Genomic DNA, 103,797 nt, shown 5'->3' with positions numbered 1-103,797 from the left:
TCAGACTAATCACCCGCACCTGCCACACCTTCACAGCAGCAGAGGAGCCTGGGGGGGGGGACACAAAACAGCACACCAACACACAGGGCATGTAACATTGGGTTATGGGGGCATTTTATACATTCATCAGATGCAACTCTTATGGCCTTGGGCACGATTCATCACTCTGTTTTTTAAGATGCATTACATGACAATTAGAGGATTCATCACTGTGAGATGTATACTAAGGCTGGATGGCCCAGGGTGTGACAGCCAGGCCCTGGGTTTTGTTTATTTATAAGATTTATTTTTCCACTACCGTATTAATGTGTTTTAATGTCGATCCCCACCACACACACTCAAATGACTGGATTATGCTGCAGGCACTGGCTGTTTTGTTTTTAATGTGGTTGCAAAATCCCATTTTACTCACTGTGTTTCTGCAACCTGCAGAACAACCTAATGTTGGATTAAATTTCAGTCCGTTTTTTAATTTGATCCCACTTAACTTCCAGCTGTTCTTGTTTTAGTTTATTCATTTGTGTGTAAAGCGGTAATGCTGTAAGTAATGTTTTTTATTGTTTTACTAACTTTGCCTTTCAATATAAAAAAACAAACAAATTTCAGTTCAATCTGCTCTGAGTTTAAATAGAGTACTGACTGGCTGAATGAATGAATGAATGAATGAATGAATGAATGAATGAAATCGACACTCATATAAAATAAAGAATGAAAGTTCCCTTAGTGTACAGTAATGATTAAATTAATCGGGCTTTGTTGTGGTACAGCCTCCTGTCTCTCGGGGGTCACCTCCCCTGCTGGGACACACGTTTGCGGGGTTTGATGGTGGGACTGGAGGGTCCTCAGCTACGTTCCTCGCAAACTCCGCCCAACCGCCACGTCAAACACCGACCGGGAGTCCATAAACAAGCGCACCCCGTGACCACACTGACTGTCGGTGAATGAGATAAACAAAGAGCCGGCGACTTTTCAGGACAACAGTCAACGCTCCTCAAGCTCCTCGGGAACATGGAAACTGGTAAGTAGAGCGGCTCTCCGTCTCGTTTCAGCCACGCTGCTTCGTGTCTCCGGCAGCCTGAGTTCGGCAGATACAGAATGACAGCTGAGGGAGCTAACAGGCTAAGCTAGCAGTCATTGCGTTAGCACGCCAGCCTGCTAGCATGACTTCGCCGCGGTTTTCTTCACTAGGTTGACAGTTCGTGCCGACAGACCGTCAGCATGGAACCAACATCCAAACAGCACATACAGGCAGCTAACACAGCTTTAATTGTTGGTTGAAAACTGCTGCCAGCTACAGGAACTGGGCATGTTAGCTTGTGCAGCTAGCTAGTCTGGAATGGACTTGGAAAAGCGAGAACCTGTCAAACTATTTAAAGTGGCTATGGTTTTCGCTAGGAAGCGAGGTATTTTACCGGAAAAGAGAACAGTTTCATAACTCTTTTAATAGGTTAAAGTTGGCTTTTTGCCAGCTAACCCAGTTGAGTAAGATTGCTTCCTACCACTGGTTTTTATAACTCTTTCATAGTGGAAGGCAAAGGTGCGGGTTTTGGTCGTATATGTAAGTTCTGTTTTAACTGACTGTTCCGCATTTAGACAGCAAAGGTCCTTCCTACATTTGAAACTTTTAGTTACAACAAGGACCTTCGTAGAGTCGTAATATGCTGACCTTTGTCCTGCGATTTTGCCAGCTGCAATAGGAGTCTGCCAATCCTCCACTTTTAGGCTTCATTCCAGCTATAGTTCAGCCCTTTGCACATGAAGCAATGATGGGCGAGATAAAGTGCTTGAATGAAGCACTTTATCTCGTATATCTAATATAAACCCAGCTGTATAACCCCCGATGTGTAAATATGCAAGTCACCCTAGCTGCCTGTGCTTGGCCCCTCTCCATAGAAAGCCACCCCTCACCATTCATACCCCCACTTGTTGAATAACAACCTGACCAGCCAAGTAAGTGGCCCTTTAGTTCACCTTTGTAGTGTGCACTTTGCAGCACACACCCTTCCCTGTGTTGTGTTTGAATGAGGTGCTGTCAATGTTAAGCTGTCGGCTAATTCCCTGTAACAGACCAAACCTTTGTCACTTGCTATTTTCCCTTCACTGTCTATCCACGCCCATCAGTGTCAAAGAAATTCTGCTGTTGCGCCATAAGGAAAACACTGTATGTTGACACAGGACCCCATGCAGGCCAGCTCTCAAAATATTCTCTGCCTTAGGCCTTAGGCTTGCTTCTGCTTTTTTCCCCCCGATAACAAGAGCATGACACTTAATGAAGTTTGACACTGTCCTAATCTGCGGCGGTCAGTGCGTTTCGGTCCTGCGCCGATGGAAAATAACAGTACGCAGCTGAGAGAGGGGTCGAACTCCAGGCAGCATGCATGACTAGGCAATGTCCCTCTCGATGTTTAATTGCTCTGCACTATTATTTGACGGAATCGCAAACCACACACCAGTGCCAGTTTGATTCTGTCAAAGTGCACCCCTCCTTCTCCCATCCAGAGGGACTAGACAAGCTTTCCAGTGTGTTCCTCTCACAGATGGAGCCAGATGAGTGATACCAGCCAGCTCTGATCAGCCCTCGGCTCCCTCAGGCCTCTTATAATACTACTAGAAAGCATTCTCGATTTTTGCCCTTGTTTACTGCTACTGCCTCTCCGTTTTCCCAGTATGTTCGCCATTCTTTATCAAAGCTCTAATCATAATTGTATTTAACATCCTTGATAGGCTATTCTCTGCTGTAATCTCTGTGTAGCTGGTGTAAAAAGGGAAGCGCCAGACGGTTGTAGCTTTCAATAAAGGATGTGCTGTTGGTTTATGACTATTGATCTGGTGTTTACAGGCATTATTGTGACATCTGAGTGTGTGAGTGCTTGTAAGTCAAATCCTAAGTGGGATGCGTCTATGCTTTAAGTGCAAGGAAGAGTCAAGCGAATTGGGACTGTAGGAAATTCCTCCTCTTAGATTTCAACATCTTTCTGCTGTGAAAGACTTCCTTTTCCAAGTCAACTTTGTTTGTGCTTGTGTTTCCTTCTTAATTTATTTTGCAATTCATTTCTGTTTTGCCTTTTTATTCTTCCCTTCTGTAGGTTTGAGTCAGGAGAAGGTAGCCGCCTTTCTCAAGCGGCTGAGGGCCGAGCCACGTTACCTGTTGGCCCAGAATGTGTCAACCTGCATCGACCCGCTGGAGGTTTGTCTGCACCGACAGACTGTCCAGGATACTGTGCACATCTTCCAGCACTCTATCCCCACAGAGGGCAAACCCGTCACCAACCAGAAAAACTCAGGTGAGGCTAAATGTAGCGCAGGTGCATTCGCGATTACACACGGACTGGTTCCACTGGTTACACAAGGGCGATAAAATAAAGGAAAACCCGAATCAATACGTTGTTAAACACAACAATAGCAGATGCTTCCCTACAGGTGCACTGCATTATACCAAGAAGCTAATAGCATCTTGATACAGATTCTGTATCAAGATGGGAAGAGGAAAAGATCTGTTTGACTTTGAAAGATTGTTTGTTGTTGGGGCACAGATAACAGGAGCTTTAGTCACAAAGACAGCTTAACTCGCTAGTGGAGGAAGTGAATAATTTTGACTTCTGCATTCAGATTTGACGTGGGTACACAGGGCTGGAAATTGTAGTTGACTGTGCAGATTTGATGACTGTGATTCTTCTTCTGTGGGGTGATATGTAAGAAAAAGAGAAGTGCAACTCTTCCTCAGGTGACTGTGTCAGTGCAGGATCATGTGTTCACCCTGCAAGGAAGAACAGGCTATATACATACATATATATATATATATATATATATATATATATATATATATTTATACAGGTGGGGAAATCAAGAAAGGACAGCTGCAGTACATAAACCCCTTAATGCAAAGATGAATGCACATTTGAACATTCAGTGGTGCAGAAACCACAGGCACCGGTCTGCAAAGATGTGGAAACAGTACGATGAGTCATCCTTCATCATGTTACCCACAAGCAGGTGGATGATTTGTGGTGTTTACCAGTAGAACGGTACAGGCCTGAATGCTTGACCCCTACAGTGAGGGGACTCAGTGGTACCGTTATGCTGTGGGGAGAATTTTTATGGCAGGTTTGGGCCTACTTGTAACCCTACAGGGGGAGTGACTGCAGATCAGTACTAAGTTATTCTTAATCATCACTCTTATCCTATTCTGATGAGAGTGGTCTCTTTTAGGATGACATTGCCCCCATCCATAGGGCACAAGGAGTCACTGAATGCTTTGATTAGTATGAAAGTAATCAGATGCTATGGCGTTCACAGTCACCAGATCTTGTCTTAAGTGGACACCTGTGGGTAATAATGGACTGATGGATTACACTGCCATCATCAAAACACTAAATGAGTGAATATCTTTTGGAAGAATGATGTTCCATCACACAGAGTTGGGAAATTATTGCCATTATACACGTCTGAACCTGTTCTGGCAACATTTGGTGACCCAACACAACACTTTATGTTGCCTTTTTCTTTCATTTGTCACCCTCCTGTATATAGACAGTATCATTGCCCTTGGTTCTACACACATGTATAGATTTCCAGACAGATGACGTCTGTAGATATCATCAGTATCAATAAATATCACAATTTCAGTTTTCATTCTCTGTATTGTTCTCCACAATGTCAAGAGAATGTATCATATATGTTATTTGTGTTTTGCTGCCACACTTTAGGTCTTTCATAATACTAATATTTAGTTGCTGCAGTAAATGCAAACTATATAGACCTTATTTTTTCACATCTTATGCCATTGTTTAGGATTTTTGGGTTTTTAGTTTTTACAATGTGTTCTGATGAAGTTATCGTGACATTTTTTCTAAATCAGATGATTGATATCAATTAGTAGAAAGATTACTAGCTTCTCAATTAAATCACAATTAGCCATTCTTTCATTCCCTCTGTGCTAAACTCTGGGTGTAACGGCGCTAGCTTTGCTGTTCTAAGGACATGGATTTCAGTGCCTCCCAACAAGCTAGAGCAGCTGGAATAACTTATGTGTTGGTGGATATAGTGTGGGCCACAGAAGTCAGTCTTGTTTCAAAAATAGATTAAATGTCTCCAACAAATCTAGAGATGGTTGCACTTCAAGCATCTTGAAGACAGACCATGCCTACCACATTCTACAGCAGACTGTAGATGGGAAGCTGATAAATGCATTTATCCTCCCCCTCAGACAGCCATTGCCCAGTTATTTCAGCATGTTATGAAAAAGGCTCCAGAGGCATGAAGCCCTTTTTTCAAATGGGTCCATCCAATTCCCACATTAAGCTAATACATCCACATGCATTTGTTGGCCTGGTCATAGTGTCTATACAGTGATTGTTTTCTAATATTCATTTAAGGGATCTAATGAGCCTACCAGCTTGAGGAGTGCTAATGAGTATGTAAGCATGCCTGCATGCTGCGTGTTGCTTATACAGTCCTGTATTTAGCTGTTATTTACATCAAAATCTGTCTTCTTTTTACCATTAGGGAGATGTTGGATCTTCTCGTGCCTCAACGTCATGCGACTTCCCTTCATGAAGAAGTTTAACATAGAGGAGTTTGAGTTTAGTCAGTCCTATCTCTTTTTCTGGGATAAGGTAAGAAATCCAGTAAAACCACAAACTCCATTTATTTTGGACTCTTTTTTTTTTTTTTTTTTTTTTTTTTTTTAAATTGTTGGTACAATAAACTTCAAAAGTTTGGGGTCACTCAGACAATTTCATGTTTTCAATGAAAATTCCTACTTTTATTCATGTGCTAACATAATTACACAACGGTCAATCACCAGTGAGCCTTTCAACACCATTAGCTAACACAATGTAGCATTAGAACACAGGAGTGATGGTTGCTGGAAGTGTTCCTCTGCACCCCTATGGAGATACTCCATTAAAAATCAACCATTTCCAGCTAGAATAGTCATTTACTACATTCGCAGTGTTTAGACCGTATTTCTGATTAATTTAATGTCATCTTCATTGGAAAAAAATGCTTTTATTTTAAAAAAAAAAAGGACATTTCTAAGTGACCTCAACCTTTTGAACAGTAGTGTATTTGCTTTTCTTACATTTTTTAAGTCAGGAGTTTTGTCACATTCTGACAAAATGGATGTTTTTGTTGTTTTGCAGTCAGGATGCTATGCTTGTGTGTGCGCCCATGTGTTATTATGCAGCACTCTACTACTGTAAGGTCATTGTCCACCTAAAACCCTCTTTTGTGTGTAGGGGTCAGTGCTCTTCCAGGGCCGACGTCACAGTGACACCCCTCTAAATGTTTTTATGTCTCTTTCTCTCTCTAGCATTCCCAGTGAAGATTTTTTTTTTCTGTTAAAAGGACATTTTAAAAGTGAAAATTGTCATCAGTGAAAAGAGGTTCAAAATTGATTATTTTTTTTCTTTCCACAGGCTATTTTAAGATATTGATTGAACATTTAAACTCTGTTTCACAGGGATTTGCAACAGTGAACATTTTTATTCTCTAATGTGCAAATAATAGCCTGCTTTATTCGGTAGGTTTTTTAACCTACTGAACAAAAATAGATTTTGCAAGAAAAAAACAATAGCAGTGGCAGGAATCATTGTCACAACCTTGATGTTAACTTGAATCCTAAGCTTCCAAGTGAAACTGGGCCTGCAGACTAGAACACAGGGTGATGTTGCTGATACTGGAAGGGCAGGTTGTGCCTTTAGATGCGTTAAGACTATAACCTCTAAGCACTCATGCATTCGTGTTACAGCACTTAATGGTTGTTCTTTTTACAGTAATGTATTCAATGTTCCAGAAGCATTTTGTTGGCGGCATAGAGCCTACATAGATCCATATTGATAATGTCTTCAAGGACACATTGATTACATTAAAATGATGTCTTTGCATAGATCATCTCTCACCTGCAAAGACAGTGTGAGTTTGGAGTTATACCTTTAAGCTAAATGTTGCCTCTTCTTCAACCTGCAAGTGGACAAGTTATCACAATCATGAATGTGCTCCAACAAATTAATTCTTGAAGACATGCTGATCTTGAAACTGCATTTTAGCTCCTTTTAAAGACATGTAAGCATTCAGACATTACCCAGCGAGAAATCGAGGCTAAAATCCTGGCTGGTGCTCACTGGGTTGTCTTTTTCTTTCATATGTTTTGACAGATAATGGTTCTGCCATGAATACACCTTTTCTTTGTGACAACTGGAAGAAGTTGGGACGTTCACTGTGTACAATATTAGTTCCAAACACAGAAAAAGGAAATGTTGCGCCCCAGGAATATCCTGTCCCTGCAGAGCCAGCTGGTTGTTACATTATATCAGAGGTGTAGCGTTGCATGTCAACTCTTAAGGTTGCCCAAAGGTTTGACCCCAGAGCTCAAGTCACACCGTGAACAAATTACAAGGCCTCTGAACGTTGCTGACCATTTAATAAATGACCACATTTTTCTTTCAAAACTGTGATAGTAATGTTCTGTTACATAGCTGCAAATTTTAAAAAAAGGAGTAAGTCTATTAATTGGTGGCTGCATGAGATCTGTCTGGCATAGTCTTATTTAGTCTTTCTAGTTTGTTGCAGTTATAAACTAGATACTTAAAGGTTTTTGTTTTCAGATCTCACGTAAAGGGGAGTTTTGTTTTTTTAGAGTGCTTTTATTTGCTCATTTTTGTGCCACAAGTCTAACTCCCATGTACCAGTCTGCATTACACGTTAGGTTTCCTTACCATGTCTCTCTGTTGTGTTTTTATTTTCTACAGATTGAGCGTTGCTACTACTTCCTCCAGGCCTGTGTGGAGACGGCACAGAGGAAGGAGCCAGTGGACGGGCGCCTAGTCCAGTTCCTCCTCTCCAATCCAACCAACGACGGAGGACAGTGGGACATGCTGGTCAACCTCATTGGTTAGTTCTCATCATGGCACACAGTCATAGTAACACAAAGTTCAAGATGAGTGACTGAGTAACCCGTGTAACTATAAAGTGTTTGGTTAATACGTATTCTCTTAAAATGAAGATGATCTGACTAAACATGTGCACCTTCTGTAACACCAGTGTGACCGGTCGTCTGTCAGTGGGTCCACTCAATACACACACAACGGCAGATTGTCAGGGTAACACGGTTTATTTTACACCCCACTCCCTCAACCACTCAGTCTCTCTCTCTCGGCGCCTCACCAGACCTCGTCCGGTGAATACTCTCTGCCTCCGTCAGTTCCCCAGAAGCTTGCCGGCAGCCAGTGCTCGTCGCCTCTCGCGCCACAGCAGCTCCCCGATAAGCAGCGCTCTTCGTCTCTCACTTCCCAGCAGCTCACCGATAAGCAGCCTCCGCCGTCTCTCACTCCACAGCAGCTCTTGTTCTGTCTCAGCTCCTCCTCTCGTCCGTCTCCTCTTCTTCTCTGTCCACCCGTCTTTTAAGCTCCGCTCCAGACTGCTACTGTGGAGGTAATCAGGTCAGCCAATTGTTACCACCTGTACCAATTACCATGACGCTGCTTCCACACACTCCTCCGCACCTCTCTCCCCTGCAGCTGAGCTCTCCCACGCCTGTCGCCACAACCAGAAAACACTGTTTGAGACATTATTCTTATTAAAAATATTGTTTTCAAATGTCCTTTCTCCAGAAAAGTATGGCGTCATTCCAAAGAAATGCTTTCCAGAGTCACACAGCTCAGAGGCCTCACGCAGAATGAATGACATCCTCAACCATAAGGTCCATTTACACATTTCTTTCAGTTCAGACTATTTTAGTCAAGCTCATGTAAGCCTCTCATCAATAAGTCACGTGATTCAGGCTGTGCTGACTTTTGTTTTTTCCTTATAGCTGAGAGAATACTGCCTAAGACTGAGGAACATGGTGGCCAGTGACGCCACTAAAGCTGAACTTTCTGATGCTGTGGACTCCATGATAGAGGAGGTGAGACTGAAAGAGCACATACAGCTGCTTTTGGTTCATGTGGGTCATTCTCAAACACCATAGACTTTTTGTGGAATATAATTTATGTTTGACTGTAGAAACTGTGTGCAAAATTTTGTACCTAATGGTAAGCCATTTGAACATATAGTAGTTACTATAGATATGCGTCGCTAAACATCTGTAGTTTATTTCTCACTTGTGAGGTTGCGTCTCTGTTACAATTCATCTAAGTGCGGTTTCTCATTACACTACAGTTAATCTGCAGATATCCACAATTCACAAAATCTGAATAATGACAAATTTTAATTCCATTATCAGATATTCCAGTTCAGCTTCGACTAGTTGTAATTGTAGTTCAAGCTAAGTTTATTTCCCCTCAACTGGAGAACACGACATTGTCTTCTTTTAGATTCAGTCACAATAGATCTAACTTTAATGTCACTGAACAGAGTGCAAGTGCTAAGACGACACAATAAAATATGGATAGATGACAGCGTGATCGGTGGATATGAGATAAGAGGTATGAAACGTGCTGTGTAGTCTCCACAAAGTGAACATGCATGGGGGTGGGGTGGTACAGTATTGGTGGACTAGGGGTTCTCACTGTGGACTCCTGTGAGGTGACAGCTGAGGGCAAACAGTTGGCTGCAATCTTATATCCATACTAGTATACTATACCACAAAAGGATTTTGCATGTCCCTTGTGCAATATGTCAAATCTGTTTTTCCAAAAATACCGGGATGTCCTATTACATCAAGTCAGATTTTGAAGTATGCAAGACAGCAAGCTTTACTGGTCATTCTGACACACCCACACATACATTGTGAGGTTAAAGTTTGAGGTGCATTATTATGATGAAGTAGTATGTACCAATTATGTATACTGCTTTCAACAGTACATACATGGGAGGGCAGCTGTTGTATGTATTTTGGGTAAAAAAAAAGTGTATGTGATTCAGACCACAGCAGCTGCTCCTGACCCTGCTGGTTGTGACTAGTCAAAGTGATGTTGTGTATTCTCCCTGGTCAAAAAGTAATTAGATATCTTCAGTTAGAGACACTGCAGCTATAGTTACATCAAAAGCCATTTACTGCCATGTCAGAGCAACATAAAGCCACATTCATGTAAGCCAAAGAAAAGTAAGTCTGTTATGAACAAAACCTCTTGTTTAAACTCCTTGCTCAGAATGTTCACATTTTTTATTACAACATGTTTGCATTACAGCCAACATTGCTCTAATGCTTTGCTATGCTAATATCTCATAAGAAGCCTTGCATGAACAGCATTGTTTGCAACAATGAGACTAGTCATAATGACATTTGATGTGTCTAACAACTATAGCTTGCCATAGTTTCTCTAGAATAGTTGCAGGTGCCAAAATGTTCCTGTTCAGAGTGTAGTACTTTCCAAAAGTTCAGGAACTGTCAGGGCAGAGCTGAATGTTCAGGCCTTTTGCCAAGTGGAGACCTTTGGGGTCAATGCATTTTCAAATAAAAATAATTAATTTGTTGACAAATATTGCATCCACTGCAGTATAAAATGGGATGTGTGTAGAACTAGTTAAAGTACTAAGGACAGTTTTCATTGACCACTGCTGTGTATAGATTACAGCTGTGGAGATTCCAGACTGAAGAATCGCTCTCAGCCAAAGCTGCAAATAGTAGATTTACTGAGGGTGCAGCAGCTGTTTGTTTATAGCCCTTTCTCCTTGTCATCCAGATGATTTCCTATACTATTTGTATTTAGTTTAATGCCCTATTTTAATGTGTTTGTTGGCCCTTTATTATTAGTTGTTATGTTATAGTGAAATGGCAGTGTCGACAGTATTTCAATTATTTCTCATTTTCATTGTTGTCAGTCAGTGAGTATTTTTTCTGGCTACTAGACAGTGAATGATGCTGATTAATCACAGACACACAGCTGCTACAACTACACAGTCATTTACAAATTAAGGAAGCACTGACTTATTTTGTCAATCATAGGATCAGAGACTGACCTTTTCTTACAGTGTTTGCAACATGCATGTAGCCAGATGCCTTACTGGACTACTAGAAATAAAGCTTTATACATTAATTCTTTTCTTAATGGTAATGCACTGAAGCAAAGCAAATGCATGTAAAACACCTAATAGGTTTACATATGAGTGTTGGAAGAAGGATGGAGCTTCCAGTAAGGCTGCCAGCAGTGTTTCATCCATAATTGCTTAAATTTACAACAAGACTTTTTCAATGATGGCAGCCGTGCAAACAGAAGTGTGGGAATGAGACGTTTCTAGTTCACTTCCTGTTTCGTTCCTGTGCTTCTATGGTTTTTGTCAGCTCACACGACAGTTTCTTTCCATGAAGTATACACACAATCACTAACACAATGCACATGTAAGTCTTTCCCAGATGTTCTCATACATACTTCATCATAATGGTATTACAAACGTACATACAGAACATGTTTGCTGAATTCAAATCTCATTTGGCAGCATGCTGGTCCGGGTTAAGCAGCACAATAGACTGATGAATGTAGAGGTCTTCAGCCGATACGTTAAAGTGAGGGACTCACAGATGGAAAGTTTAAGAGAAGCATGCTCTTGTTGTGAGCTGTGGGAAGAGAGTGTCAGAGAGGCCAGCAATAATCCTTGAAGTGTGAAAACAATATGGATGTTGACTTGAAAGAAGTAGGCACACAAAGGAAGTAAACACATGCTACATATTGTTACAAATAACATTTATATGAGGACTACAAGACACCCTGCATCACTGCAATATATGCTGCAATGTGTGCTCCTTACGAAATGTAAGGATGATTATTTTAGGACACACTGCTGACATGACAAATGTTGGTTTTACTTTTTACCATTGTTCCATTTTTACCAGAAGAGGGAGCTGTCAAATAATATATAACTTGGATGAGCAACGTCTAAAAGCCGCCTGCATGTATCATCTTTTAGTTCAGGTTTAATCATAGAGTAATTTTTTTTAAAAGATATGCTGATAAAGCTAAAGTTAAGACTGACATTGTTAAGACATTCTGAAGAAATGGTAATGTAAGTGTGTGTTGAAATTCCAACTTACAAATTGGAGGGGTCAATTTCAAGCATTTTTTAAAAATCATTAAATGTTTTAAAAATTCTATAGTCAAATAATTAAACTTGTCATTTTATACCTGCATCATTTAAGATTTAATATCACAGTGAGTAATTCAATATACGACTGCTTTCCCTGCACAAGTGGCTCCAGTGCACCAGCATGCCAGCTACCTATATTTCAAGCCATTCATTGTTGGCATATGTGGCACAGAGAGGAAACCGTGTAGTAAAATAAGCATTTGTTTAACCTCGGTGCATGTTCGGGTAACAGTGTCTTGCATGGAAGGCTTAAACAATTAAGAAGTCTGCAACGGAACCTGCAAAATGCCTTTCTGCGCCTGAAAATACATGATAGCATTTGTTTTAAGCAATCTTTCATTAAGTTTTTTGTAATTATTTTTCCGTCCCTTTTTTTTTTTTTTTTTTTTGAAGGCAGCAAGCTTATCTTCTGTTTTGATTCTTTTCATGTTGCATGTCCAGCATACAAGTATGTGCGGACGTCATTTCTGGGCTATGGTCTTTAAGCAACAAATGAAAACAATCACCTGCACATGTCACACTGTTAAAGATAGCCATCTTGTTTATGGAACAGTCTGGCATGTGATGTTGGATAGTGAAGACATATTCACTTCTAAAACAAAAATACAAGGTATTCCACTTTAATGGAAAGGACCATATGTACAGTGCCCTCCATAATTATTGCCACCCCTGGTTAAGATGTGTTCTTTAGCTTCTAATAAATTCATTTTTTTCCTCAATAATATAGGGCCACAATGGGAAAAAGAGTGGAAAATCCAATCTTTAATTCAAGTGCATTTATTCAGTGGGGAAAAAAAATCACACATGAAGAAATAATTCTTTTACATCAAATCATGTGTGCCACAAGTATTGGCACCACTGATGTTAATACATTGTACAACCCCCTTTTGCCAACAAAACAGCACCTAATCTTCTCCTATAATACACTTTTCAACAATTTTCAGTGTGAGTTTTCAACACATCTTAACCAGAGGTGCCAGTAATTATGGAGGCCGCTGTACATGTTAACAAACACATGCACAACGTGTATAACGTGCATGTATTCTGCCGATGAAATACATCAATGTGCCCCATGGTGTGTGTACTTCTAGGTTATGCAGGTTCCGCTTTGTAGATGTGAAGCTTTTTTTCAGGCTTCCTGTGTGTGTGTGTGAGGGGCCAGTCAATCAATCTCCCATTCAGACGACTGCACACAGCACAGGGTCTGGTTAGGCACCCTTTGTTGTTAGCTATTAGGTCGTAGTGTGCTCCTCGCTGGTTGCTTGTTTAAAGAGTCGCTCGTGTCTCAGTGCGCCTCCATGGACGCCCGGCCACTGCCACACACACGTGACTTGTACATACGCAAACATATGTTGAGCAACAGTGGTGGCTGCTCCCGCCACACTGCACGGCTGTGTTTGTTTGTCCACCTGGAAGTGGTTTGTTTTGCGGAGCACCTTTCTGTCACGGCCAGTGGTGACGGAGCGTTGGGTCATGTCAAAAGAACGAGCAACATAAAGAGAGCCACGTTGTTTGAAGATGTTGTTGCAAATATATCTGGCCAATCAGTCATTGTGGTACACACAGCAATGCAAAAATGATGAATTCTTGATGTGTATGTTTGTTTGTTTTTTTCAATTATCGAAATCATTAATTATACCGCTTCCATGTTTTTGATGCAGTAGTAAGAGATGCCGAATTTTGCTATACGTATGGGTTGAACTATGATCCTTTAGCTATGACAGAAGATTGATTAAGCCCATTTATTATTTAGAATATTTCAACTGAATATGTCAGTCAGCTTATATATATTTGAAAAATAATAACTTGGAGTCAAGATTATCATTAAATATTATCTATAAGGAGTTTGTGTGGGAAGCATAAAGCTTGTCTGACTTATGCAGACTCCACATGTTACACTGTGAGAAATTGGAAAAATAAATGTTAGCATTATCAGTGGAAATTACCACAGCAGTTGTTGCATGATGTCTGTAAAAATGTTAATATTGTGTCTAAATGATTATTCCCTTAAGTTGATCAAGAGCAATGAAAGTATAGAGTAGAGTTATGTTGGTAGCCGCTTCTTTAACTTGAGGATCTGCATGCTGAATGTCTGGATAGCTAAATAACAATTCCACATAATGTTATAACGATGAACAAATGACCAATTAAACAGCTGAGGATGAAAATATTTTCATCCTCAGATGTCCCAGAACTCCTTTTAAGTCATGCCATCAGATTAATCTAAATCATCATTTGAAAAACCTGTTTAACATCATAAGTGAAAACACATTAGTGCTGGATTTGTTGTGAAATTACTTGATATTTTTATTTGACTCTGGTCCACTGGCTGTAAGCTGTGTGGTCCCAAACCATCAAGATGACAAGTCGCTCTGCTCTGAAGTTTGACTCGCCTCCAGCTCCAACAGCAGTGTTGGCATATTAGCTCTGTAAATTGTGATTGATGTGACACACTTCAGATGGCTGACTTCTTATTAACGACGCAAACATCTAATGACTGTCATTAGCTCATGGAGAGCAGGCAGAGTTCGTCAGTCAAGTGATGTATTTGCATGACATTCTGTACTAGCATTGTAGCATTGCTTTGTTTTTGTTGTAGCCGAGCACTTTTGGGAACTGTTTGCGCAGATCGGGTTTACAAATAAATTGGTGATTTCACAGATCATGAACCGCATGTCCAACGCTGTGTTTGTGGATACGAGCGCCTTGTGTATTTGTAGGCTTACGTATGTTGGTTTTCTTGGACTCTTGCAAACGGGAAGCGAGTGTTTCCTCTACATGTTCACATGCGTTTGCATCTATGCGTGCACGTGTTTCTCAGGATCAAAGTGGCCGTGTCAGCTCGACTTTGGCGTGTGTGGAAGCGATCCTGTCCACCCTCCCTACGTGGAGGCTGTGGTTGTGCCCTGGTCTTCATCATGCCAGCCCCACGCACGCTCCCATGACAGGCAACCAGGTCAACGTCTCTGCTTCCACTTACTGTACCCCGGGTGCACTTGATTTAAATGAATCGCTTTGCGTGTCAAGAATCTATTGTTTTTGTTAACACTGGTCAGGCAAATTCGCTCAAATCAAGCGGATAACATTTATCTAACAACCCTAGCGAAAGAAGCTAAACCCACTTTAACCTGCACCTGCAGTAACAGTAGGCAAACCGCTGTCATGCGCTACCACTGTTAGTCTTTAGAAATTGTTAGAAAGACAGTATCCATACGCTGCACAGAGACGATTAGTTTAACTTTCAAAGCCAGGCTTTCTCTTTCATGCCGTATTGACTGTGCACCGGTGCTCTCTTCTATCACTTGTATGGACAAGTAGACGCCACTCATACGCACACAAAAAAAAGGCACAACCACTGGAAACTGTACATACACATGCGCTACTTCACACACATGAAACATACACAGATGGTATCCCTCACGATTGTAGCCTTTCCATGCTCCATTGCGTCATGGAATCAGAAACACCATGTGCGGCTCTGGTCTTGGCTCTGAACTCAGAGTGATTCTTCAGACAAGTCTAATTTATGAGACGGCCATCGGCTCACAGAAGAAGCTTCTCGCTGTAGCTCACAGGCCCGTTGCTGCAGGGTCTTGGCTCGGCTGATTTGTTGCTCAATGTGGGTGGGTTCCTGCATGTGTGTCATTGTTAAGGGGCCGCGGGAATGGCCAGCACAGAGCGGTCCACTTACATTTCTTGAATTTCTCTGCACAATTGGTAGAATTTAACAATGAGCACATGTGTTGCATGTTTACTAAACATGGAAGTTTAATCAAAACCTCACTCATTTTTATCCAAACTGTTTGCATGGTGTCATTTGCTTACACTCACAAGTCCAGCTTCTAGACAAAAGTTATAAATTTACTTCAGAGTAGCAGCGAGGCGCATGTTTTGCCTCAAATTGGCATAAGTTGAGTGAGAGCCAGTTTCAGCCCCATAATTGTGCGCTTTGAATGTCTGAGCCACATGTTTAATTTGTACATCAGTGCCATGATTTTAAAAAGTCTTAAATGATTTGTATGAAAAGCTAAAATTAGCTTAAGTATTTTCAAACCAAAACATGATTCTCTGATCTTATTTTGACTTATATATACAAAAAAATGTAGAAAATACAAAGAATGTTTACTCCACTCATCAGGTTAAATTCAGTATTCCGTTTCTGCCATTAAGTGTTTATTAATGTAATAAAATAATCAGGCCGTGATGTGTATGCAAATTGTTCCAAGTGGGTGGTACATTCTTCACAAATATAACGAATAATAAATGCAAATGAAGTTGCTTTTTTAGTTTTTTTCACAAACTAAATCGGCTAAGAGCTTACAGAAAACACCCTTTGTAAGTTTGAGTTGGGCAGCTGAGCAGGTTTGGAAGATTTTGGTAACTTTATACATTCCAGTAAATCAGTTTCAGGATTTCAGTGGACTTGAAGTTATTTATAGAGCATATTTTATACAACAGACAGTAACTCAAAATGCTTTAAATTACAGAAATAAGATTAATATTACAATTTCCAACAACTGTACAGCATCTGACTTAACTCTTTTTTGCTTTACTGTTGGTGTAAACTGCCTGTAATGCATTTTGCAGTGCTATAATGCATTCAGTCAAAGTGCAATAAACATGTTTTTCTCCATGTATTGCTTTTTGTGGAACATGTCGACAGCATAGAGCAGAAGAGGAAGGCTGGAGTCTTGCCTTGCTCAAAGATGCATATATTTTCTTTTTCCATACTGTATTTTGTAATGTTTTGCCTCCTTATTGTATGCGTTAGTCTCTCCGGGGGATTTGTTTGTTTGGGTCACATAGAACAAATAAATGTGCAGCGGAATGGCAGCCCATCAACACTGGAGCGCATGTGCTATCAAACATTAGCCACAGTTAGCCTGAATAGCGTGCAGCAAGTCGGCTCATTGTTTACAGCAAGACATGCAAACTGGCCTGTCACAGAACCGAGACAGACACGAGGTGGACCCTCCTCTAGAGCCGGATGAGTCGAAGACAAAGCCGCATGTTCACCGCCTCCATCATCATCCTTTACAACAGCTGGATCCTGAAACATATTAGCAGTTGAGATGTTTAGAGTATTAAGGCATGGATGACATGGCTGTTGAAGTTAGAATCCAAGCATGAGTCAAGCCCTGCAGGCTTTAGGAATAACGCATGTTGGGTTAATGAAGGAGTTGAGGTTTAGTCTTGAGGTCTTAGGCTTAGATTATTGTAAATTCTAACTTGAAAATGCAACATCATGTATTTGCTGTCTCAAAATATTTTCCAGCAAATTAAATGCCAACTTAGACTGGCAAATACACATTGTGAACTTGTCAAATCAGACACATTACATTGAGATATGCTTCACAAATGCATCCGAAGACAATAAAATTTGTCTGTGGTGTTATTATTACTGTTTTATTGACCCCCCTGTGTCTCCTTCACTCTTTCTGTCACTCATGTCTGTCTGTCACTGAGGCGACAGGTGTTTCAATATTGATCCTGCTCTGATGTCACCGGCTCTGTTTATTCTCTGACTGAGGTCTCTTTCTGTCGGCCCTGCTCTTTCCTCACACCTACTTTAATTGCCTTGCCCGCCGTGATGAGTGGGCCCAAGGCTGACCCGGCATTAAGGCTTACAGTATGTGTCGCGGCATCTGAAAGAAAAACTGTAAAGTGAGTGGAAAGGTTTAAAGTAACCAGGAAGAGCAGAGTTGTTATTGGAAGAAGGAGACGAGAGCACGGTCAAGAGGTAGTAGAGGCGTCTTGTAAAGGTACTGAGGGGCATCTGGTCAAACACAGATGAGACAAGGGGATGGACACCTCGGTATGTCATCCCGCCCGCAAGGCAGTCTAAACAAAGTAGTTGAACAAGGTAGCTTGGAGATGAGGGTGAAAGGGGTCGAACAGATGCCTTTGTTGACTCAGCTCATGTGTGTATTTTTGTGTATGTCTGCTCTTTTGTGACTGTACGCTTTTCTGTAATGAAGAAGGAGGTTGTTTGTTTGACTAAGTCAGGCCTGAATTTATGCATTTTTTTGTGTGTTTGTCTCTGTGCGAGCATTACAGTGGCGAGAATAGAACGTGTAGTGAGCTCAATGTCTCCTTAACCGAAAGCAAGAATGTCATCTTTATGTAGGGGGAATTTAATATGTGTTGACTAAGCATGAGAAACTGCTGCCACGGCTGCTATATTTCTCCGGGCCTGGCCAAAAATAATCCCCCCTTCAGCTCTGTATTCAGCGAGACAGAAGGTTAATTTCTCTGGATATCAGCAGAAGTAGTCAATAAAAATTCAGCGTGAAAGTCTATTGGAAATTTGTCCTTTTTCACATCCATAGTCGAAGCGGTGCGAATGATGTGTTACCATTCATGGGTGCAATCAGAGCAGAGTTCACTATGCTGTCGATCCATTGTGCATGTGCGTCTGCTTTTTGTTAAACCAATATATCACTGTCTAGTCGCTCTTCTTTTATCTACCACCAACAATAATCTGCGCTGCATTTAAAATTCTCAGTCCCTTCTTGTTTGATAGGAAAAGCATGTGCAGAGTCCCGGGAGAGGAGGGCTGAGGATGGGAGAAGTGAAAAGCAAAAAGGGGGGAAATTCCAGAGATAACTATATCAGAGGTTTGAAAGGCCAGATTGACAGACAGCCCAGTCCAAACAACCCGATTTAGCCCACAGGAACTCAGTCTGAACTTCTGCGCTGCAGGAAGACACACATGGCGGAGGGAGGGAAAGGGTGTGCGGCACAAATGGTGGGATGAGGAAAGATGGAGGGGAGGGAAGCACTGTAGAGGGGGAAAATATATGGAAAATTGATGAACGAGTGTATGCAAGGACAGATATGGAAGTGGAGGGGTTAGATAAGTGCATATCAAGAAAATAGAAGAATAACAACAAGGAAGTTCAAATATTAACCAGAACTAGTAGGATTTCTGTTGAGTTTTTGACTGCCAGCGAGCACTAAATATGAATTTAACATGAGTTGTGCACCTTTTAGAGCCAGATTTTTAATGTTTGGGTGCAATTTTTTAAAGACCTTGACCGTCTTTTTGCTCTGCAGGTGTTCCGGGTGGCCAATGTTTGTCTAGGCAGCCCTCCTGAAACCATCTGTTGGGAGTACAGGGACAAGGACAAGAACTTCCATCGCATGGGACCTGTCACCCCCCAGGAGTTCTACAGGGAGCACGTCAAACCCCTATACAACATTCAGGACAAAGTAAGTGCCCTCTTAGACACCGTAACTAAGCCGTAACGTCTACTACCAACTTGCCGAACAGTCTCTGAGCTCGTATGGTAACTTCTGCTCCTTAGATCTGCCTTGTAAATGACCCACGACCCCAGAACCCTTATGGGAAGCTGTACAGTGTGGAGTTCCTGGGTAACATGGTTGGAGGTCGCAGCACTCTATACAACAACCAGCCCATACAGCTGCTTAAAAAGGCCGCGGCTGAGTCCATCAAGGAGGGAGAGGTAGGTCGGGACAAACAGGCATGACTGTGGACAGAAGTGGGTGTGTTCGCTTTAGCCTCGTTTGAATGTGTGAAATCGATAAACGTGAGGATGACTAATGTTCTCTCTCCGCCCCTCTTAGGCAGTGTGGTTTGGCTGTGATGTTGGGAAGCATTTCCACGGCAAGCTGGGCATTAACGACATGAATGTGTGAGTATATTTCCGTGGGCTGTAAGTAACCGAAATGAGGGAATTATGTGCTTCAGAGGCTACAATTTTTTTGTTATTTTTGTGGAGCTGTGCATTAACTGAAGATGGAGTACAGTTTTGGACAACAAGAGGACTGTGTATTTTGTCCTCCATGACTTCCATTATAAGTGCATTAGGAATGATTACAGCAAGCCAAACTTGTGTTAATGTACATATGGGTAACTGAGTGTTGAAAAAATCTAATTTATCTCTGCCAAATTTTCGTATGAGCAGCTTTTTATCAGGTGTCAGTCTCTCCATGGAGGAAAAGTAACTTGTCTTTTTGCAGCATCTGTGTCTGAGTTTCTGGCGCCAGGCTTAAATTTGCCCACTGAACCAAACCAACATGGTGCCGAATGTCTGGTATCATCTCTGCTGAAACTCATCTTTCAGACAGATTGTTTCTTGTGTCAGTAGATTAGAACTGGAATGAGGCTGGGGCTTAATGTAGCCTCATTTCTGCAGCCATGCTCAAGATAGAAATGAAAAGGTGAACTGTCTTTTACCCCTAGCAAAACCTGACTTATCAAGGCAGTTCATTTGGCTTTTTATGGCCATCACATCTCTTCTCCTGCCTCTACTAAAAATAGATTGCTGTAATATAACGCAGACATTTCTCTTTACATGAGTGTAAAGGTGGAATCAGGGGTGGGTTTTCATCTTCTTTTATCCGCAGAGGAGGACATGTAAAGTTTTTATGATTGACTTATTTTTTTTGTCTGATTCTGTCTGTGGACATGCAGGTTCAACCATGAGCTCGTGTTCGGAGTTTCAGTGAAAAACCTTTCAAAGGCAGAGAGGCTGATATATGGTGACTCCCTCATGACCCACGCTATGATCCTCACCGCTGTCACAGACAAGGTACGCTCACACAAACATGCACCGCAGGTATATAACTGTTTAGTAAGCTCATGTATACATGCAGCGCGTATACAAACTGACCAGCAGAGATACACACATCCAGAGTTTCCCAGGGTTTTTTGCATGAAAGTCTTGCCGTGTGTTTACACTGCTTTAATCCGCTGCAGTTTTTCATAGTGCTGTCAGTTTCCCCCTTTGTAAGTAACCCCAGCTGTCAGGACACTTTCTTTCCTCTCGCCTCCGATTCTCACTCTTATCTCCCCGTCGTCTGTCTCTCGTTCTCCCGCTCAGGATGGGAAAGAAGGCTACGAGAAGTGGAGGGTGGAAAACTCCTGGGGTGATGACCGTGGGAACAAAGGTAACACAAAACACCACTCGTACTTTCAGTCCTTATCTTGAGCATGTTATTTTTTTTTTCCCCTTTCTATTTAACCTGCAATGAAGCACCAGAAACTGTGTTTAAGCAGTTGCCTAGTCACTGTAAAATAGGCTGATTTGTTGAATATGTTACTGATTGTTCGCTGGTAACCTCTAAAATAGCTGCTTTCACCTGGATGTGGTCTTGAATTCATTTACAAATGCTATCCTTCCAACAAAGCCATCTGGTCTGGTTATAAACCATCATTTTCATGTTTGTATCAATTGAATTGAGAACAGGATTCCACAAGGAGGTTCCCCTGTGTTTCTGCTTTATGAACTTGTAATTGGCTGTGTCCTGTTTCATAAAGACTCGGGGACACACACAGGCACAGCGGACCTTCTGGTGTTCTTTTTGTTCTTTCAGTGCCTCTGGGTACAGTCGCAGTTACTGAATGAACTCATCCTTCAGACAAAAAAGTAGCTGCAGATCACACATATTACTCTCCAAAAATGTCTTTCTACCATCATATTTTCTCTCAAAGCTGTCTGCAAACAATTGCTCTTTTGTGTTGCGGTTTCTGCAATTTTGGCAGAGGAGGTAAATAAAATTGGATGGAGCAACACAGCGAAAATGCGACTGTAGCATCTTTCATTTTTGACTCAGTAATGTGAAGACTGTTCTGCTGTGCAGATTCATGGGGCACATGTGAACAGTTAATCATGATGGGGAAAATTTGCACGTTAGCTCCAATAATAAAAATAGTACTCCTTACGGCACCTGTCTAAAACTGAGTTAGAATGTGTTACACAAAGCAGACATTAAAATGCGGGATATAAAACCAAGCAAATCGAAAACACCAAGCATATAAAAGAAATACAGCACAAAGTACAATCAAACCAGTTTAGAAGGAAAAGGCAATGTGATAAATGACAGTGTCTAGTATAGTTGTAAAAGAATGCCAGGATATTTTCAGTCTGAGATCCTCTGGGAGGGAATTCTGTAGCTTCAGGGTACTTTGCTTCTGCAAGTATATCCTCTAATTACAACAGCTCTATTAGAAGCTCTGAAACATCTTTGTTTTTGTTCTTCTGTGTCTGGGTTTTTGTAGATTATAACGATATGTCGCAACACCTACGGTTACAAATGTCTTATGTTGGAGAGCATATTTTATACAAAAGTGATTCAGAAGTTTTTGAAAATGACAACAACAACAAAAACACTGAAATGCTAATTAATAGAATAGAGACATAAAAGTAAAAAGTTAAGAACAGAGACGTAAATACAGGAACTTGAAAGGTCGAGAGGTTTCATTGGGTAAAATCCAGTCAGATGTATTTTGGTCCTAAGCTGTTGAGAGATTCCACAACAGCTTTAAACTCTCTAACACACTGACGCCCTTTGGAGAGCAGGAACTTTTGAACCTGACAGTTACTTTTTAGTGGTCACTTGTTGTTTTTTTTTTCTTTTTTTTTTTTTTTTAAACCACAAATTCAAAATGATTTTAACAACCTAAGTCACTCTTGCGTGAACTACCAGTAAGACATTTTGATGCGTTAGGGGAAAAAATGTAAAATGTTTGTCATTAAGTCAGTAAGGTTGCCCCTCACAACACAGCAGGTTCTCTGCACCACTGAACCAGACTGCTGTTGTTATTCCCCTCTATCCTTTCATCATTGTTTCTCATCTTCCCTGACCCTCGCTGCCTCTCCTCTCCATCTCTGAGCTCGACATTCCACTGCAAATTATAGGAGAGTATTTCAGGTCAGTCATGCATCGTCTGGCAACTCGCGCACACACGTACAATGCAAGATATACACACGAGAGGAACACACATACTCACAATATTTGCTTGAACCCACAAACCTTAATGACTGTTGGGAAAACATGTGAAAACCCCTCAGTCAAATCAAATGTATTTCACGCATATCTTATTCCATAAACACCAGCAGATGGGGGAGGGGAGGCCAGGGCCCCCAGACCTGTCCGCAGCCAAATTAATAAAGTTTTTGAGAACAAAAGTTTGAGAAGTGGAGTTCACTTGGGAATCCGGCAGCTTTGTTTGTTTGACAAAAGCTGAAGGGAGGAAAAAAATGAAGCAGAAGCAGTGAAAAGGAGAGGAGAGCAAGCAGGAGAGAGATGAAGCTCAAATGAAGATGTGCCACAGGTAGAATGAGTTAGAAAGAAGTAAAAATAAAGATGAGTATCTGTAGAGATGATTTTGGAAAATTGACAAAAAAGAAGCTGAAGATTAGTGGTTCAAAGAATGGAGCGAAGAGAGAAAGTAAAGTGTGTTTATAAGGTTTGTGAAGACTTAATGGCTCCCTTTAGGCCCTTTAAGTTTTTTTCCTAACCTTGAAGAGTTTCTCATGAGAGGTTTAACTTTCTGTTTCCCCCATCTTTAAGCCCTCTCAGAGGTGCTGTTATGGCTGTGCTCACTCCACAACTCATACTTTTACGCATTTTAAGACAAGCATTTGGCAACACTCTCTGAGGTTTTTATTTTCAATTTGAGAGGACATTAGCCTGAAGAGGACTCCTTAACATTTGTCATGATTTGTGTTGGAGACCTTCAATTGTTTGGCAAGGGGAGATTGTGACTTAATATTTCCTTCCAGTGCGAAGCTATTGTTAAGTAAATGTAAAATGATGCTATGTAAGGACTTTGGAAGAGATCCTTCAGTAGCTTTTAAATGTGCTTTAAATCCATCACCATTATTTTCACCCAAACTGTAATCAAATTCTTTACCTCCTTTAAAGGTGCCCTTTGATTTCCTGTGAAGTAGGGTGTGAAGTGTCAAAATTATTTCACAGATGCCTCTAATCATAAACGCAGTCAACCTCCTCTTGATTAAGTCTGAATTATATGCAGAACTTCAAAGTCTGGACCCAGCTTCTTATCTTTTCATGTGGAAATACATCAAAGCACAAAAATTGACCACAATCATAAAACCATTTTTTATACTGTTAATTAAAGCTGCAGAAACCAGAGGAAAACTGAATTTAAAAACCTGAAGCTCCTCCGTCTCCTGTCTCCATTTTAAGTGCCTCCCACTAGACCACATACATCCCATATACGCAAGATAATCGAGCTAAAAGTCAACATTCATTCATGGCTTCACTCAGGACTCAAACCTCACTTTCCCAAACAAAAGTTCCACATCTCACCCATTGTGCCACCACATCTAGGTCTTACTCCAGACTTTGTTGGTATTTATACTATCTGCTGTGTTTAAAAATACCTGTGATTGGCCAAAATGTCCCATCATGGGTTGGATGTTCTACAGCCTGAGAACAGAGCCAGGATGAGGTGCAGAGATTTGCTGAAAATGTAGTCAGGAATTTTGGCCTGTTGATGACAAAAAAATATTTCTTATCCCGTACTGCTTTAATTTTCATCGTCTTGTGTTGTCACCTTTATGCCAAACTTTGCATAGTGTACCATTAGATCAAAACCTAAATTCATGACCATCTACTAGTAAAACTATAAAGATTTCAATTAGCGTTACCAGCAGTTGGTGTTTATTGCTTTTTAGCAAATAATGGCATGGTAGAATGCTAAAATAAGATGGGAACCATTGTAAAAAAATAAATCTATTTTAAATTGGCGTGCTATCAATGTTAGCTTGTTAGCATGCTGATGTTAGCATTTAGTTCAAAACACCACTTTACCTGACAGATCAACAAACATACCCATTCCATTGGTCTTGTGCTGCATTTCAAAATTGAATATTTTGTTCTTTTACTTTAGGTGTGTACTATTGTTGCCTTTACAAAGTATGTGCTGTTTCATGAACTGTACATACAGTTGTGACCTTCTGCTTCTTCATGTTGCGTTTTCCACAAACACTACCGTTCAAAAGTTTGGAGTCACCCAGACAATTTCATGCTTTCCATGAAAACTCACACTTTTATTCATTTGCTAACATAGTTTCACAATGGTTTTCTAATCATCAGTGAGCCTTTCAACACCATTAGCTAACACGATGTAGCATTAGAACACAGGAGTGATGATTGCTGGAAATGTTCCTCTGTTCCCCTATGGAGATATTCCATCAACAATGTCTAGACTGCATTTCTGATTAATTTATTGTTATCTTCATTGATACTTTTGAACAGTAATGTATATCCGTCACAATCTGTAGTGCAAAATGAGCTTCTGTCTGTTTGTGCACTCTCAGCAGCTCAACTTGTACTCATGCAAGATACCATGACGTATGTTGTTTACCTGCACAGAGGATTGTGGGTCAGAATGGTGAGAAAAGCAGGCTGGCTTGCAAACTGCAAAATCTGAGTGGTTGTGGTCAGACATTTTGTATTTTTGGCAGACCAGTTGGATATTGGAACGCACCGCTAGTCTTGTTGTCATTCATTTAACTGCTGCATTCAGTTTGAATTTGGAGAGTGACAAAAAGGTTTGTTGGTACGTCCAAATCACTCTCTTAATCACTGTCTTCTTTAGTCTCTCTAGTAAATGTGTCTTTGTGCATTTGTCTGATCTTCATTTTTCTTGACAGCCATTCATCCGATCCAATCCACTCTTACCACTAGTGTGGAGTTGGACGTCATTCTCCTGAGCGGTTCTCGTATTTTGACTGGACATTTTCTGTTAGGCTTTCACAACACTCAGTGGGCCTTTGACTGCGTGTTTTGACAAAATTTATATGAAAAGCATGTTCTGACTTGGCGAGTGATAGTCCTGTGTCGTCGTGGATTGCGGCTTTAGGTTTAAATGCAAGATGGCAGCTTTGTTATTTTTTTGGCTTACACTGCATCGGTCTATTCCGAGACAGGACAGTCAGCCTATCCCAAAAACCAAATAACACCCAACACTCTCACACACACAAACACACAATGCCACCCAACACGCAGGTTCCAGGAAGCTCACATCAACACACACATGGATACCACAGTGAGAGCCAGGCAACATGCCATCTAAGATTTGCGTACTTGGAAGAACACAGATACGCAACACACACGCCATCCCAATACATTGTTTTGAACTGTGGCACGTTCTTGCGGTTATCCTGACGTCTTTGATAAGTCAACTTGACAGTGGGAGTGAAGCCCTCGTTGGCTCAGCTCTGAACACACAAGAAGGAGGAAAGAAGAGTTGGAGCCGAAGGTGCTATTATGGAAAAAGAAGAAAATTTCATGAATTTAATGCAAGTTTCCAGTTCTAATTGAGCTTCCCATGTGGGTCGGTTCAGTGCTAGGTTTGAGTTGCTCTGGTTTCATATAGTTTTTAGTCGTTATTTATATGGAACACACACGCCCAGACATCTTTCATTTTAATTAATTATTTCAGGATGGGGCTGGGTTCCCATCCAAAAAGGGATCATGCTATCCCAACATCCCCTTCCGTCAATCTAAGTTCAAGGTGATTTCATAACTCCTAAAGATTTGGCCTTGTGTGACTACAGAGGAAAAAAGAAACCGACATTGTTTAGTTCTATCAGGACGGGCGTGCAGAGCCGATGGCACGAGTGTTGAATGCAAACCGCACTGAAGGGTGAGGCAGAGTGGGGGGGAAAATAGTTTAGTCGTATAGAGAACTTAAAAGCAATGAAACGTGTGACAAAGTGTGTACTTTCCCTCTGCTCCTTCCTTTCAATAGAAGAGGAGAAGCAATCATCTGTCATTAATTAAAATAATTAATGACATTATGTGTTCCCAAATTAAATCCAAGGAGGCATTTGTAATGGAAATGTTGTGTAATGTTCTATAAAACATCCATGCCAAAAGACCTAATTCAGGAAATGCTTTTTTTTTTTTTTTTTTAACCCACATTAATGTGTCTGTATGGTGCTTTATATTTGTGAGAAGACATCATGAGGAAAATAAGCCATTATCGCCGTAACTGAGTATTTCCATTTTTAAACAACAGTGTACCACGGTGGCTTAACTACTCCAATATTACAGCGTGCTATTGTGTAGGTGTGATAGAGCTAGATTTTAATACGAAGAACTTTAGCCACCTTATGTTGTGTTCATATTTAGTAGTTTGGCAAGAAGATTTTCCATCACCCACAGAATTTATATTTTCACACTCTGAAGCAATCGGTAATCCAGGAATTTGCCTTTAATTTTACCATTTGTTGTAATTTTTGTCTGACATGTCAGATTTATCCAAAATCAGTCATAAAAGCTTCTCATCACCCAGCATTAAACTGTTTCATTGAAATTAAACACTCAAACTACCAAATCTGTCTACTGCTTGACATTAATTTGAATGACATTTGTTTGTTTACAGAACCCAAATGTTCTGTTGCACTGCCATAACATTGGGAATTTTGTTCTTTCAGATTTTAGCAGCTGAATGTTTTTGTTTTGTTTTTTTTTGTCTCTATAGGTTACCTCATCATGACGGATGACTGGTTCTCTGAGTACGTGTACGAGGTGGTGGTAGACAAGAGGTTCCTTGCCCCTGATGTCCTGGAGGTGATGCAACAGGAGCCCATTGTACTTCCTGCCTGGGACCCGATGGGATCCTTGGCATAACTACAGAAATCCAGGTTTTAGCCCCAGCCTCTGGTCTATTTGACTCCGCCCTATTCTTCGGCTGCTTTTACCTCTCCAATATCTCCCTGACACCTCCTTCCAAAACAGCCTGTTCTTCTAGAAAAATAAAGATTTTGTTTTTTTACTGGACTGCCAGTGTCTTTTGTCTATCTTTATTTCTCTCTTAGTTAGATTCGAGGTTTACAGTGGTGGAAAAAAGTTTTAGAACACTCCATGCATTTGCGAAATATTGCATTAAGGATCATTAGGTCTTCGAGTGCAATTTCATTTAGTACAGTCACAGCCAAAATACTAAACAAATCCTAAGAAAAAGGCCATTAAAACTTAAAATTGATTCATTCCATAAAAATACGGGAGAAGTTTTAAGTATTGGGTCATTTTGGTACCAGTGATCACCTAATGAAGCTCATGCTTTTTATTAAAAGACACAATTTTCGTTGCTATGCTTTGTGTCTATATAAAGATGACGAAAACACGGAACCTAACACAGGAAAATGCCTGGAGATACAGATTCTCAGCCAGGAAGGGTGCAGCTACCACCAGATAGCCAGGAAGTTCAGATACAATCCTTAAGCAGATACACTGCAGAAATACAGATGAACCAGTGGCTTGGAAGATAAACCAAGGTCTGGACGTCCAAGAGTTTCTTCTGTAAGAAATGACCGCATCCTGATCTGCATGTGCAGGAAAACCACCAAATAACATCACAGGAGCTTAAGCAGCAGTGGTCAAACCAAACTGATGTCCAGTGTTCACCTACACTGTATGTAGCTGACTTTTAGATCATGGCTAAAGGTCCTACAAGGCTGTCAAGAAGCCCCTGATCAATGAGAGACCGATGTTAGCCCGGCGTCATTGGGCCCAAGAACACAAGAACTGGACAGACAGGAATTGGAAGAAGATTCTGTGGTCAGATGAGTCCAGTTTCCAGCTTTATCTTCCTCCTGCTAATGTGAGGGTACAGAGAAGATTCGAATCATTATCTCTAACTTGTACAGTGTCTACTGTCAAGCATGGGGGAGGCAGTATCATGGTTTGGGGAGGCATGAGTGCCGCTGGTGTTGGTCATCTCACTGTCTATGATAACACATTGAACTCTGCCAGGTATTGTCCCATTCTCCAAACCCACATGCTCCTTTCTGTACGTGCACTGTTCAGTCGAGGTCAAAACTGGATGTTTCAACGAGATAATGCTCCTTGAACACATCCAGGACCAGTAGAACTTTTTTGTTCAGTTTTGAACCCATTTTCTGTTATTTGTTGACTTTGATACCGACAATGTTGAGAACTGACATATTAAAACTGTCAAGAATTTAGCTTTGTCAGTTTTTCTTATAAACAAGAATATCCATCCATCCATTCTCTATACACCGCTTTATCCTCACTAGGGTCGCGGGGGGTGCTGGAGCCTATCTCAGCTGACTCGGGTGAAGGCAGGGGACACCCTGGACAGGTCGCCAGTCTGTTGCAGGGCTGCATATACAGAAAAACAATCACATTCACACCTACGGGCAATTTAGAGTTATCAATTAACCTCAGCATATTTTTGGACTGTGGGAGGAAGGCGGAGTGCCCGGAGAAAACCCACGCATGCACAGGGAGAACATGCAAACTCCATGCAGAAAGATCCCAGGCCCAGCCCGGGATTTGAACCAGGGATCTTCTTGCTGCAAGGCAAAAGTGCTAACCACTACGTCACTGTGCAGCCCTAAACAAGAATGTATCATTTGAATTTGTTTGTCTGTCTAATGCAGCCACACCTTCTGAACACAAAAAAGATTTTTCCACAAATTAACATTTTCAGGGTGTCCATAAACTTTTTTCCACCGCTGTACTCTGTGACACAAGCTCTTGGGTAAATTCTGTGAAAAATCAATCACTGCCTCCCATGTGTCTCCCTCAGATTCAGTCAATGTTTTATGTACCATACCTTTAGTGTATTCAATGAGACAACGCAAAATTTTACTTTCATACCACGAAGATTTTCTGACTTGCAGGTCTTCAAAGTGCAAAAAGGTGGGGTCGACATTTTTTTTCAAAATTTGTTCAATTTTGTATGCAGTGACATGATTGCACACAGAAAATGTAAGAGTTTAAGTGCAGTTTTAGTTGTGAATGTGGTTTATATACTAACAAATATTATACAACTGGGTCAATACTACTCTTTATTATTTTTAGATTAGATTAAAGTTTGTGTTTTTATTTCACTAGAATAACATCTTGTACATGAATAACACTGCAGTGAATTAGTCTTAGAATAACACTTACCAGTAACACACAATCTTCTCATGACTTCCTCCTTCAGTACAATATAAACCACAAAAGTAGCATAGGTCTGCATGCATCTATGTATTTGTTTTTATATCTTCAGTCTGTATCCTCTCTGATTGGGTATTGAGGAATGTTAAAAGCAGGAAAAGGTTGTACTTGCCCATTTCTGCACAGGACAGCTACGTTGCTGTGCCAGGTGAAAGTCCAAGGGCTTCCTGCGCAGGCTCTGCAATCATTCCTCATTGACGTTTCTGCTCTTCCTGCTTTAAAACACTCCTGTCAAGGTAAGGAGGACCTCTGACCTCCCAGCAGCTGATCTGTTCGGTGAGTTATTGCTGCAGTGTAGCTGCTCAAGCAGAAAATGCCCAATCAGCATCGCACATTGGCTGAATGTGAATAGGAGGCCCGTGGTATGACGGTTTTATTGTGACAGGACTGTTTGGTTTTGGTGATGAAGACTTATTCCACTGCAGTTGCAATAACTTCTAGTCTTTGTGATGTCTGTATTTTCCCCTGTCACATTTACTGTGCGCTGGAGACAAATTAGCATTAGAATAATCCTAGAAATGTGCATAAAAAGATATGGAGTTTAAGCCTACTGCGTTAACTTCTACATCCTCTTACATGTCAACCGTTTTTCAACTCATTTTTTCATCTTCTCCTCCCCTTATTACCTCCTCTGCCCTGCCCTGTGCCTGGCATTTTGTTTGTCTTTATCTGCAGCTTACCTTCTCCTTTTGAAATATACTCCTCCTTTACTTTCCCACTGATTCCTTCCATCTGTTTCATCCATATCTTCTAGACGGTTGCACACTCTGTGGATTCATATGTTGCATTATGTGAATTATAACAGCAGTGAAGTAGTTTTGAAATATTCTTGCCTCAGAATCTCCATAGACAGTGTGGGATTTAACTGTTGGTGGATTGGTAACATGCCCAGCAATTTCTTTCCAAGAACTCTTCCCTCAGGGGAATGGTATTTTCTTTTATCTGGGTTTCATTTAGAGAGGTGTGTAAGTCTTAGCTGCCAAATCGCCTGGTTTCACAATATGTTCGAGAGCAAATGGGAAATAATTTCCTACTGTGGTCTTTCATGTTTACTTTTCTATATTTACATAAAGTGCCATGTAGGTCTAAAGGTTAAGACTTATTAGTGTATTTTTAAAGTTAACTTAAAAAGAGTAATCACCAGCACAACAGTTAACTGTGCAAACACCAGGAGTGCTGAATAAACAGAACGGGTGAAGCAATCGTGCAAATATGAAACCAGAGTGGCAATAAAATTGTATGTGGTGTGAGATAAAGGGCATGGAGGGTAACCTGTAGTTTATTTACCCTGTATTCAGATGATTGGCAGTTTGTGTGATTGCAAGAGGCCATTAGTCTGCTTTGATTGACATCTATAAACAACTTTGGCGTTCAAGGTTAAAAAAAAGTGTATTTTTTTCTATGTCTTAAATTAACTTGAATTATCTCCTAAACTAGTCATTTATGTGGTTGTATGTAAATTTTTGCAGCAGCAGATTTAGTCAGATTTCCAGAAGGCTGATAATAAATCTGCTGCATCTGGCCAGTAACTGTGTTTTTGTCAGTAATAATTAAAGCTATTTTTCATCCATTTTCCTAATAGCAGTATCAAATGTGGGTCTATCAGACATCCAATCTGCACTGGGGAGGTTCATGATATCACAGATCATTTTCCACGGCAGTTAATCACATTAATGAGCAGAGCCTTCACCGAGGTAATAATGAACACCTGTGTTTGCCCACTATTTCTTCCCAAAATAGATGCTGTGAAAAAAGCTAATTTCTGTATCTCAAGAAAAATCTCTCTTCCACAACGGTAATTTAAGGCACAGCAAAGGAGTTCAATGCTCAACACGCAATTTCCTGAAGAAATATTAAGGTTTGTGAAATACTCTTCCAAAAAAGTTGATGTGTAATAGTTTGCTATCACCAAAATGGCTAACGTTTATTAGCTTACCTATGCTAACTAGCCAGCTACTGTGAAGTTACTCTGTAAATTAGCTTAGCTATGCCAAAATATTAAACACTGTGCTGTTTTATTTTAAACAAACGACTAATTTAATATAAAAAAAAGTGAACAATATTTGTGAATTTATCTTATGTTGTGGCTTGGCATGAAATATTGTAACTATAACTCAAAAGTAAATGTTTATCTTCATAAGTAAAAAAGTGACCTTCACTTGGCAGATAGTGGTCACCAGGTAATATCTTAGCCGCAGTGAAATTTCCTTTTGGTTTTCCTAAAGGTGTAATCTGTGCCTAACATATTTAACCCTCCTGTTGTCCTCATTTACAGGCATCAAAAAAATTATTTCCTCGTCTGAAAAAAATCCAAAAATTCAGCAAAAAATTCCCCAAATTTCTGAAATTGCAAAACCTTCAGGAAGAAAATTCCAGTAATTCCTTAAAAATTTCCACTAAAAATTTTCTTGAAAAAAAAAATCTCCCAAGTATGGCAAGAAAATTCTTGCAAATATTTTCAAAAATGACTGAAAATCTGCCAAAAAATCCTAAAAAATATCTAAAATGATCACATATATATCAGTAAAACTTCTAATATTTTCTTTAAGAACATTCACATAAAAATCAACCAAAATCCAGTGAATTTTGCTGGATTTTGGTAGATTTTTTTTGTGTGAATGTTCTTAAGAAACATTTTTAACATTTCTTTTTTTTCCACCAAAAAATGTTCAAAGATTTCCCAAAAATGTGGGAAATGTGGAAATCAGAAGTTTCACTGTGAAATCCCCCCCCCCCCAACACACAAACACACAAACACACACACACACACACACATTCAAAAACTTTAAAACGGGTCAATTTTGACCCACAGAGCGACATGAGGGTTAAACAGCACAGGCTTCAAACAGTTTCAAACGCCTAAATTATGTCCCTAAATGTTGCCTCTCCTGCTGCCAGACTGTGAAGGCTTATTGTAATGTTTTCAGGTGTGAGGCAGAACAAAGCAGGATTATGAACTCATGAACTTGTCTACCCTGGCTTACGTCTAATTCCTGACGTCAAAAATTAGTCTTATGACCGTTTCCATGTACCAGCCATTTGTGTCTGACAGGAGGAATTAACCCATCATTGAACCATACAGGAGTGGGCATCACGCAGTCGGTCTCATTACTGCCTTCCGCTTTTTTCCTTCTTCTTCTTCTCCTCCTTTTCAGTTGTGTGTATGTGTGTGAGACTGTGTGGTTTGTGTGTGTTGCAATGAGGATTAACCTAGTACTTCGGCTGATGCTGATTGGAATGACGTTCAACACTCGCACACAGTCTGGCTGTAAACAAGGAGGAGACTGGACGCTTTGTGAGGGTGAGGCAGAAAGAAGGGGCACGCAGCGATTATAATCTAATGTCAACATGAGTGTTATTGTTGTTTCTGTCTCAATGAGTGATGCCTCCTTTTACCTCTTGCGTGTCTCATCCTTGCTTTTCACACACACACACACACACACACAATGGAGGCAAAGCTGACTGAGTGTACTACTGTACCTGGCGTGGTGCCCTTTGGCATGATAGCTCACAGGTGGCTGTAAATGGGTTAACCATACCAGGGCACAGATTGCCCGGGACTTAAATGATCTATCCTACACCCACTCAATGTTTGTTTTTTATCGTGCTGATTTTTCACATTTTGCAACTGAAATTATGCATATGTGTCCCTCTCTTACTCCTCTTTGGCCCTCTTATAAATATGCATCAAGGAGTCTTGGATTAGGAGCAAGGATCCTTTTTTAAAGCTCAGCGTGTGTGTGTGCGTGTGTGTGAGAGGCTGCATGCATGCTTGAGTGTGTATGTTTGTGTCTTAAGCCAGGCAGATCAGAATACGGCCCGCTGTAAGCCCAGGCATGTGTGATTTGTGTGATTGGGTTTAGTCGGCGTTGATAGGCGACGTCTTGCGCTGTAGATGGTCAGATGCTCCATGAACAACATAGACTGTCCAGCTAAAAATGTCAAGGTAAGACCACGCTGCCTGAACTTCTTACCAGCAGGTTCATCATGTGCAAATGCTGTTTGCTCCAATCAGCTCTCAGCTATAGATTTCTACTCATGGACATATGTACTGTGGCGAGAATCTGATATCTGTACGTACTGTAGTGCAAATGTGGAAGGAATCAGGAATACAAGGAGTGATTTACTAGATAAGGGGTGTTGTGTCTGTAGTTTTGTGTAAGCCTTGATGTGAATAGTTCAGTTTCTTTTTGATATGTGATTAGACTTGATCTTTTGAATCTGTCAGACTTGTGACAAACTTTAAAACTTTTCAAACTTTGGATTAGTTATTTGATTAACTGTATTTCATGTTTTAATATAAATGAGTGAAATGCACACATTTAAGCCTAATTCAAATGTAATTTATTACCATATTAAATGAAAATAGAAGTGGTACTGTGAGTTTAAGTAACTCCTGCATTCTTTCTGTGTTCTCAATCCATCGGCTATTTTGGTAACCCCGAATGAAGGAGTGTGTGTTATAACTTCTCAAATGCTATTATCTGGCGCTGTTTAACGGGTCAGCTCCTGCTGTTCACTTGAGCGCACAAAGCCGTTCAGTTTTGAGGAAATCCCAGATAATTAACACAACACAGCCATAACAGTCAATCACCCCTGGAATCTTAGTTTTGTAGTTTAAAGTTTTCGGCTTAGAAAAATCTGTGGGGATGGAAATTCTTAATTGCATTCAGTGAGATTTGAATATTCCATTAGAGCTTTAACAGCTGATCTGTCTCCTGTGCATAGTCTATTATAATCATTTCTCAACAAATATTGAGGTGCTTTTGTTTTCAGGGTCAGATCATGACTACAGACACATTCACTGTGGCATCATGTAAGAAAATGTATTTCAAAATAAGCTGGTGCAAAAAAAACAACATTAATCTACTTTCCTCTTGTCTTCTGATGGACTCGTTCCATTGTCGTTGCTTGTCTTTATGCCTCATATTTTCTTTTAAAACGTCTTAGTTTTTTGAGTATTTTAATGTCTTGCATAAAGATGCTCTCTGATAGTGGGATAAATGAGTTTATTTGATGTTTAAGAAGAATTAGAAACGCCCTGTGGTTCAACTTTTAACCTTGTTTACATGTCCATATGGTGTTTTTATATGGTGGAAGATAGGTTATGAGCGAATTCAGCTGTCAAAGCCGCGGCTGAACATTATCACTTCAAACTGCAGTGTGCTGAAAACATAAGTTCTGACTTTCAGTGTTTCATACTTAACAAATCAAAGGAGCCAATCCTGTTAGCTTGTAAGGTGGTTCCCATGTTGTAGCTCAAACATGTCTGGCTGAATTGCTCTAGTATTACAACTTGTCATTGTTCAACATAGTTTTACAGCATTTGAGCAGAGGTGTAGGTGAGCTAGTGAGCTGCCTTGAGTGGGGAGGGCTGAGTGAAGAGAGGTAGGGTCTGTGTAGATCTGTGCACTATAGAGGAAGCAATGGCAAAGAGTTATATCTAAGTCATTTTAAGGTAGGAGCGAATTGTTTTCATTAAAAAAAACTGATAAACATGCAACCTTGACACACACAGATACGTTTCTAAGACTTAAACAGTGAAAACTGACTTTAAATCGAGTAGCATCGTGTAATTAGCGCTGTCTGTAGCTTTTTACATTTTAGACTCCTGTTTTTATGTGATTCTATGCATTCTAACTGTGCGTGCTACCCATAATTATGCTAATGAATCTGCCATCATCCCACCCAGGTCAGCACCACTCTGTAATCTCTCCTTGGATGGCCTGAAGGCTGTTTGTAGTTTTAGTAGCTGCACGTCACTGTTGTTAATTTGGAGGCAGCTGGTCATTCCAGGGAGACTTTGTGACAGTAAATGAGGTGTAAGTGCGAGATCAAGCCCTTAAGTTGTGCTGGCACTGCACTTTTTGGCAGGTAGTGGTGACAGTTTAGCAGTCTATAGTGATACATAGAAGCTTTTTTTTTCATTTCTGGTGCCATTTGTTTTGACAGTAAATGGTGAGAAAAAGACAGAGAGGGACCCCATTCAACAGCATTTAAATACCTTCGTGGGTCATCTTAGAGTCAATGTACCTACTTATCTAATCTCCACTTTGGGTAAAGGAAGTATGTTTGGAATGCCTCTGTCACGGTCTATTAACCATGACAAATGCAGGATATGTTTTTATCTTTTCATATGAATGAAATATCACATTATATAATATGTGATATTTCAAAAAGGCATGCAAATAAATTTGGCAAGATATAAAGTGAAGTAAGCAGCATCTCCACTGTGTTCGGCCTGATCATTATCAACACTGCTCTATATGCACATTGTATGCAGATTCTCAGTAATTCCATGATCATCACTAAACCTGAGTTCTACAAGTCAAGATTCAGAAATTCAGTTTAGACAGTTTGGCGCATTTGTATGTTTTGTAAACTGGATTTCTACATTCATCCACCACATTATTAGAGATATTAAAGGGAACATTCAAGGTGACCATTTCCCTGTGATTAGTGATGCTGATTTTCATTCAGCTCTTCACTTTGATTGTTTTTAAAATCATATTAGAGATCTTGAGGTTTAACGACATGTAAGTAGGCGATTACTTTTGCATCAAAGCCAGTAGTGAAGAAGATTCATTAACTGTCATTTTCTTATTTAAATGTCAGTAATGCATCTTTTATTTTATACCATGTGATTGTATCACTGGCGTTCTGCAGATACCAACAGGATTTCAACAAAATCCAAATAGTCAAATAAATAATTAAAATTACTCAGTAGATTTACACGTCTTCATTGTGCTTGTGGGTGATGTGTTCTGCTTAATGCATCATCTCTTCGCTCCCAGATTACTACTTGTAGCTTGATTGGATGATTTTGGATTGCAATTTCATATGTAAGCTTGAACACAGAAGAGGTTAGAGGTGCTTACAGGGACGAGAAAATGTGTCCCTGCAATGCAAGTTGTAGGGAAATTAATGAAAAATTATGACATGAAGCTGAGAGAAATCAAGGCAGGGCGTGGTGAATAAGGAACTGTGAGGTTCCTTTCTGCAGGAGTACATGAAAGTGAAGTAAACCGTAGTTTACGTCACACAGCAGTCATGAAACAAGCACCGCACAAGCAGAGCATGCTGTAGGAAGGCTGCTCATTACATGTTGGAGCCTGTCTATGACAACAAGATGACCTCCCGACAATGATGATTTTTTTTTGTGCCTGTCAAAGTTGTCTTGCTTGCATAATTACACAAACACATTTTTCACAGTCATGGTGAAAGTCGGCGATCGTTATCTAATACTAGCCACGTTAACATTTCCCAACTTCTCACCACTACACACCCAACGAAAGCAGATCTCTACTTCAGGGCAGGCTGCCTGGTATGTCGTTTGCCTCCTTATCAGGCTGCTCCTTCAGTCTAGAAGGTAAAGGTGTTTTTCTTTTCTCCTCGGAGTAGTTTCCTCTTAAAGTTCCACCGCCTAGTTAAGTGTTATTTGTGCAGATGTGGTGGAAGTGTGGACTTTCAGGCTAATAACTAATGCACCAAGCGGTCCCCCCATGTCTGCCTGGTCTGTTTTTCAATTAGCACTAGTTGGTTTAATGTCAGGTGGACTCAAGAAACTATAGAGCGCAACTGTGAAGTGCAGCAGAGTAATACAGAGTTTGTTAGGACTCAAGTTATAGGTTGATGTCTTTGTGTGTGCATTCTCCAAGTACAAAATGGCAGTGATGAAAGTTTTGCCGTTCTTGACAACGGAGTCCACTCCTATATTTTGAGCAAGAAATTTTAGTTTTTCTTGGCATCTGTGCATGTTTTAGAAACTATCGTGCTCTGAGTGAGTGCACATAACTGCTAAAAAATGCATGAAACTGTTGGGGGGGTGAATTTACTCTTATGTTATCTCTGCATGAGGTTATTTTAAAAAGCTTTCTGTTGATGTGTTAAACATACTGTACAGAGAGGAGCTTGTACCAAATGTACACTACTGACAGACAGATAATATAGACCTGCGAGCAGATTGGCAAATAAGCTGATCTTAGCTTATAAGAGATCCATATGGGCATAAATGTCAGACAGTAAGTAACAAAAATTGCAGAACAAAATGTCCAATATAGTTCAAGGTAATTTGGCACTCTTCTGTCCACCAGAAAGTTCTCATCATTTCTAATACATGTACAAATTGTACCAAAAAGATAAAAATAAAGCACACATTAGTCAGATACATAGACCGCATGGTTCATTGGTAGATTGAACTTTTTTTTGGTCTTGATGTTTTTAATTCGTCAGTGTTTATTCTTCTGTTAGGTTTTTTTTTATTATAGAGATTCAAATCTAACAGAAAAGGAAAGTTGTCTACTAGTGCCGAAAGTCTGCAACTGTTAAGAGTCCACAATTATTCAGGAAACCCCCAGAGGGCTGCCAAAGCAGACTCCGATAAGCACATTATTTTTACTCAACCATTCCTGACGGCTATTGCCTGCACTATACAGTGTAAGTCTGTGTTTGAAAATGCAGAGATTACTAAAGCTGGCACACAGCCCAAAGCTTTAAGAGTTGTTTTAGGGTAAAAGCTAGACTGAGCAGGCACCCTTCGCCATCTCTTTGGGATTTCAGGAAAACATGCTCATGACGAGGGGAGAATTTTGAACTCCATCATGAAATGTGGTTTCGTCAGTTAACATTTATAGTTGACAACAAAATTGTTCTAACTCAGCTGAACAATTGCAAATACAGTTTAGAAACAAGAGTCTGTGTGAGAAAGTGTTTGCTTGGGTCTGTCTGGACTGCCTGTGACCATCTGAGCTGTGGGAAACAATTAAATGTGTTTAGTCAATTATTGGATTTAAGTACAGTTTTCATATACTTTTCAGTATAATTGTTACTTTTTTGTCACTTTTTAAATTTACTTTGTTACTGTCTAGATAGAAATATTGCACTTTATAACTCCATTTATTTAAATTAAAGTTTAGCTTTGCTAGAAAAGCATGAAATATATTTTATTGTTAAAGATGAAACTCTTTTGTTCTTGTCTGCCCTTTTTAAAGGAGAGTCTTTTTGGGGCCCCTTGTAATAATTTAGCTGACTATGAATTTTTAGCTGCCAAAGGAATGATCCTCCTCTAATCTTCTCAGATAGTTTTGTTTCAATAAATGAATCCCAATGGGGTAAAATACTTCTTTTTTTCTTTCTTCTTTCATTCTTTTCTTTTTTCTTTCTTTCTTTTTAATTTTTTTTTTTAAATAGCAAAAATAGATTCAATAAATGTCTATCATAACTTTGTTTTTTCTTCTTTTCTCCCTCATTCTCACAATCCCTTATATTTATGTTGTCACCTCTAGGCTGGAAACTAAAATACCCCCAAGCAGCTGCTCATGCTCAAAGCTACACACTTAAGTAACAGAATGAACAATCTGGTAATATTATGTCTTATCTATCCCTCATGAGGGCCAGTTGATGAATTATTACTTTTCCTTTTGATACTTGGTATACGTTTTACTCTTACTTTAGTTGTTTTTATTTAAGGAAGATTTTCAAACTCTACATTAATTTACAGAATATGATAGATCATGATGCAGCACAGACAACATGTGATCTAACAAAGTTAGTTTTAGTGTCTGGAAAACTGAATATTGATCACGACTAACTTTTTATTCAGCAATGTAACAATTTGTTGCAGCCTTATCTTGCAAAGTTACATTTTTGAACTGTTGCTCAAGTAGGCAAAATGCTTAAATTGCAGCAAAAACCTGGAGGAGTACGGTATAGTCACAGAAGAGAGGTTGGCTATTTGTAGGCAGTCCTCCCACAGCCTTGCACCAAGCACAGTGAGCAAAATGATTCAGGGACTGAGAAGTTACCATTGCAGCAACAATCTCATTTGTCTAAGGTTGCATGAAGAGTTCAGTCAGTGAGGAGATCTTGCTTTTCATTCCAAAGCTTTGTCACACAGACTAACGTGTATTGGTTAAGTAATGATTTTGCAAAAGAGTCCATGTTTTGACAATTACATTTTTCCTTGATACAACTGAAGGCATGTGTAGCTGAACTACTGGTAAAAAATATATAGAATAGGAGTCAAAAGATATGGGCAGCAGGGGTCAAAGCAGCAACAGCCTGATCTCTCCAGAGCAGGTGTGCATGAAGAACTTGAAGTAGACAAGAAAAATGCGAGAAGGGGTCTAAGATTGACAGTTGAGAGTGATGAAGAAAAGAGAAATGGGGGAAAAAAAAGTGGGAGTGTGAGGACTTTAGCACAGCAGGGCTTTAGCGGTGTTTGACTGTGTGTGTGTGCCCGCAAGACAGTAGCGAGTAGCACCCTGACACAGAGCCCCACATTGTAAAAACAACTACTCGAGGGTAGGACTTCCCCTGTCTGCAGTGTGTGTACTTTAATGAGAGTTCTGCCATGACCATAGTGTGTCAAAGCCATGCTGCAGTTCATCATTTCAACTTGTATTATTACAGCATCCTGCCAAACTTGATAGTGTAATGTGCAGGTCTGTGCCTGTCTAATGTTTCTTCATTACCTTCTGTCTAAGTACATGCATCCATGCATCCATCTGTGCATATGTCTGCACGGCTGTGCGTCTCTGAGCGCAGGATGTGTGTCTGTGTGTGCGGTTGCAAGTCAGAGAGGGACAACAAGGGAGGGAGAGAGAGAGAGAAATGAGAGAGGTTTGAGAGCTCAATGGGCAAACACAGTGTCCTGATGTGCTAGTGCACGCTGTTTCTCTGGCAAGTTTTTGCCACCCAACAGGATTCTTTAAGTTTTGGGTAGGAGTTGTCGTTGCTGCTCTTTGCATGTATGTTTCAGGTGCCACAGGTTCTTGTCCTCTTTTACCACCTCCAAAGGTAATGTATGCATGTGACTTAATAAGTTACTGTTGGTGTTTGCAACTTAGTATCTGCTGTTTGTTTCAGGAATTATTTGTTGAAGTTTAAGCGGGAATATGAAATACCGGAGTGTCTCTATTTTATATTTAGGCTCTTTTATAACGTCTCATTGGTATTTTTCTCAGACCTCATGATCTTTCAGTCTATCGTTGCTGAAATCTTGATGTTATCATCTTGTGTCTCTTTCTTTATTAAAGATCACTTAGTGGAAAGTTAAACGATTAAATAGATCTAAAGATACATATGACTTCTCCATTGAAAGTTAATGCCACACTGTTATTCTGTAATGTTCATTTTTCATTAGTGAAGGAAAAGGGATAAAAAATAATGATTTCAAGCTTTATTCAAATTTGAACTTTCTGTGTGTTTTTCTTGGCTTCCGACTAGGTGTCAAATGTAATATTTCAGTCATTTAGTGTTGTTTTTCTTGACTTTCTCTTGCGAGACAGTGTGTCAGCTGATAACGTTGTTTGCCTTATGGATAACTGTAAGTGAAGTTTAGCTAAGAAGATAACATTTTTATTTTTATTTTTTTTAAGATTAGAAATATTACACATTTCACTTTGTCCTCATATTTTAAATTTACTCCCATTCCAAAAGAAATAGTTACATTTTCCTCAAGTTCCTAACAGAGTCTTAAATGTCTAATGAGAAGAAGCACAAAGTCAGACTTTGAGGATTCAAATGGAAATTGTTATGATGAGAAATTGGGGTTAGTTTCAATAGAAAATGCAAGTGTGGTTTGTATGAAGAAAAAACTGTTCAGTGGAAGGTTCGCTGGTGTTCTGTTCTGCGCTGAAGTCCAGCTACTTGACCGGGTCTTGGTTGTGTGGCAGTCAGACGTTACTGTGGAGTAAATGTCGTGCCGAGTAAAACTGTTGAACGCTCGTTCTTCATTAAGAGAATGGCATTCCATGTAAATTGAGCCTTCCTACATTCTTGAATCCATTACGAATTGAGCTAACACTATGTACAATGCAATCCACTTTTAAATGAATCTGTTAGTTTGACCTACTACTCGTGTGACAGAATATTGGATTGTATGGTAAATATTTTCTGTTGAATACTGAATGTCCACATTGTGAATGTAATTTGTTAATGAAAAAAATATTCATCTATTGTGACTTTCTACCTCAAATTTAAGTGCCATGTTATGCATCTGTAGGACAATTTGTACAGTGAGTTTAAATAACATTAAGCTTGAAACACACTTTATGTGTCCTATGTTTGCTCTTGCACTTGAAAAATGTGTATATCAAGTAATTTAAATTAAGAATCTAAAAACCAAAATGTACTGCATTCTCTCAGTACTCTGTTCTGTCTTTACTTTCACTTTAGGTTGTCCGTTCATTATTTTTTCCCCCCCTTAAGCTGTTGTGCGTACATCGCTGCCAAAACAACCAAGACACAACCTGTTGAACGCACAGAACTTGGCTGATGTCGAATATTTTGCCCAGTGCTTGTGATGACCATCAAAACTTTCTTTTAGGAAATGTCCACAGATGCAGTTTTTTCTTTTCCTTTGAGGTTTTCTCTTGTGTTTCCTGCCTTGATAAATGCTGCCTGTGCATGTATATATCATCTAATTTATCCCCATCATACAGCTTTGATCAGATAAGCAGCAAAACAGGCTATGCAACTGATGGCAGAAAATGAGAAACACAAGGAAAAGGCTACAGTGTGTAAATAGACATGTCCCAGCACAATCAACTCAATCTGTCCTCTTCCTAGGATTTAGCAGCTTATTGATTTTACAAAAAAGTTGTACATGTTAGACAGGGACTGATCCTGTGGTTCACTACTTTGTCATTATTTTAATTTTGATATGTAGAAAGACTGATGCAAGTTTACCGAAAAGTAATTAAAAACAGATCAGCTCTTTTTCTGTGACCTATCTGTGTATTTTTGCTCTGTGTTGCAGTTTTCTCCATCACTGAGTGTCTCAGAGGACGCGCTGTTTGTGGAGAAGATCCAAGATTCTTGTAACTTTTCTGCTAGCCACATCCTGTTCAAACACATCTCTCCTCTCCTCCTGTATACCCTCCTCTGTCTGTCCTAGCTGCCTGCTCTTATTCCCTGTTGCTCAACAGACTTTTACACACCTCCCCTCATTCTGGCCCCATTTTCTTCTTTTAGCTCTGCTCTCCTGTTCCCCGTCTCCTTCACCTGTGCAAGAAGGACAATCTTGGTTTTTCCCAGATTTCTCCTACGCTCCTGCTGCACCATTCCCCCACTCTCCTAACCCCTCTGTTCCCCTCATGGGCACCATATCAGACAGCAGCGCCACATTCCCTTTGTCACTGAGAACCTCTCTCCACCCCTAACTGCCTTGCCAACACCAACATCAACACGACTCAATGGAGACAAAAGATATGATGATGAGCATGCTGACAATGGACAAGGGGGAGAACGAGGGAGAGAGGGACAAAGGGAGACAGGATGCGGGGGGAGAAGAGGAGGGGACACAGCAGGAAAATGGTAGACTGATGCTGGCTGACGGTCTCGCAGAAAGAGGACCCAAGAGCCTGACCTCCGGCTCTGGCCAGCAGGTGTCCAACGGCTTCACGACATCCACCCCTCAGAGCCCCAAGGAAGGTCCAGGAACCGCAGCTTGCGCTGTGGGTACAACCACCGGTCCTGGAGGTGGTACTGGGTCCTCAGTTCCTCTGGGAGGCCTACGGACGCTGGTGGTCCAACAAACCAGCTTGGACAGGCCCAGAGAAACCTGGAGCAAGAAGATGGACTTCTTGCTGTCTGTGATCGGCTATGCTGTGGACCTGGGAAACGTCTGGCGCTTTCCATACATCTGCTACCAAAATGGAGGAGGTGAGGAAGCAAAAGATGTTTGGGGGAGAGACTGGTGTTAAAGGGAGACAGGGAATTAAAGAGTGAGGTGGAACATGAGAACCCATGCTGAAGCAAACAGGAGAAGAAAAGGTTCTTCTGTGGTTTGAGTTGCCTTCCAGTATTTACTGTAATTCACAATATATTCAGCAGCTGAATGAAGAAACTTTATCCATTTTTGTTATCTTTTATCTAATACCCATTTGTAGTACAACATAATTTCTGGAAAGACCTCTAAGGAATGCCACAGTTAGCAAAGTTGTTTATTGATAACGCTTTTGCTTTTACTCATTTCTTGCACAATCTGAGGTACGACAAGGTACATGTATGTCTCTGTGTGGTCTGCTGTGCTCTCTTTCTCCACAATCCTCACATAGCGGCAAACAGGGCCTCCCTTTTTATTGAATTTGCAATAATAAAATCTTTGCAATTTCCTGTGTTCTGTGTGTGTGTCTCACAGAGCGAGGTAGAGATGGAGACTGGGAGACACTTGATAGAGGCAACAGTATTAATTGTGGTTCTTATGAGAGCGCCTTCAGTCTCTTTCTCCTTGCTTAATAACCTGTCTCCAGGCAGCTGCTCAATCAACCCTTATCTATGCTTTCATGTCACAAAGAGGCACAAGCACGCATGTATACACACTATCCTGTCCACATACACAAATGCACACAGTCACATTAAATAAGTTTATAATCAGATAGCAGGGAAGAAGGAAAGAGATGTGTTATCAAACTCTGCTCTTTAAGCTGGAGAGTTCAAATGTTTGGCCGCCATCAAGCTGTTCTTTTGTTTGGCCTTTTTCTTATTTTATTTTATACTGTCCTTTCTTTGCAAAAACAGAGCCAGCGTCAAAGCAGATATAATTTATTACAGAATTTGAACAAAATGACTCTTTCTTCAGTCCCACAGATCACATTAAACAGAGTGATATGAAACTGGGGAAAACATGCCTTGTTGTTTTTGAATAGACTGAGGTTATGTAAATTATAAGGCTATTACAATATTTAATGATTTTTACAGAGCCCTCTTAAACAGTCCTCTGTTGATTGTGAGTTATTGAGGGGACTACTTAGATTACAGATGGTGTGAGAAAGAGTAGCATTTCTCAGGAGTGTATTTGGCTTTCTACTATTCGTCCATAACTCTCTTTCTTTCTCTCCCCACTTTCATTTGTACTTTTCTTAACCTCTCTCCTTATTTGTCTCTTTCATTCCCCCTGCTGTTCTGTCATTCTTCTTCTCACCTTCCCAAACTTTCCCACCGTCTCTGTCCAGGTGCCTTTTTGCTGCCCTACCTGTTGATGGCGGTGTTTGGAGGCGTGCCTCTGTTCTACATGGAGCTGGCTCTAGGCCAGTTTCACCGCAGTGGCTGCATCTCCATCTGGAAGCACATCTGCCCCATCTTCAAAGGTAACAGGAGAGGAGAGTGAAGAGACGAGCGTGAGAAAGTCAATAGCAATATCTTGGACAAAATAAGGAAGAGAACCGGAGAAGAGAGAACAGGAAACTTGAAGTAAGAGTCCAAAAAAAGACGAGGAGGAATGGTGTCAAAACATCAAAGTCTGAGAGACAGCTCATTCAACCTCTTTGCACTCCTCAGTACAGTTCCGCTGAAGAGAATTCCTAGTTTCTTGTATATCTAGAGAGATGTGCTGACTCTCTGTTATGGAAATTGTCACATTTCTATGCCAAATGCCAGATGCTCAGACATTTGATAGTATGTAAATTGTTGTTTGAAAATGTCATCCATTTACTGAGGAGGAACTTGAATTAGCTTGAAAACACCACTGATGTCTCTGAGCAGTGACTGACTGATGCCACCCACTGCAGACTTTAAAAACAAAAGAAGAAAATTAATCATTAAACAAGATGACATTTTAAAATTTCTGAATGCATATTCTTCAGCTAACAATCATTTTTCCAACTCATGCAGGGATCGGCTTTGCTATCTGCATCATAGCCCTCTACATAGCCTTCTATTACAACACGATCATGGCCTGGGCCTTGTACTACCTAATATCGTCGTTTCACCCCACCCTGCCCTGGACCACCTGCACCAACAGCTGGAACACAGCCAACTGTAATCGCTACATGTCCTCCGACCACAACGTGTCGTGGTCCAACTCCTCTACATCTCCTGCCGAGGAGTTCTATACGTAAGTGCATGTAAGTCGGATGTAGAGGCGTAGGGGGAGCGCTACACAGTAGAGAGACGTCAAATGAAGGAGCGAGGATGAGTTCTAGAGAGCAATTACTGGGATGTATCTAGTGTTTAAGTGCCCTGACATTTTTAACGTTATCTCTTTCTCCCTGAAATCCACATGCATCACTGGGAGCCACTGCAGAAAGAAATTATGAGCATTTAAGGATTAGAGTCACAGATCGGACATAGTTAAAAATACAGGCGGGATACAGAAATGATAAACCAATCACACCAATGAAACACACACACAAAGGTTTGAATTACTTTTAGATGTGGAGCTGTTTAAGGGTCAGAAAAATCACTCAACACGTGTGTATGTGTAAGAAATTTAAGTGTTTAAAATAAATCCATTTTTAGATTGCTGGAAACAGAACTGAGTCTCCTTGTAATTAAATCTTGAATCATTCATATTCTAAATTAACTGCAGATTTCTTTCAGAACAATGTCTTTATTATTCTTGACCGCTTTGGGCCCCGACAGTCTACTGGCTCAGTCTTATCAGCTGTTAGTTACACTGTGTCCTTCCGCCAAGACAGATTCAAGGTTTATCCGTAGTTGACTTTTCCTAATACAGGTTTAAAGTAACAAATTCCTCAACTGAGTCCGGCGCCAGAATTTCCTGTTCTCAGCATAAATCACGTCTGTTTTATCATCCGAGCTCTGTGTGCTTAACCTGTGACCAGAAGTCAAGCTTACTGTTCATTTCAGACTCCTTTTTTTCATTGTAATGTTTTGTTTTGTTGTTTTTTTTTTTACTTAGGCTTGTTGGAATTGAATTGCTTTATAAGGCAGTCAAGGCCCTCTTATGTATTTTTTTTTATGTCTGTTTCAACTTAGGTCAACTTTCCATTGTTACTTATTTATTCTGTGCATGTTTATCTGTCACTCTCCTATTTGTTAAAGAGTTTATATTCTACAATTTTTGTTTACTTATTTTGCAGTTAGTACTGTCTTCTCTGATGCCCTGTGTACTTTTATTTTTCTCTCCTTATTGCACCTTTTCCCACCTGATAGTGTTTTTTTCTTGCTGTTACTTTCTAGAATGTTTCTATGCATGTTCTCTATAATCTCTTGCTGTATTAACCGATCTACTCCATCATTATTTATTATTCGCCATGCTCTTCTCTTTCCTTTTACTCTCCTCTTCCATTTCCTACTCTTTCACCTTTGCTTGATCCCCGTCACTCTCTCTGTGCCCCGTCCTCTCCTTGTATGATCTCCTTAAGTTTGTTTTAATGCACTTTGCTAATCAGCATTCTGTTCATTGTCTCCTCGTGTTGCATCTCTTTCGACCTGAACTCTTAACCCAAACACCCCCGTTTTCCTGTCTCCTCTCTCCAGTCGCCAGGTGTTGCAGGTCCACCTCTCTCCAGGTCTGCACCAGCTGGGCTCTGTCAGCTGGCAACTGGCCCTCTGTCTGCTCTTCATCTTCACCATCGTCTACTTCAGTATCTGGAAAGGAGTCAAGACGTCTGGAAAGGTAACTGAAGGGGCGCCTGCATGGCTGATGGGGGTGTCGGTTAGAGTGGATGGATGGATACAGAGAGGCTGAGAGAAGAGCAGCGCTTTTCCTGTCATCTCTGTAGCCTCATCATCATTCATCATCAAGCGCAGAAAAATTGGTTAGAACGTCTGCCGTAAAGTTAAACAGCTTATGGTTCAAGCCTTAACGATTAAAGTATTGACATCGGAAACTACCTACACAATAAGAAAGAACCAGTTTTTGAATGTACAGTTGTCTTCTTAAAAGTTGAAAAATAATCAGATGAAGAATGAGCAATAAAAAAAGCACACACTGATATTTCACTCTAAAGTAATTTTACTGCTGTTAAGATATGATAGCCTTTTTTGTGGTATGTTTACATGGAAATTTGTCTTGTACCACATGCTCCAGCAATCACCAGATGTACATAATACAACATTAAAGGAACATCTATGATGGTTGACACATGAAGAACCAACAACAAATGACTGGATAGATATAACCATGGGAATTAATAGGATGGAAAGAATAACCTTTACTGTAAACCTGAAGATGGATTCCTTTGTGCAACACTGGGAGGGATGGGGGAGATATGTGAGGTCTTTGAGACCTGACTTTGGTGGGATCACTGCATGAATATGGACTTAAAATCATTTTTACTGGAGGTGTTTTTGTGTTTTATGTATCGATCTATTCATTAATTCTTAAAAAAAAAGGCAGTTTTAAACCCCTATTGTCAAGATGCTCTCTCCCAGAAAAATAGTAAGAAATATGAGAAACAATAGGTTTCATGTTTTCAGCACGATAAAGTATTTTCAATGGTTATTGAGCATGAACAGATAACTGTCCATATGACAGAACTGACTAGAACAAAAGTAAATGATTTTTTTTTTTTTTTAATTCCCTCTCTGTATCAGGTAGTTTGGGTGACTGCGACCTTCCCCTACCTGGTCCTGGTGGTCTTGCTGATCCGTGGGGCCACTCTGCCAGGGGCCTGGAGGGGCGTTGTCTTCTATCTCAAACCTGACTGGGAGAAACTGCTTAGCACTACAGTAAGCCAGTCGGTGCAATATAGCAAGTCAATCTTTAAACTCCAGCTGATGTTCATATTGTGATGTTCATGCAGAGTTTTTTATGCATTCTTACCAAACATAACCACCTCAGATCAGACTCTCTCTGTCTTTTGCCTCAGTGCTCTCTAAATCCACATGTCTTTCGGTCTTCATTATTCACCATTATTGATCTTTCAAACTCTCAAAGGTGTGGATTGATGCAGCAGCTCAGATTTTCTTCTCTCTGGGTCCGGGATTCGGTGTGCTTCTTGCCTTTGCCAGCTACAACCCATTTCACAACAACTGCTACAAGTAAGAAACACATTTGAGCTTTGAGATTCCTTGTATAGATGGGACCATCAGCGAACCTAACAAGTCTAAATACTTTGCAGAGGCTCATAGATTTATATTCTTCCACACTATCTCCCTAACTTTGTCATCTTCCTGCCACCCAAACGTTTTCCTCCCAGAGATGCGTTGGTCACCAGCTCTGTGAACTGCCTGACTAGCTTTCTGTCTGGCTTCGTCATCTTCACCGTGCTGGGTTACATGGCTGAGATGAGGCAGCAGAGTGTGGATGCTGTGGCCAAGGATGCAGGTGAAACACCACGCCATCACAGTCCTCAACAAGTGGAAACTTACTTTGTTGGAAATATATTCAACCCAGATTTCACCCAAGATGTATGTTTCCTAGGCAGGACAGAGATAATTCAATCTGTCAGTGGAAGCTTTCACATCATATAAGCACCACAGTTCAGGTCACAGAAGGTTGAATGAAGCACCTGCTCTATAGTTCTGGTCTTGATTCCTGTTTGAGGTTTACAAAAAATAATACACCTCTAAGGATAAACTCAGTAAGACTTTAATTTCACTTTAAATTAAAAGAAAAGACTCTTTAAACCTGTGTCTTTTTTACTTTCAGGTCCCAGTCTGTTGTTCATCATTTATGCAGAAGCCATAGCAAACATGCCTGCTGCCACTTTCTTTGCCATCATCTTCTTCCTTATGATCATAATGTTGGGTCTGGATAGCACGGTTAGTTCTGATTACTCGTTATGTCTTCATGGTTCCCCTCTCCTTTCTATAATGTCTCTAATTCTGTTGTTGCACAGTTTCCCAACTTTTTTGCGCTCTCTCAAACCGAGAAACAAAGGTTCCGTATTTGTTCTCCTTGTTAGACAGGCACATGCCTTGTTTTCTTTGATTTGTATTTGCCTGTTTCTCCATTAAAGCGTCTGGTATTATTTGTCCTCCCTGTTCCGTTTTGAATAACAGTCAACGAAAACAGTGTGATAGGAGTTTCATATCGCTGTTGTGTGGTGATCTTGTCTCCGTAAGCCTTTGTTTATGTGCTTTGAGGCAGCCAGCTGGAGCGACCTGTAAGGCTGTTATCACATACTGATTATCATTGTAGAATCAGCATCGGGGTTGCTATGCTGCTCCATTTTATGACTGAGGATATTACTACAAAACATGTCAGTGTGGCTTAACATTTTATATCAAAGGACGCACAGCTTTGGAGCTTTTTTTCATTAGTGGTTGTATGGATTTCTGAAAATGTCATACTAGTCATGGATTTATTTGATCAAGCACTTGGCTGTGAGTTCTTAGTATGTTGATGAGAAATTTTCGATACAGTATATGTAATCAAGATTGGTTCCTCTCCTTCAGCTGCCAGTTAAGTTTCCTTTGCTGCTCCAACTTGTCCTTTACTTATCTTTTACATCTTTATTTTCCTTGTGAAACCTCTGATCCTCTTCTTGTCAGTTTTGTCTTCACACCCTTGATATCCTTATCTCTCCAGTTTGCAGGGTTGGAGGGAGTGATCACAGCTATGTTAGATGAGTTCCCTCATGTCCTCGCTAAGAGACGAGAGTGGTTCGTCTTCGGCCTTGTGTGTGTCTGCTACCTGGGTGCTCTGTCCACGCTTACATATGTAAGTTCAATAACCACAATGCATCAAGGTTATTATCAAAAAGATCATAACTGATGAAACGGGTGGTTGGTAGTATCTTCTACTATAGTTTGGATGTTCAACAATTCAATCTGTGAAATATTATTTTGTTATTTAGGTTCCAAAATGTGCACTCAAGTGAATTTTGAACAGCTTTTCATTTCATTTTCATAAATTGGGATTCATAAGAGGGGGCTGCACAGTGGAGGAGTGGTTAGCACTTTCGCCTTACAGCATGAAGGTCCCTGGTTTGCATCCCGGCTTTCCTGGGATCTTTCTGATTGGAGTTTGAGTGTTCTCCCTGTGCATGCGTGGGTTTTCTCTGGGTTCTCCGGCTTCCTCCCACAGTCCAAAAATATGCTGAGGTTAATTGATGACTCTAAATTGCCCGTAGGTGTGAATGTGAGTGTGATTGTTTGTCTGTATATATAGCCCTGTGACAGACTGGCGACCTGTCCAGGGTGTCCCCTGCCTTCGCCCGAGTCAGCTGGGATAGGCTCCAGCATCCCCGCGACCCTAATGAGGATAAAGCGGTGTGTAGAGGATGGATGGATGGTATTCATGAGAACAATAAATTTGAAGCATTACAGTTTTATCATTCATTTTAATCAAAGTCAGATCATATATATTTAAAGTCAATAAAAACGGCTGTAATAGTGCTGCTGTGTTTTAGTTGGTGTAATTTGCCGCAGTTAACAATCAGCTTAAATCAGATTAGAGCAGCCTCAGTAATCCGGTTATCTCCAACTTTCATTACAGTAAGGTGGTGAGCAGTATGTGTGTCTGCTCCCTTAAACAGTCATTGTCTTAAACTTGGCTAAGAAACTTGTTTCATAAGAGTAATTAAAAATAGCTTTTCAGAAAGAATTCCCTCCACATGTGTGTGTTGTGACTCAGGGAGGAGCGTTTGTGGTGAAGCTCTTTGAGGAGTATGCTACAGGCCCTGCAGTCATCACCGTGGTGCTGCTCGAAGTCATCGCTGTTTCCTGGTTCTACGGTGAGTGATGCTTATTATAATGAAAATATGTGACTATAGTATGATCATCAAAGAATATGAACTGTGATGTGATAGAAGAAGAACCTCCTCAGCTCTTTGTCAGTTTCCTCTGTGTTGTTTTAGTCATGGACATGAGTGAAATCAGATGAGGATGCACTCCTGATATTTGACCTGTAGTGTTTGTGTGTTTCTGTTTGTTCTAGGTACCAACCGTTTCTGTAATGACGTCCAGGTAATGCTCGGTTTCGCCCCAGGTTGTTTTTGGAGGGTCTGCTGGGTCGCCATCTGCCCCTGCTTTCTGCTGGTCAGTCCCATGTGCAGTATTTACACACAAACACTTAGAAGGGCGCTAAGTTGTTTCAAGATTTCTGGACAGCTTGTCGTGTTTATTATGATGTTTGGTTCTTGTCATAGCTGACCTCTTCTTTGTTTCCATTCCCACACTCAGTTCATCATCATCAGTTTCCTGGCCTTCCCTCCAGAGGTCAGGTTGTTCCACTACCAGTACCCACCATGGACCACTGTCCTGGGCTACTGCATTGGGGTGTCCTCATTCATCTGTGTGCCTGCTTACATGATCTACCACCTGCTTAATGCTAAGGGTACATTCAAACAGGTACAGAATATCCTTCCTTTTCTCTGTCTCTTGTCCATCTTCTAAATGCTTTCCCTTCAAATCTTTTTACTGTCCTTCTCCTCTCCTCGATCATCTCCTGACCTTTGTTCTCTAACTGACATGTGTCCAACAACAGGGATTGCCTTTAGTCCTTTCCTTTCCATCCGCTGTCAGAGTCTACCCTCTCCTGTGACTGCAGATCAGGATCAAAGGAGTGAGAAGGAAGCACAGGCCAGAGATTAACGAGGGGAAAAAAAGCCATGACAACAGAACAGACACATGAACCAGTACTCATACAAATGCGCACATTCACATTCTGCACTGGATGTGTAGACTGTGACTATTTGTGTTTTAGTATCAGAAACAACCTGTTTGACAAACTCCCCCAACCTAAATTATCATCGCTGATAAAAAAAAACTGCCTTCAAAATAGCATTCATGACACACATGTATTTTTAATTCCCGCTAGTAATGTCTCTTTGTCGTATACCATCCTGTAATTTAACTAATGAATCCAAACACAAAAGTCTGCAGTCATTATCATCACTTTTATTCTGGTGTTGTTCTACCCTGTGTGAGAGTTGACAGAAGGGTGGAGAACATCAAAGAGGCTGATAGACAGACTTCCTTTGGCTGGTGTCCAGTATTGACACTGCTGCCAGGGCACACAATGACAGCAACACAAGTCAACAAATGGAGTGAGTGTGAAAGGAGACGGCAACCATGAAACTCAGGAGGACAGATGAGGTTCAAGACCAAGCAGATTCATAATGTGTCTTTGTCATCTGTAACATTTGTTGACTCTTTATAGGTTTGAACACCATTCTTAATCATACAACAGATAATGTTTGGATTGGGACTATTTGATATTAGTTTGAATGATTAGTTTCCTAAGAAAACAAAGGAATCTGCTGCAGTTTTGATAATTGTTTAAGTAATGATTTTCAGCAGAAATGCCAAAAAGTAGTTGATGTCATCTTCCTAAGAATATTTTCTGGCTTTCTTAGTATGTTCGTTTATTTCAGGTGAAACAAAACATTATGTCATCTTAAAGCTCTGAACAATGTCACTATTTCATAGAGAGAAAATGGATTGAGTTCTCAAAATAATTATTATAATGATAATTAATTGCAGAATTTTTTGACCCACAATCCAAATAGCTGATATGTTTGGACCTTATGTGGTTGCATAATAAAGCAAAACATACTGAAGGAAATCTTCATGAGTTAAACACACTTGTCTGCATCAGTCATCAATCCTTGAATGTTTGACTTCAGTTCACAGATGGTTCCACCTTGGCCAAATACCGTCATCAGTACTAGCGTTGATGGCACAGAAATGTTTTGAAGGTTGAATTCTTATCACCATTAGAAAAGGTATACTTTTTTAATCATTGTGATTCACTGTTTTTCTTTCTGCTTTTTCCTCTTCTGTCTGTCTCTGTCTTTGAATTCACAGCGTCTGTTAAAAAGCATCACTCCAGAGCCCAGCAGTGACAACCACAGAGACTTCATTGTCACCAATGCAGTCTGACCAAACCCTGACCTATAGAAGGGGCCACTCTAACTAGCTGGAGCGCCCTCTTCTGGGCATACTGCAACACTACAGGACAAGGGGGCTACCTTTCACCGACTTTGCCTCTTCTCATACACCTCCTACACTCATTCTTCTCTAACCCACTAAGATCTAGAAATTGGGGATGGACTTAGGTAGAGCCAGGCTGCAGTATTTTATTTTTTTTATTATTTTTATTTTTTAGCTTGGTTTGATCTGGTTTCTTATGCTGGTTGAGTTTTGAAGGATTTCTGTGATGCTATCTGCAAACTCAGAGTTTGATTTCAGTATTTTTAGCACAGTCTTCATGTTCATTCAGTGACCAACCTTGTATTCAGGTTTTATACACTTGTATAAAGTACCTACAGTACAATCTGTGATCCTTTTGGTTTTTTAATCTACTAATACACGTCTCAGTGTTAGTATCCTGGCGTGCGCTGGAATTTGGATTTTCTCTTTTTTTTTTTTGATTTACTGTGGTTTACCCTGTACCAGGAGAAAAGCACCGCTGTGCAAGGCAGATTTTTGGTTTTCTTTATGACACAGTCCGTGTTCACGCAGACAAAACATGCACTCAAACATGAGACACTGCACAATGAACTCAGTCAGAGAAGGCCAGGTAACTACATTTCAGTCCACTCTTGCTGTCTGTGGTTGTATTTCCATGTTATGCTGTTAGAAGTTATGCATTCTAATATGTAGCAAAATTCAGGTATCTTTTACATCTGTTACTGAAGCCAAATATATCTGTTCTGTTCCTGTTTCTAAAGATGTTTCAACATTATAGCTGTTGTTCTGTTGTGTTGACTGTCAGCCTGCGTTGATTTGGTGGCATCTTAGACGAACGACAGATTTGCAATGAGGTCCTACACTGTGAAGCTCTGTCTGGTAGTAAAACGAGTGTGTGCGATTGTGTGTGCATGTGAAAGAAAGACTGTTATGATATCCAGCGGTAACCGAATCGCAGGCGGAACTAACCATGTGTATTCATTCTATAACTGCAATATAAGATCTGTATTTATTTTATAACGTGTAAGTGCTGTCACTTTGTCTTTCTTCACACTTCAACCATTACAAGACGTAGTGCCGATGGTCTTCGTTAATCACAGTAATAGAAGCCAAATATGGATCAGAGCTAATAACATTATCAGTATCACAGTCTGAAAATTGGCGTTACTGCTCTTTACTTTCTACCAAAAAACTTGTGCGTGTGTGTTTCAGAGAGTATCTGTGTGTGTGTGTGTCAGAGCAGGAGTTAAAATATGGCGAGTACTGTACATCTACATGTGTATTTGCTAGTCAGTCTGGTATCGGTGTAATCTATCCTGTGAATACCTGTCTCCTTCCTCCATGGATGTGTGAATGTGTGTTTAGTACTTGTGTGAATGTCACTGTGTGTGTGTGAGTGTGTGTGTGCGGTGTGTGGTTTAGAGGTGTTCAGCCCCTTTATGTGTGCATGCCGTGGTGTGTGTGTGTACACTGTACTTCAATTGTGTGTGTGTGTGTGTGTGTGTCTGTGGTGTGATCTCCTGTTGTCTTGTTAAATGCCAAAATATCTTACAAGGAAACTAAACTCCTTCTCGCCTCTCTCTCTCGTACCTCTCGAGCTCATGTATGATCTATGTATGTCAATAAAAGACTGTATTGAGAAATACACTTGTATAGAATAAAGATATATAAATATATGGGAAATAACATAATAAAGATATATGGAAATAAGTAACCCGAGTCATTAGATTCTTCAGTGCATGTGTCAGTCCAGTGCTCATTTGATTATGAAATGGTCATCATACTTGCATGTTTGAACACGACTAAGGTGCATAGTGAAAAAGCTATTTAACTGTCAGCTCCAAAATGGAACAGTAAGAAAGATGTTGAATATAAAATATAGAACCAAACTGAAAAGAAGAAATACAGTTTGGACAGACTTCATCTGTGTTACATCCGTAGCCCCAAGTAGCATACAACTTCTGACAAGAGCTGTTTTAACTTAAAGAAAATGCAAAGGGACGCCTACTAAAGCCTGCATCATAAAAGGGTACATACTATTGTACACATACATCATTGGGAATTATCTACAGAGCAACCAGCAGATGTGTTTGCACAAACATAAACTGAAAAGGTTCTGACTACTTTGTGAAGTGACTGTTTTTGATACAACTCTACCCCAAAAAAAACAAAAACTTAGCGGTGGTTTTCCACGTTATTTGCCTTGTTTGTTTCAGTTATTCTAGAGATGGGTCTGAACCCCAATTATAGTCCACATGTGGCAAATTTTATTGATTTGGATGGAATTTAGAAAGTGAAGAACCTGGTTATATAAAGGTTCCACACTAGTTGTCAGGACTCAAGTCTCAGGAACTCTCTGTAGACCTCTGTGATAAATCTGTGGCAGAGATGTAAATAAGGCAATGGTATCATTCTAATTTCTACAATTCTGAGTGTTTTCAAGAACACAGTGGCCTCAATAACTATGAAGTTGGGCAAACAGGGCCTTGGTCAGGGTGGTGACCATGAACCTACAGTAACTCTAACAGAGCTGCAGAGGTCTTCTGCAGAGATGGGAGAACCTACCAAAAAAATACTACTATCTCACCAATTCTCCAGTTTAGGCCTTTATGATAAAACATCCAGACTGAAGCTATTCTGAGTAAAAGGAATGTGACAGCCTGTTTGGAGTTTGTCAAGTGACATTCAAAGATTTTTTTAAAAATTCTATTTGGGTAGAACACTGGGCACTGCTTATCATCTCATCAACACCATCACCATAGTGTAGCACGGTGGTGGCAGCATCATGCTTTGGGGATATATTTCAACACCAGGGAAGAGATGAAGGAATTCAGCCAAATACAGAGAAGTCCTGAAAGAAAATTTAGATGACCTGAGACTGGAACAATGACATTCTTTTCAGAACAACACTGGACCAAAGCATATCTAAGACAGCACTGAAGCAGTTGCAGGAAAAATCTCTAATCATCTCTCAGTGGCGTTGACAAAACCCAGACTTAAATTTATAACATCTGCAGAGAGACCTGAAAATGGCAGTTCAGACACTTCCCATCCAAGCTTAAAAAAAAAAACCTTGAGAGGATCTGTAAAGAAGAACAGCCCAACTCCATGTGTGCAATGTCATAGACTCACAGCTGTAATGGCTACAAAGGAGGCTTCCACTAAGTATTGAATTGAATTAAAGGTGTGAATACTTTTTAAGGAGCTGAAAACAGGTTGAATAGGGAATGTACATAAATATGGGGAAATGGCATTTTTATTCATTTTAAGCACGTCTGGAAGACAATAAAGTACAAAAGTGAGGGAGTCTGAGTACTTTCTGAAACAGCTGTACATTCAAGGTGGAGAAATGAACCAACCAAAAGGTCTGATCAGGAAACAAATGCTCAACAGCGCAGGGTTTAACTGCACGCTACTGGTCAAAAGTTTTAGAACACCCCAATTATCCATGTTAATGTCTCATTGTGCTCTGAAATGAAAGCATAACAAATGCAGTTATGAAACCAAACTGTATTCTAAACTTTTGATTCATCAAAGTAGCCCCCTCTGGCAGATATAACAGCGGAACACACGTTTTCTTTTACCTCTGATAGTTCACCATTTACCTTGCACCTTTTCAAGGTATCCGTTGGAGTTGAACTACTTGAATTTCAATAAAAAATCAAAAGTATTGACCGGTAGTGTACGTCAGTCTCAGCCCTAGGGCTTGATCGGTGTGAGACCTTCCACAGACATATGATACTGTATGCTCAAATATGTTACAAGACAAGATGGAAGGCGTGAATGTCGGACAAGAAATGAAACCAATATTTCATACATCACAGCATTTCTGCACCGACAGCTTTAGGTACTTTTTAGATTAGCTATACTAAACAGGCCCACATTGTGTGAGCTTCATATTTCAAAACCTCAGAAAAAGAAACTCTCCGCATAGCTCGATACCTCAGCTGCTAAATCAGCCCTTGAAAATCCCTTCCTTTTATATACATTGCTCTCAGCAAAATCTTTTGGATGATCTGCACTGAAGCGTATCACAATGTCCTGGAGTGAATACTTTTTAAAGAGGTGGTGATATTAAAATGCTAAACCTCAAGGCTCCCAGATCAAAATTACAAGAAGCAGGAACCAAAGCATAGATGAGGTTCTCATCCATGTCGTGGCAATGTGGCAAGAGAGGCTCCTTGTGAAGTTGTTTTGTGTGTTTCTGTTTGCTGTTGCTATACTTTAAATGAGTACCGATCTCCATTAGCCATTCCTAGTGACAATAAAGCAATTACTCACATAGTCCGCATAACTCAAGTCTTTTGCATAAAAGTAGACAGTCTCATCATGATCAAAGGCCTCAGCAGGGCTAAAATCATCTGTTGTGTCAAGCCTCTGTTAACCTTCGTGTTGTCCTGTGGGTCAAAATTGACCCGGTTTAAAACGTGAAAATATGGAAATAAATAAATAAATTCACAGTGAAATTTCTGATGTCCACAGTTTCAAAACTTTTGGGAAATCTTTCAACATTTTTTGGTGGAAAAAGAAAAATGTTAAATAAAAACACGTTTCTTAAGAACCTTCACAAAGAAGGTTGATTTCTTTGTGATCGTTCTTAAAGAAAATATTAGAAGTTGTACTGACGTATATGTAATCATTTTAGATATTTTTAGGATATTTTGGGATGATTTTTGCTCATTTTTTGAATATATTTACAAACATTTTCTTGCCAAATTTAGGGGATGTTTTTAAAAGAAAACTTTTAAGGAATTACTGGAATTTTCTTCCTGAAGGTTTTGCAAATTTTCAGAAATTTGGGGAATTTTTTTGCTGAATATTTGGATTTTTTTCAGTCAAGGAAACACTATTTTTTTGGTGCTCGCAAATGAAGACAACATGAGGGTTAACGCTGGCAGCCTCAACCTGTTAGAACAGCGGTGCTTGTTTTCTGTCAACCTGTGTGTCTCTTCATGCACAGCGCTGTACAACACGATGCTTCCTTGTCATCACTGATTAATCCTGTAACTGAAATCTGCAATCAGCAGCTCCAGCAAACACATGCTAGAGAAAGGAGGAAAGAGAGCGTGGATGTAGAAGACGAGCCTCGGTTCACCCGTCTGAGCCGTAAGCTAATGAACAACAGATGAGCAGCTGTGCTTTGTGCAGCCAGTTGAGTGCAGTAGATCCTGAGATGGGGAGGAGAAACTTTTAGACATGTCGTTATTTCATTGTATTCTACTTTCTCCCCCATGAGCTGTTCTGTCTGCCAGGTTTGAAAAGAACCTCAGATCATCATGTGTGCATCCACACTCTGAGCCGTGTGCCAGGGCCTCCTCTATATGTGTGTGTGCTTTATTGTGGCAATTTCCTCTGAACCCCTTTCCCCTGACTGATGGACGCTTCCTGTGTTCTCTGCCTCGCCTTATCGCTGCAGATCTATATTAAACAGCGCCGCGCAGCCAGCGTATCCCTCCACCTCTGCTGTACCTGTCATCTCAGCATCTGCCTGGCTGCATTTCTGCCAGCCTCCCTCACTATCAGGTGTCTATCAAGACCCCCAGCTCATTTCATCTCGTTTCCAGCTCTCGTATCTTCCTATTTTCCTCTTTCTTATATTAATTCCAGCAGGCCAAGCTGGACTCTGTGCTTGTGTGTCCATCTTATATACCTGGACTTTCTCTCAGCTACGCCTAAGGTTGCTGTCAATTAAAAAAAAAAAATCACATTTGCATCATGATAACCTGAATACTTCATCCCAGCAGTTCACTTTGACTTTCCACTTCTCAGAGAGCAGCTGAGTTTGACATATCTTTCAACCCTCTTTCTGTCTGCCTCCCCTCAGTTCTCGATGAGTTTTCTTTGACAGCGATCCAGGGGGGTCACTCGTTTTTTGCCTGACAGAAAATCCTGGCATTTACATCTCTAACTTGCTCCGTCTGTCCTGTCCCCGTCGCTCCATTTTCTTTCCCCTCTCCTCTCCCCCAGCCTCCCCGCTGATCCCCTGATACTGCCGCCTCCTCTGAAGAACAGGAAATGAAACTCTTTTTTCCCTCCAGCCTGTCGCTCCCACCCTTTATCACACAGAAACCTCCATTCCGTGCAATGACTGTCTCTCACTCCCCTAATGAACTCATTTTGCACGAAGGGAGAATACCATCTTATCTCTGCACAGGAGGCCCTCTTCCCTCCCTGACACTCTCTCTCTCTTTTCTCCATTGCTCGCTTCTCCTGTCTTCTTAGTTCATATAATTGTTGCCAAGATACACTGAGAGGTCCTCGATCTGTTGTCTCCTCATTATAGGTGAGGAGATGACTAAGATGAGCAGTGAGGCTTGAAATGCACCGGCTCCATTATTGGGGTATTAGAAAAGCATATGCACAATGTGAAGTGTGCGTGACAAGTCAGATGACTACCTGAAAGGCAAAAGAACGAACACTGAGTTTGATGTCAAGCAAGTGAGAATTTAAGGAGACATGAAACAACGGTTTATACAAGAATGGATTTGTATTTCCAGATAACATGGCAGTAAGCAGATGAGTTTGTGATACAATCTGATGTGATGTAACATGCATCATAAGCCTAAAGAAGCTAAAACCATTTCATAATAGTCATATTTAGTGTCCTGGTTTGAAGATGTATTATAATGGGCCTTTACCCTGCATGGACAAGGCATGGGCGATGCTAAATGGAGAGACTTTTGAGCTGCAGAATATTGTTATATGCAATAAATCTAGATATAATCTAATGTACAGTGGCCACAGCTACACTGTACTTCACTTTAAGTTAATCCAGTTTAGAAATGTGAATCCTTCTGCTGCTTTAAAATGTGACTTAGCTGCACTTTGTTTAACTGATAAAGTCATTTTATAAGTTATAGCTGAGTTGTGTTCACTGAACTTAAGAAAACAAGTTCAATAAACAAACTTGAATTCACCCACAGTCTATGATGGTTACAGACAGGCTTGCTTTACTTTTACATAATCAAAATTTAAGTGTTTTTCTCCTGAATTTAGCATTTAGATTATATTAGTCTACAGGTGAAGGGACAGAATTCAGTGCCAACTCTCTTTATGATTATAACTGTAGTGATTATTACGAAAACAAACAACCGTAACTAAACTTAACATGTGATAAAAAAACACACAACAAGGTTTCACCCTGTCTATTTTCTCAATCCACATTAAAGAGTGTCTGAGGAATCTCTCCAGTTCTAACAGTGCATCCTGGGAATTCTGCTTATGTGCCAGTTTTGCGTCGTATAAATTGATTCCATTGAATTGAGTGACTGCGCAGCTGTTCATTCATTTAGTGAAAATACCTCAAGTACAAAGAAAACGTGTTATCCAGAATGGATAAGTAGTAATCCAGAATGGATAAGTAGATTTAATTATTTTCCTTTATGATACTTTACAGTGTAGAAAACGTCTTCTCACTACAAATATATAAAAATACATATGTGATAGATCCGATGAAGGTGTGGGCGAATTTATCCGTAAACTGAGGGAAAATGCAGTTACTGTTAGTGACAATGTAGCCATCAACCAGGACAATCAACTCTCATCACGCCAACATATTTAACACAAGGACTACTGACTGGAGGTACCTGGCATCCATGGGGAAAAAATATTGTAAGAACCCAAAATCATAGCAAAATCTTAGTTAATTTCTTCTCGACATCTTACAAATACCTTCTGAAATCTCAGCTTATGCAAATTACTGCCATGTGAAAAAAGATTGCTATTATTTTAGAAAAGCTGCACTTAATATGAGTGTTGTGTGAAAAAAGATACTTTTTAAATTCAAGTTGCCTCTTTTATTCCCAGTACGATCTACATGAGTACTTTAACTTCTGGTATTATTATAGTTTTATTGATAAAATCTCAGTCGCACTACATATGGCCAATCTTCATCTCCTTGTATTTGTTACCTAAAAACCAACACTGATGTCATCCAAAACTATATTATTGAAATATATAGGTTTATTACAACCAGACACATCTATAGTCAAGTATTTTACATCCAAAGTTACCACATATAGTCCAGGCCGACCATAGACATCATAACTTGTAAATCAGGGGTGTATGAAATAAAATGATTCCCAAATTATTTGGTTCAGTTGTTCCATTTTAACGGAGGATATGTTTAATTGTCAAAACAGGAAAATCACCATAAATAATAAAAACAATGTTAACGGTAGCTCCTTTCCATTGGGTGTGAAGCAGTAAATTGTGCATGCTGACTCACTGACATATGGAGAAGAGCTGTCGTTAACAATATTACTTACGCTTGTGCTTTTCCTGCTTCGACCGCAAAATACTGATTGTTTGCTATGGAAAGGTCCACAGTCTTGTTGAAACTGTCTCTCTGGGGCTGTTACAGGATGAAAACACTTCCATGTTGCAAATATCTGCTGTCATATTAGCTAAAAAATGAGCTCCTAATAAGCATGCAGATCCAATAAAACCTCATGGGACAGTTTTATTAAATGTTTGTATTTGTGGACTATTATTAAATTTATGGTTCATTAACTTAGTTTTTTTTACTCTTCAGTTTTGCAAACAGACCAGCATAACATCCTAATCAACTTCCCTTATAATACTGATAAACATCTGTACTGCAATGCCTTTCAGGCATAGTGAAAATCTTTGCAAAACTGTAGTCACTCTTGACTGGATCAGAGATGGTTGAACACACAGTATCTGTGATGTGAGGTTTGGTTGTTGCCATTGGGGCATTACCTGACTCCTCTTAACTCCTGGTCAGCCAGAAAATGATATGAAGCGTGAGTGGACCTAACGCAGGTAAGGAGGTCATGCAAACATCTCTGGGCTCTTGATTGGCTAGAATAGTACCCACCTATCACTTAAAGCTGCCATCCTTCTAATCTGCTGAACTTTAAGCCTTAACACAATTCAAAAAAGTGAATTACACTACTGTTCAAAAGTTCGGGGTCACTTAGAAATGTCCTTATTTTTGAAAGAAAAGCATTTTTTTCAATGAAGATAACATTAAATTAGATCTGATTAAATTATTAAATTATTATCTATTATTATTATTATTATGATTATTATTCAAGTAATGTCTATAAAATAAAATGAAACAAATATTTAGGCATCATTAAAACAATTCATGCCAGGAAAAGTAAATCGGCGAACCCACACGCGTATCGGCCGATGCCGATACAAGTAAAAAACTCAAATATCGGCCATATATATCGGCCGGCTGATGTATCAGTCTATCCTTACTGCACACCTCCAAGCTGTTACTTTTGAATGTTCCCCGGATTCAAATAGACTTTGTCTGAACAGTGTTCTCCCATCATGCACCATGATTATGGAATAATCTTCAAAATACTCTTAAACTAGAAACATTCATGTCCATGAATGAGTTTAAGAATATCATAAAGAATATGGTGAAGGAGGAATGGCAACTTTTTTCTTAAGAGGTCACTGTCCTTGAACAATTCTTTATTGTTTATTGTTTATCATGTATCTGTTTTATCTAACTTTTAAATTTCGTATGGCTGCTACACTGGCCAGGTCTCTATTGTAAAATAGATCTCTAATCTCAATGGGACTTCCTGGTTAAGTAAAGGTAAATATAAAATAAAATACTTTGGCCAGTATGACTGTATGTCCCAAACATTTAACGTACACAGATATGTGCCAGTCAATCACATGCTAGGGCACGTATGTACATTCAATTGCTCTTAGTTCTTAGTTTAACTTCGTAAAATGACATTTTGCATGAATTAACATTGAAATCTTACACCTTTTCTTTAACTGCAGATCTTATATTATATATTTGGATACTGTGGTGAAATACATGAGCAGAAAGTCAGAGGTTACCTGCAAAATGTACAAGACATTCATTATGGTGGTCCATTGGTAAGTGCCTTCAGTATATTGCCTTGCTCTGCTCACATAAGTTGACAACCCTTTCTTCTGGGCACTGTATATGTTTTCATGTTCAAATGTCTGCCTAATCCATAAGGGTACTTAAAGTCCATGCAAGTGAGGAATCAAGAAAAAAATAAAACACAATATCTTAGAAAATAACCCTTTTGCATGTTGTTTTTTGAGAGCCTCTTAAATCTTACAGCGGTATTTCTTATTCAAATCTCCACTCTCCACTGTAACTCCACTGGTTTTTAATGGGGTCATATCCCCCCCTGTTGGTTTTAAAAAGTATCATGACATGAGAATCAGAGCTGCTCTGACGAGAGCTGGCCACAGGGGGTGGGAGGGGCACTGTAGCTCCATGGAGAGAAGCGAGCCAAGGAGATCAGGGTGTGGGTTCAAGATTCAAGAGGAAATAGTCAGTGTCATAGCACTGAATTACATTTGTCTAGTATTCTTTGATGAAAGAAACTGTCCCTTATCAATTATGTTTTTATATATCTTTTACTATTCACGCAAGCTACCATATATACCACTGTTACACACACACACACACACACACACACACACACACACACACTGGTCTGCGATCCAATCTCTTGTAGAGGCAGAACTTTAATTATAAAGAAGATTGCCTTTAGTCCCATTGTCTCTATCTTGACACTAAGTCCCTGAAGTAGAATCATCCTCTACTCTAATCCCTAATCTTGTTTTCTCTCACACACTCACTTTCTCAGGCTCCCTGCTCGCTGTGGTTACGTGTCTGCACAGGATCTATGTTTTCTGCACTCTCTGTGACTCTGGCTTTAGCTGCTCTTTTCTCATCCACCTTGTTGTCACAGGCTTGATCATTGCATTATCAGCTAAGAAGAAAAGCATTTGACTTATAGTTAAAATGTTACAAATTGAAATGTAGATGCAGTTTGTTTCCACTTTTAGTAAAACTCAGATTTTAGACTGCAGTGAAGAAACAAATAAAAGGTAGATGCATGTGCACAGCTGCTCGCTCTTACACATGCACACACGGTGCAGAAGGCCTAATGGGCTGCACCCAAACTGCAGGGCTGGATATGGAAGGGGGAGGATGTGGGAAGGACAAGTCATCAATCATCCTGTCGCTCCTTTATTTGCAATCATTTCTATCATGTGCTTTCTCTATTTTTATCTCTCCTCTCCATTTTCTCGGCCTCGCACCACTCCATCTTCCACTCGTTTCCTTTTATGTTCTTCAAGTGCGAAACAGTCGGAGCTTTTTCTCACTAAGTGGCTCCCAAACTGTTTGATTTTGTCACATTTTGTTTCACTTTCTCTTGCTCTTCCTCATCTCTTGTGCTTTTAACACCAAGGCTTATTGGATGATCAATGAGAAGGAAAGGAGGAGAAAAGAGATGGAGGAGGGGAGGGAACAGGAGGACAGGGAGGAGAGGAGGAGGAGGAGGCAATGACCCAGATAATGCAATGAAGTGGATCAAAATGAGCCTCCAGTCCCAGTGTAGACCTCAGCTTCACACCCATCCAGGCCCATCCGTGAACATCTGCTGTGAGCGGGTAAAATGTTTTTTTTTTTCATAAAATGATGTGACTATGGTAAACATCGGAGGGGCCGAGTGTCGTTCTGAGTTGACACTTTATGTCAAGGTTTTCAAGGCTTTTTGAGATATGGTGTCGTGTTAGACTATATATCTTCTCACACCTTTCACCTCCTTTCAGCTTCATGACCCTCTTCTGATTTCCTTTTCACCATCATTCATCACACAAACACACACATACACACACACATCTGCTCCTGCATTCACACCCCCAAACCCAGCAACAGAACCCAACTCCCAGAAGAGGTAAAAAAAAAAATGGAGATGCAAAGTCTGGTCTTGTTTAGCAGCAGGTCCCATGTAGGAACAGGGAGTAACATTATTCTTAAAGCTAAATGCCACCTACACCTGTCTGTGTGTGTGTGTGTGTGTGTGTGTGTGTGTGTGTGTGTGTGTGTGTGTGTGTGTGTGTGTGTGTAGAAATATATTCATCTTTCTTCACACACAAACACACACACAGACACACAGACACACACACACACACACTGTAGCTACAGCTGACAGCCTTCACTTACAGTATCGACCCTTTTTAATTTCAGACTAATTGATCGATTGGTAGTGACCTTAAGCATTCACCAAGCAGCCACCAACTCATCTGACAGCTGGTTGCCATGGCGCATGCGCTTGATACCGGCAAGGCAGTGTATTACGTCAAGTTAACTGGAACTAGAGAAGCCAATACAGGAAGTTCTTAGATTTACCCAGGAACTAAAAGCACTGAATTGTCCGCTCTGAAAAGATAGTATAATTTGTTGTCTCAAAGAGTTTTCAAGCTGACAGAATTTTCAAAAAATTAGAATTAAAAGATTTTATGAATGCGCTGTGAAATCTTGGCTTCATAATAGACTGAATGATAGTGTTTTTGTGTCGTTGATATCGGGCCTCCTGAATATAACATTTATTTTGAAAAAAGTATAGACAGGATGTGTTTAGTGATTCTGTGTAACTTGATACGAGCGGGGCAACTAGGCAACCACCAGAGAAGTAACCTCAGGAGCTTGGTGTACGGTAGTTTCTGCCCAAAATAATGCCTGGTATCCCGGCGTTTCTTTCTCCGAGGTGACCGAGGTCTGAGCAACAGCATCCGGGATGGCGCTGGTCACCGTCCAGCGGTCGCCGACACCGAGCACTACCTCCAGCCCCTGTGTGTCCGTAAGTATCCGTGAACTGCTTTGACATTTTGGGTCTTGTCACAGCGAGACTGCCGTTAGCCCGGTTCAACTGCTTAGGCTGCATGTACATGGGTGGCTAACTTAAGTAGCAGCTAGCATCATATCCAAAGTGTCCTCTCACCGTCCCGTTCAGGGATACGGGTTTGCCTTCTAAGTTGCTTAGCTTTGAGCAGTTTACCGACTCAGTTTCGTTTTAAATATTTAAGCTCTTTAATAATAACTTCAACTTTGCCCGGTATTGTTAGCAGGTAGAGCTCACGTTTGCTAACTCACTTCCTCCTCGAGAACACAAAGTCGTCTCAGAGCAGTCTGACTAACCGAGCAGTCATCACTGGTTATGTCTGTATATAAGCTCCTTTCTGTGTCCAGATCGTAAGTCTGGACAGCACCACTACTATAAATGGACCTCCGGTTAGTGGAGTGACAGTGGAGGGAGAGGAGCTGCCTGGAAAAGCGGGTTAGTGTGACAGGCGTGTCAGAGCCTGTTGGAAGCAGTGGGACAGTCCTGTTATCCTCTCTGACACTCCGAGGCTTCCCACGTCTGCCTTCAAGCTCTTGACACAGATCGAGGCAGGGGTGGTGGTGTGGCTGCCATAGATAAGACCCATGCCTTCACCCATGGCTAGGATAAACTGTGATATTTGCAGGAACTGATGTTGGCTAAGCCTGTCAGCCTGCTTTCTGAATAAGGTACTGGGTGTTGTATAGACATATCTTATGCCCAACATCTGCTTAACATAACGTGGTGAAGAGTTCAGCCACATGCGATCAAACAACAGTGTTCCACAGAAGCTGGCTGTGTTGCAGGTATTAGGCCTGATAGAGAACTACATTGACATCCATGCAAATTATCATTCATAGATTGGAAAAAATCTCCACCAGGGAGATGGTCAACAAACATCAAGTTAAAGTCATGGCCGGAAGTGGTTGTAGAACTGCTCTGGTGGTGAGAAAGTTTGAGAATTTCTAGTGAAAAAGTTATTCACATAATCTAATAAAAAACACAAATAATGCTATTATTAAAACATCTGCAGTGCATGTCACTTGATGGCATTTGGACACAAATCAGACTACTGTGTTCCAAATTAGTACACATAAATTCTGATTAAAGGTGAATTTAAAATTCTTTGGGCCTGCAGTGAGGGCTTGTAACTTTGAGGCAGTGAATCTCAGGCTGAGGCTACCAGCTGCTTGTCATGAGACCCATTTCTGATGGGAAGCAGCCATGTGAGCACTCTTGTGAGATGTCTGCATCTAAGTGGGGGAACAGTTCAGAAACCTGGAAAAAGGACGGCATAACAGAGCATTGTACAGAAGAAAGAAGTGTAAATAAGCCCTTTAACGACAGATGAACAGTCATAGGGTTCACCGCTGGAATGCCACTTCCACTTCTGCATATGTATGATAAGCCTATCCTTATATGCTACCTCCTGAGCATTTTATCTGCACTTGGGTAAATTGGTTTCACAGGTTTCAGTTTATTGACCCAATGCTGATACGACTAGCATTGTTTTCCCTCAGCACAGTGGGGAATAGCCTCCCCACAGTGGTGGTGGACACTAATCTGCCTAGCAGCACACAGAATTCCCCGTTCTCATTGGCTATACGACCACTCCCTACACATCCATGCAGTGGCACGGTAACCATGGAGATCAGCTCGCACCCAGCTATGGTCGTCTTTATGGTATGTTGTTTTAAACACATATTAGAGGTTTACGGCCCCTACACACATCGGCAGTATGAGTGAGTGCTTTTCAGAGCTTTAATGGTACACTGGTATCACAAATGCCTTTGAAATCTGCTGAGCAAAGCATTTTGTCAGGTGTGTTTGTGTGTGTTTGTGAGTGAGCATACAGAGAGGATTTATGCATGGACTCCTGTGTCTCCCGTGCCATATTATTTTGTCTTGAGGGCAGGTTGTTAGTCTGCTGGTGAAGAGAGCATCATTCAGCCAGCTGATTCCCAATCATGTCTGTGGTAGCGGACACAAGAACAAATGGAAACGCCATCCTTCCTCCTCAAGCCGTTGCTCCTTCTAACCTGACCTGCTGCATGCTCCCTCATCCATCATCATCTCCCATTATCATTCATCACCACCAGCATTAGCATCTTTATTGTAGTTCAGTGTCCCGTGTCTGTGCGTGACCGTCCACACTGCATGTATGCCGTAGTCAGGATTGACAGATTGATGCCAAAGAGAAAGTTCCCCGAGTTTGGGAGGGATTACAGAATCAGGCTGGGATTAAAATTGTGCATGTGGCAAACTATGCTGGTTGCAGTGGTGGGGGAGGATGATTGCATTTTGGAAAAAGACAGACGGACGGAGGGTGGAGGGGGGCATGGACACTCGGTCTGTTTTCAGCCTTATCCCTGGTTCCTGCTCTGAGCCTCATGTAAAATACCTCGCTGGCCCTGCCTGGTGACTGAAGTCTCAGATGAGAAGTTTTATGTGGACACTTTAGCTGCCAGCCAGTTTAGCATTCCTTTAATGCGAAGTTAATTGACACAGCATGCGATGCAAATAGCCACACAAATCTCTTTGGTCAATATGACACAGTTTGTTCTTTCAGAAATGCTATCTGCTGCTGCCAGGCTGATGTGCAGTGATGGAAGTGTTGAATAAATATCCTCTTTGCTTTGATGATAATGGTTTTTCTGGCCTCCTGTCTGCCTCTCCAGGAGTCAGGGAGTGGTGAGGATGATCGTCGCTCCCAGCCCAGGAGGTAAGACCATGTCAAAGTCTGTCTCCATTTTCCTGGAATTGCACTTTCTTCCACATGCTGCCACTCATCTTTAGAAACTGTAAGCTAAGAATCAGGCCACTAGGGGGAGACTGCACATCAGTATTAATGTGTATTGGTTCCACAAGCGCTAAAACCCATTTTGGGAACAGTTCCTGAACATGCAGTTGTCGCATTATTTTCTTGCACTGGAACATCGCACTTTATTTGATCTGTTAAAGGGCAATGTGCTTAAAAAACAATAAAATAGAGAGATTGTCTCAATATGGATCAGCTGAAATGATCTTTCTGTTTTATTTCTAGATGTGACTGAATGTAACAGGTTAGCAAATATTAACCTGTTAAAACAACATATATATTGCCATATATTTTGAATTTGGAGCTAATTTGTATGTTCACATTGTTAAACAGAGTGCATTTTCCACTGTGTTCGATATTGTCAGAGCAACTTTGCAAAACAGGTTTTAAAATAGACCTCTGTTTCTCACGCAGAAAACAAAAAGGGTCTTTGTAAGTGCTTTTTGTCAATATTTGGCCTTTTCCCTGATGTCACAGGCTGCTTTTGATTTGCATAATTGTGCTCTAATGGTTACGGTGGAGTCAATGATTTGCTTTTGACGTGTGTATCTTGATAAAAGACAAGAACGTCATTGCTTTTATTGTCCTTTTGTTTAGATGACTCAGGTGGCTCTGTCATTATGTTTTATCCTCAGCCAAGGCCCTTTTTAGAATTAGAACGGAATTCACACACCTCAGTGAGGACGAGCTGAAAACGCAAGCCTTATGTTGTGTCTCGCCTATATCCAGCTATTGTTGATGATGGAAATGTGAATTTGTCTTCAAATGGAAGACTACTGAAGACTCACACAGTCTTTTCTCATTTTAAACGTTATCCCTGCTTTACAATGTGTCCATGGAGAGACACAGTCATTAAAGAGGGAGTGGAACATCAAAGCCTATACAGTCAGTCCATCTTTAATGGACTTTGTACAGGGATTTTGTTTACTAATCTAAACTTTGAAGTGCAGCCTAAATAGTCTGGCTTCGTCATTTAATTTTCCAAATCAGACTTTTATGAGTAATGACTCATATTTTTGGGTTGCCACTTGTTATTGCTGTAGGTAATGTTTAATACAGCAGGTAATGAGATACTGCAGTAAGACTCGACAGATGTACTCCAGCTGTGTTGAACTTAGCCTTAGACAGACGGTTCCTATCTTGCCCAGTGAGGCACTGGTCTGACTGAAACATTGTCTTCCTATCAGGAGGATACAGATAAAGTGTAAAACTGAAGGCTTGACACAAACTGTAGGACATTTGACAGAAACACCAAACATAGCAGCAGATAATGACAGATTTCTGCCAAAACTCTGAGTCTAAAAGAGATACCTGCCAGTCTGTACCAGTGTTGTCTCAGCTTGAAGCTGCTAAGAAGCAGTGCAGTGAGTTCCACTTGATCAGACGGGGACTGAACGTCTGCCACTGCATCATTTTCTTTTTCTTCACCTTTAGGCTTTGGCCGAGGCCCAGTATAACTCTCAGATTTCATTCATGCGTGTCCTGGACCCTTTCACACTACATGAGCCCTGCGAGACCTTGCCTGGCAAAATCAAACGCATCTGAAAAAAAGCTGCTCAGGCTCCCACGGGTCTGCAGTTGTTAGGAGGGTCGAAGTCTTCAGTCCTGAGCTCATTCACACAGCAGGATAACATGCACTAACAGTCAGGCTTGAGAATATTTTATTCCTTAAACATGCAGTGGTTAAGAAAGCCATGATTTCACCACTTTTCAGCAGCATCCGGAGTGAACTGCGTATATGCAGTGTAGTGATGTATGTTAAAGGATGAGTCTGTGATCCAGAGAAAGATTGATATTTTGCTAGTGTTCATGGGCCAGATATGTCGTTCTTCTTGCTCCCTCAGCTCTCTGTCCTCCTTTGCTGTACACAAGCCTGAATGTACACAAGATCAAACGTGTACAAGAGGCATGTGCATAGTGTTACGTGGACCAAACTGAGCCACTTTTTGTTTCCCATTTCCAAAGAGGTTATTTTTCAGCACCCACACTGAACAAACAGCTAGCAGACATATTTAGATATTCATTGAATTGGACAAAACGTGAACTGGATTAGTATCATTGACTGTGCTTTTAACTAAGGTCAGTATTTATGAGCCCTATGGTGGAGCAGGAACATTCAGGGTTCTTCAGAAGAATGGACCGATTTTATTGCGCAATATTGTAATAAGGAAAAGCAATATAAATCTCCAGCCAAGTCACAAGTATTCTACTCACAATCAACTTTTATTTGATGTTTAAGGTTATTGAATGACATCGAATACCAACAGCAATCAACTCAGTGGATCGTGATAAGCTGATACGCATCTGGGAGGTATTGTCTTATCATATTGATGTTGCCTGTGCTGCTGCTGGTGGTGGACACATTGAACACTTGTAAGACAGGAAATAAAAGTCGATTGTGAGTAGAATACTTGTGACTTGACTGGAGTCTTCTATCGCTTTTCCTTATTAAAATATTGTGCAATGAAGTCAGTTCATTCTTTTTGAATAACCCTGTATATTGGTGGGTCACAGCAATGTGCTAATGCCGAATGCACGCTTCTCTTTTCTTAAGAAAACAAAAACCTACTCTCCGTTGTGTAATGTTAAAATCTTTTGTAGAAACTTCCTGCACCACGCCTGGATATGGGTTCACACCAAAAACCAACTGCTTCCCTCAGCCAGTGGCCTAACCATAAACCAAATCTCACTGATGCCTGAGTCAACAAAACGTGGACAAACTCTCATGAAAATGTGACTGTTACTGGCAGGGGCAATATTAAAAACGCACACCAACCATAAAGTAATAACCTCAGTTTATGATTACACCTTGTCGAAGATAAGACAGTTTTGTTTACGCTGGTACACAATGAAACTTAACCCAATGTGGGACAAGCTAGAAAAGATTTTGGCATATGTCACATACATTTGAAAATTGAAACATGGTGACATCACCCCTGCCTTCAACACACCCCAATAGTGACATGTGGTCCCAATTATCTGTTAGGTAATAACTCAAAGCAGCAGCAGCTGGTGAAGTCATATCCATGGATGAGCGTACACACACGGCTTATTCCCCACATGGCTAACATTGTTATGTTTTACCATTTGGCTCAGTTAGCTTGCCATTTTAGACTCGCTCTGCAGACATGCAGGGTGCAGCCAAGGGCCTTGCTGAGTGACCCCTGATGTGTATTACATAAGAGCTGAGGTCCAATTAAATGTGCGCTCCCCACCCTACATATGGATTCAAGTAGCCGTGCCGGCCAACAACATTGTATAGGGGCCGCTGAGACTGAGGGGAACTTTGGCTCCTGCAGTGCGGTAGTGTTTTCTCTCCATCTTGATTTCTTGCTCTTCTCCAGAGTTTTTGTCTCTTTTCTCCGTCACTTTATTCACTTGACTATTCACTGACGCACACCGTATCTTTCACTCCTTTTCTCTCTCTGCGTCAACGTCTCTTTCACATAGACTCGCTCAAACAGCTGTCTCTACCCCCTACGCCACACCAATGAAGTATAACATTGCTGCAGTGCAATAATGAATCTCTGCTACACACTGCTGCCTCAGGACTGACACCGACTGTCAAGGACAGCGTTGGAAAAACTTGTTTTCTGAATTTTTTTTCTATCCAGAGTTATGAAACCAACATCTGAAAGGTTTTTATTTTGTTGTAACTAAATCTTGAAGTGGTTCAATGAATGGTGAAAGCAGGTGATAAATTTTGTTCTGCTTTGACTGCTGCACAAAATGCTCCTACTCTTCTCATGAGCATCTGCAGCGATAACGCACGTCACGACAGAGCTGTCAGAGGTGGATCACAGCATCACAGGATTGAAGCTCACCCTTTCAGTGTTCAAATTTGCTTTTAGCTTCTTGAAATGCACCTTTTACACATTTAAATGTGTAAATTTTTATTCACTTTAAGTCCTGTGCACACCTGCACTTGTGTTATGTTGTTCTGTAATCTTCAGCGTAAGGACCAACATGACACTGCAGAGGTAGAACAAACCAAACTCCACTTATCGGGTTTGTTTGCTTTAACACTACTTAATCTTGCACCTGTCATCCAAAGTGCAGAAAGTTTCACATTGGTGAAACACCTGTAATGTCTCTCTTTAAATCTCTACAGAAGCTCTTTCTTTCAGTTCATAAAGCACCACATGTAGCAAGACCAGTGCTACCTTAGTAAGAGCTGTGTCAGTATATTGTGTCTGTTGGAGTCAAAAACAGGCTGAGGCTGTGGAAAAGAAAGAGGGCTCTTGTTTTGCAGCCCTCCCCCTGACCTTGTCTATCCATTGTGTGTGTTCTATGCAGCATTTCCTTTTACAGAATGCAATACAGGTCATAGTATTGTTTGATTAGGGGTAGGATTTCTGCTACAGTGTTGGCTGTTTGCTTTAATAAAAAGCACTTTGAGTTACTTCATCGTGTTTTAATAGGCTGAGAATTTATTTCCGTGCGAAGGAGACTTACCTAACAGCGCCACACTAACCTAATGGATTCTGACAGCCAACCAGTTCAAATCACTTGTGCTACAAGTCTCTTCCTGCTCTGTTTAGTATCTGTGTTATGGACTCATACAGCAGCTCTGATCCAGGTGCACACAGGCCGAGCAGGTTCATCAGGCCGAGAATTTAATGAGCTTGCTATTAGGACAAGACGGGTAAGGTGCAGTAACAAACAAAAAGCCAAGGGCAAGCTCCCTGAACACCAACTCCTCATGTGGAGACATGCCTCTTTAAGTTTGGAAGCGGTTCTCTATCATTTACACCCAACGATAGATAGAAAACCTGCTGTCTGTCTTCCTACTGTACACCTGCTGTTAAAACACAGAGAACTCCCTGTCCTAGATTAGTGACCATGTTCGCATATATGTGTCAGTTTCCCACCACCGCATGTAGGTCACACACATATGCATGCAGCATTTCATTCATAAAAGGTATAGTATGCAGCACAAAAGACATTATGTGCACAAAATGTGAAATTGTAATTTTCTGCAGATTTAATGATGAATGATCTATTGTTACAATTAGTAACAAAAAAGCACTCAGAGAGCGCAGGACTTCGACTAGGCACCTAGGTGGTATGATTTCCGAAGCCCCTAAATGTCTGCAGCAGTGGATTTGTAGTAGGATCGGAATCATGTGATTGTCAACAGGCAGCTGATGTTGTCATATGGCACTTTTCCATTAGCACTTACTCGGCTCGACTCTGCTCGTTTTGTGAGGTTTTCCATTAGGACGTAGTACCTGGTACTAGGTACTATTTTAGTACCTACTCGGCTGGGGTTCCTGAGTCGAGTCGAGTCGATAATGTGACGTCCACAGAGTGCAGGCCACTGATTGGACAGGGAGTGACGATACATGGGAGCAACTCCTTCACGAAAACCAAACCCAGCATTTAAAAAAAAAACAAAAAAAAAACTGTAAACAGCAACGGTTCCCATTGCTCTTTACGGAACTTGGCAAAATTTGAATATGACAGCTAGACCTGTACCGTGGCTAAAGAGGTCGAGACTTCTCTGTCTGTTGTTGTGTTGCGTTTGTGTCGCACACAAATGACGTTAAGGGACTTCCAGGCCGCCGTGCTATGAAGACACCACTCGTGATGAGGTGGTACTCAATTGTAATGGAAAGTGGCCTAAACCAAGTGGAGTCGAGCTGAGTAGGTGCTGCTGGAAAAGCGTCTGTGGTGACGCCATGCCACTATCTTGCAATGATACAGAAATCTTTAGCCAATCCGTGGATCCAGACTATAAGCCGCATCACTGCCAAAATCTAATCACTTGGTTCTTGTGCCATTTCTGACCTTCCCTGAAAATTTAATCTCAGTTCCGTTAGTCCATTTTTGAGTAATGTTGCGAATGGACAGACGGACAGAAAAACATACGCCGATCATCACATAACTTTGCCGCGTTCCTTGGAGGAGTAACAAGGAAATTTATGATAATTGGAATGACATGGGAAAACTAGGAAATTAAAGGGCTTGATTAATTTTCTGTTGAAATAATGTACAGCATTTCTGTAACTTCTATGTTTACATTTACCAAAAATAGGGTTTATAAAGGACAAAATGATCAATCATTTATTCATTAAATCTACCCAACTGTAGGGCAAAAATTCAATATGAGACGTAACAAGTTAACAAGTAACACTTCAAAAAGTGACTATGTATGCTGCAGAATTGTGATTTTAGAAATACAACACGTCCCCTCACACGAAAAGGTATAGGAATGCAGATGTAAAGGCATTACAGTTACACTTACATATATACCATCTACTACATATGTCTGTGCTTCTTAGCAGTATGTTTGGGTTACTGTAAACAGACTTCCTTTCCTTACAAGTACATCTTTGTCTTTCTTATCTGCCTGTGAAAAAAGCTCCCTCATTCTCCAAGGTTAAGTGCTTCTCTCACAGCTGAGTGGGCTGAGTAGTCGGCAAACATTTGAACTTAAGGCGTTGTAGTCCTGCCTGTTCTTTGCTTCCAGTCTTATAGAGTGTTTTAATGTGTGTTTTAGGGCACTGCTACAAATCGATCACACTTCTTCACCTTCAGAAATGACATTTAAAGATGGAAGATGAATGTTTTTTTTCCACATTGAAGTAAATGCGACTGTAGTTTGGCAATAAGTCACTCTAAAAGGTGCATAAAGTCAACTGGTGTGTTCTTTTAATGTGGAACAGTAGCCCATCTCCACTGCGGGGTATGGTAAACAGCTGGCCTCCCACCATGGGATGGTAATGCTCACTCTAGGACACACACAGAGCACCTTTGACCTGCCTGTTACTGCCCATTCCCTCAAAGTGACAAAGCAAAACATGTTGCGGAAGACGATTATGCAACTTGTCCAGGCCTCAGCAAAGCACCACAACATGCTCTCAAGTTACCAACCCACAGACAAATTAGTTTCCACTGAGTGCTGGTAAATTCGATGACACTAAACAGAACCACATGACAGGAGCACCACAGCGGCCGTGTGTTGATCTGGCCAGTCCGCCTTGTGATGCAATAGTCGTCGATGGGAAGGTGAGACGAAACAGAGCGTGGTGCGAGCGCAGGTGTTGGCGTGTTTCTTTCGAATGTGATGTAATGGGTTTAGCTCTCGGCAGAACACATGTGGAGTGGAGCGTTAGAACATGTACACACGCTGTCAGCTGCTATACGTTTATCTTCTTGAAAATGTCCAGTGAAGAAGCAAAAACCTTCTGGGATGGCGCAGCATTAATTATTGAGGAAAGTATTTTCAGTGCATTGTATGAATTTTTAAAGCATTGCTTTGGTGGGACCGTGTAAATTTGAGTTGCGGTTTTAGACACTATCGTGACTCAATTAAAATGACCCACTCATGAATTGTTTGCATTTCACTAGGACATATAAACGGAGTTGTATCTGCAAGCAGCAAGATTTTAGTGTTTTGCAGAGATTGATCTTTTTTATATATTTTTTAAAGCAAAACCATCAATCAACATCAATTTGATAACATTTAAATGCATATCAGTCTACTTTTGATTTACTGAGTAGTATGGGTGCAACTGACTGTCGCTTTCATCAATGATATGTTCTTTATAACTGATGACTGTTTTGGTCTATAACATGGCAGAAAATGTTGAGCACTGTTTCCCAAAACCCCAGGATGACGTTCTCAAATATTTTGTTTGGTCCACAACCCAAAGATATTCAGATTAGTGTCATAGACGAGGAAAGACGTAAGAAAATATTCAAATTGAAGAAGCTGGAATCAAATCATTTTGACTTTTTTTTTTACTTACTCAAATCTATTGATTAGCAAAATAGTTACAGATTTTATCCTTTTCTTCTTCTTGGTAACTTTACCAGTTGTCAGCTAATCAATAAATGGATTTACTGATGCACATCTACTGAACAGAGGAATCTGAGCTTTTACAAATTGTTCACAACCTTTTTTTATTGTTCAGACTTAGCAGACATTATCGTTTGATAGAATTCACTGTTTGCAAAGTTTGCATTGCAGTTGCTTTTGGAGGTAAAGATAAAATGGCAATTGAGAAGATTCAGGAAACCTGTCAGACAAGACACACTGACTACAGATATCGTAATATGTCGCGATTATTTCAGAAAACAAAACATGCAGTTTAAGGAGGCAGTGATCATGTATAACTCCTCAGTTTATGGGCTGAACAATCAACCAGATATTATATACAATTGCAAAATGGCCTAGAGAAAGATCCAAATTGCAAGAGCTGTCTTTTTTTTTGAGAAAGGTAAAATGTGTCACAAAATACTTTCAAATGTGAAGCATGACTGAGATGCCCCAGCCTGCAAATCATATTCACCAGACACCGCAAAACATGCTTTTTTTGGTACAGACTGCAGGAAAACAACATGACCATTCCCATTAACACTGTAACTCATATCACAATTGCAATATCTGTAAAAAAAAATAATGACAGTGAGATTTATTTTTTGCATATTTTTCAGCCCTGCTTGCCACTCTTAATTAGAGCATGAGAACATTGGGCAGATTGCATTAAATAACAACTGCACTGGAAAGTTTGTGACCACGGAGCCAAATTTGTGTTGTATAATGGCTTCCTTAATCGTGCCCTATTTCTCAGTCAAGCTTCCTATCAATAACTGCTCCGCTCTGGAAAACAGTGAAAGATAAAGTAAGCCTTTTTGTAAACACAACAAAGCGTAACACCACTGCAGTGAGGTAGTAGAGGTCATTTGCTACAGATGTTTTAGTTTAGAGTTTAGGATACTTGGCGCCCGCTGGTGTGAATGTGAGGGGGGGCTGTAGTTTTACGGTGTTTTTCAAATTGTTATCAGCTTACATAGGACCCTGCATGTAAGCACGCCAGTAGAGTATAAAATTTTTAATAGGCTATTAAACGAGCCAAAACACTGGGCCCATCTCACAGCATGGAGTGTCTCACTTGATATCCCCACACCAGCTTCATGTGAAGGATCGCTGCACCCACAGACTGTCTTGACAGGGCTGGGCTCTGGTATGTATCCACTTCACCTACATACTGCAGCAGCTCAGTCGGATGGCTTCGGTCTGTTTCTCATTTGTTCTTGCTCCTTATGTAACCCAACCACACGGTTTGTGTGCTGGGAGAGAAAAAGGGTGGAGAGGAGACAAGTGAAGTCTCCACAGCGCAAAACCAAAAAGCCATGTGGCTTAAATTGACTCTATCACATTAGCTTCTTAATGATCACATCCCTGTTGACCCTGTTCTGCTAGGACACTCAGTCAGCTGCTGGACTGCTGTGGATTCCACATCAACATATTAGGATTATTAAATGCATTACTCTGTTATGTAAGGTGGGCAACCATGTAGTGCATAAAAGTGTCCACCTTTAAACCAAACACTATAGGCAGCGATGTTCCTGATCAGTACACCATCGCTAAGAATAGTCAGTGTAAATAACCTGCTGGTAGAGGTTTGCAGACCAACTGGCTCAGCCAGTGTCGCTGCAGAGGTGCTGTGAGTGCGGCCTGTCGTTCTTCCCCCCTGCCCTCATTGGCTCCCCACACTTCCCAAAAACACGTGTCTCCAACTCCTCCCTTCTATGACTTCTCCGGTGAGAGTTTGACCGAAGTCATATGTCTCAGTACTGTACATGGTAAAGGATATTGCCTTTTGGAACGGGGATGTTTAGAAAACGGTACGGAAACTTATTCAACACGGGACTCGACTTGGCTTTCTGGGGAAATCTTGGACAGGAAGGAGCTGCTGCCTGGAGCCTGAACGCAGCGTTTTAGAGTTGGTAGTAATACAGCAACAGAATCACTGCTTGGACGCGTGTTTTTATTTATTTATTTTTTATATCGCGGGAATATTTCGCCACTTTCTACTTTATCACGGCTATTAAAACCCCACGGAAGACTCTTTGTACCAGCTTTGCCATGCCGGAGCACATGACTGTGGGAGCGGAGTAAAAGTTCTCCCCCTGGACCAAGAACACCTGACACCCCTTCAAGGCTCTGCGCTCCCCACGACCGCCGTCGGGATGACCCTCGGTACGGTGTCCGGCTCCGACACCTCGTCGGCGGCCAGCTTCTGCTCCTGCTGCGGGGCCAAGATGGTGCCCTACTTCAGCGACGACGCGGTGGTGTCAAAAAATCAGATCAACCAGCTGTAAGTTGAAAAAAAGCGGCACAGTTGAGAAGTGTAGATGCACTCTGAAGCAGTCAGATAAAGTTAATGAAGTTCTGTACATTTACGCGATAATAAATTAAACATATATGTGATAGAGAGATACTACAGCTCATAAAGTGAATGTCTCCATTCAAATTAACCCCATGACACATGAACACATTACTTCCAAAGATGAATTAAACTGTGAAACTGAATTGTTGTCTAGAAAGTCTCAGTTAGTACAGTGTTGAAATATGAGAAGAATGTCACCATTTACCGTACATACTTTTAGTGGTAGTAATTTTATGACATACTTTTAAAACCATGAGTAAGCTGACACTTTTGCAATAGTTTTGCAACCTCAGGCTTGCATGTAGTTATTTCCTGGTGACGTAGCAGGGTCTTACTCATCTCTGTGTTCTCCCTTTTGACCTTACTAAGACATATTGCTCTACATATGATGTGAATCATCCTACCTGTTTCACAAGTTAGACACAGAGTTAACAGAGAGATGCCACATTACTACTACTACTACTTTACTGAGGCAAGCCCAGACTAGTGCGCCTGATTGCCATATCAAGAAGCAGAGATAATGAGGGGCATTTTTTTTGTTCCTCCTCCTTTGTTTGTCCAGGGCTGGGATATTGTTTGTTTGAACACGTGACTGTTTGGTGTGATGACAGTAGTTGTTAAGTTTGAATTAATGCTTTTTTTTTACTGTAATTTCAACCTTTCAGAGCGATAACCTAAGAAAAGCTGAAGTAGGAGAAAAGTACGCTGGGTATTTTGCATTATCAATATTTTTGTATCAAACAAGATATTTTTTTCCAAGTAATCTAGGCAATGTATTCCTGATTATCTATACTTTTGTGTAAAATATTTGGCGTCTAATGATTTATCACGCATTGAAGCTAATGTTTGAGGTCTGTGACTCATTGTTGGATAATCCTTCTTGGAGACAGACCCAAACTGGCCTGCATCCACTTGGCTGACACTTAGAATAGGACCCGAGGAAACAAGCAATTAAAAGTCACAGTTGGTCTTCTTGTGACCCAGTAATAGACTACACTAGATATTTAGTTTGTTGATCACCTAACATTTTGTGACCTAAACACACAAAGTCACAAAGCAATTAATTTTCAACTATTCTTTATCTTCTGGATTTATTAGGAGTAATTCAGAGATTTTCTTTGTTGATATGTCAGGGAGTTGCCATTATTTTGTCTTACTGTGTCAGCAGACATCAAGGCAAACTGAGGTGAAGGCTCCTTTTTGCTTGTGAGTTGTAAAAGGATTTAGTTGACTTGTACATGTAGTAAAGACAAGTCTGCCCTTCAGGACAGATCAAAGGCTAGTCTGTTCCAGTGTTTCTAGACTCTCTCTCAGATAAGCTTAGCAAGTTTGGGGCAGGAAAGAAAAATCAATGCAGGAATTACTGCAACTGGATTAAAAGCTGATAAGTTAGCATTAACCAATTTTTCCACAAAGTCGTCCTTTTTAGTTCCAGTGTCTGTGTTTTGCTGCATCTTTGTGGTGTCAGTGACTGTGCTCCACATGACAACCAGCCTTAAGTTGTTGTTTTCTAGACAGCATGCATCTTGATTGCATTGTTTTGCAGCAGTTTTACACGTGATTGTGTGGTGAGGTTATTGAGATAACTGAGCATTTACCCTTTATAAGGGCTGCACCCAGCCTTTAAGGAAATAGCTTTTTTTAATGAGAATTTGCACAAGCATGGTTTATGGGAAGATGTTACCGCAAGTCACACACTGTGTGTACTAGCAGTCGCGTGTCTAGTAAATAGAAACAGATGTGGGATACTCTTGACTTCCTGGTTTTGATAAAAATACTGCACGAGGCTGGTTTATTGTTTCTATCACCTCTCCTTTGTTTTGTTCTGCATTGACAAGACCCCTAATCACAACATCAACAACAACAACATCCTTTGATTTTAAGCACCTAGTGTGTGTACATGTGTTTCTGCATGTTTAATGCATGTGTCCATACTGTTGGTCTGTTTGTTTACTCCTGTATGTGTCAGTGTCAGCGGGACTCTAATGTTTAACCAGGGTTTCTTTGAGTAATTACAAGCCTTGAGGCTGTCGCTGGAGTTAAGTGTTACCTGTGGCTGAACAGCATCTGAAACACCATTGTTATCCTGCCACTTTTAGAAATGCCGGTAAACCCCTCTCTTCCGCTGCATCTGCATGTTTGTGTTGCGTACATGTTTTCCTAAGAAAACTGATAAGACTGAAACATGACAAAGTGAAGTGAGTGTTTGTGTGAGGAACTTCAGCAGCTGAAGGGATATGGGCAGTCGATATAGGTCGCAACTTATGCCGTTGTGTGTGCGTGGGATGCATCTACTGTCACATAACATAGATAGCTTAGATTAAGTTTGTTTAATTAGCCTTAGTAGATCACAAGAAATTAGATCAGCAGTAGAGCTACTTACCGTATCCTAGCTAGTCCTGTTTGTCTCGAGAAATCTAATGGTGCTTATATATGAATGTATGTCCAGATTCATGTTAGAAAGTACAGCACACAAAGTGAATAATTTATTTGCTTTAAGTTTTCAGTGTGGGGGTAGAACCTCTTATCCAGTCATGGTTCTACCAGCTGAGCTATACATGACCTCGTTTGACCAGAATAAAAATAGTTTACTTGGATTCTTCTACTGTCTCGCTGCCTGTAGTTTGTCTCAACTGTAAGTTAAAATGTAATCGGAGTCCGTCTCAGAATAGCACTGCATGACTGGTTCAGGTATGTTTCCTAAGGTGGCTGGTGCTAAGATGATGGCCTGCACACTGGATTACCTAATAAACTGCAGCAAAACTTGTAGTGCTCACTCACAAACACACATCGGACAATGAGTCTGGACAGTAGGTTACATGGCATCCATGCCTTGACAAAGGTCTATGTTTAGTTTGACCTGGTTTCTCCCCTTCTCTTTGTCACTCCAGCCTCTTCTGCTCTAGCAACCCACATCTGCTACTTTCTTGTGTTTCCAGCTTCGCCCAACAATCTGTTTTGTAATGATTGATGATCTGGAACTTGTTTTTGTGCAAGTTTGCTTTGATTAAACTGTTTAGCGGAGAATGACATATGGAGAGTGAGATGGCGTGCGACACAAGTTCCCACCCAGACCAAAATGAGGACATTGAGGTTTGTGGCTCCACTGGACCACCAAGACACTCCACAAGCTTGACTTGTCTCCCTGCTCATCCGTCAGTCACTGTCCTCTGCTTGTGACGCATTTTCCACGGCCACACCTCGAGATAGCAGGGCCTGACGTGCACCTGTGGACATGTAGAAATACACACACACCAGTTAACTCCCTGTCTTTCTCATGGCCTGTATCAGTCTCGGGTGCAAACTCATAAGGCCTTAGCAGGGCCTGCCGTGCATAGAGCACAGCCCTATATTTATCCCACTCTTCTTCTGAGAGTGACTAATATGGGCACAGGCTGGAGGAGGGGGGGTCACCCAGTTATCTGCCCACTATGTGGAGTGGCCCTTACATAGTGATGATTGTGTCTATGACTGCTGCCCTAACAAGTACCTGCTGCCTCACTTCAGCCATAAAGCCATAAAATGGCTTCATGCCAAAAGATGACCGACCCCACCCTTTGATGCACACTCTGACTGGATCTTCTTTCTTTGTCTCCCATCTTTCACTGCCCACTCCTCATTTACACACTCTGTGGAGTCCCAGTTCCCTATTTTGTGTGTGTGTGTGTGTGTGTGTGTGTGTGTGTGTGTGTGTGTGTGTGTGTGTGTGTGTGTGTGTGTGTGTGTGTGTGTGTGTGTGTGTGTGTGTGTGTGTGTGTGTGTGTGTGTGTGTGTGTGTGTGTGTGTGTGTGTGTGTGTGTGTGTGTGTGTGTGTGTGTGTGTGTGTGTGTGTGTGTGTGTGTGTACCTTTAAATCAGCCTCGGACGTGAACATTTCCCGCTGCCTTGACAATGTTTTGTAGCCTTTCTTGTTAGGACATAACACTGAGCACAACATACACATAATGCCGTGCATCTGGGTACATTCCAACAGACGGCAAGTGTTATCGGTCTCTGATGGTAAAATCAGTTCAGTCTGCAGGCTGCTGTATTACGCAAGTTGACGATGTTAACGCCATGAGACGGTCTCGGTGATGCAGAGATTGGGTTGGTGCTGGTCTGAAAATATGTTTGTGTGTGAAATAGCGCCACAACAAAGCACTAAACTCACTAAGAATTTTGTTGTAAAATACCAGAAAATATCATGTCTGGTATAACTTCCCAAGACATTCTGTGTACAGTCATGAATGGCACTGAAAAATCTCACATTTGTGAAAGTGGAACCAGTTTTCAAAGAGTATTAAAATAATTATTAATGATCAAAAAGCAAATAATTGCCTTTTTAATGCATTGATCAGTCTTTATGTGGCCCGTTGGTGGTCCACTGGGTCATGATTGTGTCTATATGTGTGAATGTATATTTTATGTCTAAATAGCCATATCTCTGAAACCAATATTCACAGCACATGCAGACTCCAATGTTAAATCTTCACAGTGCTCCTTCACTGCTCTGTACAGTAAGTCGACTGTGCTTTTATGAATACAGCCTATCAATAGCTGAGACTTTTAAAGGACTACTGTATTTTTAGAAACTGTATTTGAAAGTCGCTCGCAGCCCCCTCCTCCTCGTCTCTCTAACTGTCAGGCTTACGTTACTCTTTCTCTGTGTGTCTGTGTGCAGGCCTAAAAGTGCATGTTTGCATGCATGCACGTGCACGGCCCTCGAGGCAAGATTCTTAGGGAGAGTAGCAGTGTTGCATTACAGATGACATTGTACTGTAGCACTGCTATACATGGTCACTGCCAAGTACAGTGCGTTAGTCTGAGCGTGAGCACAGTGGGACGTGATACAGCAGTAATTGAGGAGAATGACGGAAATCAAAAGTAGGACAAAGTTGTGAGAAATGCAGACAAGAGGAAGCAACAGAGGGGAGAGTGAGAGGAAACAGCTGGGTCAAGGGTGGGTGGGTTATGGGAAATGAGCTCAGCACAAGGCTGTGGTTTTGTTTTTTCTCCCATGTCCCTGCTGTCCGTGTCTCCTGATTCTCTACATCTGTGGTCTCAGCAAAACTCAGGAAGGACAGTTGGATGGATGGGAGGATAGAGAGATGAAGTTGCAGACAAAAAGGAGGTGACAGGAAGCCGAAATGACAGAGGGCACCAGACTTTTTGACCATGAAACTGTAGAACCTGATGAACTCTGGACGGTGGGTTCATTGAGTATAGACTTGCGGTCTGTTGCTAAGGGCAAGGTAGATTATCCAGCAAAATGGTTTACATCAAAACAAGCATGTAGCCAAAATGTTTACGTCACTTCAAAAGATACATGTGGCCTTGATGTCGTCACCTAGCCTTGGTTATCCCCAGTTATCTTCATTGTTTGCGTCTGTGTTCGTCAGTTCCTTGTCTTAGTTTCTGGCACTGGAGGCTGCGAAACCACTCCTATTTTTAGCAAAACAGGTTGGACAACTCCCTGAATATCTCTAATAACACTTTGTATCTGCAGTATATTCGTTCCATCTTATGGACAAAATGCCATGAGCTTAAACATTCACAGATATTTACTACATTTGAACTTTTAGAAATGATTACTTTTTTTAGAGTAAGATTCTGTGTCAAATATTTGATATTAGAAAAGATAAAGAACATGATTACAATTAAATGAAAATGCTTTAAAGTAGCAAAAACAGTGTTTTTCTGGAAATCTGTTTTAGTTTATCACCCACATAATTGAGATTGCACACATACCTGTTCCTAGAAAAACTATGCTTCTGCTAGCCAAGCTTGTGATTTAAATTTTGACCAAACCTGCAAAGTCGGTGCAGCTGCTGTGTTTTTCTTCCTATGATGAATTTGTCCTTGGTCTGCAAGAACTCCTTCAAGCTCAATTACACTTTTAAAAGAGACAATTTTTGTAACAGCAGTGTTTTATGTTCCTACTGCATCCACCACATGTGCTGAATAAAAGCAGAACCTCTATCAACCAAGCGTTTGCTGTCCAAGTGGTAGATCTCTTGCTCAGCATCATTAGGGTCATGGTTTAGTGGTCCCGTGGTTGTCATAAGCAGTAGCGGAAGTAGGTCTTCCAAGCTCTTTTATTAGTGCCTTGTGTGACTTAGGTTAGTGTGCCACTGTGAGAATCTAAACAGAAACCCATTCATTCACACATGCAAACACACTGCGCTGTTTGGTATCCAGCTGAATCACTGACCTCGGTTTATTATGTGTCCTCCTCAATGCAGTGACCTCAGCTGCAGTTAACAAGATTAAGTGTCTCTGCGAGGAACAGAACCCCGTTTAATACGACCTGCTTTGCTGTGGAGCGCAGTGTGCTGACCAGCTCTTATCTCTGTTTAAGCATTGTGGAGGCGAGGACTCACTCTGTCTTCCCTCTCGGACCCCTGGTCCTTCTCCCATTCCCCCCGTCCCTCCCTACTGGCAGCTGTTACTGTAAGACTGTGTGTGTAATCCAGCTGTGTGGAGGAGCAGAGAACATTGTGTTCCGAGTTCACATCAGGGCTTGGATCTTGTTTTGCTTGCATCGCTCTGTCAGCTCTGTTTTGGGGAGCCTGCAGACCAGCTGAATGGAGCATTGTGACTCTGACATAAGCCCATGACAACATTCGCCTATTCCTTGTCCCAATCGTGCAGTTGCTTTGAGAAGTTGGGGTCAGCATGTGTTAGGAAGTGATTACAAATGCAGTCCTCTTAAATAATTACTACAGTTACACAAAAGACAAAATATGATTAGATAACTCAGCTGAAGTCATGCGATTCAGGTTTCTATTTATGTTTGATTTTCTTTTCTCCTTCCTTCCAGTATCAGTGAGAGTTTCCTCACAGTGAAAGGTGCAGCCCTCTTCCTTCCCAGGGGTAATAGCCCAACACCAAACTCTGCACCTCGCATCAGTCAGCGCAGGAACAAGCACACAGGTAAAGACTTGTACATACTGCATCCACAAAAATGACAGCTCCACCATCTCCCAGTGCTTTCTTGCATGTCTGTTGGCTCTGAGTACCTGAAATACACTCTGTACCTTGAGAAGTTGAGATTAAATGCCACAGTGTGTTTTCAGAAAGACATTCCTCTACAGTAATATGGGTAACAACTGGTGTTAACTTCAGTAAAGCTGTGACAGCTTCAGTGAAATTGAAGATACTGGAGACAACAACACAGACAAGCTCAGTAGTGGTGAGCTTGTTTGGTGGATATTTAAAAAAGAAACAATGTGTGAAGTATTTTTACACTTCTAGACGATGAAAGTGAAGTCACAGATGTAAGACAAATCTGCGGCAGCTAGTGGATTGAAAAAAGAAAGGCTTTGTAGGCCTTTGTGATGTGAAATGAACTTGCTGTTATGAAAAGAATCAACATCCTTACTTGTTTAACAAAAAGTGTTCTTTTTTTTTTTTTTACTCGGATGTATTTAGAGGTTTGGTTCGATCTAGGCCAAAGTGAAGGGCACTCTGGAAACTTGCCACAGGGAAAATGATACACTACCTCAGGTGTTATGTCAGCCTATTGTCAAGAAGCAACTCAAACTAAAAGAAAATGTTTAAATTCTTTTTGTCCAGGTGACCTCCAGAAACATCTTCAGACCATGTTCACTGTGCTGCGCCCAGAGGACACCATCCGACTGGTCAGTAACCCACATACCTGAACACACAAACACAATAGCAAATATCAGTTGCAAGGTCGCATTATTATCAGAGTGCTTCGACTCTGAACATAGAGCCTGGTTTCACCTCTTTGTTAGCAAACATAAAGAGCTGAAACTTGGATTGGATTAACAAAACTGGCACAGAAATAATAGCTTATCCATCTACATTAAACATGTAGTATTCAAAGAATTTAGAGTAAAAAGTCTCACCTTTTCCTCTGAGGTCTCTGCTGTGTCTTTGACATATGGACTTGTGAGAGACAGATTGAAATAAAGGATACATACAGAATCCTGTAAGTCCCACCCACTGTACCACCCAAAAGCATTTCATCAAAACCTCCCAGCCAAAGTATATGCCCACACATCTCTCCCTTTCCTGCGTTTTCAATGCCAGCTTTGTGTTAAAAATCTGAAGCATCCAAACCAAAGCCAACATAACCATGGAATGGTTATTTTCAAAGGCTTTAGAGAGCTCCTCCAAAGAGCCAAAGAAGACATTACACAAATGGTTTCACAGTCTGCCTCGCCCACCTTCATTCTTTTTTCTTTTCTAACCCTAACCCTGCAGGCTGTGCGTCTGGAATGCGCCTACCCTCAGGTAACCCGCTACATGGTGGTGGTCTCCACCAACGGAAGACAGGACACGGAGGAGAGCATCGTGCTCGGCATGGACTTCGTGTCCTCTGATAGGTCAGTAAGACGGCAACGGTGCACTGCTCTGTCTTGAAGTGTAGTATTAGCATTTTACAAGAACTCGCAAGGAATTGCATCTAACTCACAAGGAGTTGCAATTATGTTGACATTTTTGATTAGTATTGCCTTTCACTTTCAGATTGTAGCTTTAGTGTAATCAGAAAAAAGTTAAAGGGTGGTAGTGTCATTTGCGGTAAACAGTTCACAGTAAAGGACAAAGTAAACACGACGTTGCCTTTTCATCCTGCCTTGTCTTCTATGTTATGTCAAATCGCTGCCTCTTGTTTTGTTGTGTTTACCGTATTGATCTTTCTGCCAGCTGCTGTACAGTGGGTCTGGTTCTACCTCTGTGGAGTGACACTTTGATCCACTTGGATGGAGACGGGTAAGACACTACACCTGCTTCCTCTTTCTGCTCTGAGGGCCAACTGTCTGACTGCTCTGTTGACTTCTTTACGTGCTGGTCTTGTTTTACGTTGTTGTGAGATGGCTATGAGCTGTTACTGGCCATCCCATTTCTAATCTGTTTTTCTCTGTCTCCTCAGTGGTTTCAGTGTATCAACAGTGAACAGGGTTCATGTCTTCAAGCCAGTCTCTGTCCAGGCCATGTGGTAAGCAGCCTTTGTTTCTTTTTAACCAATGATAGCTTTGTGAAGTTGCAGTAAGGTTGCAAGCTTAAAAATAATGCGTCCATTGCACTCCCCCTTTCACTTTGACCTCCAGCCTTTAAGCGTTGTTTGTTTTCCTTATCGTCCCTCTTCTCCTTCTTCTGTTCCCTCATTATCTTTCTGCTTGCCGGTCTCTTCTTAATCTCACCGCCTCACATGCCAGTGCTGCCTCTTCATTTCCTCATTTTGTCGTCCCTTTGTTGTTTCACTCTTCTTCTGTCCCCCTTCTTCCTGTAACATCCCCTGATACCTTCATTCATCAGCAGTTATAGCTCTGTATTATGCCTCTTCATAGCAGTAATCATTCAGTTCTTCTCTTCTAAGCTCTTTTTTGGCTCTACTTTACTCCATTAATCAACCCACCTCCCTTGTAATATTTCTCACATGATCTTTTGCTCATTCCTTGCATATCTTCCTCATACTTTCTCTCCCTCTTTCATAGTTCTCCCTTTGCTCCTAATTTCTCTTTCCTGCCTCCCCCTCATTTAAATACTTGGACTGTTTTCTATTTCATTTTTGTTCTCCCTGAATACAGTTGCTCAAGTGTGAATCTTCCTTTTAACCGTCTGCCTCAGGTCATCCCTCCAGTCGCTGCACAAAGCTTGCGAGGTGGCTCGCTGCCATAACTATTACCCCGGCAGTCTGTTCCTGACCTGGGTCAGCTACTACCAGAGCAGGGTCTCGTCCAATCAGTTCTGTATCAATGAATGGAACGCCATGCAGGATGTCGAGTCGCACCGTGCCAATTCACCCGTCCTCTTCACAGACCTGTGAGTGGAAAAAAAGATGGCCGCACAAGCCATGCACACACTCACGTTACTCAAATCCACAGTTTAAACGAATGATGGAGTATCTGGAATTTTATGTGGTTTGTGGTGTACTCCAGACAGGCAGAAATTTTCACAAGGTTTCTATATGTATGCCACAGATCAGGACTGCCCCCATTGATGTGTGGTGTAAAATTCCTGCGGAGTGAATACGCTGCACTAAATTTTTTTCAGATTAAGGGATGGGTTGAAGGAGTATCCACGAATGACCCTGTTTTGCAACTGACGGCATATTATGCTTGACATAATATTAGTTCACTAAAGTTTTCATTGTTTACTTTTGCTAATAATTAGCTTTTTGCAAACAGAAACAGATGTAGAAAGTAATTAACCCTTGGAGCCTGACGGTCACACTTTCCATCCAAATTCACATCCCCTAGTCTCAGTTGAATTGCTCTTGACGTATTTATTGCAGCGAGGTGAAACCGATATCAAATGAAACCGCATGACTCGACCTTTCTAAAAATACTAGTTACTTGTCTGTGTGATGAAGTGTCTGGGATAAAAAAAAACCCCTTGAATTTCCTTCAAATGTTTTCATAGTTACAACCTGCAAACAGCTGTGCAGCCATCTCCACACCACTCGCCCTTGTTTGAATTACTCATGGACTCCTAATTGCATGTTAATGTCCGTGCAGTGCAACCATTACATAGTTATATATGATAATATGCTAGTATCATTACAAAAAATAGCAGAAAAGGCTTTGTAATTAGGGTTGGTACTTATTTGTAGGCTGCATACAAATCACAGCTTCTGCAAAATAATACTTCCACTAAATTCTCAACTCATTTTCACACATACATTTATTTAGTTTGTCACTATAAAGGAGACTACTCGGTGTGAACACCTCATTACATTTATTTCCATTAGGCACTAGTTTCAATTCATATAGCATCAAAACATTCAAACATTTAGTCTCAGGTGTCGGAGGTGGTACATTTAGCGTTTACGGATGCTAGCACAGGGAATGAGATGTAGCTAGCGGTTTAGCTTTCGTTCAACTTGGCTAGCTAACATCCAAACAGCAGTTTTTGAAATGAAGTCTTATTTTTTTTTAATTTGTTTGTGTAGTTCTGAGCATGCTAAATGTGTTTTGCTAATGCTAGTTTACATTAATAATCAAAACTGGTTAGCATAATGAATTCACCTGTGACTAACGGCAGCAAATTTATCAACGCCCCAGTTCTCATGTTACCAGATTCTGTCCTACACAATTAGAAAAATATATCACTAGTGCCAACTTTTTTTGTGATGTACATGTAAAAATACAACAGTGTTGTAATGCAAAATATTTATTTTACTATGACAGCTAATGAAATATTGTAGGTATACAACAACAAGAAAAAGCATGCATGAATGTATGTCTATCCTTTATCAAGATAAGAGCTTAAAGGTAAAAATGTGAAATTATCATCAGGCTCTTGGTATTAAAGGCAGGAAAATGTTGTGGGTATAGCCAAACAATCACAGATTTTATATCTACTTTTCATGTTCTTCCTCAGTTTTGGACTGCATGTACTGAATGTCCAGTGAAAGACTAGTTCTGAAGTATTGGGTTCTAAAGTGAAAGTAAGGAAAGCTGTAGCTGCTGTGACTGAGTTTTACATTGTAGGAGTGGTGTGTGAACCCTGCGCTGGACATGTGCCCATACACTTCAGTAACATGTGAGTGATGTAGGCTGCAGGAGAAACATGCATGTGGATAAACATGTACCCACAAATGCACAGAAGTCAAGATTTTAACCTCTCAACTCAAAGGCACATACTTGCGTCAGATTCAGAGAAAGCCAACGGTGTTTCAAGGTAGCTGTGTGTCTGCGGGGGCCGAAAATAAGACATGCCTGAGACTGATCTTCACAACAGCATTTCCCAACCTCCTCACGTGCCGACGGTAACTGACCATAGAAACGTACAGCTCAGTATTGCTGACTGTCAGGACTGGGGTCAAATACTGTCTCTGACTTTCAAAGGTAGCACAGACAGGCATAAATAAAAACAAAAGCATGCACGCTGGCACGGCTGAAACATTTGCATAGGCTGATGATCATTCACACAGAGACAACTTTGTGTTCTGTGACACCGAGTTGTCAACAGAGCCACGTTAGACCATCGAAAGTTCTGGGAATGACACGGACTGCTGGTTTTATGTCTTTTCTAATACCAGGGAAATTCCCCTCGCTGCTGCTTAGTCACGTGTCCGGCTACCGATTTGGAGTGCCCCTCTTGCACTCAGTCACTCTCTCTCGGACACACACACTCCCGAGGTCCTCCAGTGTCCAAAATAGTTGAGGCTTTAGCTGGCTTGATTTACTATTGGAAAAATGAAAACCAGACAGACACACAGATAGGTAGACCAAGAGGGGGAAAGACAGAAGCAGGTGGCAAGCACAGAGAAAGGAGCTCCAGGACAGGGCTGTGGGTCATGCACCTGATTCCCTCGAATGGAAAGAATGGAGAAGGGTGGGGGAAGACAGACAGCAAACTTCATAATTAAGAAACGCCCGTATTTACTGTCGGTGTGTTTGTCCTTGAGTCAAGATTACACACACATTTTACAAGCTCCAAACCCATAAAATCCCCGTTTGTCTTGCTGCGCACTGTGGCTGCCAAAGCTACATGACCCGCTGGTGTTTGTTGACATGGCAGCTTATTTTCCTGCGTAAGCACTGAGTGAAAGTTTGAGATAGCAGGAAGTTTAACATCGGCATGCTTTCGTGTTAGTCTGATTTATGGGGATTACTTTGAATTCCCATAGGCTGCTTATCTCTCAGCAGTACAAGGAAGTAATATAAAATTTCCATTCTCTATTTACTCGTCGTTCCATGTGTCGTCATTTACCCTAGAAGTTTTTTTTTTTTTTCAGTGTATTCTCTTTAGACTGTTTTCCCGAGTAGCCATCCCTCCCTCAGGCCGTCTGCGGACAAGTCGTGGCTTGTTGTGGGGTTAAAGTGTTACTGGATGTTGGTAATTTTGTTGGCAAGGGCGAAAAGCTTTTCTTTACAGTTCAGCCCTGTGGACTCATTCTCTTGAGGTCAGCAAGACGTTTAGCATTTACATAAACAACTTGACTGCTTCCAAGTTTCCAGCTCAGATGGTGATTTTAGGTTTCCCTTTACTCACCTGTGGTCATCAGACTTTCTCTTTTTGTGACTGCCGACGTCCCCTGCTTGTACTATTCCACTGACGAATCAGTTAGGAGCAAAACGGCACTAAATTAGACAACGTAAGAAGGAGAAGCTCAGAGACAAACTGAGCTCTTCCCTCCAGAGAGGTAATTAGGCCACTTGCCGGTATCATCAGCGTCACATCTAAAGGCTAAATGCGTCTACCGCCAGAGTGGTTAGAAACAGAACCAGGCACAACAACAGGAATATTCTACAAGGGGACTTTGTTGTGGATGGCCGATGGGCCACGCTCTCAGATTTTCTGTTCCCTCTCCAGTTTCTGAGAATCAGACAAAGTGGCGATTCTCTCGTGGAACAAGTAATCTCATTGAGACTAAAGTAAAAATGAATCAATGAACAGAAGGCAGGGGTCGTTACTGTGACTGTGAAGGTGGTTCTTTGTGTCCAAAATGTGTTGTTGTTTTTTTTTTAGGCATAAAGAAAATGTGTTAAAGGTGTTTTAAATAAAGGTGTTTGTGTCTTCCTGTACAGGCCTACAGAGAGGGAACGCACAGAGAGGCTGATCAAGATGCGCCTCAGAGAGATCATGATGCAGAAAGACCTGGAGAATGTCACCAGCAAGGAGGTGAGAGACCGTTACTCTTCAGGTTATGGTTTTGCAAATGCAGGTTTTCACACAAATTACGAAGTGTTAAAACTTGAATTTTAACTGACATGTACGTGAACCTGTTAAATCATCAACAGATTTAGTGCTTGTTTGAACTGTTGCTGTCCTTTCCCAGATCCGAACAGAGCTGGAGATGCAGATGGTGTGTAACCTGAGGGAGTTTAAAGAGTTCATAGACAACGAGATGATTGTCATTCTTGGACAGATGGACAGCCCCACTGAAATCTTTGAACACGTGTATCTGGTGAGAAGCCCGAAGCCGTGTCATGTCTTAACCATGGAGTTTAATTTTAACTACAGCATGGTTGACGTTTGTCCCTCCTTATTCTTTATGCTGTAGCTTTTATGTTTTGGCTCATTTGTAGTCTTCTTCGTGTAAATTGTATTTGCATAGACTCTAATATTGACTGGATCTGTGTCGTCTCCAGGGCTCTGAGTGGAATGCCTCCAACCTAGAGGAGCTGCAGAACAGTGGGTAAGAGATTAGTCACTTCATTACTCTTCAGTTAATTAATGTACCCTCCCAACCAATCGTACTCAAAGTCCTACTCACTGATATCCCTTTCCCAGGCTCAATAAATGGAGAAGATCACAATTTGTATATAAAGATATTTTCTTGATGAAGTTAATTGAAATGAGAGAATCTATTATCTTTATTACATCTGGGATGAGAACACAAGGCACACTGAGCAGCTGTTTGGAGTGTTTTTTTCAAACATCAGTTTCATCATACATTTATTTAATCACATTTAAGATGCCTATTGTAACCACCTGAACCTTTTTTCCTCCTGAAGACATGCTGTCTCTGAAAACAAATCGCCATAACTGCACCATTCATCATAGCAAGAATCTGTAAAAACAGGAAGAATCGCCAGATGTTCACCTGGTCCTTAACTAATAGTGTGTGACGTTTTATCTGGAAAACAACCAAATCTAAGCTTGAAATTAGCATATTTATTCACAATAAATGTATACATCTAACAAATACTACTATTTACCTTCACCAGATTCTGTACTTGATATCACAATGAGAAACTGAGTCCACAGTGACTAAAAATGTGACAGGAGACATATAGCAGTCTGTGTGCCATATGTTGCTTGCATTGAACTCTAGTAACCTTCCTCTTCCTGTCTGTTCTGTAGAGTGCGTTACATCCTGAATGTGACTCGGGAAATAGACAACTTCTTCCCTGGGATGTTTGAATACCACAACATCAGAGTGTACGATGAAGAGGCCACCAACCTGCTGGAGTACTGGAATGAAACCTACAAGTTCATCACCAAAGCCAAGTAGGTTTCTGCTCTAATACAGTTTAAGCTGTCCTTTATTTCTCAATGTAGCTCTTTCAATTCAACAAAGCCTCTCTCTTATCTATCTTTAGGAAAGCCGGTGCCAAGTGTCTGGTTCACTGTAAGATGGGCGTGAGTCGCTCTGCCTCCACAGTGATCGCCTATGCTATGAAGGAGTACGGCTGGGACCTGGACACCGCCTTCGACTATGTGAAAGAGAGGCGGACGGTCACCAAACCAAACCCTTCCTTCATGAAACAGCTGGAGGAGTATCAGGGAATTCTGCTGGCAAGGTACGCTCGCATACACAAGCTTCTGTGCAATTCTTTCTTTGGAAGCATTTTCGAGCCAACAAACTCTTATTGTTCTTTTCTTCTGCAGCAAACAAAGGCATAATAAGCTGTGGCGCTCCCACTCCGACAGCGACCTATCAGATCGGCCGGAGCTGCTGTGCAAACCGTCACCTCACTCCTTGGGCCGCTCCGACTCTCACAACAACAACACCTCGTCCCCCTCCTTACATCACTTCCTGGGCGTGGCTGTACTGCAGGCGCTTGGTGCTGAGCCCGAAGACGCTGCCAAATCAAACAACACACACACCTCTGACTCGCAAACACCGTGCAACGGTGTGTGCGAGTCCCCGGTTCAGGAGGAGGTCAGATCGGCGTGTGAAGACCCCCTCCTGTTTCCTCTCCCCACACCCCGAGCGGCCACCGTCTTCCCAGAGGAAAAACTGGACAATTCGGCGAGCGTGGCCGTCACCGTGCCTGTTGCTCTGCCGCACCCTCCACCGTCACTCCACATCTTACCTCCCACCCCTGAACTCCATCGTGCTCACCGAGGCGCTCCCCCACATCTGTCCGTTTCAACACCCAAATGCAAACCGGTGGAGCTGTCCCTCAATTTATCCGAGAGAAGCAGCTCAGAAGAAATCTCTCCTCTCACTCTGGGATCCAGTGACTCCGATATAATCGACCAATCATTATCCCATTTAACAAGTGACAAACACACTCCCCTCAGCTCCACCTGTACCACCCCTCTACCCCTGGCCCTTCCCCTCGTTTCCAGTGACGACAACAACAACCCCAGCGAATTACACATCGGCAGTGCCTTCGACAGCCGTGGCGAGGCTGATGGGTCGTCCAATCACAGCGCGGACAGCATCGACTTCTTCAGCGCCAGGGAAAAATTTGTTGGCTTGGCCCAAGACGGCCGAACTCGGACGCTTTCAGAACAAGCACAACAAAGAACGGCTGTATTGATTGACGGAGAAACGGAGGCCAATGAAGAAGAAGAGGAGGAGGAGCAGAGAAATGGGACAAGTCAGGTAATTAATCGTTCAGCGTATTTAATTTGTTTGTCTTTATGTAACAACTCAACTCCATAACTTCATAAATAAATTTTTTTCTTTATTGATTAAACAATTACTTTATTAATTAAAACAGACCATGTTTATTTTAGAAAATGTCATCAGATCTGTCTATCAAAGAGAAGTAGTAAATTCTTTCAAAACGAAAAATTTCTACGTTGAAAAACTATTTCTGCACTTAAAGGATTACCAAAGCAGTTACAAATCAGCCAATTGATTTCTCGTAATAGTGTGTACCAAACAATATCTATCTGTGTATCGTTTTCCATGCAGATGGTTTTAGTCTATTTAAGAGCTGTCACAGCACCTTTGATTATCTTACCTTTTTCCCTTCGTCTTGCTAATTGTATTTCAGGAATATTGTTCGTGTTCACTGCTTTGTGTTAATCATTGTGTGCTTTGTTGTTCCCAAATTCAAGTTAATTGACATAGCACCATTTCACACAAATATAGTTGTACCTGTACAGTAGTCTGTAACAGTTAGCAGCAGATCTGTATTGCTATAGAGAGTCATATTAACTGGAATGGAACTGAAACTGGAATCTGACTCAATCATTATTTGTCTTTAAGAACAAGACAGCAAATAGACTGAGCCCATAAACCTGAATTAAACATAGTGACACCTACTGGAAGACGAGAGCATAGTTAAACCAATATTCATTTACTCTGTATGGAATAGTATTGTTTGTAATTTAAAAGGGCATAAATTAATTTATATTAAAAGTCTCAGAAAACTAGTAGTGAAGTAATTAATCTTTGCCTATGATATAGGTACTGCTTCACAAGACTATGACTAATAAATATGTTTCTCTTTGTCCCTCAGGCGTCTCCACCGTCTGAAACCAACCCTGACCGAACCCATCACATTAACCATGACAACGGAATATCAGTCCGCCATATTGTCACTGAGATCGAAGCCATATGCCACCCTGCCTCTTCTCTATCCACTCCATCGTCTTCTTCCTCCTCCTCACTCCCTCCATCCTCTCTCAGCCCTCAGTTCAGCCGACTGGAACATCAGGAGGAGGCAGAGTCTTCTGAAGTCACACATGACTCTTTAACTCCCCCGTCACACCCACCGTCTCCCTCCATGCTGCCATGCGACTGGCCAGCAGGCTCTGTGCGGCGGGCCACCAAGCAGCTGGAGCAGAAGCTGAAGCAGGAACTGGAGATGACGGCGTCTCAGCGATCTCCGCTGCATTCCCCCAGCAGTGAACACCCTCCTGTCAGATTGCCTCTGTGCTCTCCGAGCACTGAACATCCTTCCCTTCGCTCCCCTCAGCACTCCACAGAGCAAAGGATCACTCAGGGAGAGAACATGGCTGTTTCTACTAATGCTAAACCCAAAGACAGCGGGAGGCTCCCAGGGTCGCACACAGAGCTTCAAAGACTCAACAACCTCCCAGACCCTTCATGCTCCCCTAACTCAAATATCAGCCAAGTCTCTGGTGCTATACCTGTCATTGTGCACACACCCACAGATAGCCATATGGTGGCTTCATCACTGACCTCTACTAGTCAGTTAGTAGAATCTTCTCAAGATACCTCAGCCCGGTCCCAAAGACAGGGCCAGCTCCACAGCCAAAACCCACAGTCTAAGACCCAGCCTCAGGCTGGTTCACACCAAATGCTTGTAGATGGGGTGACAGTGCAGGAATCAGACACAGATGAAAGGCTGGACTCCAATTACAAAGGAGGGAATGAGGGCTGTGGCCTCGGCTGTGACGCCCAGAGCAGACTGGCTCGTGGCAGCCAGGAGCTGGAGAGGATTCAGCAGACACTCAGAGAGCTGCAGGCTTTCCTCCATGAGGGTATCAGCCCGACAACACACAGTCAAGTACAAGAACTGGGGCAGCCTCAGGGCCTTAGAGACACTATGGACACAGAGCCAGGACTTTATAAAGGGGTGAGCGTTGAACGGACCCCTCCAGGCCTGGAAGTAGGGCAGCGGCTCAGAGAGAGGCAGGAGGGGAGGAGTTTTGTGGAGCCAACGGGGTGGCACAGAGCCATGGAGCTGGAGGCTCGCATCCGCCAGGCAGGCCTCACCCCTCCTTCCCTCATGAAGAGATCAGCGTCCTTAGCTAAACTGGACTGTCTGGAGCTGTCAGCCAATGACCTCAGCGACTTGGACTTGAGGCCACACAGCAGGACAACGTCGTCACTCTCCCAGGACTCTTTCTCCTTGTCCCAGTCCCACCCGGATGACACCTGGAAGAAGCAGAAAGTGCTGAGTCAGAACAGTTGTGTTGAAAAGACAGGTTTGTTCTCTGATGGCACATCGTCAGCACCATCTCTCTGCCCTTCCTCCTCCACCTCCTCCTCCTCCTCCACTCACGGCTGCCCAAAAGACGACACGGGTGAGAGGGAGGAGCCGGACGGCAGTGGTGGCAATCTGGTGTCTTCAGCACGTCAGCAGGGGAGAGGACACTCATCAAGACGTAGGAAAGCTGAGAAAAAGCAGCGAGCCGTCACTGTGCTATACAATACCATGTAACCTCAGTGCAAAGGACTGGAATGAACATGACTGGAGCTGTGCGCACACGTGAAAGAGGCTGCATGATGCGTATGAATGTGTAGCAGGTCAGCTGTGGCCCCTGTGTAACCTCCAATGTATGTATAGTGTGTAAGACATGAATGCTGAACATATGTTTGCATGTAAACCACTGGATGTGTTTGTTTCAACTGGAGTTCAGGTTTATCTGTACAGTAATGTTATATGAATGTCCAACCTAAGACTGAACCAGTCCATTATGACTGTGTCCCTTTTTTTTTTTTTTTTTTAAAGACGCGTTTGTTTTCAGTGTGATCCTCGCTGCGTGAACCAGAGGGGCTTTTTTCTCAAAACATGCACTTTACTGTTTAGATTTTCTCTTTTGATATCGGTTTCTTACCCCGGGGAGGATTCTTTTGCACTGTTCTTGGTAGACTCGTCTTTGTGTTTTTGTTTTCAAAATGGACAGACATGTCTTTATTCAGATTTTTAATTAAACCAGGACAAAGCTGAAACGATGTTGTTTTTTTATTCATTGCTTTAGCCGTTAATAAATATGGTGAGTTTGTTTTGACTGCAGCGACTCTGACCATTTTTTTTCCTGTTTAGTGTGATTCAGTGGCGGATCTTCTGTGGGGTCACAGGGGCCCAGTGGCCCTCCCTGTGATCTGATTGGCCACCCCGTGTGCCCCCCCCCCCAAAAAATAAAAAATAAAAAATAAATAAATAAATAAAAAATTTCGTTGGAAATTTACATTACTCTTTCAAGTTGCAGGAATAACAATGGTGTCACCAGAAGCCAGTTGAAGGCTGCAGTGATTTTGGTGACACTACAATGTATAAGAGTTAAGCTATTGAATATTTGTGTCTCTCTTCGCTGTTGCAGCGGTTTTGCAATTTGCAGACGCTCCCTGTTCACTCCATAGACACCAATGTTATTTCTGCAGCTTGAAAGACAGCTACTTTAGATAAAACTTGGCTTGTAGCACATCGTTTACCTTACAACGATGGGAAAGAGGCATCGTTTATGTTTTTGACAACCTATATCTTATGAGTTATTGATGCTGGAAGTCTTGAATCTGTGAATATCTTTCCAACTTTACTGAACTCGGGGCCACTAGCACCCAAGGAGTGGTAGATTTAATTTTGAAAAGAGCATTTAGCCATACTTAAAGCTTTAAGTGCTTTATTAACACAGAACTAAAAAAAATCTGTATTGTTTTATGATCACAGGCTCTGTCTGAAAAGAAATGGCATCATTTTAAACAGTGAAACCATACTGATAAAATGTAATGACCAACCAGTGTGCAATACTAGATTCTGCAAAAACATAAACAACTGAATGCAGAATACTGGACAAAGAAATTCTCTACAGACTTTTGTTTTTCATCTAAATCTTAACACAGTTAATGTATTAACTTATTTGTGTGTGTATGCATGTATTTATTTATTAATTTAGTACTGTTAACATATCCGAGTTCTGGGTGAGTTTTTCTTTAAATTGACAAAAGCCATTTATTGATTACATACAGGCTACCAATAATCCAGCCGATCTCATCATGATGTCCCTTACCATAGAGACTTCAGGAGATTATTGGGGATGATAAACTGTGACCTGCTGGTTGGGTTCTCTCTGTTCTCATGTTTCTTATATGTTTGTCTCCTGATGCTGCATTATTTAAACTAGCCCATGAGTAACAGAAAACACAGTTTGCCCTGTACCTATTGCCAGGGGTTCCAGTCTTCCCACTCATGTCTGTACATTGCAAACGTTTTTGCTTCTGTGGATGTGGTGGAGTTTCGGGTGTAGACATTTTTAAACGGGTGGGAGCGGCAGCGTCTGTAACCAGGAAACCAGAGACGGGACCGGGCAGGACCGGGTACAGAGAAGTCTGAGGTCTATCTGCTGGACCTGGCATCAGGTCCTCGCTACATAGGTCCTACTAAGATGAAATTGGCTGCCTTTAATATTTCCTGTGTCTTATTATGTTCGTTAAGCAGTTTTGGTGAGTGTGTGACAGATGTGTATGGGACATTTATGAAAATACGGAACAATTTGCGACGCTACAATTACTTGTCAAATAAAGGACGATTCCGTATTTTAAGGGACAGGTGGCAACCCTAGTCGTAGAAGTAGTATCAGCGTTTGTGATAGTATTACAAGGTGTAGTACCAGTGCCAGTATCAGCAGCAGTAGTTAGTGTCTACTTTTGATCGGTCATATATATGTGTGTGTGTGTGTGTGTGTATGTGTATATATATATATATATATATATATATATCATATACATCTATATATATCTATCATAGATATAAAACAAGACAAACGCTGGTTTCCACGGGGTTAGGCGGCTATTTATTTGAAAGAGTAAATTTACAACAACAAATGAGCAGAAAATCACAAAGTCTGTCTTTGGTTGAGCTGAAAATATTAATTTTTGTCTTTTTTATTGACCAAACTTTTCAGGAAGTAGATGAAGAATAATTAAAGCTCTCATGTTGAAGTCCAACTTATTTTGCATCCTTGTGGAGAGTTTAATCTTAGAGTTTGTAAAGCTGTTGAGTTTTTAGAGTCACATGGACTGTTTTGACATTTAATAACCGAGTCCTGAAATAAAATTACAATTGTGGATTTCTGTCATTTAGTCTGGACTAAACAAATAACAGCAGCATAAATCTCAAACATCTTTATGAGGAGTCTGGATTGAGGTTTCTCACTTAAAGGGGCACCGAGGAAGATTTTTATGCTCGTAACAAAGTCTCATATTAATGTGGATGAATCTTCGTTATTTACACTTATTAATGCCCCCATTTTCGATTCATGAATCATTTTGGTTTTGTAAATATTTGTATTTTATTAATTTTTTGTCGACTCCTCCAGAATTTCCTGTGAGAGACAGAGCGATTTACAGCAAATACGGTGCGCGTGCGCTGACGGAGCATAGCTAGTTGTTTTTAGCAGTAGCAGAGTGGAGAGTTGGTTGAGAAGACGGCACACATGGAGCGCAAAAGGAAGCGAACGGAGCAAAGTCTGCAAGCAAAAAGGTTGTCAGATCGACAACGAAGCAAAAGAAAAGTTCATCTTGGACAGGCATTTCAGAGATGGAGAGAATTCCAGGAGCAAAAAGGAATCAAAACAGATGCCGAGCTGGCTGTGCTTCTCCTAGACAGGTACGTAACTTTAGCTCTTTGTAAGTTTGATACAATTCTTTTGTCTTTTGTGTGTGTTGCTTGCGATGTGTGGTTGGTAGACTATGGGATTCGTTTGACTGTGACTGGTTTAGTTGACTAACTTTGTGGCAAAAACACTGTGTGGGTATTGGCTAATGTAACGTTAGCTCGGAGCTACCAAACGTTAGCTTGGTTAACTCCGTAGCTCGGAGCAGCTTTGACAACTCGGTTTTACAACATTACACCGCGGAGTCATTTACACACGTTATTGTTCAACAATGATTTCAACTCTGCTGGCTTTCCTGAGGCTCGCTGGCTCGTTTATGACGGTTTGCCACAGTGCGAGCTGAGGCTCTCGGGAAATGTAGGCAACGCTACGTTTCCGCTAAAATCTTCCTCGGTGCCCCTTTAATAATGATCAAAACATGAAATTTAGGCTGGTTTAAAGGAATATACCACCTTAAATCTTTGAATGTTGACCTAAAAGGTTGGTTTCAGGAAGTATTCCACCTACAAGGTCCTCTCACATCCACCTCAAAGGAACATTCCACCAAAAATCCCTGGACTTGCACCTAAAATGTTGGTTTAACCGAGTATTCCATCCAAAATCCTCAAAGAGACCTGTGGGCTGGTTAAAAGGAACATTTCACCTAAAACCTCAACTAGGGCAGTATGTGTAGCAGTGACAGCAGAAAGAGGTCCTCTCCGGATGGAAGAACGGCATCTAAGTGGCAGCTCCCTTTCTGCTCTTACCTTACTCACTGAACTCAAGTGCCATGGAGGACTCAAGTAGTTGAGGTTTCCTGCTGCAACCTTCTCTTTTTCAGCTTTCTTCCACGTCCAATCACTCCTGACCCAGTTTTTGTTGACATTTTTGACCCTTTTTCTGATCTTTGACCAATCTGAGAACATGAAGCACATCATCGGCATCAGTGGCGTAACCCATGGAGGGAAAGCTACCCTCACCAACCGCCTGATCAAGAACCTGCCCAACTGCTGTGTGATCCATCAGGATGACTTCATCAAGCCCCAAGATCAGACTGAAGTTGATGAAGATGGCTTTAAAGAATACAATGTCATCACTGCTCTGGACATGGACGCCATGATAAGTGCAATCTACACATGGCTGGAGAACCCGGTGAAGTTTGAGAAGTCTCATGGCGTTAATAACATCCTGGACACAGAGATCATCCCGAAGTCCGACCACAAGGAGGAGGAGGAGACTCACATCCTCATTGTGGAGGGCTTCCTGCTTTACAACTACAGGCCTTTGATCGACTTGCAAAACCAACGTTACTTTATTTCCATCCCATATGAAGAATGCAAAAAGAAGAGGTGCTCTAGGAAGTACACGGTGCCAGACCCCCCCGGCCTGTTCGATGGCCACGTCTGGACCATGAACCTGCAAGACAAGAACATCTGCTCACTGTGAAAGATTAGTGAGAGCAGCTTTTTGTGATTTCTATGCAGAACACTAGGATGTTTGCTGAGCTGTGAAATATTAAATGACTTAAGAATATGGAATATTGCTACTTTTTATTATTGTTCTCAGGTTTATTGTTAAATGTATAGAGTGTTACTTATTATATTTTATTGTATTTGATTTAAAAATATGAAGTATTGTTACTGTTTAATATTGTTCTCAGGTTTACTGTTAAATGTATAGAGTGTTGCTTACTGTATTTTAAAATTTACATTACTGCACAGAACATTTAAGATTATTTTACCACAGATCAAGGGTACAGATTGTTGTTGTTCACTGTGCATTGGGTAGTACTCATTTCGATTTAGACTGATTAGCATACAGAACCCTATGATGTTTATGGTTTAAAGCTGAGAACTAGTTGTTAAAAATACAGAAAATTATTTCTTATTTTAGGTGTGATAATTGTCAGTAAACATTCTAAAAAGTGGAAATCCACAGGGTTGTAAATAGTGCTGTTCTTGGACAATATTTGTCACTTAATTGCCCTCAGGATACTGTCGTTGAGCTTACTAGTTTTACATAACAGCTGATGATGCTGTAATTCACATAAACAAGGAAACAAGTCCATCATAATTTGAATGTTAACAGTCCAAAATGAAAATGTCATATAGAGCTTTCCTATTGGGTTAAAGAACCAATAAAACCATGAAAAATACTTTGTAAAAGCCAGGGGTCGGTAGCAGCTTTCATTTTTTCTTACAATTTTTCGGTGGCCCCCCCAAAATATCTGTTGTACCCAACTGTGCCCCCCTACTAAAATTATTCTGGATCCGCCCCTGGTGTGAATGAGTCATCTCACACATTCCCAGTTGGAGAGAAGAATTTACACGAAGGTCCAACATTGAATTTAGTGCCACCTGCTGGCCAAGCTGACCCACAGTGGGTGTGTGAAATGAGGTGAACATGTAGCTACAGGAGTTAGTCTTGAAAGTAAATACATAGAATATAGCAGGGTGTAATTAACTAATAAAACCCTCCTCTGTGCTCTAACCATGCCATTTCAACAAAACTAATGCCGTACAGCTGATCGATGCTGATGTGTAGATGAACTTTGTGTTGCCAAAACAGATCTGACATGTTCAGGAATGGACACGGGACCTTGATCGGTGTCCTCTGGTGTTTGGCACTGGGATATTGGCAGCAAATGCTCTGTTGTCAGTGGAAGGGGCTTGTTTTGGCTCACTCAGCTTCAGATTTGGGCAGTTCAGATGCTAAGTCGACGCCTTTGAGCTCTTTGTTGTGTTCCTCGAGATGCTGCGCTTGGACTTTAACAATGCTGGTATGTCCCAAAGTAGCATTCACGTGATTTCTGGGGCATAATCGGTGTCCTTCACTTCACCTGTCAGGGGTTTTAATGTTGTGGCTGATGACTCTACATCCTCCCTGTCATCTTTAACTAC

At 41.1% G+C, this 103,797-nt stretch overlaps 4 protein-coding genes and 1 long non-coding RNA gene across 7 annotated transcripts; 4 read left to right on the top strand and 1 right to left on the bottom strand.

Moving 5' to 3' along the window:
• Window positions 1-854: 854 nt before the first annotated feature.
• On the top strand, window positions 855-27,588 carry blmh (bleomycin hydrolase). The gene is made up of 12 exons (XM_022190726.2): window positions 855-1,018; window positions 3,087-3,284; window positions 5,506-5,615; window positions 7,752-7,893; window positions 8,613-8,701; window positions 8,813-8,905; window positions 19,081-19,236; window positions 19,332-19,490; window positions 19,612-19,679; window positions 20,462-20,579; window positions 20,871-20,937; window positions 27,290-27,588. The coding sequence occupies exons 1-12, from the start codon at window positions 1,009-1,011 to the stop codon at window positions 27,436-27,438; spliced, it is 1,359 nt and encodes a 452-aa protein (XP_022046418.1). The 5' UTR covers window positions 855-1,008; the 3' UTR covers window positions 27,439-27,588.
• Window positions 27,589-33,495: 5,907 nt separating this feature from the next.
• slc6a4a (solute carrier family 6 member 4a) lies at window positions 33,496-55,038 on the top strand. Of its 2 annotated transcripts, none has more exons than XM_051958030.1 (14): window positions 33,496-33,724; window positions 42,539-43,443; window positions 44,736-44,870; window positions 45,394-45,616; window positions 47,005-47,143; window positions 48,064-48,198; window positions 48,407-48,510; window positions 48,669-48,796; window positions 49,121-49,233; window positions 50,003-50,134; window positions 51,050-51,149; window positions 51,353-51,453; window positions 51,598-51,765; window positions 53,224-55,038. In XM_051958030.1, exons 2-14 carry the CDS (start codon window positions 42,975-42,977, stop codon window positions 53,296-53,298), a joined length of 2,022 nt encoding a protein of 673 aa, XP_051813990.1. In that variant the 5' UTR covers window positions 33,496-33,724; window positions 42,539-42,974; the 3' UTR covers window positions 53,299-55,038. The 2 variants fall into 2 exon arrangements, with proteins under 2 accessions (XP_051813990.1, XP_051813989.1); XM_051958029.1 differs by lacking the exon at window positions 33,496-33,724 and adding an exon at window positions 40,334-40,575.
• A 10,719-nt stretch (window positions 55,039-65,757) lies between these two features.
• On the top strand, window positions 65,758-98,314 carry ssh2a (slingshot protein phosphatase 2a). 2 transcript variants are annotated; one of them, XM_022207889.2, is made up of 15 exons: window positions 65,758-65,951; window positions 68,651-68,694; window positions 85,770-85,882; window positions 86,525-86,589; window positions 87,179-87,300; window positions 87,623-87,688; window positions 87,849-87,914; window positions 88,547-88,741; window positions 92,455-92,548; window positions 92,706-92,834; window positions 93,019-93,065; window positions 93,734-93,880; window positions 93,973-94,173; window positions 94,262-95,207; window positions 96,073-98,314. In XM_022207889.2, exons 1-15 carry the CDS (start codon window positions 65,889-65,891, stop codon window positions 97,741-97,743), a joined length of 3,969 nt encoding a protein of 1,322 aa, XP_022063581.1. In that variant the 5' UTR covers window positions 65,758-65,888; the 3' UTR covers window positions 97,744-98,314. The 2 variants fall into 2 exon arrangements, with proteins under 2 accessions (XP_022063581.1, XP_022063580.1); XM_022207888.2 differs by lacking the exons at window positions 65,758-65,951; window positions 68,651-68,694 and adding an exon at window positions 78,760-78,899.
• LOC127536766 (uncharacterized) lies at window positions 78,776-85,757 on the bottom strand. The gene is made up of 3 exons (XR_007945960.1): window positions 85,161-85,757; window positions 82,041-82,198; window positions 78,776-78,897 (listed from the first exon to the last, which is right to left on the bottom strand). It is a non-coding gene; the product is annotated as an uncharacterized LOC127536766 (long non-coding RNA).
• Window positions 98,315-101,654: 3,340 nt separating the features above from the next.
• Window positions 101,655-102,430, top strand: LOC127536759 (nicotinamide riboside kinase 2-like). Its single transcript, XM_051957987.1, has one exon. The coding sequence runs from the start codon at window positions 101,822-101,824 to the stop codon at window positions 102,341-102,343; it is 522 nt and encodes a 173-aa protein (XP_051813947.1). The 5' UTR covers window positions 101,655-101,821; the 3' UTR covers window positions 102,344-102,430.
• Window positions 102,431-103,797: the final 1,367 nt, after the last annotated feature.

This window comes from Acanthochromis polyacanthus, chromosome 13 (assembly GCF_021347895.1).
Source record: "Acanthochromis polyacanthus isolate Apoly-LR-REF ecotype Palm Island chromosome 13, KAUST_Apoly_ChrSc, whole genome shotgun sequence".
NCBI lineage: Eukaryota > Metazoa > Chordata > Actinopteri > Pomacentridae > Acanthochromis > Acanthochromis polyacanthus.
The sequence above is the reverse complement of the archived record's forward strand: the minus strand, read 5'-3'. Positions and strand labels throughout refer to the sequence as shown.

Excerpts from the sequence above, each read along its gene's own strand:
- blmh (XM_022190726.2), top strand. Across the intron at positions 19,237-19,331 it reads TATACAACATTCAGGACAAA|ATCTGCCTTGTAAATGACCC; the intron begins GTAAGTGCCCTC and ends TCTGCTCCTTAG. Across the intron at positions 20,580-20,870 it reads TCACCGCTGTCACAGACAAG|GATGGGAAAGAAGGCTACGA; the intron begins GTACGCTCACAC and ends TCTCCCGCTCAG.
- slc6a4a (XM_051958030.1), top strand. The coding sequence starts at position 42,975 with ATGGAGACAAAAGATATGATGATGAGCATGCTGACAATGGACAAGGGG. Across the intron at positions 44,871-45,393 it reads CATCTGCCCCATCTTCAAAG|GGATCGGCTTTGCTATCTGC; the intron begins GTAACAGGAGAG and ends CAACTCATGCAG. Across the intron at positions 48,199-48,406 it reads AGAAACTGCTTAGCACTACA|GTGTGGATTGATGCAGCAGC; the intron begins GTAAGCCAGTCG and ends AAACTCTCAAAG.
- ssh2a (XM_022207888.2), top strand. The coding sequence starts at position 78,772 with ATGACCCTCGGTACGGTGTCCGGCTCCGACACCTCGTCGGCGGCCAGC. Across the intron at positions 78,900-85,769 it reads AAAAATCAGATCAACCAGCT|TATCAGTGAGAGTTTCCTCA; the intron begins GTAAGTTGAAAA and ends CCTTCCTTCCAG. Across the intron at positions 87,689-87,848 it reads ATCCACTTGGATGGAGACGG|TGGTTTCAGTGTATCAACAG; the intron begins GTAAGACACTAC and ends CTGTCTCCTCAG.
- LOC127536759 (XM_051957987.1), top strand. The coding sequence starts at position 101,822 with ATGAAGCACATCATCGGCATCAGTGGCGTAACCCATGGAGGGAAAGCT.